Source organism: Nuphar pumila, chromosome 4, assembly GCF_984573655.1.
Source record: "Nuphar pumila chromosome 4, dmNupPumi1.hap1.1, whole genome shotgun sequence".
Lineage (NCBI taxonomy): Eukaryota > Viridiplantae > Streptophyta > Magnoliopsida > Nymphaeales > Nymphaeaceae > Nuphar > Nuphar pumila.
Window position 1 is genome coordinate 125,072,597 of NC_143252.1, and position 129,810 is coordinate 125,202,406.

The window sequence follows — 129,810 nt, forward strand, 5'->3', positions numbered from 1 at the left end:
AAGGTTTCTCTTGCAGCAGCCGATCCACCTTGAAGCAGCCCAACACACGGCCACAACCACCTCATCCTTGGTAGCGCCTGTCTTGCAGCTCTTCCATCCTCAGCAAATCCACCCAAGGTAGTAGCAGCTCAACCATTGGTGATTCAGCCACAACTGCAACCATCTCCAAGGGAGCTCCAACCGGCGCCACCTCTTCCAAAGGGATCCTCTAGCTGAACCTCCATCCAGTTTCAACCACCTTCATGCCCAGCTCCACCTCAGCAGCCTCATCATCTTCAAATTGGTGCTACAATCACCTCAAGCTTGCCATCTCCTTCCAGCAAAGTGCAGTACCTCCAGTCACTCTGAGCTAATCCAAGGTAAGGTATTTACTTTGTTCTTTCAGTTTTACCTCGCTCCATGCTTTCACTATTGAGAGAAAAGGGATCCGTCCAAATCAATGGACCGGATCCTCCCTTCTCATAGCCAAAAAAAATAACATATGATTCGTACCTCCCTGCATTTATTTTCTTTTCATGATTAAATATGCATTTTAGACGTTTTATTAAGCTAATTTCATTGCTTTATAAGTAGTTTGCTTTAGTTTGTAGGTTTTGATTTTATACATAATTCCAATTATTATTTCATGTCTAAATATTTGTCAATAAATTTTAAAAAATTTATTTATGAGTGATTTCATTTATCTGTGATGCCCTGCCAAAAACCCAGTTTGATTCGTGTTATGCAATCTCCTTTTAAAAACCGAACTCCAGATCGGGTTTTTAACCCTCTGCAAAATCCAAATTTCACTTAGCAGACTTGAAGACCTAAGATCTCCCACATGGGAGATCTGAATCCTCCTCTAGAAAATATTGTAGCTTTCCTTTTAAATCTATTATTTTTTAGTATTTTCTGATTTTTTCTATAAAGATTTAGTCTTTGCTAAAAATCAAATTTCCCAGACCCCTGTAAAAATCTCGATTTCTGCCTCTCAGATTCTAGACCGACTCTAATCCACTATGACGCTTCAATCCGTAGGTCAGATGTCAAAACCTTCAACAGTGGAGTTGTTCCTAGTGAATGCCTCTGTCATTTCTCAGAATTTAGGGATTTTTAGGATTTGGATTCCTAGTTTTCAGATTTTATAAGTTTCTTGGTCAAATCCCTGTTAGATAGATTTTACCAGAATTAGAGGTCTGATAAACCTATGTGTCCATCCAAACTGTTTATCTAATCCCAAAACATTCAAAAAAGGAATTATTCCTTTGTTTGTCAGGGACATTCTCCCAAAATTTCAGTCATTTTCTCTACTGTTTTCTATTTTCCTCATAATTTTTTCCAAAACCTAACAGTCTGACCTAAGTTTTAGAGCCGCCAGATTTCGATCTAACTTGCCAGAGTTGTCAAACTCCGACCGTAGGTCAAAACCAAAACCTGTAAAAGGAAAAAAATCTTTTCCTAACTGTCCTCTGTCACCCCCATAAAATTTAAGGAATTTTTGTGGTAGGGTAGTACCCGAAATTCAGTTTTCATTAGGTTAAATTTAGAAATTTAGGCAAAAATCTTGATTTTTAAGATTTTTAATTAATTTCTATACTAAAAAAATATCAAAAATATAGATTTTCGAGTTTCATTATGTTTTTAGAGTTAGTATAGGTGTCCATGCCAAATTTGGCTCAATTCCAAGTCCATTTGCCTTATATGTTAGTTAAACCTTCAAATTCAAAGGCGAAAATCAAGTTAAATTCGATATTTTTTTGATATTTTTGCCATTTTAGGGTTTTTATCATGTGAATAATCATATCATATCATATTATGGTTACTTTCAATATCATTTGCATTTCATATTTCAACTTTTTGCAAAATTTATTTCAGAAAACCCTGGTTTCAAGGCCATAGTCTTGCTATCAGGGGCATTTTGGTTATTTTGACCTCAATTTCGAAATTCCAATCTTTAATTTTCTAAATTTTCATGCATATCATCATATTGCATCATATTGTGTTTCATTTTATTTCATTTGATTTTCAAATTTCTAAATTTTACAAAAAATCTTTTAGAAAACCCCGATTTCAAGGTCATCAGGGGCATTTTGGTTATTTTGACCCCAATTTCAAATTTCCAAATATCATTTTCGTATTTCCAATCCAATTTTATCATTTATGTTTATACCATGGAGGTATGAATTAGGTTTATATCTGAATAACATCCGATAATTTTCAATATTTTCGGATAAATCCAGATAAACCTACATTTTTGTGCTAACATGTTTTCTAGTTTTGAAGGAATGTTCAAGAAAAAGACTTTCATTTATTTATTTTATTCAATTCAATGTAATGTCATGATTGTAATATTTGGAATAAGATTTACATTTTCTGCTTAGAATAAGACTGCATTGCATATAGTTTAATTCTGAAAGTTTCAATATCTGATGTATCATTCATGCACATTTTTCCAAATCCACTATGGTTGACACGAATGGCACGTGCACAAGCTCTTAGAGAGTTGACAAACTTGGTGGAATTTGTATTTATGGCCATAGTCAGAATATGAAGAAAACTCAGATTTGTGATCTTCGTATTAGCCACATTCAACCTACACTCTTAGGCTAACTTCAAAAATGCACTGCATTTCTCAAAATTTCAAAAGGATTTTCTCAATTCCTCAAAGAATTCTCTTTTAAATTCATATTCATTCATTCAATTTACATCATTTTCAAACTCATTTCCCAATTTCATTTCAGAGAAATCGATTTTCTTATAACTTTCTAAGTCTTTCTCAGGATTTGATTTTCTCAAAACTCTGAGTTTTCAAATGACATTTCAAAGTATTTCCCAAGTTCAAGTCATTATTTTTCAATGTTTTAACATTTTCAATATTATTTTCAAAGTTTGAAAATCGATTTTCTCAAAGATTTGATTCTTCTCAGAATCCATTTTCCATTTCAAAAGTAATTTTCCAATGAACTTTCTGATTTTCTCAGAATTCTCAAATCCATTTCCTCAGAAAAGCAATCCAAATCTCAAAATCAATTTTCTCAAAGTTCAAGTTTTCCTAAGAATCCATTTTCATTTCAAAAGTCATTTTTCGATGAAATTCAATGATTTTCTCAAAAATTCCCTTTTCCAAGCATATTTCAATTTTCCAAGCAAACATCATATTTCTCAAAATGTGTATTTTTTAAAATCTCATAGCACAAGCCTGATTCTCTGTGTATTTTAAGAAAATATAGCATAATTTAGATATTTGAACTTAGTTAAAGGACACATTTAATCATTGGTTCAATTACCCCTGGTAAAGGCGCCAAGAACGGTTGAACCTCGTACCGACAAACAGATCTCATTCCACGGATTTTTTCCATAAATTTTCAAAACAGAGGTGAGTAATTTTCAAAAACCATTTTCAAAACTTTGGTCAAGTTTGACTCGCAGAATCGTTCATCTCTCTCGCAGAGGGAGAGAAAAAATTTTGCGATGATAACAACATTATACTACTCGTGACTCTGTGGAGATATTATTTTAGCACAAAATATTGTTTTGTCTTTCATCTACAGAGTTGATGATGAGGGAAACTACCATGATTTGTCTATGGTGTGGTAGGTAAGACTCATGAGAAAAATACTGATATATTAGGTTGCAGGAGTTTGGGAACTCTCGAATTTAATTTTTCCTTCTCCAGAGATAATACCAGTGTTGGGGTATCATGTAAATTAATAAAATATAATTACTTGAATATACAAATCTGGGTCGTACCTCCAAACTGAAAGAATCTGTGTTGTACCTACAGATGTGTAATTGGCAATTGAAAAACATGTAGATAGACCATTGCATGTATCATTTAAGCAAAAAAATGATAATTGAAGATAAGAACCTACTCATACAAGAATAACTCACATCATAGAAATGGTAAGTTCGTGCATCTTGTATATGTTCATGCATTCTTGAACATGTTCATGTATGTGCATGATTTGTTGCATTATTGCAAACCCTAGCATGAATAAGTGTGTACTAAGTTATCTTGCTAGCTTATTATTTAGCATGATTTCATATTTATTGTCTGGTAAGATATGTGTTATATGATTGATGTGGGTGGTTGTGTTTGAATGTATTATGGCATCGTATATTAATTGTAAGTATGCTATTTTCTACTTAGACTCGAGTTGTCTGACCCCACTACTTTGAGAGATTTTAGGTTCTGAATAGGTTGAGTGATCCTTCACTTGTTCAGTTGTTAGTGGACTTTGCTTGCTACCTATCGAGGTGGTGGTTTTGGTCAGTGTTGTTAGAGGCGAACGCCTCAATACCTGAAGCGTATGCCTCAGAGGTGAAGCACAAACTCAAGGAACTGAGGCACTGTAGGGAGGCATTTGCAGGCTCGAAGCGCACGCTTCACATGGGTGAAGTGCATGCCTCGCATCGAGGCGTGCTTCGCTTCTAAGGCATAAACGCTCAAACCCCTGTCGCTCAAACTCCTGTTGATCAAAACCTTGCCACCCATCAATCAAGAACTATCGAAACCTGTTGATCAAACCCCATCGCTCAAACCCCTGACGACCAAAACCTATGGAATCCTACGGCTTGACGATCTTCCTTCAGGTATGGGAGTCATCCTTCTCCGTGATTGAGGGTTTTGAGGGAGGTGATAAAGATATCAGGTGGATATAGGGGAAGGTAAGAGGGATTTGAGAAAGATGGTTTGCAGGCAACTAGGTTTGATAAGGGTGACAATGGTCTGGTGATGGAGGAACAATAGTGGCTAGAGAGGGTGCAATGAGGAACTTGGGAAAAAGGGGTTTCTCTCTCTCTCTCTCTGGTGGGTGCCTCTGGTAATGGTGGTCCGTGGAGGAAGTCTGGTGAGCCTCCGATAGTGGATCTCTCTCTCCAGCGAGGGACAATCTCTGGCAAAGGTCTCTCTCTAGCGATGGTGGCTTCGACCCAGAGAGAGAGAGAGAGAGAGAGAGAGAGAGAGAGAGAGAGAGAGAGAGAGAGAGAGCAGGCAAGCCATTCTTTCATTTTTTTACGCTCTCCCTCATTACCGTTAAGCTTTCCTTTGTACTGTTGAGCGACATTGCCTCGCCCGATCGCTTTCCCAAGTGGGGTGTAAGTGGGTCGAATCCAAATCAGATATCAGATCCAACAGAAGCTACTTCCAGCAAATATAATACTTAAAATATGCACATTCTACAGGTGAGTTCGTACTCAAACCCGAGTAGGAAGTGTCGATATCAGATTCAAATTTGGATTTGATATGATATTTCTTCAGAAAGACTATACTTGGATCCGATAAGGATTATATAAACCAAACCATATAAAATAATATTTTTTTACATTGAAAATTGTGGATGGAACTCGAGATGGATCTGATTTTGGTATAAAATTCCATAAACCATATTGGATTTCATGGGTCTGACCCGAATAGTTAATCAAACTCCTTTCTTTGTTACCAAACCTTGACCCTATCAAATTCAGTACGGGTCCAAATCGGGTCATACCCAACCCATAGCGTGGTCAAAATAGTAAGAATCGACTAATTGACTATTGAATTATGATTTTTCAAAGTATAATACAATTCTATCAGGGTTGAAACTTTGTTACATTATAAGATGTTGCTTTAACCCTTGTAAAAACTTACATACATGTTGTAATAACAAGATTCAAACACTGATTTCTATTATGGTCTAGTTTTGTACAATAGTTGAGGAATTAACTTATTTTATATTAATTGTGCATTTGAACTCTATTATTATAACAAAATTTTGTGCATAGAAGGTATTTCTAGAACAGGACGATTTGGAGATGGTCCCACATGTATTCAATATGATTTCATGATTGTAGATATAACTTGTTTTATCTTGCACTATGAGTCTAACTTAATTGTGGTTTACATGTGCATGCATATAAGAAAGTGAATAATACGAGTTAATTATAGAAAAGTAGTATTTATTTTACACTGTCGTTTATTAGTAGTTCTTATTTAAAAATTTTATTATTTTATTAATATTATATATTTTATTATTTTGATCATGAAGCTTACGCTTCAACGCCTCAAGGCTTATGCCTCACTTCATAACAGGCTCAACGCCTCGCTTTGCCTTATCGCATTTAACAACCTTGGTTTTGGTTCCTCGTGTTACGAAGATTTGGTCTTAGCTTGGACATTTTGTTTGGGGGTGGTTCTAAATCTGGACTATTATGGATGATTTGAACTTTTATTCAATTCAATTTATGATGATGTGCTTTCATTTTTGAAATTTAATTAGCGAATATTTTGGTAGGGCAACTATGACAATCTAGATTTGTATATTTTTGTTGAGTTAAAAAAAAATCACAAAAAAGTTGAGTTATAAATCAGGGTCATTACATATCTATGATTATGAAGATTGAGTATCTGAAATGGTGCATGAAGTATATAATGTGTCCACTTCTCTATGTTACACTAAGTCCATATGGTTGCTACTATACACACACATTATTTGAGATTAATCTTCTGGTTTTCATTACAACAATGTATAATTTCTTGAAATCCCATGTCTGTTGCATTTACTTTCAATCCCAAATAAGGTTTATGTCTCATCATATTGATGATGTTAATTTAGTATTTTCTTTTCATACATTTCACTTCCTCTGCCTTTGTCCCCCATGGTGATTAGGAAATAAAGTTAGCTATTTCCCTATAAGATTGAAAGGTAGGTGTCGGTCATCATCTTTATGTATACAATTGATAAGCATGTAATTGAATATATTTTAGTTTCCAAATTTAGGTATTCAAGGGATTGACATCTTATTCCTGTTAATCTGAGGTTTCCTTTTTCTTATTTTTCCAAAATAGATACGAGGTGATACTTCATACTATGATGTTGCAAATTCAGTTAGTCTGCATTCAGGTCATAGACTAGAAAGTGTTTTTGTTAGTGGTGTTATATGCTTGTTGTAGTCATTGTCTAAGAGAAAGGATGCTTGAGCCAGGATTTAGAAGAACCTCCAGTGCTATTATTTTCCCCTAAATTTTACTTGCCTTTATTTAAATGAAAAACTTGTGTCTCATGTTATGCGCTTGCATAAACTAAAGTCTCTGGCTTAGTTGTTAAAAGTGCTAGTCGCACCTAGGCAGACAACCCCAAAAAAGACTAGTCAGCCTAGGCATGACCAAGAAAACAAAATATCAAAAAAGCATAAAATTATAGTAAATAGTTAAATTTAGTAACAAAGATATGATTGCAATTAAGAATTAAGCATACATGTGCAATTCAGTGTAAAATATCATAAAATTTTATAGCATTGAACATAAGACATATCTATGTTATATAATATATATTGGCCATAGCAGTGGATGGCCTCTCGGGTGAATGAAGGTCAGACATGCTTGGTGCATCCAATTTGTGTAATATGGGGCATTAGCGGTGGTCACAACTATCATTAATGCCTTGGGCAAAAAAAAGAATTTGCGGGCAGTCGCGACAGTCACTAATTCATTCATTAAAAAAAGTGTAGTTGTTGATCAATAGTTGAGAAGCATCCACTAATAGTGGACACTTTGTTTGTGTGTCCACTGTTATGAGCTTCTCTCTCTCTATACACACACACACACACACACATGTGTGTGTGTGTGTGAAAAACATGATGAAAAGAACAAAAATAAAACAAAAGGAAAATGGAAGAAAAGAAGGAAAAACAAGAAGAAAAGGAAGAAAAAAAGTAGAGAGTGGAGGGGCAAGTGGAGAAAGAAAAAGAAAAGAAAGAAGTTTTGAAAGAAAAAAAGAAGGGAAAAAGGAAAAAAATAAAGGGAAAAAAGAAAGAAAAAAACGAAGCCAAAGACAAAGAAGAGGAAGAGGTGAAAAAAGCAAAGAAGGTGGAGGGGCAAAAGGAGGATGAAGAAAAGGAGAAGATAAAAAGAAAAAAAAAAGAAAAAAGTAGAAAAAAAGAAGGTAAAAAGGAAAAAGTAAAGAAAAAAGAACAAGCAAAAAAGGATAAAAGAAAAAAGAAAGAGTTTAGGGTAGGAGAAAGAAGAAGAAAAAGAAAAAAAAGAGAGAAAAAAACCCAAAAGATAATGACAATTATGTCTCTATGGTCTAGGCAAGAAAATAGGGCCTTACTGCCTAGACAGTAGCCTTACGCCCAGTCGTCTAGGCATCCTAGGTGGTGCCTAGGCACTGCTTTTAACAACTAAGGTCTCTGGTGTGTGTGTGTGTGTGTTAGCACATTCATAACTATGACAAAAAATTACAAAAGTTATACTCATACTTGGGTGAAGTAGCAGGCTTCCTATTGGGGAAGGGGGTAGCCAAGAATTTTTAAAAGTTGTTATATTCAATATTCTGCTCCTTGCAACCTTTTCTCTATAATAATGATATAAATTCAAAAAATTTATTGTTAATTTCTCCTATGTAATCCTTGTATTTGATTTATTTCAATTTCTTTGGCATGTCAGCTAGCTGCATTGATGAGATCATTTTACCTTTGTTTATGTTTTTCTCCAAAATTTTCAGTTAGAGTTGATCCATATGCTAAGCTAGTGGGTGTGAATAAATATTATTTGTTGATTGTAAGGGTGTAAACACCCCAAATTTTTAAAAAATTTGTAAATATTCCCTTTTTGCCCCTGACCCCATCTTCTGAGAAAAATCGAAGCAATTTCAATCCAAATTTCAGTTATTCTTCAGATTTTCTGGAATAAACTCCATTTTTATATATCTGACTCGATCTTGGAGCCAGACCCAGTGTTTAAAATCCAAATCTGAGTCCCATTGTCCAATTTTTAATTTAAAATTACAAGAATACCAAAAATAGTTTTTTGAATGACTCAGACAGTCCATCTGACATCCGTTTGGATTCACTGCTCTATATTTCTCGATTTAATGATAAGAACTCAAATATTTTCTCAAAATTCGAATCTAAACCTGTTGTCTGAGAAAATTTCAAAAGTTTTTCTCAAAAAGACTCCTCTTTTTGTAAATATTTCTCAAAAATATAAAAAAATAGTTTTAAATACCTTATTTTTGCCTAGATTTTAGAGTTTTATTTCAAAAATACAAAAAAAATGCAGAAAACACGAAGAAAAACAATGAAAAAAATTCAAAATATAAAGAAAATTACAAAAAAAAGTTTTAAAAACCCTTTTTAAGATTTTTTTAGGACCCTCTTTTTGAAAATTAGCAACGGCTTTTGCCTTCTCCCGTTCACGAACCCTCTCTCTCTTTCTCTCGCACTCTCTCCCTCTAGAAGCTTCCATCGAGCCCTCCACCCTTCGATCGTTTGCCTCTCGCTCGACCCTCGATCTCCATCAGCTTCAGCCCTCCATCACCAACGATTTCCCTCTCACGATCGACTCTCCATCTCCAACCATCGCTTCCTCATCTTCCTTCATCTGTCCATCCCCAACAGAATTCCCTTTGAAAGCCTTCATTGCGCTCCAACCTCCCCTTTTTCGATTTTTTCTTCATCGTCTATATAAACAACCGCAAAGTTCCCTTCTGAAGGACCCTGTTTTTCGATCTATCCATCCATTTTTCTTCAGCAGCCATCATCCACCACTCTCGTCGATCGGTTTTTCACCCCATCTCCCTCTGATTGATTGCATCCATCGACGTCATCCAGAATCCCCTCCTCTTGATCGAGCGTTCAACCCCTCTTCCTCCCTCAATCCAGAGTGATACGTGGGACAATCTCACTATCATACCCGGCGTCCTCTCATCTGTAGGCTGCTTAGTTGTTCGAGGGAGTTTGCTCATCGGTGTTACCATTTTTCCAGTAAGTGGCTACTACCTGAAATTCCAGTCGGGAATATATTGATTAAAGCGTTGTCTACTGAGATTTGAAATAATTTACTAAGTCTTCGAGGTGTTGTCTGCTGAAATTTGAGATGATTCCGACCTGTCGGAATATCATTGGTCTGGCAAAATGAATGAACATTCAAGCATCTGAATGTAAATATAAAAATATCTGAATGTTACTTGGATTCTAATGGGTCGCCATTATTTTGGGCAAATGCCCCTCTTACTGATAGTCACATTATCATATTAGTTTGATGCTTAACTCTTGAATGATGAGATACTAAGTTTTGATCAGATGTTATCCTTTAACCCTCCAAGTAATTACAATTGATAGATTTCTCAGATGCTAAATTGGATAACATACCTTGCTTGTTTAAGATGGTAGGTGAGTTAGCATGGTTTGTGTTAGCATGTTAATAGTGAACATGAATTACAGAAGGTATTAATAACAGAGTGTGGCTAAGCAGTCCATGCTTAGTAGTCATGTTGACATGTGTTAGTAGTTAATCTAATATCAACAAGTGTTAATCTTCATTAGCAGTCAATATTAATGTGTTATCAGCCTTTGTTAGTCTTATGTGTTGGTAATAGAAATCATGAACATTAGTATAGGTAATTAGTGATGTTTGTAGAACCAATGAATGACAATATATGGAACAACAGAGTTGTGTCGAGTAAGCTCTGCATAAGTTGGATAGATCGAATCTGTGAATCGTTGCTTTACTGGAGTTAGTCAGATTTTCTTATATGTCCAGGTGTGAATCAATGAATCACCGATCCGACAACTCCCCGAATCGGATTCCGTCCATTGGTCGATAGCACCCTGCTGGCTTGTTGGTATTTGGGGATCTAATATCATGATTATCCCTTCGATGTTGTCCAGTGACCCAGTACCTTCGAAAACTTGGCTATGAATCCCAAAGTAGCTAGATACCATCACTTTTTGAGGCTTAAAGCTATTCAATATACAATTCAAAGGTTATTAATAAAGTGTTACCCCAGTGTCAAATAGTGTCATCCTAGAACCATCTCCATTTCATGGTAACAATATTGCCACCATTTCCAACAATATATCTTGCTACCTATGCGTCTGCACAACCACCACTTTGTTGCTGCTACACTCTTCAGCTCCCACCTGTACTCACAGCAGTGTAAGGCACGACTATGATTTCACTAAGCCCATAGCAGTGCAAAGCACTGCTGTGTCCTTGCATTAGCAGCAATACAGAGCACTGATGTGTTCTTCTCGCATTCACAACAGTGCAAGATACAGTTGTGGTTTACTTGAACCTATGTCATTGTGAAGCACTGTTGTGCTTCTCCTGTCATTTGCAGCAATGCAAAGCACTGTTGTAACCTCATGCACCCATGGCTTTGTGTCATAAACATTCAATAATCATCCATTTCATAACAACCCCTTTGCCTATGTCCCCTCCATATTACATTATATTTACATTTCCATGAGTGCATATAACATACATTCTAGTTCCAAAATAGTCCCTTTGCTTTCTTTCTCACATTATGTGCTTTGCTTTATACTAACCCAAATTTTGCATAAATCAGTTAGAAGAGATCATCTTCTTCTTAAATTAGGAGTTTGAATTTCAATTTAGTTCAAAAACTTGTAATAGCTAGACATCAATGAGAAATCTATGGTAAAATGTGAACACATCGTAAAAGAAACCTATTATTTCTATTATACTTTTGGATGAAGGCAAAAATTGGAGGTGTCCTTTTTATTTTGTTGCTTCCTTCTTGTTGTACGGAGAAACCTAACTCAAAAACAATGAAAAAGGAAAAGGTTGGTAAATGATAGCTAAAATTCTAAAATCAAGCTCTTCAATGGAACTGTATCCAAATGTGTTAGATCCAATTCAAATCTGATTCATATCTTTTGCTAATCTAGTTTCCATATTAAAAAGAAATTGTTCTCCAAATAAGACAAGGAATCAAAGGAGTATGAAGCCTGAATCCTTGAAAGAATTACAGGTACTAGCAAACAATAGCTTTAATTGTATTTTCTTTCAAAACGGCTTCCCTTGAAATCTGATATTTGTATCTCCACCAACTCCTTCAGCGCCCCTTCAAATGCCTCCTCCCATACATAGCCTATAGGCTTTGTCTCTGATCTTCCCATCAAAGGGTATTGACATAGCATCTGATATCATACGAATGCTCGTTGGTCAACACAACATCCACACATGATAATCTTATCTCAGCTGAAAACAACTGCACGATACACGCTATCTCCTATCCGAGTTTATCGCATGGGCCTGCTTCATTTGCGCGCTTTGCACACTTTTTGTTATTAACATTTGTTATATTGTTCCATGTATTTTTTTACTTTGTCAACCCATGGAAACGGTGTTTTCATCTTAATGCAAGGCTCCCAAACATAATTTTATGGACAATGATCTTTCAATTGCTAGAAGAAGCTGTTCCGTTGTCCGGATCTAGTGATCCGAGTGCCAGTGTCTATTAAACAAGGCATGTAAATCACATTTATGGAGTTAGATTAGTGGGGAAAAAAAAATAAAGAATGGTAAGCCGTCTATACATACAAATGCTTCTAGCAAATATATTTCCATCTTTCCTTAGATCTAAGAAAGCATCCCTCGAGAAGCTACATGTGTCTCTAATAACTATTGAAAATTAGGTTCGTCGTAAAGGATAAATAGGGTTTGGGTTTTGTGTGGCCCTCATGAATGTTTGGCTTGGGTGTATTTATTTATTTTTTTAAAATATAAATAAGAACACATTTATAAATAAACATTTGGATCACAAATATTTAAACTACAGTGAAAAAGATTGGTAATGAAAAAGAGAGAGGACGGATAAAACATAAGCATAGGGAGGATGAAGATTGGACACAATAGTGGTGGTTTTGGTATTAAAGACATGGTACTGATGGTGGTGGTGGTGGTGGTTTTGGTGGTGTTAGCGGCGGTGGCAGTGATGGTGGCATGATAGTGAAAAAATGAGTAATGGTAATGGTGGTTATAGTAATATTAGTGAAGAACAGGTAGTGGTGGTGGTGACGGATAAAAAAACAAGAGAAGGTGGTGATCACAGAGGAGCAGTAGTGGTGGAATAAGGATGCAAAGGGGTTGATCCAAGATGGAAGTTTTGCAATTTTTGGCTGTTCCGGATCTGAACAGTTTCCATCCCAATGGTGAAATAAGAGAAAAACAGAAACTTTAAAAAAAGGTGCGATTTATTTTATATTTACCACAATGTTGTTTAAAAAACATTAAAAATAGATGAGGTTCGCTCTTACCTTCCGACCTGGATGTGTTTAACCTATAAACAGCTTCTTGTAACCTCAGGCACAAGGCTTGGAGAGCAAAAGCGGGCGTGCATCGGCCCAACCCATGCAGCGATTTCAGATGGCTTCCATCATTTAGAGAGGTGAGCGTTCTAGAATGGCTATCTAAAAGGGTATGTATGAGGAGTCGATGCACAGGTCATTCGCGGGTAGGATCTGGGTACATGATCAAACTATCATATTCGATATCTCATGTATGAGATCAAGTTGGGATACTCTGTACTAGAAAAAGATCCCAACTTTGATTTTGATAGAATATATTGGGTTCTGTGGCACTACGGTGATAGTCCACAAAGTCCACCCTCAGATCAATCAAAAGAGAAAAAGAAGAAGAAAAAAATGGTGGATTTTAGAACTTCACAAATTCACACCAAAAAACCAGCAAGAAGGTTCCACCAATTTGCTAAAGAATCCATCACACTTATCCAGTGCTAATTAAGAAAAAGTTTAGAAGCTAGAGGAGAGTGCTAGTGCTACTAGTAGATAGAAGGGAAGGGAAGGGAAATGGGGGTTGTTCAACTCAATCACTCTCTTCAACAACCTTAGTCCCCCGCCCTTTGAAGCCTTCTGGAGGGATCTCAGCAACAGTGACAAGTGAGTAGAGCTCCTCCTTGGCATCTTTCTTGTCATTCCTCTTGCGGGCGATGCCTGCACGTATTTTATTTTATTTATTTTTTTAAGGGCCAAATCTTATGGATATGGATAGTTCTAATACCCGATAAGCTACTAAAGAGTGCAATGGTTAGATGGATATATATTTTTTTTTCATATCCAAATTAGGATCAAAATATGTATGTGAGCCCATTTGACAAATGGTGTAATATGATTGGTTTTGGAGGGAGGTGGCCACTTAAGTGGCCAACCATGGCTAGCCACCTCTCCTTTAAGGTCATTGGGCTTGAAAGAAGGTGTCACCCACTTTGTCCCATCTTCTTTTTTGGCTTGGTTCCACATCCCCCCAAAATCGTGTAAGGGTCTTTTGCCTTGGTAAATTTTTTTCTGAGAAACGTTTTTGAAGTGGGAAGAAGGAGAAACATCAAACTGTGGCCTGCGTTTTTGGAGAGCTTTGCATCGTGGTGTGAAGCTTGTTACTCGTGATTGTGTGTGAACATTGGAGAACCTAGCTGTGGTCGAGTATCCACCTTGGGGACGTCCAAGCTTGAGCAGCTTGGGACGTCTTTCGGTCTTTTTTGGAATTTGCTGCAACGTTTTGAAGTCTCTACATCAACCCACCGAGTGGAGCTTCGTGGAGAAGCTGATCGTGTTCTCTTGGCCCAGCTCAGTCAATCGTGGATGGTGCAATCCTACTTGTAACGTGGTGGAGTGTGGTGTCCAGAACCCCAGCTGAACCAGCTCGCGAGTTGTCCAGTGTTGGTGGACGGTTGTAGCTGGAACAATGCTTGTACCAGCATTATTAGAAGAGACACACTTCATCTCTTTACCTTATCAAATCTTTTGTGGGTGAATGCCAAGTGTTTGAAGCCTTTATTGTGCTGAACTTGTCCGGACTGTTTAACATTTCTATTGTTAAATTGTGTTAACTTGATTACCTCTAATCATAGGCGGAGCTAGGGGGGGCAGGATTGGGCTGTATCCCAGTCCTGCCTCCTGAAACAGTTAGTTTTTTTTTTTTTTTGTAAAAGTCCAGTCCTAGCCCAGCCCTACCCAGCCCTGATTCCATATAAAATAGATTTTTATCCATTTTTTTAGCCCAGTCCTAGCCCAGCCCTGACTGCAGCAAATAGTTTGATTTGTCCATATGAAATAGATTTTTATTAATAATTGTAGCCATTTTTTATTTTATCTCAAAAAAAAAAAAAACTGGGGCACTGCCCCCGAACCCCTGACTATCAAACCAGTTTTTTTTTTACTACACCCCCTGTTTGCGCCCCCCCCCCCCCTCACATGAATCCTAGCTAGGCCACTACCTCTAATTGAAGATATTTTTTTAGAGAAATATTCCCTGTTTCAATACATCGCCCTAGAAAGTTCAAAGGTCCATTGAATAGTGCTGAAATCAATAGTCTAGTGGCGAGAAGAGTGTTCATTTCCATCCTTGCTCTCATTATGCGCATACCTTAGTTCCACATGCATTCTTGATACTGAAATATTATGAATGTGGCGTGCGAGTTGATTCTTGAACTCTCGATTGTAGTCTTTATTTTCAGAACCGAATCTCTAAAATATTAGACCTTGGTGTTCTCTAAACATTGTTTGGTTTCCTGTTAATTTCAATTTGTTGGGCAAATAGGAACCGAATCCTTTGCTTGTTGTATGCACATTGATTGAACTGAACTTTACATTCATCATTGTATCCAAATTGCGTAGTGATCAAGCCATTTTGGGCGTTAGATACATCCTCGAACAGATTAGGCATCCAGCCCTTGGGGACGGAATTCTGTTATCAGCACTAAGCACCAGCCATACCGTGTGGCTGGCTGACGCACAGGGCGCTGGTCTGATCCAACGGCCCTTGAACTCAGTTTCGGATCCGCACCAAGTTGGGATCCGATCTGAACATCAGCCTTCGAACAAAAGAGCAAAACATCAATGTCTGAACTGTGCATGTTCCCTGTACCATTTGCTGTCCATGCGATAATACATGAATCTGAATGTTCAATCGTGCATACCCTGTCGATGTTCTATTTTGTTGATCTGAATTGATTGCATTGTGCAAATCGTTTTTCTGTGGAAACATAACTGTCTTCAAGCGCTTATATTCCAACTTCGTTAGAGCACATCAATTCAAACAATTTTTAAACCTCTCTCTCTCTCTCTCTCTCTCTCTCTCTCTCTCTCTATATATATATATATATATATATATATATATATATATATATATATATCATTGTCTTAGGTTTTGTTTTTATGTATCCCTATATTCATATTTCAATATATATATATATAGTCCTTAGTTGAGTTTATTATAGTTAGTGTTTTATGTTAAAAAAAAAACAACAAAAATAGTTTTCAAAATTTATCTTCTCGTTTAGGTTTAATCGCTTTCGCATCGTCCAGTTGGCGTATTCGCGAGACCGACCTCCCATAGTCGGGTTGTATTTGCATCATTTTGGTATCAAAGCATAGGATAGGTATCCCACACCTTAGAGCGATCCAACACTTGGTTCACCATAGCTTGGTGACGAGGTGAACGTAGTCGTGGTGACTATGTTGATGATTCCAAGGCTAAGAGTCACATGTCTGATTTACGATGTCAAGTTGATAACTTGACTCATAGGGTTTATGAGTTGACCCAAGACCGAGAGCATGATCAATTGCGCTTTAGATAACATGAGCGTTAATTAGGGCAAAATGGTAGAACCCACTTCGCGGGATCACACAAATCCCATGAACCTGGTCTATTATTCAGATCACGAGTTTGAGATTCATCTTTATGCCCATTCAAGTAGATCCCATGAAATGCCTAGAAGAATCAACTAGGAAGCCAAGATCAAATTTGAAATCCCTGAATTTAATGGAACTAACACTCCTAAGGATTTCTTAGATTGGTTAAAAGAAATCAAGAATTTCTTGAAGTTTCAAGAAGTTTTTGAACATACAAAGGTAGGGTTGGTTGCCCTTGGACTTAAAGGTAGGGCGATTTTATGGTGGCGTCGAGTTAAGCAAGCCCAGTAAAGTTAAGGCAAAGCTCAAATCTCCACATGGGTACACATGAAGCAAAAATTGTGCACACATATTTTGTCTCACAATTATCACAAAAATTTGTACTCGAGATATAAAAACCTCTAACATGGTATATGTAGGGTAGATCAATGCATTAGAGATCTTAATTGCCAGAATCATGCAAATTCTTTGCATAGAAATACGAGTCAGGGCACTCATATGTTATTTTTCATCATCCACATCCCACCCCAACCCATCGCCATATAAGCATGTTGCATTTAGGGTTAGGTTCACGAGTGCATTTAGCGCACATCATGAGATCGAAAAAGAATCTCATTCTGATAATGAATTAGAGCCCCAATATGATGAGGAGAACAAGGATGCAAAATTTAGTCATGATCATGATGTAAAGCCTCAGTGAAATAGGTGGAGGATGCAGAACCTAGTTCGGATCTCGAGGTAGAATTTCAGAGTTGCGAAGAGGTTGTTCATACCTTTGTCATTTTCATGAAGGAACCCCAGAAGGAACCTTCTCGTGAAATTCTTGGCAGTCTGATATTCGACGAGGAAGTCGAAGAGGAATCCCTACATATTTTGGTGTGTACGAGTATTCGCGAGACCGACTTCACGTAGTCGGGTCGTGTCTGCATCACATCCACTCTCACGTCAGTCGTCCCCATTGCCTTCTGAGCAAACCTCCTGATCTCTTTAATGGCCTTTGGGGCCGTTTTCTTGAAGGTGTTGCATTCCACAACACAAATTGGATACATCGGTCCCTTCCTATCTTCAAATCCAAGTTAAAGGGGAAGATTAACTATAGACAAGGTATCCTATGCTTACATGGGATGATAAAAGAGAGAATAGAAATAAACAAGCAAAACCTATGACCAATTTCTTATCTAAAGAAAGTCACAAGTCCGTGTTGTGCAAAGAATGCAAATGATACATAAAAATGTACACGGTACACCCCCGAAAATGCCTAGTCTACTTGTGTCATATAAGTGATCAAACCCTAACCCTTGCTCATAAATAAAATCGAAAAGATGAAACTACTGATAATGATAAGGATCACAATAATGATAAGGCAAATGAAGAATCACAATAATGCAAGGCAAAGGCAAATGAAGGATCATGATAATACGCAAATAAAGGGTCACGATAATACAAGGCACATGAAGGATAATGATAGAAAGAGTTTGGATATGGTTGAAATACTTGATTGTAATCCTATCAATAAGGGAAACTATATAAAGAACCTTGATAATGGAACCTCCTCAAGTAGTGAAGTGAGTAGAGAGCTTGAGCCATGGACGTAGGTGGACCCAACACTGAACCACGTAATATTTTGTGTGAATGTTTATTTTTTTTTAAGTTCTATTTGTTTTCATGGTATCAGAGCCGATTGCCTGATGAGAGTGTTTATGTTCATATTTCTTACATCTTTTTCATCATGGTTGTTGTCTCAACTGAATTGACTTCTTTGGTGAAATACCCCTATCCGTTTAACTTTAATATCACAAATTTTGTGACAATTAAACTTAACCACAACAACTTTCTGTTGTGGCAAACCCAATTTCTTGGTCTTGTAGAAAGTCAAGACATGGCAGGCTTTCTTGATGGGGAATACCCTATGCCGGTTCAATATATGAAGATACTCCAATTGGTGCTGCTGTGAATCCGGAGTACATGGCATAAAGAAAATCAGACAGTTTACTGCGAGGGTGGATCAATGGGACTCTTGCAAAAGAAGTCATTGAAATTGTTATTGGACCTCAAACTTCTTCGAGAGGTATGGAATGCCCTGATAACCTCCTTTGCTCATGTATCCAAAGAACGTGAATTCTTATTAGTTTAAAAATTGCAATTACATCGAAAAAATGAGATGTCTAAAGTTGACTATATAAAAAGCTTCAAGAATATATGTGATGAGCTTGCGGCCATAGGCAAGCCAATGGATGATGATACCATGGTATTTTGGTTATTGAACGGGCTTGGAGCTGGTTATGAATCATTTATTACAACCTTGCTAAATCCATCAACCCCGTCATATGAACAAGCCGTCGGTTTGTTTCAAAGCCATCAAACTAGATGCAATCTTTATGAAGGAGTGAACAATCACTCAACGTTTTTTAGCCAAAGAACTGAAAACCAAAAATATCAATATTTTAACAAAAAACAACAATTTTCTTCGAAAGGATGTGAGTTCTCTCAAGCAAGACAAACCATAAATCAAGAAAATAATTCAACCCTAAAGAAGCAGTTCAATGGTCAAGCAAAAAAATCAAATCCAAGCAAAAAATAAAGAGACAGGTGTAATATGTCAAATTTGCTTCAAGCCAAATCATAATGCTATCAACTGTTGGTATCGCTTCAATCAGACATTTCAGGCAGAAGATGTCCCTCAAGCGCTTGCAACTCTAAAGCTCTCGGATGGTCAAGACAATGCATGGTTTCCAGATACAGGAGCGACTGCCCATGTGACTTCAAATGCAGGTAAACTTGACAATCTTAATAAGTATTATGATCTAAAAAAAATCATGATTGGTGATGGATCCAAACTTGCTATTACTCACACTTGGACGACAAATTTAAAAGTTGAAAGCAAAAAATTGACATTAGATAATGTTCTTGTTGTTCCTGAGATTAAGAAAAACTTGATTTTCGTTAGCCAGGTAACGTCTGACATGCTCTATTCCTTTGAGTTCTTATCTAATGGTTTTTTGGTGAAGGATCAAGCCAGCAATAAGGTGGTGGTGACGAGCAATAGAATCGGTGGCCTGTAGGGAGTCACATCGGAGAATAAGCAAGTCTATTATTCTACACGATTCATATATGTTAGCAAGGATGTCTAGTACACAATACTGAGTCATCCCAATATGCAGCTGATTGATTTTCTAGTTAAAAATAATTCTATTAAGGTAATCGCATAGAATAAATCTCCTTCAATATGCCCGAACTGTCAAATGGGCAAAATGTGCATCAGTTGCTAACGAGGCACCTGGTGGTGGGGGCACTTGCGGAGAAGATCCTTCATCCTCTCCCAGGTCTTATGGAACTATTCTCCTTCAATCTGAGAGAAACTGGTAAGGGTTATATGAAACTGGTTCATCTTACCAATTGGAAAATACTTCTTTAGGAACTCACGCTGCATGCATTCCCAAGTGGTAATCTGAATCGTAACGAGGGCCTTTAGCCAGTGCTTGGCTTTATCCTTAAGAGAGAACGAGAACAACGTTAACCTCAATGTGTCATCCTCAAAATTGTTGATCCGCACCGTAGAGCAGATCTCGAGGAACTCATCGAGATGACGGTAGGGGTCTTCGTTGCTCAGACCATAAAAAGATTGAAGCATCTGGATTATGTTGGCTTTAATCTCAAACTGTGGTGCTCCTACATCAGATCTAGTGATGCAGGAGGTCGGAGTGTAAGCATTGAGAGTGAAGTACTCCCTAAGAGGATGGGTCAACTGCTGATCTTGGGCCATGGGTCCGAAACGACGAGTTATCCTAATAAGGGACTCAGGGTCCTCAACAAGCTTGGGGTCAAGCAAGCGTCGTCCTTGCATGCACCTCAGGGTAGACCGGTGCAACAACCGTCCTAAGACACTGATTTTCTACCTACCTAACGTGCAAAGCATCCAAACCACAACAAGCCACAAAGCAAGTAAAAGAAAAATAAAATAAGACTAGAAAACAGTAAATAAACAATCACCACACACTTGCACCCAATAAATATTTTGCGAAAATTCAAACTATGGGCACAATACCAATCGTGCGCAGTCACCTCTAAGGGTATCCTAATAGGTAGGTCGTGCAAGAAAGGTAAGTTGGTATCTAGGGTTTACAAACAACGTGGTTCTAAACCTAAATGCAGAAAAGAAACTAAACAATCCTAGTTAATGAATAAGGAAAAAGAAGCTAAATAGTTCTAAGTAAAGAACATAAAGTAAACTAACACCCTAACAAAATGTGAACAAACAATGACAATAAAGTGAGTACTCGTATAAATCACCGTTCTCTGGCAAAGATGCCAAAATTTGGTGTGAGTTTTATGAAAATGCTTTTTAAAACAATATTTTTAATTAAAATCAAGTGAAATCCATATACCAAAAATATAAAAACCGGCTCGCATGACTGGTGAAGTCCGGGTCGATCTCAGAGAACGAAAAATACTTTGTATTCAATCACACAATCTAAACTACTCTTTATTGCCAAAAAGAAAATTCAATTAATTGAGTAAATAAGGGAGAGAATACAGCCCTCTTAAACAATAATTACCTCCTTATTACAAACCCAATTAATTGAAATAGAAATAAAAGCCTATTTCTAAAAGAAAAAGAAAATGTCTTCAGTGCTTGAGTCTTCTTGTCCCCTTTGTGTTCCCTTTGTCCTTCCCTTTTTGTAACTAGGTTGAATACTTTTGCATGGTTTGCTGAAAGGGCTCCCTGAGGGCACTTCTGAGGGCCTGAGGGAACCTCGGAGGGTACTTTGAGGGTACAAAAAGGGGCTCATTGTACATTTCAACGCTTCCCTGCAAAAACACAAAACAAAACACAGCAAAAAAAGAAAGCTACGAGAAAGTCAAATGTAAATGTGAAGAAAAATCACAAGAACATAAACTAAACTAATAACATGAACTAACTACGAACTTGTAACAACCTAAAACTAAATGACAAAATAGCAAAACTACCTAACTAGCAATAAAAAAAAACTAAATTGAAACAAGCTAATGACTAACTAATTCAAGAAATCAATAATTCATGAAACTAAAGGAAACTAAAGATCAAGAAAGCACTCAGCTGAACATGACAAACTACTTAAATTACTCTAATCTAATATCACACATTAATAACAATTGACAAAAACTAAGCACAAAGATTTACTACTAAACTATGTTACTCGGCTAACCTGAATCAAGTAAAGCTATTTATTAAACTAAATGTAAGATGAAAAAAATAAATAACTAATGCATGACACATACTAGAGGATGCTATACAGATTGTTAAAACACAAATTAAACTAATAAAACTAACCAACGTACATCAACAACTAACCTAAACTATCACAAAAAAATTTCCGTTAACAATCAAAAGCAATGACTCGGGCTGGGATTTTAATTAACTCTAATAAATGTGAATTAACCTAACTGTTACCATGTTACCAATCTGATTAAATAAACAAACAACATTGATGTGAATCAAAGAAAAAATTAGCAATAACTAATTAGCATAAACTACCTTATCACCTATGAAAATCTAATGCAATACTCTACAAATTATATGCAACACAAAGACTGTCTAAGGTAAACAACTAATGAGGTAAACTAATAAAACAACCACTAATAAGATAAGAACTAAAAAAACTAAATGAAATCAACCATTGTTGTAGTGAAATAACCTAAGGAAATACACTAAGTTAATTGAAATACCTTATGGGATACATGACTAATGGGCTTAACTAATAAGGTACAAAAAAAGGAACGTCTAATGAACTCGGCTACTAAAAAAATGACTAGTAAAATAATAAAAAAACGTTGATTCAAAACAACTAAAGAAACACTGCTGAAAAGAAACTAAAAAAAAACTAAAAAAACAAAAACGTTGCTGACAGCTAATGACTTAAAGGCTGCAAGTAATCTACGACTAATCACGTTGTAAAAAAAAATTAATTCTAAACTATAACTACTGAATTGGCTGAAGCAATTTATTTAAGTAAACAAAAAAAAACTAAAACAAGTAAACTAACAAACTAAAACATGTAGAACATGGATTAACAATAGCTAAACTAACCTGGTATTGAAAATAAACAGCAAACTACTTGACCGAATTTCAGAAAAATGATAAAAACTAATCGGCTAATAAAAATTTTTTATTTACATGATTTAAACACAAAACAAAACACCAAATAAATAATTAAAACGTGCTGCAACCTTTCCTAAACTAAATCTAATCCTAAACTAATCTAAAACTAATCACAAATCAAGAAAACAAAATATAAAACCTATATTAAAACTAACGATCTACCTAAATCAAGATTTTTCAATGATTAAATACAAAAAACAACTAAACTATCAAAACAAAATATATTTTTCTTTTCTTTTTATTTTTTTTTTAGATGCAAAACATGAAATAAACTAGATTAACATGCAGATGATGCGATGATCAACTAAAACTCTATGCGATGCAATGCTTTATACGATGCAAACTAGATCTATGATGAAAAAGAGGGAGAAAAAAGCAAATCATCGTGGATCGCCTCTGATAGATTGGATGAGAAGAGAAGATGGTTGTTTCAGCTGCACACACGCTGCCTCAACGAAGAGGAGGAAGTTGCCGATGACGAAAGGGGTTCGAAGCAAGAAGAAAAGGAGGAAAGAGAAGAAGAAGAGGAGGAGAAGGGGTTGAGAGAGAGAAATCAACAAAAGAGAAAGAGAGAGAGCAAAGGAGAGAGAGAGGCAAGGAGAGGGCATGTTTTCCAAGGCTGAAAACATGTCTCCTCCCTCTTTAACATGACTATTTACAATAAACTATTAGGTTAAAATAAAATTTTTAAAACAAGTCCAAAGACTTTCAGCAATTTCCAAAAAGAGGTCTTTAAAAAAATGCATTTTACTAAATCAAATTCCTAAACTAATTAGTTTATTCAAACCTAACCTAATTAAAATACAATTAAGAAAATCTAAAACTAATAAAAACACTAACAATGCAGGGTAAGCTTTGAAATACGCAATTTTTCGCTAAATTCAATTTCAATGCGGTTTCTTGGAACTAACGATAAAAATGACGTTTTAAAGCGATTTTAACTTGGATCATGCATAAAATAAGATGAATAAAAGTGCAAAATGTATGCATGATCATATAAGCTACCATTTCTTTATATTGATAAACATTGTTCAAAATCGTTTGATAGGATTCATTATGATTTATGGAGGTCGACACCCATATCTTTCATTCAATAATTCAAGTTTTATGTTGTATTTGTTGATGAATATTCAAGATTCACGTGATTTTATCCATTAAAGACCAAATCTGAGCTCACCGAAAATTTTATTGAATTTTACAATTTGGTGATTACTCACTTTGAGAAAAAAATCAAAGTTTTTCAAACCGATGAAGGAGGAGAATTCAATAGCCACACATTGGAAAATTTTTTGAAAGAAAAAGGTATTAAACATGTTAAAGCCTGCCCAAAAAATGCCCGAGCAAAATGGAATGGCAAAGCGTAAACATCGCTCTATTACTAAACTGGGATTAACAATGATTTTTCATAGTAATATTCCAACACGTTTTTGGATGGAAGCTTTCTCTACGGTTGTGTGGCTGATTAATAGACTTTCTTCTCCAAATCTTCACATGAAGTCACCATTTGAGTTGTTGTCAAAGAAACAATCAGACCATTCTTGCCTTAGATCTTTTGGCCGCAGATGCTTTCCATATATTAGAGACTACAACAAAAATAAGTTTGAGCAAGGATCCTTACCATGTGTATTTCTGGGATATAGTGAGTTTCATAAGGGATACAAATGCTTTTATCTTCCTACTGGTCGGGTATTTATATCTAGACATGTTGTGTTTGATGAACATATTTTTTCATATAAAGCTCTTGGTAAACTGTTTGCCTATATAACTGACAATAAAGAATTAGTGAGTTTTATTGATTCAAATCATTGTCATCAAGCTGACAATGTTATACAGAGAAATTATGCTAATGATGACTACAAAACTATTGCCCTTCAAGACAATGCTTCAAGTTTTCCTAATGAGAGTCAAAATGATCATCAAGGCCTTGATGACAAAGAGAATCATGAAAATCTAGTTTCTCTCGAACTTGATGTTCAAAATAAAGAAAATGTTATTCAATCTGAAAACCCAGATGTTGTTGGGACAAATGCTCAGAACATTCATCATATGGTCACACAGTTGAAAGAAGGAATAGTCAAACCAAATATAAAATATTTTTTAGTTCTAACTGTGCCCCTGGAACCAAAAATAGTTAATGAGGTGTTGAAGAGTTTTGGTTGGCGTCAAGCAATGGAAGAAGAATTGTTAGCATTAGAACAAAATGATACGTGAGTTTTGGTTCCTCAAACGCCCAATATGAATATCATTGGGAGCATATGGGTTTTTAAGAAGAAAATTAAAAGTGATGGGAGCGTAGAATGCCTTAAAGCTTTCTTAGCGGCAAAAGGATTTAGTCAAATACCTGGAGTTGATTTTGCAGAAACCTTCTCTCCTGTTATAAAATCTCCATCAATTAGAATTGTTCTAATAGTTGCTCTTGCCTACACTTGGGATATCAGGCAGTTAGATATAAAGAATGCTTTTTTACATGGTTTTCTAAATCAAGATGTGATCAACCACTTGGGTACATAGATAAAAATAAACCCAATTTTGTGTGCAAATTGAATTTAGCACTATATGACTTGAAACAAGCTCCATGAGCCTGGTATGAGATTTGGTACATTCTTATTTTCTATGGGATTTTTTTCTAGTGTTGTTGATTCATCTATGTTTATTTATCAAAGTAATCATAGGATAATGCTTCTTCTGCTTTATGTAGACAATATAATTCTCACAGAAAATAATTTCACTATGATAAATGATTTTGTTACCAAAGTTAGTAATGAGTTTGCTATGAAGGATTTGGGGTATCTCCACTACTTTCTAGGAATAGAGGTTCATCGCTTCGCTCAAGGTTTATTTCTAAACCAGAAATGGTATGCGTATGCCCTATTAGATCAAGCTCATATGCTAGGCACCAAACTAGTCTCCACTCATATGGCATCCAACCTACCCTCCACCAAAGAAAGTGAAAGATTATTCTATGATTGTACTATGTATGGAAGTCTGGTCGGAGGATTATAGTATTTGACATTCACTAGACCAAACATCTCATACAGTGTAAATTATGTTAGTCAATTCATGCAAAGTCCTTTTGAGTTTCATTTTCAAATGGTGAAAAGAATTTTAGGATATGTTCATGGAACTATCAAATATGGAACCCGGTTATTGGCTAACACTCTAATTCAATTATATGCTTTTTCTAATGCAGATTGGGCAGAATGTCCTCTTACCAGAAGATCTACCATAGATTTTTGCACATTCCTAGGTGCCAACTGCATATCATGGAGTGCTAAAAAACAACATACAGTGGCTCGTTCAAGTACTGAAGCCGAATATAAAGCAATGGCATCTACAACAGCAGAACTTACATGGTTCTCATTTATTCTTCGAGATATTGGGATATATTTATCTGAACCACCTATTCTATTTTGTGATAATCTTTTAGCCCTTTAAGTGACTATCAAACCGGCATTTCATTCTCGCATGAAACATATCGAGATTGACTTTCACTTTGTTCAAAAAAAGGTGGCTCGTGGCAGTCTCATTACCAAGTTTGTCTCTTCCTCCCAACAAGTAGCTAATATCTTAACCAAGGCGCTTTCTCGGATTGATTTTGATTGAAATTCGGGTTGTGGATTGAAATTCCAAACCCAAATTCAATCCAAATTAAATCCCAAATTAAAATTTAACTCTAAATTAAAATTGGGTGTGAGATAAGGAGGTAGGAAGTCTCTTAAGTAGTTTTCCCAAGGTTCTCCTAACCAATTGAGAAAATTACCCACTAAGTTTATCTCATTTGAATGACAATAAATTTCATTTTATGAATCTTAGCTAATTAGGATTCCTACGTAATAAGAAAATATTAAATGCATTAGCTAACTAGGTCTTTTAATATAATATATAAACTATTAATTAGTTTGACTAAACTAAGTAGGTTGAAATAAGAAAGCAGGTGGGGATGTCCCTCCTGGATTGGCTTGACTTGTTCAAGCCCTTCCCATATGGACTCCTAGATCTAGGAGGGGCCCACATAGCGGGCGTCCCACCCTATGAGTCAAGTTTTTAAATTCCAAAATGAAATTTCAAACTCAAATTAAATCTAAATTAAAATTCGAGACATAATTTCATCTTTATTTATAAAAAAATTATAGAAAATTCTCAGGTGTTACATCCTTCCCACAAGAATTCATCATCGAAATTCGATACAAGGACTATTGAAACAAACTAAGGTATTTCTCTATTATACTAGCCTCAGGCTCCCATGTACATTCATCGATACCGTGATGCTGCCAACACACCTCAATGAGAGGAATGGTCTTCGATCTCAACACATATTTCCTTCGATCTATAATCTCCACTAGCTTCTCTTCCATAGTTAAGCTTTCCCAAATATCATAAGATAGATCGTGAACGTACTTTTTCAACATAGATACATGGAAGACATTATGAATCTGTATGTACTGAAGATGTAGCACCACATGGTACGTTGTTTCGCTAATCCGTTCTAAGATTTTGAAAGAATCAACAAATCTGGGACTCAATTTTTTTTTTTCTCGAAACACACTCTTGGTAGAAGATACCTTGACAAAGACAAGATCTCTCATATCAAAAGTGATTTCTCTACGTTGTTGATCCGCATAACTTTTCGGTTGACTCTGAAACGTACGCCGCCTATCTCATATCATCTATACCTATTGAGTATAATGCTGCAATATCATTTATGAATCAACAGTTTGCTTATCAACTTTGTCTCAATACAAAAGTGATTGACATGGCCTTCCGAATAGAGCCTCTAAAGGAGCCATCCCAATGATAACATGATAACTGTTATTATAGCTGAATTTTACAAGTATCACATGCATGTCTCAATCGCCTTTCCAATCCAAAATACAAGATCATAACATATCCTCTAGAATCTGTATTGTTCTTTCTGATTGACCATCAGTTTGGGGATGAAAAGTCATGCTAAACTTCAACTTTGTACCCAAAGTCTACTGCAACTGTCCTCAAAATTGAGAGGTAAAATATAGATCACAGTCAGATATGATCGAGACTGATACTCCATGCAGTCGAACTATCTCCCTGATATACAGGTCGACCAAACTCTCAAGGGTTTGACTAATCCGAATAAGCAAAAAATGTGCTGATTTGGTGAGTCTGTCGACTATAACCTAGATAACATCATGTTGCCGACGGGTTCTAGGTAAACCCAGTACAAAATCCATAGTAATGTCCTCCTATTTTCACTACGGGAACTCCATTTGCTGCAACATTTTGTCTGATCTCAGATGCTCAATCTTGATTTGCTGGCAAGTTAAGCACTCTGAGACATACCTCACGACTTTGCACTTCATGTTATTCTACAAATACCTTCACTGTAAATCCTTAAACATTTTGTAAATGGTGTACTTGGTCTTATGAGTCTCATCTAGTAGCTCTTCACTCAACCTAGGGTCATTGGGCACCCAAAGTCGCTCTTTCATCCAAATGCTCACATCCTCTTTAAGTCTAAAAGAGGAATTTTCCTACTGAATAAGTGCCTTTAGCTTCTCATACTTAAGATCCTTCCTCTATTCTATGACTATCCTCGTGAGGATTTCACGTAGGACATGATAACCTCATTACACCATAATCATCGGTGAAAGGCTTTCAAGCAACAAAATCCTTTAATAATTTTTATCTTTTTTCCAATAGACTGGTCAAGGTACCACCAGTCTTGTGGCTAAGAGCGTTCACTACCAAATTAGCATTTCCCGAATGATAGAAAATAGTGAAATCACAGTCCTTGATGAATTTCAACTATTGTCTTTGCCATATATTTAGCTCATTTTGTGAGAACAAGTACTTAAGGCTCTTGTGATCTGTAAATACTTTGAATTGTTCTTTATATAAGTAGTATCACCATATTTTCAAAGCAAACACTACAACAACCAACTCTAGATCATGGGTCAGATAATTCCGTTCATTAATCTTTAACTACCGAGATACATAGGTGATAACCTTACCATACTGCATCAAGACACAATACCGTACTGCATCAAGACACAACTCAGGCCTGTACATGGGGCATCAATATATACTACAAAATCACCTTGATTGGATGACAAGGTCAGTACAAGAGCAGTTGTGAGCTTCTCCTTCAACATAGGGAAGCTTTCTTCGCACTTATTATTCCACTCGAATTTGACTCCCTTCCTTAGGAGCTTAGTCTTTGGCAAGACAATTTGTGAAAAGTCTTGTATGAACCTTCGATAATATCTTGCCAAACCAAAGAAACTCCTAATGTTTCCAACTCCTCTATTGGTGGTTCTCATTTATAATCAAACATGTATTATAATAAAAAACCTTTAAGCATGCTTTATCGTCAAAAACTGATTTCATGTTTTGAACTTGATTATCCTCAACTAAGTAGAAGAGGGGTCGTCACACTAGTCGTAATATGAGAGTTCTAAGTGTGGCATATGTGATCTGAGATGCATGATACAGGAGTATGAAATCCATCACACACACACTTATCGTGTCATAACATGGTACCACATCTCTTGGTACACTGGGTCAACACCCATAAACCAAACACACACGGGTCAACGTCTATCGATATGCTATCCCATCCATGGATCATGCATCATAACTCATTACCATACTCAACAACTCCCAATATGAATAGCATGGCAACTCCCAATACGAATGATGCTTCGCACATCTTTGTGTGGATCTTCTAGAAGCAATCAGCTATAGTATGTAGGTTCTTTCTCGTGCATACGATAGTGATTCTGTTACTGAAGCTCTTCACAAATTTTTCTTTATAATTATTCTTGATCATATGATCTTTCAAAAAATTATGGCAGTGCTCAAGATTATTAAACCTTTTACCATAAGCAATTTCTTCATCGTTTGAGTATGTTGTTAGCCATTGAAACTATTTACAATCGTTGAGTTTTTTTTTTGTGCAACTCATCGTACAACTCAGATACCTCTGCTTCAATGATTTTCAATTGATCTTCATTAAATGAGAAACCATTAAACGAGAACCAAGGGTTTCACTTTCCAAATGTCATTCGTGCATTGTTCTCATATACTTATTTGTCTCATATCATTATTGTCTTGGTCTTCTTCTATTGTTTTTTATTATTGTTCAACCGACATGGTATAGTCATCACTATCGCTATCATTTGATTCTCCATTGTGGTTGTCATCGCTAGTACCTCAAATGGACTGATCAACTGCATAAACTAAATCAAAATTTGTCATATATATCACTCACTTTACTTTCATGCATGCAATATTTCTATATTTTTAAGTTTTAAGATTAACAATAAAAATAACATATTCAGGTCAAGCATAAATTAGAAAGTCCAACAACCTTAACCTAGATTTGTCATCTACATTGGAAGACTAGGTGTCATCTAACTTACTGCGATAAAAATCATCAGCACTGGTTTGCCACGTGGTTCTACATCATCTGCAGTGATCCTCTCATTGTTAACTGTTTGGGACAACGAGATGTTCTCCAAAGGAATGAGCTCAATATATAAATGTGTTTGAGATAGATACACATTATTTATAAGATTCTCATCATTTCATTAATCAATTGGTTCTTGTGCATCGCTTCTAACTACTTTTCCAATTGTTTGTGTAACTTTGCAACCAACATCTTATTTAACTTCGCAAATAATGACTTCTTGATTACCTTTATTAACACCTATAGCTTTACTAGCAACCAAGTAAACAACACCACTATATAACATTCGTTCTGCATCATCATCGTCCAAGATATGTTTTCATATATATTTGTCATCTAATTTTCAAAAACACTTATATTAAAAGATCATTGACTCTTTCACATATCATGTTTTGTGATACATCAATGTTATAAATTTTTTATAGATGTTTTTAAAAATCAATATAGATCTCTAAACAGGTTTATTAGTCCTATAGTAAAATACCCCTGCCCTTTTAGAAGTCATCATAACTACCTATACAAATCACACATATCATTCAATTAACAACAACCACTCAAAAAATCAACAACCCACAATAACTTTTATAATCCATATTCAATGCTTTTGCAGAGTCAACCCCAACCACATCTAATGGAGGAGGAATGGCCAAGATTTGAAAAGATAAACCCTCAGACTGGCACCCACAAAAGAGATTTTTTGTATACAAATCACAAGTATTGGAAACATGAACAGGTAGGGGTCTGTCTAACCTCAGCTTGACTATATATATATATATATATATATATATATATATATATATATATATGCAAAAAAAACTAAACATAGTAAACCTTAAACAGTAAATTCAGTGCCAAATATTAAATAAAATATAGAGTTACATAAATAAAACATCCACAACCGAAAAACATATATAATACATCACAACAATATAACAAAAAAAAACACTATAAGGCTATTAACTGCTCATATCTATAGAAAAAGAAAAAAGTTTGAAAACAACAATAATCGCCAGAATAGAGTAAAAAACTAACCAGGAAAGTTGTTGAGCATCAAAATGGAGCGAAAAAACTTTCATAGGAATTGTTGCAAGGGTATAGGGAAAAGGGTTAGGGTTCTAGAGGAAAAGAAAAGAAAAAAATAAACACAAATGCCTATATATATACAAGTAAATTCACATGCTAAAATGAAATCTTGTATCACTTAAAGTCGACAGCATGCAAAAGTCCGTGAGCATCACAAACTTTTTAAGAATTTTACATCAAAAGTAGACTTTTGCAACAACCAATGCGAAATTCTCGACAAAATTCACACTCTAATCGCCTGTATATACACGTAAATTCACACACTAAAATTGAATTTTGCATCAATATAAGTCGACAATATGCGAAAATCTGTGAATTCCGCAAACTTTTTATGAATTCTACATCAAAAGGCAGACTTTAGCAACCACCAACGTGAAACTCTTAACGATATTCACAAGTAATGGATTTTCGCAAGCACTGTCGCGATATTCATACTATTTGTGTGAAATTCATTATTTTTATGAAAATATCATGTGAATTTCGTTTTTAGTGAGATCGAGAGAGCATTGCGACATAACGCATAAAAATTAGGAGATCCACTCATGCTAAGGGTAAAAAGGTCCTAAAAAGTTAAGAACCTGTGAAACTGAACATCGGGCAGATTTAAAAATTTATAAAGCATTTTAAAAAATGCATCAAATTTATCCCAGTATGATCATTTTCCGATATATATATATATATATATATATATATATATATATATATATATATATATATATATATATATATATAGTAATGCGCTGATTCTGCCCACTTTCTCGTTCTGCCCCATTCTGCCCACTCAAAATTGCAATTTTTTGGTATTTTTTCTCACATCTAACACCATAGATGTGATCTATAGGTTTTGTTTAGTGAGAACCGGCTTTTGGATCACCGAAATCAGACCTGTATACAGGTTTTTGGTATTTTTTCTCATAAAAACATGTTTTCTTGTAAAAAAAAAACATGATCCAAGAGTCGATTCCCACTAAATCGAGCATGCTAAACACATCTAACGGTCCAGATCTATCATAAAGCACTTTAAAACTATGGGGCAGAACAGGCCAGGACAAGAAATGAGGCCTAATATGTTTAGTTCTCATATATATATATATATATATATATATATATATATATATATATATATATATATATATATATATATATATATATATATATATATATGCATTCTATTGCCATGGTGGACACGTAGCATAGAGTCTCAACCTTTTCATATGAATTGCCTGCATATATTTTTCTTATCCTGGCAGCTGACAGCATTATGAGGGTATTATATTTATGCATTCTAGCTCATTACATGAGATGTTGATGTTTTTCTGCAATGGCAGCAGTGTTGCTTCCTTGCAATCAACAATGCACTTGCATGCAGACTGTCCCTGCATAGAAATTTTCTGCTACTGGCTCCATTGGAACTGTTGTTGCATGTTTTGTTATAATTGACTTCTCACCTCATTGAATTTCTTCTTTATACACAAAAATAAACATCTTTGATACCGATCATGTAGACGCTAGGAGCAGCAATCATCAAAGCGAGAGTTCAAATCCAAGATTAATTGTCATTGATGGATGTGTAGCATCAGTGAAGGTTATGCAAATAATGATAGACTGCACGTCCTCCTCCCCCCCCCCCCCCCCTTGGATAGGCTTGCCTAGTTGGAGTCCATCTCATAATGCACTCCAAGATCTAGGAGGGCCCCACCCTATGGGTTGAGTTTTCAAATTCCATCATAATGAAATTTCAAATCCAACTGAAATTCCAAATTCAATTCAAATATAATTCAAAATTCAAACTGAAACTCAAATCTAAATTGAAATTTAAATCAACTTGATATTCAAACTCAAATGAAAATTAAAACCTAAATGAAATTAAATTCTAAATTAAAAATTCAAACCAAATTTGAGACAAATTGCATCTTTATTTATTAGAAAATTATGAAAATTTCTCAAGTGTTACACCAGCAGAATATTCAAACAAGAAAAAAGAAAGAGAAGATGCCAGACAACTGAAAGATGTCTCAACCCAAAAACTAGGTTGACGTCCCATCATGTATAAATATAACATTGTTGTGATAGATTACAATTTTTCCCTGTTACAAGAACAAAATACAAGTAAACTATACATAGTGAATTGGGTCTTGGATCTGGATCCAAACCCGATTCATGTGCCATATTCTTAACACGCCTCATCAAACTGAACATGGTTAATAACCATGGACAGTTTGGATTTCAAGGTCCAATGAAGATGTACAGAGAGAGCCTTGATAAATAGATGGACCACTTGACTCTAATAAACATTGGTTGAATTTTTTTTGCCTCTACCTTTTCTTTGACAAAATGCCAGTCTATCTCTATATGTTTTATTTTTCCATGTTGAACTGAATTTGTAGAGATGGCCACTGTATTCCGATTATCACAATATAAAATCGAGCTGGATATACGTTGATGCAAACTGAATAATATATGTTTAATCCATGCAACTTTTATTGAAACGGTTGTCATGGCTCGATATTCTTCTTCAGTACTTCAGTACTTGAACATGCCACTGTTTTCTGTTTTTTACTAGCCCAAGACAGTGAGAACTCAGATAAACTCCATAACCAATGACAAATCGTCGAGTAAAAGGATCATGAGCCTAGTTGGCATTGAAATATGCGACAACCTTAATAGAAATTTGAGAGTTCATCGAGACAGGTCTAACATATACAAGGTCATCTGAAATAGTATCTTTAATGTATCAGAGAATTCTCTTCACAGCTTCCATATGTTTTACCTGAGGTTTATGCATAAACTGACACTTGGTTCACTGAAAATACCAAGTCTGGATGCGTAAAAGTCAGATACTGTAAGGATCCAACAATGATTCGATATTTTTCTGACTCAGAGAAATCATCATCATCAGGAGATGAATTGCCTAATTGAGAATGCACGACCATGGGAGTGTGCACAGGTTTGAACTGTAACATACCACTATGTTGTAGAATATCTTGAGCACACTTGTTATACGATAAAATCAAACAATCTAGTTGATGGTCTACTTGTACTCCAAGAAAGAACCTAAGACGTCCCAAATCCTTCATGTGAAACCGTCCATGGAGAATGGATATCAATTGTTTAATCTTAGCATCACTGTTTTTAGTATAATTATATCGTCCACATACACCAGGACAATAGTGAGATCAGATTGTCACTGTGCACAAACAGAGAATAGTCACAGATTGTCACTGTGCACGAACAGAGAATAGTCACAGTGACTTCGCTCAAATCCAAGAAATCTAACCACAATGTTGAAGGTATCGAACCAGGCTCGTGATGCTTGGTTAAGGCTGTATATAACCTTTTTTAATTTAAGAACAATGGTCCGGGTGTCTCCTTCAAGATAACCACATGGATATTCCATGTATACCTCCTCACACAAATCACCATGAAGAAAAGCATTCTCAACGTCTAATTGAAATAATTCTCATCTATTAGACACAACAAGAGATAAAACAATCCGAATTGTTTCCATCCGAACAACCGGACTGAATGTTTCATCGAAATCCAGCCCATGTTCATAAGTATAGAAATTTTGTTTAGAGGATAGAAAGAAGAAAAGAAGAGACATTGAAGAGAAAGAGGGGTTTGACCCAAGGAAAAAAAAAGTTTGTGAAGAGATTGCAACCAAGGATCAATGGAACTTACCTTTTCTAGGCTCTGATACCATGTGAAATATCCCCTTTGGAAGGCGTGTCCTGAACAATAGTCAGACAAGGAAGAAGAAGAAGAGAAGAGGCCAAGAAACTGAAAGACGTCTCAACCCAAAAACTAGGGTGATGTCCCATCATGTATAAATATAACATTGATGTGATAGATTACAGTTTGGACCTTTGTTACAAGAACAAAATACAACTAAACTATACATGGTGAATTGGGTCTTGGATCTGTACCCAAACTCGATTCATGTGCCATATTCTTAACAGTCAATGCATGATAATCCTGTACTGCAGCATGAAGTTTCAGGCCAATCTAAGGAGGAAATTGGAATAACTCTATTCAGATCAAAGCAACTTGCTCCAAGTTGATATTCACAAGCTGAATTGGTGTGCGTGAATGCACTAGTTTATTTAATAAAGGATATAATAAATTCTAGATATGTATGTGGAGAAGGATACGAGCTAGCTGCGTTATTTTTCCATAATATCTTGGTCATGAATCTACTAAACAATGAGACCGTGCAAGAGATTTGCAACATCTAGCTCTGAAAAAACATATCAAAACAAAAGCACCAAATGTGCATATGTAAGCCACCTCTCTAAAGTCTTCTCTTTTCTAAGGACATCTCTTGTTGGAAGTCAAGAGGCTTACGGCTAATGTACTCTTCACCAAAATGTTCTCTTTTCGGTGTGATATCCTTTGAAATTGCCTGTCTGCATTGCTAAATGATTGATGTTTAGTTGTGTCTATAGTTCATTTGGATCTACATATTATCTGTTGATCTTCTGACAGTCTTCCTTTAGTTTGTTTCTAATTTAACTCTTTGGCCTCCACAATCTGATGCTTGTTAACACCTTTTTGGATGTCCTTTGACTTGTCTAGTTTATTGATAAAAGCATAAAAAATCACTAGCTGATGTTGAGTGAGGGTCTTACTAGGGATTTAACAACACATGCAGCACCAGCACATTCCCTTTGTAACGGTCACTTTGTGAAGGAATTCATACATGTTGAACAGCACAAGATGTTCCTTTTTAGATAGGTGCCAGTTGAAAGACAAAGGCTACTGCAAAATGAAGAATGTATTCATGCAAAATGCCTTTGGGTGCTCTCATAACTATTTTCTTGTCATGCTCGTGTCTCCTAAAGTCTTCACCTATGAATATGGCCTTGTTTATGTAATAAAGTTCTGATCTTACTAACTCTTACCTACATTTTCAGCAACTAGCTGATATTCACTTGCTGTGTCATTAAAGAAAACAAGAACACAACAAGCAGTAAATCTTCTTTTTCCAAAGGGAAGAGTTGTTTAGCATATAATTTGTGGTTCTATATCAGTATACACACAAATCACTCTAGTATTTGTACACATTTCCTGATGTATGCAGATTTTGGCTCTCATTTTATACAAGAAAAAATGTTGATTCTCAAGGATCAGCAGGGGTTGTCTGCAAAGCTTCCTCATCAGGTGTTTTCCTTTCATCAACTATCCGTTGTTTCTTTATCTAGGTGCTTTGTTTATGCTTAAGCATGAGTGTGTTTCAGTTTGCAGATGGCTTTCTAACATAAGTTCAGCATGCAATCCAATCTGCAAATGTCCACATTGCTAATGCTGGAGAATTTTTGAAGGGGGAAAGCTGATCTCTGAGGATGAATTCGTCATGGAAAGTCACCAAAAAAGATTGGAATCCAATTCTCTTTGATAAATCAATCATGTAGCTGAGCGATTACATAGTATTCTTTGAAGAGGAAAACTTTGTGCTTGTCTTTACTTAAAATCTGTCATATACATACCTGGACATGAGGACATGGAAATTTTTATTAATCAATAAAAAACTACTGTTTTGATATTTTAATAGTAAAAATGTATATTTTATTGAAATAACATTAAAAATTATTAAAAATATTACAATAAGGGCCGAACATGTGAGTATGTACGTCATCATGTCCCAACGTGTCCTCTCTTGTCACCAGGAACACACACCCAAAATGGCATGTCCCTGTGAGATAACCTAAAATCTTTTGAGACTAAAGCCTGCTCATTCTAGATTTCTGAGGAAGCAATTAAAGACGCCAATTTATGAATGCAACAGAATCAAATGTTGACGTATCATAAAAAACTTGTACACTTTAATGATTTGCATAACATAGCCACAATATATAACATATGGCAGTATGAGTAATGACCACCCTCCCCTTGGAAATCTGATACATCATCCACATGAATTTTCTTATAATTGTTAATTCTCATTCATTGCTTTTGATAACCATGTGTAGGCATGGTCACAAGATGCTGAACTTGATTGGGCATCATAATTTTGGGCAATCAACTTTCTACAGGTTTCCAAAGAACCTAATCAGTATAGGTCTCAATCAGTCCAGAAGTGTGCAGCATGAGGGGTGTGCTTTCAATATCTTTAACCAAGATGGTTTAAGGTTGAATCCATGTGTGTATGGGCATGTGTGTGTGTGTATGTGTGTGTGTGTGTGTGTGTGTGTGTGTGTGTGTGTGTGTGTGTGTGTGTGTGTGTGTGTGTGTGTGTGTGTGTGTGTGTGTGTGTGTGCAAGTGTGTACATGTGTGATGCTTGGTTGTTGAAGGTTGCATAATTAATACAAATTAATATTAACAATCATCCAAAATAATGTGCCAAATAGGAAAATGTTTCAACTAGCAAAATCATTGTACACAGAGAAAAGAACATGGCAACTACTAAATTTGCTGGATAATTGAAGGTAATGACAAACCTCTTAAGCAGAAGAAAGGATGAGGTTTGCCACTGGAGTAATTCTGCCTCTTAAAAACCATTTGAAATAAGACTTCTGTTATAAAAATTGATGGTAACCTTTACAAATCCACAAGCAAGGGCACAAAGAGGCTTATTCCCAATTGAGTCATCATTTCCAGTTTCAGCAAGCTAATGAGCTCACATACCTTATGGACTTCCCCCTTCCAGTTTCATGCCTCGAAATTGGTCCAGTTCCTTGGGACCTACATCACTTCATTGAATATCTTATTTTATTGCAACACTGCCAACACATTATTTTCATCCAAGTCTGTCAAGTTCAAAGATGATGTGCAGTTACATTTGGTTCATCCATGTAGTCCTTCAGGATCTCCCTCAAATAATCCAACTGCTCAAACTCTCCTTGAAGCTCCTCCCACTGCAAATATGAACAGAAAATCAATTAGCATATCCTCATTATGTTACATCAGAACATAGCAAAAATGAAAAATTTGATTTTTCAGCAAGAAACATTACTTGGTACAAGCTTCTATAGTAGAATAGTGTGCATAATATAGCAAACCTCAGAAGGTCAAAGAAGAGATGCACATGTTTCGAACATTCACGTGTCTGCACATGCTATTTCGGTTTTCACTTAAGTAGCACTCAATTACTACCCCCTGGTGGTGCCCTTTCAATTGAACATTCAAGAATTAAATGAAAAAACAATTCTACTGTGATGAAACAACCAATCGAAACCACTACCGATCAACACTCAACAAGATAAGCAATTAAACTTCACTCAAAAGAAACATGAATTGGAGGTGCGAACAAGGAAGCCAAAATCATCATGAATTACCATATACATCTGCACAAAAATGTGATACAATTGAAATATTTTGAGAGGAAAGGAAGAATTTCATCAAAGCACAAGTAATAAAAACAAACAACTACTTCACATGGATACGGTTGCGGATACAGGGATACGACCATTTTTATGACATTTTCAACATGACTAGTATATAAAGGGACCAGAGGTTGGGGCCAAAATGGAGTATCCGTGTGACAGAAAAAATAAGAATGAATGATGAAATGTCACCCCCCAAAGCAAAACCATAGTTGACAGAGGAGGAAGCGAAGGCGGGAAGCAGTATGGGAATCATGATCAAGAAACAGTGATTTTAAATTTTCATAGGATTTGAGGTGGGAATGTTATGACCTAAAGTCACAATAATGTAGGAAGAGAGAGAGAGAGAGAGTTGCTTCACTTCAAGGGGAAGCAACCTCCAAAAACCCTAGATGAGTAAAATCTCATTAACATTCATCACGAGATTATTACAAGTGAGAATGTTCCATTTATTAAGACTATTTTACTCTATGGATCTGACACTCAATTCCCAATCTATTATCTTACCTGGATCTACAACTTGAAACACGAGCATATGAAATGGATTTTGTTCTCATCTATCGATATCATAATTCTTGGGTCCTAACATTCCCCAACCCATAAAGACACGCCTTGTCCTCAAGGTGTGAAATTCCAACATCAACCATAGTTATAACCTTCTTGCTAGTTTTGCCCCTGTAAGTATGGGTGGACAGCGGAACGGTCAACCAGCAGCGAATCGGGTACCTGGCCCGACTCAGGTCGTGCTCAGGCCAAGCATTGAAGGTCCCGATTAATGTCGGATCGGGCTCGACCCGAGTCGGTCCCTTATGGGTCCTAAAAACAGAAAACAAAGAGGGTTGCATACACTTGCATAAAGTGAAAAACCCTAACTTTTGGGTCATATTGTAGGTTATGGATAGTTAAGTCCAAAACCCGACCCATTAAAGATGGCAATCCACTTGTGAATGAAAAAGGGAAAAGGTCATGTTTTTATTACGCGGAAGACCTCACCTTTCTCTCCCATGGAAATGAGACTATTTTTGTGAGGTTTTGTTTATGTATAGAAACACAGTACATCTTTACAAAAGCATTTCCATTTAATACTCCCTATTATTGAGAGATAGCACTGGTTGGGTCTGGGTATTGAGTATAGATCCATACCCAGATCCAGCATGTCTGTCCTTATTCGTCTCTTTATTTCTTTACTTTCTGGCCCTTTGTAACTGATATGCTGTAACAAGTTAAGTATGGGCAATATTGTCTGTAAAATCCAAGAATCTTCCAAGAATTTTCATAAATAAAAGATGGAATTTCTACTCAAATAGGGCTGGCCATTTAATTTATATTTAAGTTATTTTTGTGGCATTTTATGGTTAATTACAATTCATTGCCATTTTCTGGATAATTACGAATTTATTTGGTAAATATATCTAACTGACACTTATTTGTCAATTTTATTTGAGTTGACAATTGTTTGTTATATTTAATTGTCATGTGCTTGCTAATTAGATTTAATTTGAAATTATTAAGATTAAATTTAATTTTGCATTTATTTATTAATTAGATTTAATTACCAATTAATTTATTATATTTAATGAAACATTATTTAACACTTAGTTGTTAACTAGATTTAATTAAATAATTAAGCATATTTTAATTTAGCAATATAATTAATTAACAATTTTATATTGGAGTTAAATTGCCCAATTGGGCAATATGGACCCAATTGGACTTGGATCCATTGTTGTAACCAAGTGTGGGTTGATTTGGGGGAACTTTCTAGAAGCTTCTAGAAAGAGCATCACAAGGAGGTGGGAGGCATGATAGTGGGCCAAGTAGTGGGGGAATATGGAATATTCCCTCCACTACTTCCACTAACCCACCCCCTTGGGTCGACCTCCCCTCTCTCCCTTTCTCCTTGAGTGTGATCTAGAAGGGTCTAGAAGATCCCCTCCCCACTAGCTTGGGGCTATAAATAGCCCCACACCCCTCTCTTTCTCTCATTCTCATTCTCTCTTTCTCTCTCTCCTTCCATGAGTTTTGGAGAAGAGGGTTCTTCCTCTTTCTCCCAAGCTCCCTCTCCTCCCCTATTTGCCGATTTCGGTTAGGATTATTGAACTTCCTATTTTCACGATTTTGGGAGTGGCCTTTAATTAGGCTCTCCCTAAATCCACGAAATTTGAGGTAGCTCTCAAAGGTTGGAGCTCACTAATTTCTTGGAAGAAGCCTTGCCGTTGTAAAGAGCTCCCTCTTTCATTCACAATTTTGGGAGTGGCCTCTAATTAGGCTCTCCCTAAATCCGCGAATTGGAGGAAGCTCTCTAGGGAGGGGATCTCACTCTCTCCAAATCCAGATTTGTGTGTTTTCCTATTTCTACACACACTACAAGGTAGGGATTCTTACACTAACCTCATAGAGTTTGTAGAATGCTAAAATATACATTTAGGGATCTACGCCTATGTGAATTCATGGAGTTTTGTAAATTGTTAGATTAGGCATATAATAATTTTGTAGATCCTACATGCATGTTTTGATTTTAAAATGCCTATAAGCATGCTTATAATTTGGAAAATCTATATACATGCTTATGTATATTGATTTTCGATTATGCACATATCGATTTTGGCTTATGTGAATTTTAGAGTATGAATGTGTTGATTTTAAAATGCCTATAAGCATGCTTACGGTTTGAAAAATCTAGATGCATGCTTATGTATATTAATTTTTAGATTATGCGTGTGTATGATTTTTAGAATATGCTTGTGCATCACTTTTAGAATATGCATGTGCATGATTTTTAGAATATGCATTAGAATATGCATGCGTATGATTTTAGAAGAATCGTGATCATCAGAGTAGTATTTGATTTTATATGCATTTTTCTTTGAATTTCTGAAAAGGGCGTGAAGTTACAGTGACCTGTTTCGACTTTTTGGTTTGTTTTGATCTGATTGGTCGGTTTAGATGGCATGGTTTTGATGTTTGTGGGTCATTTTTTACTGGAGATTGCATTGGAGGTATGTTGGGTTGAAGATTTGATGTTTTTTGATGACTTGTATCGTGGTTTTAAAGAGTCGCTATAGGGGCGGTAACTGAGTTTTTCGGTACTATATGCCTATCGACTGCAATAGTTTACTGATTTTGTATTACTGCACCTATAGTTGTTTGATTTGAGATTGAGTGTGTATTCGATCATCTTTGGCTGAATACTTGCTGTTTTCATCTTCTACATTGTTGACCATAGCACATCACCTTGCTGGTGCTGTGTACCGCCCCGAATTTTTGGACCTTTTATTATTGTAATTATTTGATAAATACAAGCTTTTTATTGAGATTGGTGTGTTATTTGGATGAGTTATCAGTTCATAGTGAGGTTGGATCCTCGTTTGGTCGAATTCAGGTTCGGATTGGATCGGATCCGTTTGGATTTGAGGGCAAAATCATCATTTTTTAAGAAGACGGTGAGCATTTTGGGCAAAGGACATGCCTGGAATTCTTGATAAAGGTTGATAATATTTTTGGCATTGGGGATATGAATGGTATTTATTGGAAAGAGGGTTTTTATGGGAATGACAGAATTGTTATTTAGGTTGCAGCTAAGGGTATTTTTGGTATGGATAAGACATTGTGGGTATTACAATTGGCTGCAAGGTTATTTTGGTCTTTTCAGCATGGACAACTGTCATAGATGGGTGCCAAGTGCCCCCCCCCCCCCCCCCCCCCCCCAATTATGATCTTAATGGGGTTATTTTCCCTTAACCCCCCCACTCTCCCCTTAATGTGTGTTACTCCCCCTCCCTTCTCTCTCTTATGCTCCCTCAACCGCACACTCTCTCGTTTCTGCCAGTCTCTCTTAGAAGAGGGCAGTCTTGGGTGGAGTTAGGCCAATAGAGGAGCTTGTCCGGTGTGGTGGAGATAATTTTTGGTGGAGTTTTTGTGGGGTAGTAGCCGATTGGGAGTGTGATTTTTGGATGTAGGATCGTATCTAGGTGCCGGTTTTGGGTAGGTCTTCGTATATTTATCTTGGATTTCTTGTGTAAAGAGGCATGATCCAGTACTCCCACGTTTTTCTTGCTAGTATGCAACATGTACGTAAGAATTGTGTGTTTGGGATAGAAGAACCATGCTTTGATAACGTTGATTCTGAATCTTGAGAGTTTGAAAATTCAATTTTTGGCATGTAAAATGTGTATGTTCCATCCCTTCATGAATCACTAGGGAGCATGTAACATGTAGACGGGTTTTTATGCATGAAATATGCTGAATCATGTTTAGATTTCAAAATAACAGTATGATTTCGGAGAATTCATGCTTAAATTACGTAGCTTTTGGATATAGCATGCTTAGGATATGTTAAATCCATGGAAATCTGAGGAAACTATGTTGGATCATTTCGAGACACCCTTAGGAGTGTTGGGGTGGATTTCCAGTTGAGTTGAGTGCTTGAACCCCTGAGATTTTCGGGTTTTGGAAGAGGAAACCCAAGTTAGTGGTTGTCAAGAGTCGACTCCTGTAGTGCCTCTCTGCTTTCTGGGTTCATTTCTTGAGAACCCGAGGGTCGACTCTTGTAGAGCAGAAGTTGACTCCTGCACAGTAGGAGTTAACTCTTGGAGATGCAAAACTTGGTTTTCTTGTGATGGACTTGGGGTTTTAGCTACTTTGTTTGGGATTTCAGTAGATTCGAGTTGAGGCATTGTATTATGCTTGGTCTGATGGAGCGGCTTGTGCCGTTGAACACATAATTCATGGTATGTGTGATGTGATGCATGAAAGATTGTTATGGTGATATGAGAGACCGGTTTGTGCATGAGAGCACAATATGCATGTTGTTTAGCTTGTAGTATGTTTGGATTGATGCACGTAATGCATGTATAGAATTTCTTGTTGTTCATAAGATAAGTTTCAAGTATAGCAATGGGATATGAATGCATGAGGCATGTTTAAATGAATAGAATGATTAATGTTTTAGTTTATGCTCATATTGCAAATATGGCAATACGTAGTCTAAGTATGCATGAGAATTGGTTTGTTTGAGGTTCGCATTGCAAGTGTGGCAATACATACTATGGTGTTGATGTGAGCATGGATTTTTGAGATTGTATTGCAAGGTTGGCAATACGCAGATGATTGCATAAGACTGTTAAATTATGTATATATAAATATATATATACTTATATATATATATACATACGTATATATAAGTATATATATACATATATGTATACATATATATACATATTTCTTTTCTTGTATCCCAAAAACCCGATAGGGGTATTTTGGTAAATCCCCATGTAATCTTTTTCTTTTTTGTATTTTTCCTTCTCTCTTTTTTACCTTTTTCTTTTTTTTTCTCTTTTTGTTTTACATGTTGTAAGACTACAAGGGGCCCCACTCATCTAGTCGTTGGGGCCCCAACGGTCATATTTATGACCGTTGGGGCTCCCAACGACTAGATGGGAGCCCCCTTGTGGTCCCTCCTCTTTAGTTTCCTCCTCTATAAATAGAGGAGGCTTTCTCTTGTATTTGCAAGGGTTTTTAACCCTCTTCTTTCTTTCTTCAATAATAGTCAACTTATGACTTTTAGTCATTTTTCCCTTTAGTGGGTTTTGTATACACTTTTAGTGATTGTGTTTCTTGGCTCTTGGCATCACTCTTCAAGTGTGGTTTGCTTTATTGGTGCTTCCGCCCTTTTTCATTACATGGTATCAGAGCCAGGTTGGTGATCGGGCTTCTCTTCTTTTTTGGTGTCTTGGGACGTGTGCCTCTCAAGCTTTTTGAAGAAAGAAAGAAGGTTTTTCGGTACTTATGGAACACGAATCTAAAGTAGAGCTCTCTTTTAAGCTCAATGGATCCAATTACCTTATGTGGGCCTCCGCTATAGAAAATCATCTAAGAGGTAAGAAACTTTGGGGTTTTGTTATGGGAACTACTCCCGAACCCTCTCTTGTTCTCACTAAAATTGAAAATGGGATTGAAAAAGCTTTAGACGACGATGAGCGCATCAAAGCTATCAATGACCATCAATCCAAAGTTGAGGATTGAGAAAGTAACCATGCCATTGGTATGATTTATGAACAATGTTGACCTCAAAAATTGTGCCAACATTGCTAAGTTTAGAAGAGTCAATGAGGCATGGTTCTTTCTTAAGGGTATGTATACCCAAAAGGATCTAGCTAGACAATTTTTTTGTCAAGAAAAAATTCGTTCTACTAGACAAGCGGATATGAGTGTCCGTGATTATTTTAGTTCTTTAACCCCTCTTTGGGATGAGCTTGTTCTTCTTTGGAGTGCTGTGCGATCGTAGAATGCCATTGCGGTTGAAGGGAAAGTTTTATAGGACGACTATTAGACCCGCTTTACTATATGGTACGGAATGTTGGGCTGCCAAGAGACATCATATTCAAAAAATGAGTGTAGCTGAGATGCGGATGCTTAGATGGATGTGTGGAAATACAATAAAAGATAAGATTCGGAACGAAGAGATACGTAAGAAGGTAGGTGTTGCACCCATTGAAAATAAGATGCGAGAGAATCGTTTACGGTGGTTTGGACATATTCGGCGAAGGCCTAATGATGCTCCAGTTAGAAGGTTGGAGAAATGGGAAAATATATTAGTTAAAAGAGGTCGGGGTAGGCCTAGGAAGACTTGGATGGAGATGATAGGAAAGGATATGAATGCTTTGAACCTCACCGAGGACATGGCGTTGGATAGAAATGATTGGAGGAAAAGGATTCATGTGGAAGACCCAAAATGAATTTCTTTTTTGGTTCATATCGCTGACCCCAATTGTTTTGGGATGAAGGCGTAGTTGTTGTTGTTGTTGTTGTAACCCCTCTTTGGGATGAGCTTGTTCTTCTTGAGCCCAAATGGGTGGCTCCGGAAGATATTGAGTTAAGAAGAGAACAAATTGAAAAAGAGCATTTTTTTCAATTCCTCCATGGTCTTCGGCCGGAATTTGAACAAGTTAGGGTATCCCTTCTCCATAGAAGTAAAGCCTTACCCATTGAAGACGCTCTTGCCGAAGTATGCCAAGAAGAAACTCGTCTTGGCATAAGTATTAAGAGTGATGAAATTTTGGCCGTTACTAGGCCCGGATCAAATGTAAAAGCATATAGACCTCCCCACTTTAACAAAAATAATGGATATAGAAAGGGAGTGATTTGTCACTATTGTAATGAACCAAAACATATCAAGCAGGTTTACCCAAAGCTTAAAGGAAAAGTGGCCGCGGTTGAAGAAAATTCTCCAAAGAAGGAAGAAGAAAGCGTCAAGGAAGGAGATATCAAAGAAACTCTTAACCATATCTCCGAAGTTCTCCAACATCTTCTCAAGACTTCTTCATTTTCAACATCAGGAGCCGCCATCGCCTATTCTTCATCACCTCCAGGTATGTGGATACTAGACTCCGGTGCTTCTTTTCATATGACATCTCATAAAAACTCTCTTTCTAATGTTTTTTCCGAACCCATATCTTCCTATGTTTCAACGGCCGATGGGACATCTTTAAAAATTGAAAGTATTGGAACACTTGATTTTAAAAATTCTCAAAACTTTTTTCGTTCCTAAAGTAAGAGTCGTTCCAAAAATTAATCTAAATCTTTTTTCCATTTCCCAAATCACCGATCATGGATGCCAAGTCTCTTTCTCACCTAAAGATTGCACCGTGCAGGATCTCTAGTCAGGGAAGTGTTAAAATGTATCTAATATATATATATACTGTATATTACATCAATACCCGATAGGGGTATTTTTGTAATTTCACATAGTTGTTTTAGAAAACAACTATTTTCTTTTCTTGATAAAATGTAATTTTATTTTTTGTTTTTTTAAATTCTTTTTTATTTCTTTTGAGGACCTAAAGGGGCTCCAACCTTAGAGTCGTTGGAGCCCCCAACGGTCACAAATGTGACCGTTGGGGGCTCCCAACGACTCTATGGGAGCCCCCTTTTGGCTCTCCTTTTGAGGCCTTTTGGCCATCCCTTTGCTCCTCTCCCTTTTGTATAAATAGGGGTGAACCCCTTGTATATTTCTCATTCTTGAGAGCTTTCTCTCTTCTCAATAAGAGGCTTTTTATATTGTTGCCTTCTTAAAGGCTTGTGCTTGTATTGTCCCTTTGTGGACTTGTGATATTGTCTCTTTTATTCATTGTTGTAAGTGCTTGTATGCACTCTTTATATTTCCGCAATATCTCATTACATGGTATCAGAGTCACTCGATTCTTGAAGGAAAGGTGTGGTTCGTGTATCTCATATTTAGTGGATATCTTCTCACTTCTTGGCAACATCATGGAGGCAAAGATTGACCTATCTTTCAAGCTCAATGGAAAGAATTATATGATGTGGGCATCGGCAATGAAAAATAATCTCAAAGGAAAGAAGCTTTGGGGTTTTGTCATGGGTATCGTTCCGGAACCTAAGCTTATGCTCACGAAGGAAGAAGAAGGTCAAGAAAAGGCTCTTGAAGGAGATGCTCGCCTCAAGGCCATTCAAAGTCATAAAAAAGAAGTGAAAGATTGGGAAAGCAATCACGCAAAAATCCTTGCGTGGTTTATGAACAATGTTGAGCTTAAGGTATGTGCTAATATAGCTAAATTTCGTAGAGCCAATAAGGCTTGGTCTTTTATGAAGGGTATGTATACCCAAAAGGATCTTGCAAGAGCATATTTCTTGCAAGAAAAGATTAAAACCACCAAGCAAGGTGATTCTAGCATTCAAGACTATTATAGTGCCCTAAACCCACTATGGGATGAATTGGCTCTCTTGGAGCCAAAATGGGTTTCTATGGAAGATATTGATTTAAGGCAAAAACAAATGGAACAAGAGAGATTGTTTCAATTCCTTTTTGGGCTACGTCCCGAATTTGAGCAAATGAGATCTTCACTTCTCCATAGATCTATTTTTCCTCCTATTGAGGATGCTATTGCCGAAATCACTCAAGAGGAGACAAGGCTTGGCATGAGTAAGCATGTTGATGAAGTCCTTGTCGTATCAAAACCGGGTAACAATGTTAGAACCTATAAGCCTCCTCATTTTGGGAAACAAGGAAACTACAATGGAGGAAGAAAAATGATTGTTTGTCATTATTGCAATGAGCCGGGTCACATTAAACCCGCATGTCCAAAGCTTATTGGAACCTTCAAGCCTAAAGTGGCCTCTCTTGAAGAAACCACCACAAAAGAAGATGAAGGCAAGAACAATGACATCAAAGAAACTCTTGGACAAATATCTATGACTCTCCAACAAATACTAAAAGTTTCTTCCTCCACATCGGGTGCGGCTATTGCTTCAACATCATCACCCGGTACGTATTCTTGGATCCTTGACTCCGGAGCTTCTTTTCATATGACCCCTCATGAAAATGCACTTATTGATGTTTGCACCAATTCAAAAGACTTTTGTGTCTCTACGGCCGATGAAACTTTTTTAAAAATTTCAAGTATTGGCTCTTTTAAAGATTCTCAAAATTTTTGTGTTCCAAAAGTAAGAGTTGTTCCCAAACTAAATTTAAACCTATTTTCGGTTTCTCAAATTGCCGACCATGGATGTGAAATATCTTTCTCATCTAATGGTTGCTTTGTGCTGGATCTCCGGTCCGGGAAGCGGATTGGGCAAGGCCATAGAAAGGGAGACCTCTATTATATGGACCATCTTGATCTCCCTACAAACTATTTTTGTTCTTATGTCCAAGAAAAAAACATGGAAACTTGGCATAAAAGACTTGGTCATCCAAGTTATTCCAAAATGTATCTCTTTCCTTTTGGAAACAAATTTTGTAAGGAAAAAGAAATTAATTGCAAAGATTGCATTTTTGGAAAAATGAAGTCTATTCCATTTTCAACTAGAACTTTTCTTTCATTAAGGCCTTTTGAATTGGTGCATTCGGATGTTTGGGGGCCTTCTCCGGTTATGTCTAAAGGGGGCTATTCATATTATGTTACGTTTATTGATGATTTTACTCGGTATGTTTGGATTTATTTCCTTAGTCATAAGTCGGAAGTATTTACTTTCTTTAAAGATTTTTTCATAAAAAGGTTCAAAATCAATTTCAAAATAACATATCTATTTTAAGATCCGATTCCGGTGGCGAATACTTATCTCACGAATTCCAAAACTATTTAACCCAAAATGGCATTTGCCATCAAAAGTCATGTCCTAGGACTCCCCAACAAAATGGCCTAGCGAAAAGGAAACATAGGCACATTATAGAAACCACTAGAACATTACTTGTTTCTAAGAATATTCCAAAGAAGTTTTGGGCTGAAGCCGTTCTAACCTCAACCTATCTAATCAATAGAATGCCCTCTTCTAAATTAAAAAATGCTTCTCCCTATGAAAAACTCTTTGAATTTTCACCCGATTTCAATCGTCTTCGTATTTTTGGTTGCAAATGTTTTGTCCTATTACATAAAAGGGATAAGTTATCTCCAAAAGCAATTGAATGTGTTTTTCTAGGATATGGTGAAAATAAAAAAGGGTATAGAAGTTATGATTTTAAGAATGATAAACTATATGTTTCAAAAGATGTAACATTTTTAGAAGAAGAAAACGGTTTTGATAAAATAGAAGAAACAAATGAAATTGATTATATATTCTTATATGATCTTATTGATGACATACAAGAAGATTCTCTTGAAAACATAGACGATACTCGTGAGGTATCCCCTCTTGACATAACACCCTCAAATGATAGTGATTCAAATATAAATATTCATGATAGTGATACCAATATAAATGTTTACTCAAGAAGAAATCAAGAAAATCCTATTAGTGCCCTCGAAAAATACTCTCAAATTTCTGAATCCACTGAGGAACCACAAGTTAGGCATTCTTCTAGAATATCAATACCCCCAAATAGGTTTGTATCCTATGATTCCTTAACTCCCAACTATCGGGCATGTTTAATAACCCTACATTCTTATTTTGAACTGGCTCACTATAATCAAGCTAAATCTATACCTCATTGGGTTGAAGCAATGTAAGTTGAACTAAATACTTTAAAAAAGGTCAATACTTGGGAAATAGTTAATCTACCCTTAAACAAAAAACCTATTGGTTGTCGCTGGGTCTTCAAAGTTAAAACTAAAAGTGATGGCTCTTTAGAACGATACAAAGCTAGATTAGTTGCTAAGGGATACTCCCAAGAATATGGCATTGATTACGAAAAAACATTCACTCCTGTAGCTCGAATGACCAGTGTCAGGACCTTAATAGCTGTCGCGTCAACCAAAAAATGGCCTATTTATCAACTTGACGTAAAAAATGCCTTTTTAAATGGAAGTTTAAGTGAAGAAATTTATATGGATCCGCCACCCGGAATAAATATTAAGCAAGGTCAAACACTTCGGCTTTTGAAGGCATTATATGGTCTTAAACAAGCTCCTAAGGCTTAGTATGATCGTTTCAGTGATATCATGATAAAGTTAGGATTTCACTCTTGTTATACTGACACTACTATTTTTGTTAAACATGCAGGTTCTAGTATCGTAATTTTGTTGCTTTATGTTGATGATATGATTATCACTGAGAATGATCAAAATAGTATTATTAATGTTAAAAATATGTTAAAAAATAATTTTAATATGTCCGACTTAGGTTTTCTCAGATATTTTCTTGGAATTGAAGTTGCATATTCTCCTAGAGGATATATTTTGTCACAAATGAAGCTTGCTGCAAATATATGTTCTAAGTCTGGGATTTCTGATGATAAGAAAGTAGAGACTCCTGAGGTTATTAATGCCAAATTGCGGTTGGAGGATGGGGTTCTTCTGAAAGATCCCACACCTTACAGACAACTCATTGGGTCTCTTACCTATTTAACCATCACCAGACCAGATATCACTCATGCGGTTCACTCAGTTAGCCAATTTCAGCATGCTCCTACAACTGTGCATATGAGTGTTCTCCAAATCATCCGCTACATTCGGAATACCATCAATAAAGGGCTATTTCTATCCTCCTCTTCTTCCTAGAATCTTCTTGCTTATACTGATGCAGATTGGGGAGGTAATCCCAATGATCGAGTCTCAACTACTGGTTTTTGTATCTTTTTAGGGGACTCTTTGATTACCTGGCGATGCAAGAAGCAGCAGGAAGTTTCACTATCATCCACTGAAGCTGAGTACTGGGCTATGGCAACCACGACAATGGAACTTGTATGGCTTCGCAGTCTACTTAAAGACATGGGAGTTGATATTACCGAAGCCTCAAAACTATGTTGCGACAACAAGAGTGCCATCTATATTGCGAGCAATCATACTTTTCATGAGCGTACAAAACATATCGAAATGGATTGCCACTATGTTCGTGATGAATTCTTACGAGGAACTATTGCTCTTCCATATGTCACTTCCGAATATCAGTTGGCGGACTTCTTCACTAAAGCTCTTCTGGCTCCTCGCTTCATGTTTCTTCTTGGCAAACTTTCCGTCATTTCCCCGTAAATTTTGAGGGGGGGTGTTAAAATGTATCTAATATATATATATATATATATATTACATCAATACCCGATTAGGGTATTTTTGTAATTTCACATAGTTGTTTTAGAAAACAACTATTTTCTTTTCTTGATAAAATGTAATTTATTTTTTGTTTTTTTAAATTCTTTTTTATTTCTTTTGAGGACCTAAAGGGGCTCCAACCTTAGAGTCGTTGAAGCCCCCAACGGTCACAAATGTGACCGTTGGGGGCTCCCAACGACTCTATGGGAGCCCCCTTTTGGCTCTCCTTTTGAGGCCTTTTGGCTATCCCTTTGCTCCTCTCCCTTTTGTATAAATAGGGGTGAACCCCTTGTATATTTCTCATTCTTGAGAGCTTTCTCTCTTCTCAATAAGAGGCTTTTTATATTGTTGCCTTCTTAAAGGCTTATGCTTGTATTGTCCCTTTGTGGACTTGTGATATTGTCTATTTTATTCATTGTTGTAAGTGCTTGTATGAACTCTTTATATTTCCGCAATATCTCATTACAGGAAGCTGATTGGGCAAGGCCATAGAAAGGGTGATCTTTATTTTATGGACTTTTTTACTCTTCCATCGAAGTCATTTTATAATCTTATAAAGGACAAAAGTATTGGAATTTGGCATAAGAGACTTGGTCATCCAAATTTTGTAAAGATGTCTTTTTTTCTTTTTTGAACAATACTTGTAAAGACAAACACATGACTTGTAAAGATTGCATTTTTGAGAAATCTAAAGCTATTCCATTTCCTTAAAGAAATTATGTCACCACTCGGCCTTTTGAACTTGTTCATTCCGATGTATGGGGACTTTCCCCTATTTTATCCAAAGGAGGTTTTTCGTACTATGTGGTCTTTATTGATGATTTCACTCGATTTACATGGATTTACTTCTTAAGTCGCAAATCCGAAGTTTTCTCCTTCTTTAAAGAATTTCATGCAATGGTTAAAAATCAATTTTTAGGAAACCTATCCATTCTTAGATCTGATTCGAGAGGCGAATATATGTCCAATAAATTTCAAATCTAGTTGTGAGAAAATGACATTTATCATCAACGTTCTTGTTCAAACACTCCGCAACAAAATGTTTTTGTGGAAAGAAAGCATAGACACATAATAGAAACCACAAGAACTTTATTAATTTCAAAGAACATTCCAAAATCCTTTTGGGCCGAAGCGGTTCTAACCTCAACATATTTTATCAATAGAACCCCTTCATCTTCTTTGAAAAATCTTTCTCCATTTGAAAAACTTTACAATATGTCTCCCGATTATAAAAGACTAAGAATTTTCGGAATTTTCGGGTGTAAATGCTTTGTTCTGACTCACAAAAATGATAAACTTTCTTCAAGGGCAATTGAATGTATTTTCTTAGAATATGGCGAAAAACAAAAAGGCTATCGATGTTTTGACATATTCAAAAACAAACTTTATATCTCAAAAGATGTCACATTCTTAGAAGAAGAAAATGGTTTTTCGCATAAACCAAATGAAAATATTGATTACTCGTTTTTATTTGACTTGTTACCTCAAGAAAAGGTTGTAGATGATCATGTTGAATCTAGTGAAACTCTCATAGAGGATCATTTTGAACCTCCAAATGATGGGCAACATGACTAACATGAAAATTTAGAAGAAAATATACCAAGTCAAAGACAAGTTTACTCTAGAAGGAATGAAAGTAATCCTCATTGTGCCCTTGAAAAATTATCTCAAAACGAGTCGATTGAAGAATCCTCTCAAAGAAGATCAAATCGTATTTCTAAAATTCCAAATAGATTTGTATCTTATGATTCTTTTTCTCCAAATTTTCGAGCATGTCTGCTAGTCCTTCACTCATTCCATGAATCATCTCATTATAATGATGCTAAACAATATGCTCATTGGAATGAAGCAATGGAACTGGAACTTAATGCACTTAAAAGAGCACAAACTTGGGAAATTATTGATTCATCCAATGGCAAGAAACCCATTGGATGTAGATGGGTTTTCAAAGTAAAAACTAAGAGTGATGGATCTTTAGAAAGATATAAGGCTAGGTTAATAGCCAAAGGATATGCCCAAGAATATGGGGTGGATTATGATGAAACTTTTGCCCCAGTTGCTCGAATGACTAGTGTTCGAGCTCTTATTGCAATAGCCTCTATTAAAAAATGGCCAATTTTTCAACTTGACGTTAAAAATGCCTTTTTAAATGGAAATCTGAGTGAAGAAGTTTATATGGAACCACCTCCTGGCATGAATTTAAATGGTAAAATTTTGAAATTGAAGAAGGCCTTATATGGTCTTAAGCAAGCTCCTAAAGCTTGGTATGACAAGTTTAGTAATGTATTAATCAATTTGGGATTTACTTCTTGTTATACTGACACTACTCTTTTTGTTAAGAAAACAGGTGATTTCATTGTTATTCTACTGTTGTATGTTGATGATATGATCATCACTGGGAGTGACAAAAAGGGGGTAAATGATGTTAAGTCCATGTTAAGAAAACTTTTGATATGTCTGACCTTGGATTTTTGAGATATTTTTAAGGTATTGAAGTGGCGTACTCTTTCCGAGGATACATTCTATCTCAAATGAAATTAGCAGCAGACATTTGTACAAAGTCAAGAATATCCGATGAAAAGAAAGTTGACACTCCTGAAGTTATCAATGCAAAACTAAGACTTGAGGATGGTGTTCTACTTGAGGATCTAACCCCCTATCGTCAACTAATTAGATCTCTTACCTATTTATCCATCACCCGTCTAGATATAGCTCATGCGATTCATGCTGCAAGCCAGTTTCATCATGCACCTACTTCAGTTCACATGGCGGTCGTGATGCGAATTGTGTGATACATCAAAAATACCATCGCCAAAGGGCTTTTTTTATCCTCTTCCTCATCTCTTGAATTAATTGCTTTTACTGATGCTGACTGGGGAGGAAATCCTAATGATCGTATCTCAACTACTGGTCTTTGCATTTTTTTAGGTGAATCTCTCATTTCGTGGAGATGCAAGAAGCAGCAAAAGGTCTCACTATCATCCACTAAAGCTGAATATCGGGCCATGGCAATAACAACTATGGAAATTGTATGCCTTAGAAGTCTCCTTGGTGACATGGGCATCATCATTTCCTCCTCCACCAAGCTCTGCTGTGATAACAAAAGTGCGATCTACATTGCAAGCAATCATACTTTTCACGAGCGGACAAATCATATCGAAATGGATTGTCATTATGTTCGAGACGAATATCTCAAAGGAACTATCACATTACCATATGTTACTTCAGAATATCAACTGGCTGACTTCTTCACCAAAGCGCTTCCAACTCTACGATTTATGTTTCTTCTTAGCAAACTTTCAGTCTTCTCCCCGTAAAGTTTGAGGAGGCGTGTTAAATTATGTATATATAAATATATATATATATATAAATATATATATATATATAAATATATATATATACATATTTCTTTTCTTGTATCCCAAAAATTTGATAGGGGTATTTTGGTAAATCCCCATGTAATCTTTTTCTTTTTTGTATTTTTCCTTTTCTCGCTTTTTTACCTTTTTCTCTTTTTGTTTTACATGTTGTAAGACTACAAGGGGCTCCACTCATCTAGTCGTTGGGGCCCCAACGGTCATATTTATGACCGTTGGGGCTCCCAACGACTAGATGGGAGCCCCCTTGTGGTCCCTCCTCTTTAGTTTCCTCCTGTATAAATAGAGGAGGCTTTCTCTTGTATTTGAAAGGGGTTTTTACCCTCTTCTTTCTTTCTTCAATAATAGTCAACTTATGACTTTTAGTCATTTTTCCCTTTAGTGGGTTTTGTATACACTTTTAGTGTTTGTGTTTCTTGGCTCTTGGCATCACTCTTCAAGAGTGGTTTGCTTTATTGGTGCTTCCGCCCTTTTTCATTACAAAGACATGGGCATGAATGTCAGATTTTGGGGTGTGGGGGGGTGTTGACCCTGAGTGTGGCTTGTGTGGGCATTGACCCGTGGTACCGAGAGGGTACTCTTTAATGCATAAGCATTGAAACTAAATAATAACAAGTCACATTAAATGATTGTTTTAGCTCTCTAATGTTTGTGGCTTGAGCTAGCTTGACAGATGTGAACAAGCACGCACCAATCCTGTGGGAGTTGTTAGACAGTTGATTGAGTTTCTGTCTTCTGGATCGTAGGGACCTGTCCTCCACCACGGTGGCTTAAGGAACACTAGACTCTGATACTTGAGGCGGAGGTGGAGTTGTTGCAGTATGCCTAGTAGTGCACTACGTTGACCATAGGTAGAGGGACGATGTAATGCCCCAAAATTTCGAACCTTATAAATTCCTTGAAATAGTTGGAAAATACCTTTTCTTTACAGAGTTTATTTCTAAATCAGCGGAAACGATTTCTTTTAAAAGAAAAAAGACCGGTTTGACAACCTTGGGCACGTTAGCGAGAAAACAAAGATTTACCATGGACGATCTGCAATAATACTTAGGAAACCATTCCTTCTATTTGAAGAGAGTATCAAGTTTGTACAAAATTTGGGTTTCCTCAAGGGAAAACCGTATCAAAAACCAAAAATGTCCAGGAGAAACACTACGAGCAGAAACAGTGGATCCTTAAATCATCTCGCAGTCGCGCCATCGCCTGATGCACCTAATCGTCACCTGTGCCCATGAAATGGGTTAGTTTTGCGAAAAACTAGCAGGAGAGTACAAAAACAGAAAGAACTAAATTAGGCATAGATAATTTATGCAGCAGGTAGTAACAAGCAAACTAAGCAGATAGATTGGAGGAATAAACTAAGTACAACAAACTGAAAAGGGTGTGCATGCTCAATTTAGTTATTACTTGATAACCGACCATGCGGGTACATACATGGCACGTGAGTCGAAACAGTCGAGTCCAAGCTGAGTGTTCATTATGTTAAGTATTTTAATATACCTCGGTTGTCTGACTGAATCCTATTCCTATGGAGACGACCGATGGTCGAGAGAGTAAGTCCCCAAGGCCTGATAGGGATGCATCCAACTTCTGCAGAAGTGTTAGGCTAACTTATGTAGCCCCTATCCCTCCCCCTAACCTCCGATGACTGGGGAAAAACGGGTCTTTTGCCCTTTTTGAAAGCCATAAATGGACTGTCTATCGGAGTTGGTACCCTTCGTCCTCTCTCTTGACGAAGCAAGGTTGAATTGAGCGCGACGGGGTTTCTTAGCCGTTGCCTAATTCTTCATGCTCTGGTCCATTAGACCGAAACGAGCATCTTGCCTATGAAGGCGATCCCACTCTTATATGTGTTTTCAACAACCTGCACTAAGCATTAATCGAGGTCATAAGACTCTCTCATCCAATCGTCGTAGTACTAACATGTCTCGCATGTTTAAGAAGTACACTTACGAGAAAAGGGATACAGGTCCTTAATAGGAGCCTCGGGAGTGTGTTTCGCAAAGATATAATGTTTTTTAAAAACTATTTTAACATATCAAATCTTTCGAAACCACACACAATCTTGCCAACATAAGGCATGTGATTTTCTCGAATCTGACATCCGATGACGCAGTGTCTGGGTGCTATGTAAGTCACGACACTGGTTTTGGTAAATGGGTTTCACAAAGGAACCTATCACCCAACAACTTGGTCTTGCCCCAAATCAAGGGTTTTCCCAAAACATATCGGGTGGAAAGAGGAATAGGTATACCTCTCGAATACACTGAGTCTATGGCAAGGAAAAGAAACAAAAGATAATAATGCGAAAAGGAAGTGCCTGGGCGCGAAGCGCGACGGCAAACAGGAACTGCGAAAGCAAAGGACAAGGATCGCGAAACCGCATCCTTCAATTAAAAGACAGTAAGTAGTAACTATGAAAGCAAAAGCCTGGGCGCAAAGCGCGACGGCAACAGAAACAGAAAGTGCGTAAGCAAAGGACAAGGACCGCGAAACTGCGTCCTTGAATTAAAAGACAGTAAGCAGTAAATACGAAAGTAAAAGCCTGGGCGCAAAGCGCGACGACAAACTGAAATGCGAAAGCAAAGGACAAGGATCGCGAAACCGCGTCCTTGATTTAAAAGTGTACTTATATACATATAAGTATATAAATATATCATTAAGTCCTTTCGATTATCAATTATTTAAGCTTGATTTAATTATTTAAGTCCTTGTGCAACTTCTCCTACCTTGGGGTATTGCGAGGATGGAGTCTTCTACGAACGTAAGTGATTGTCGGTTTAGTTCGCGGGGCGCGAACGGACTCCGTTGCGTAAACTGCAAAAATACGTAGTTTAGCATGCATAAAATGAATATAGGTAGGGAGAAAGCTCGGTTTCTCCGCAACTCAATGCAGGGGTCATCGGCCCCTACCGTTGCGAAAGAGAACGGGGTAGGGTCCAATGACCCATGCCGTTAAAGGAGATGGGTGCAGGGGCCAAATGGCCTTTGTCGAGTTTTGCTCGACAAGAAAATGGGACAGGGGCCAGAGGCCCCTGTCGGTCTAGAGAGGGGCAGGGGCCATTGGCCCCTGAAGGGTTTTTAAAAGGAGGGGCAGGAGCCTTGGGCTCCTGCCAGCCTTCTTAAAAGAAAGGGGCAGGGGCCGATGGCCCTTGCCAATGGAACGAGTAGAGAGGAGGGAGCGCAGGGGCCAAAGGCCCCCCTGCGGCTCAAAAGGAGAGGAGGTAGGGGAGTGCAGGGGCCAAAGGCCCCTGCCGAGCCCTTGCTCGACAGAAAAGAGACAGGGGCCTCTGGCCCCTGTCGGTTTAAAGAGGGACAGGGGCCAAATGGCCCCTGCTTGGTTTCCGAGGGGTGGGGCAGGAGCCTTCGGCTCCTGCCCCCCTCTCTTAAGGGGAAGGGTAGGGGCCATCGGCCCCTACGTGGAAAGGGAAGGGCAGGGGCCATGGCCCCTGCCGGAAAATTAAAAGGGCAGGGGGCTCCGCCCCCTGCCTGCTAAGAAGAGGAAAGCAAGGGGGGCAGAGCCCCCTTGCTTGTCGAAAAAGAGGAAGGCAAGGGGGCGGAGCCCCTTGCCTGTCGAGATAAGAGGAAGGCAAGGGGCCTGTCGTGAAAAAAAGAGGAAGAAGGCTCGGCAGGGGCCGCCGGCCACCTGCCGGCCTTCCGGCGAATCAGGGGGAGGAAAAAGGGGGAAAAAGAGGGGGGAAAAGGAGGGGGCTACCTGGGCTGCCGTGAAGGGGGGTTCGCCGGAGAGGGTGGCGCCGTGAAGAGGGGGGGGGGTTGTCCTGCATCGGCAAAAAGGGAGAGGGAGATGGAGTCGGGGGAAGAGAGAGCAGAGGGGAGAGAGACGAGAGATGAGAGAGAGAGAGTCGGGGGGGTCGGGGGAGGCTCGTAGGCCCTCCCCTCTCCCCTCTCCCCTCTCGTCTTTTAATAGGGAGGGGGCGCACACAGGGCTCGCCCCCTGACAAGGATCGCGAAACCGCGTCCTTCAATTAAAAGACAGTAAGTAGTAACTATGAAAGCAAAAGCCTGGGCGCAAAGCGCGACGGCAACAGAAACAGAAAGTGCGTAAGCAAAGGACAAGGACCGCGAAACTGCGTCCTTGAATTAAAAGACAATAAGCAGTAAATACGAAAGTAAAAGCCTGGGCGCAAAGCGCGACGACAAACTGAAATGCGAAAGCAAAGGACAAGGATCGCGAAACCGCGTCCTTGATTTAAAAGTGTACTTATATACATATAAGTATATAAATATATCATTAAGTCCTTTCGATTATCAATTATTTAAGCTTGATTTAATTATTTAAGTCCTTGTGCAACTTCTCCTACCTTGGGGTATTGCGAGGATGGAGTCTTCTACGAACGTAAGTGATTGTCGGTTTAGTTCGCGGGGCGCGAACGGACTCCGTTGCGTAAACTGCAAAAATACGTAGTTTAGCATGCATAAAATGAATATAGGTAGGGAGAAAGCTCGGTTTCTCCGTAACTCAATGCAGGGGTCATCGGCCCCTACCGTTGCGAAAGAGAACGGGGTAGGGTCCAATGACCCATGCCGTTAAAGGAGATGGGTGCAGGGGCCAAATGGCCTTTGTCGAGTTTTGCTTGACAAGAAAATGGGACAGGGGCCATAGAGGGGCAGGGGCCATTGGCCCTTGATGGGTTTTTAAAAGGAGGGGCAGGAGCCTTGGGCTCCTGCCAGCCTTCTTAAAAGAAAGGGGCAGGGGCCGATGGCCCCTGCCAATGGAACGAGTAGAGAGGAGGGAGCGCAGGGGCCAAAGGCCCCCCTGCGGCTCAAAAGGAGAGGAGGTAGGGGAGTGCAGGGGCCAAAGGCCCCTGCCGAGCCCTTGCTCGACAGAAAAGAGACAGGGGCCTCTGGCCCCTGTCGGTTTAAAGAGGGACAGGGGCCAAATGGCCCCTGCTTGGTTTCCGAGGGGTGGGGCAGGAGCCTTCGGCTCCTGCCCCCCTCTCTTAAGGGGAAGGGTAGGGGCCATCGGCCCCTACGTGGAAAGGGAAGGGCAGGGGCCATGGCCCCTGCCGGAAAATTAAAAGGGCAGGGGGCTCCGCCCCCTGCCTGCTAAGAAGAGGAAAGCAAGGGGGGCAGAGCCCCCTTGCTTGTCGAAAAAGAGGAAGGCAAGGGGGCGGAGCCCCTTGCCTGTCGTGAAAAAAAGAGGAAGAAGGCTCAGCAGGGGCCGCCGGCCACCTGCCGGCCTTCCGGCGAATCAGGGGGAGGAAAAAGGGGGAAAAAGAGGGGGGAAAAGGAGGGGGCTACCTGGGCTGCCGTGAAGGGGGGTTCGCCGGAGAGGGTGGCGCCGTGAAGAGGGGGGGGGGGGTTGTCCTGCGTCGGCAAAAAGGGAGAGGGAGATGGAGTCGGGGGAAGAGAGAGCAGAGGGGAGAGAGACGAGATGAGAGAGAGAGTCGGGGGGGGGGGGTCCGGGGAGGCTTGTAGGCCCTCCCCTCTCCCCTCTCGTCTTTTAATAGGGAGGGGGCGCACACAGAGCTCGCCCCCTGTGTCGCCGGAGGCTCCCCTCCCCCTGTGGGCTGCCAGTCCCCTCGAAAAGGGTTTTCGAGGGGCTGGCACAGGTTGGATCCGGGTCAGGTCTGGACCCGACCCGGGTCCGATCTTAATTTTTTTTTTAACTGGTTTTACATCCAACCCTCCTTAAAATAATTTCGTCCTCGAAATTAAATTGAACTTAACGATCAAAGTACAAGTCATGGTATTTCTCCCTAATAGCAGAGTCAGGCTCCCAAGTACATTCCTATATTCCATGGTGCTTCCAACGGACCTTTACAAGAGATATTGTCTTAGATCGAAGCACTTGATCTCGACGATCAACGATCTCGACTGGTCTTTCCTCAAAAGACAAATCCTTCTGAATGTCTACATCATCATAAAGGATGATGTGTGATGGGTCGTGAACGTATTTCCGAAGCATGGATACGTGAAAAACGTTATGGATCTGAGCGTACTGAGGAGGTAAAGCCACATGATAAGCTGCTTCACCAATTCGTTCCAGGATCTCGAACGGTCCGACAAATCTAGGGCTTAGCTTTCCCTTTTTCCCAAAACGAAAAACGCTCTTTGTGGGAGATACCTTAACAAAAACCATATCTCCTATCGAGAAGGTGAGCTCTCGACGACGACGATCCGCGTAACTTTTCTGCCGATTCTGTGCAGTACGGAGTCGCTCTCGTATCATTTGCACCTGCTGAGTGTAGTGTTGTAGCACTACAGGAGATTCCATCCTTCGCTCGCCAACCTCGTCCCAGTAGAGAGGCGAACGACAGGGCTTTCCATACAAGGCCTCGTACGGGGCCATCCCGATGCTAGCGTGGTAACTGTTGTTGTACGCGAATTCGGCCAGACTGGTATGAGAATCCCATTCTCCCTTCCAGTCCATCATGCACGCACGTAGCATGTCCTCCAAAGTCTGAATTGTGCGTTCAGACTGTCCGTCAGTCTGAGGGTGAAAGGCGGTACTGAACTTTAAATTCGTACCCAAATCGATTTGAAGTTGTCCCCAAAACCTCGAGGTAAACCTCGGATCACGATCGAAGATGATAGATACCGGAACACCGTGCAACCTCACAATCTCACGAATGTAGAGATCCGCCAAACTGTCTAAGGACTGACTAATACGGATAGGAAGGAAATGAGCCGATTTGGTGAGTCGCTCAACGATCACCCAAATCGCATCGTTCTTTCTTCGTGTCCTTGGCAAACCGACGATAAAGTCCATAGTGATGTCTTCCCACTTCCATTGTGGGATCTCCATTTGTTGCATCACTCCGCCAGGTCGTTGATGCTCGATCTTAATCTGCTGGCAAGTCAAACATTTAGAGATGTATTCGGCCACGTCTCGCTTCATTCCGCTCCACCAAAATCTGCGCTGCAAGTCTTTGAACATCTTCGTGCCTCCCGGGTGAATCGTATATTTGGATTTATGGGCCTCTACGAGAATTTCGTCTCTCAAAACGGGATCATTTGGGACCCAAAGACGATTTTTGAGCCAAATGCTTCCATCGTCCTTAAGTCGGAAAGGAGTATCGGTCTGTTGTGTACGAGCCTTCAACTTCTCGTACTGCGCATCAGTCTTTTGCCCAGCAAGGATCTTGGCTAACAGCTCAGGTTGAGCTATCAGATTAGAAAGACTGATAGAATTTGATTAGACTGCAAACAGTTTCCAGGAAACCAAATCCTCAATCAACTTCCAACCAACGTATAATAGGTTGACAGAAATGCTAGAAGCCTTACGGCTGAGAGCATCAGCTACCACGTTCGCCTTTCCTGGATGGTAGGAAAGGGTGAAATCGTAATCCTTGAGAAATTCTAGCCACCGTCGTTGCCTCATATTAAGCTCCTTCTGTGAAAACAAGTACTTGAGGCTCTTATGATCCGTAAAAGCCTTGAATTGTTCCCCGTACAAGTAGTGTCGCCAAATCTTTAATGCGAAAACCACTGCCGCTAATTCCAAGTCATGAGTCGGATAATTCTTCTCATGAATCTTAAGTTGACGCGATGCGTAGGCGATTACCTTACCATTCTGCATTAGGACGCAGCCCAAGCCTGTCCCGAAAGCGTCCGTATAAATTACGAAGCCGCCTTGTCCCGAAGGCAAGGCTAAGATAGGAGCGGTAGTAAGTCGTTCCTTCAGCAACTGAAAACTGTTTTCGCACGAATCGTCCCACACGAACTTAGCCTCCTTCTTTAGCAGCTTTGTCATAGGCAGAGAGATTTTGGAAAAGTCTTGGATAAATCTTCGATAATATCCAGCTAATCCAAGGAAACTTCTGATGTCACGAACATTCCTCGGTTGCTGCCAGCTTAGTACAGCCTCCACCTTTGCAGGATCTACGGATACGCCTTTCTCGGATATAACATGTCCCAAAAACATAACCTCCTTGAGCCAAAACTCGCTTTTAGAGAATTTAGCAAACAAACGCTCCTTCCGCAAGGTTTCCAAAATGATGATCAGGTGTTCGCGATGTTGATCCCAGGTCTCTGAGTACACCAGGATGTCATCAATGAACACGATGACGAAGGTATCTAAAAAGGGTTTAAACACACGGTTCATGAGGTCCATGAAGGCTGCAGGAGCGTTGGTGAGTCCGAAAGGCATGACAGTAAACTCGAAATGCCCATACCTGGTTCGAAAAGCCGTCTTGGAGATGTCATCTCCCTTAATTCTGAGTTGATGGTATCCTGACCTAAGGTCGATCTTTGAGAAAATCTTGGCATTCCGCAGTTGATCGAACAGATCCTCGATACGCGGTAACGGATATTTATTCTTTATCGTGGCCTGGTTGAGCATTCGATAGTCGATGCACAACCGCAATGATCCATCTTTCTTTTTAACGAATAAAACAGGAGCTCCCCAAGGCGAGACACTGGGGCGAATGAATCCTAGATCCATCAATTCCTGTAGCTGCTTCTTGAGTTCATCGAGCTCGGCTGGCGCCATACGGTATGGAGCTTTAGAAATTGGCGCAGTACCTGGTAGCAACTCGATGTTGAATTCAACCTCTCGTGGTGGGGGAAGTCCTGGCAGCTCCTCTGGGAAGATGTCTGGAAAATCCCGAACCACCTCCAGATCTCTAATCGAAACTAGTGTCGGTTCGGACTGGACGACACTAACTAAAAAGGCAGTGCATCCCCTTCTCAGGTAATGTTGTGCCTTTAGCGAAGAAATCATCTTGCTTGCACGGACCGCCTTCACGAACTTGAATTCCACCCTAGGCATCCCTGGTGGAGATAACACAATTTTGCTTTCATGGCAAAAGATCTTGGCATGGTACTTGTGCAGCCAATCCATGCCTAGGATGACGTCAAATTCGGTCATATCTAGAAGGATAGTGCAGGCCGGATAATGTCGATCTGCCAAGACTACGTCCAAAGCTGGCACGTAGGTCGCACAAATAGTGCTCTTCCCAATCGGGTTATAGACGTTGAGAGCATTATCTAACGAACTTACAGGTACGTGCAAGAGTTCAGCAAATTTTACAGAAATAAAAGAATGAGTGGCACCGCAATCAAAGAGTACGAAAGCTGCTTGGTTAGCAATCAAGATGGTACCTTGCACAAGCTCGCCCTTGGTCAGTTGTTCGACCGTGGCAGTGTAAACGCGCCCCGGTGCTTTCTTCTGGCCGCTGGACTGAGGTTGTTGCGCCTGATAAGAATGTTGCTGTTGTTGTGGTTGTGGCGGTGGTCGAGGGAGCAGAGGTGCTCCATTATTCCTTCTGAGGTCGTCAGCCGCCTTCTTGCGGCACTCGCATGCAAAGTGGCCCATCTTGCCACAGTACAGGCATCCGCCTGTAAGAAGAGGGCATGCTTGCCCGGGGTGAGGTCGTCCGCATTTGGGGCAGACATCGCCCGCCTGCTGCCGGGCGGGAGGGTTGCCCTGAGGACGCTGACGTTTGGAAGGAGGATATGGCTTTCTTCCACCTTCCTTGTTTATGAAAAAGGGCGGTCGCTTGGCTTGACCGCCAGAGGGATATCTCTTTTGATCGTTACCCGCAACGGGTGGCTTCTTGCTTTGGGTGCTCTTGGAGCGTTCCCAATCCTCAGTCAGGAGAGTGGCTGCAGCAACAACTGCGGAGAGAGTTGATGGCATGCTGTTTAGGACCCTTGGTCGGAGTCCTTCCTTTAATCCGCGGATGAATTTACCCGCCCGCTCCCGATCATCTGCAAATAAGTTGGGGCAATGACGCTCCAACTCCTGGAACCTGGAGATGTAGTCCACCAGACTTGACGAACCTTGGCAAAGTTCCAAGAACTCCACTTTTTCCTCTCCCTCGCATGAGGAGGAAAATAGTTCTCCAAGAAAGCCTTCTTGAAAGCCTCCCAAGGAATAAACGAGTCTGTCGGGAACTGTATGTTCCGAGTCGTGTCCCACCAATGGCGGGCGGCACCCAAAAGTCTGAAAGTACCATAAAGGGTCTTCTTGTCTTCTGGGACTGTCAAAACTTGGAAAACTCGTTCTATTTCCAAAATCCAATTTTCAGCTGCATCGGGGTCGGGCTTGCCTGCGAAGGTTGGAGGATCGAGCTTTAAGAACTTTTCATATGATACTGTCGCAGGGTGGCTTGGTTCTGGGGTAGGTACTTGGCTGTGCGCTTGATTTTGCATGGCGCTAGCCAATGCGCTCAACGATTCCATGATGAATCCCCGTTGATCTGACCATTCGTCAGACGAACCTTCGTTCGACCCTCGAACCATCCTTAAAATACCCAGATGATACATAAGTCAATACTTTGAAAGAGAAGAGTAATATGAAAAAGTTTATCATATTTCCGAGTAATAGAGATTACAAAAAGCCCAGCAGTGCTGGTATAAGAGGGCACTTACAAAAAGTTAAAACAAAAACTGTCCACGGGTACACAAACCAACGAGTTTATATCTTTTAGGGATAATGATGAGAGTACTTCCTCAAGTACTCTCTTGCGATACCCGTGCGCCTTAACCCGCGCAGAGGGGGAAAAGGATGCAAATCCTCATTCGGGACTTCTTGCCCGTGAAGAGGAGTAGTGGGGGAGTAATGTGGCGAGGCATCCGGTGCATAGGGCGGCGAAGCCGGAGTGTACACCGGAGAATCCGGTATGTACAACGATGGAGCTGGTGTGTACACCGGGAAATCCGATATGTATAGCGGTGAAGCCGGAGTGTTTACCGGAGTATCTGATATATACTGTGGCGAGTCTGGGGATGGTGTGTAAATTGATGAGTTGGGAGAAGGCATATGAGTGGGTGGAGCGATGTCCTGAGTACTCTCTAGGGGTAATATTTGTCCATCACACGATGGTGTGTCATAAGTACCCTGGACAGAGGATGCTGTGTCTTCCAGATCTTGTGCTGCAGTCCCCCTTCTATCGTATGCTTCCCTGAGTTGACAATTATCCATCGTATGTCCTTCGTCGCAGAAATTGCATCTCATCTAGGCTTGCCAGGGGGATTCTGCTTCAGAGGATTCCCGAGAAGTGTGTCGATTAACTAAAACATGATTTGGCACAAGACTTCCTTCCCGAAAGTGCACTGCTGCCCATGTTGCGGCTAGCGGTGCCTGGTAGGTATCCGGAAGCATAAAGCCCCAAGAATACGCAAAAGTGGGAGGGGGCGGCCCGCTGGTCCAATGATCTGAACCGATAGAAGAACGCTCAAGTCTTCCTACCACAGAGCTTCTGCCCCTCACAGAACGACAGCGCGTTCTTCTTGCGCCCATTCTGCGTCTCAATCTTTCACCATCCAGAGGGTTCATTTTCTTTGGATAAGAAAAAATCTAAAATACACATGTAAGGTATACTCTAGTGTAATAGTATAGAAAAAGAGAAATTAAATTACTTACAGCGCGACGCGGATGCTCGATGACCAAGAATCACTGTTTCGATCTGCTCTGATACCAAGTTGTAACGCCCCAAAATTTCGAACCTTATAAATTCCTTGAAATAGTTGGAAAATACCTTTTCTTTACAGAGTTTATTTCTAAATCAGCGGAAACGATTTCTTTTAAAAGAAAAAAGACGGGTTTGACAACCTTGGGCACGTTAGCGAGAAAACAAAGATTTACCATGGACGATCTGCAATAATACTTAGGAAACCATTCCTTCTATTTGAAGAGAGTATCAAGTTTGTACAAAATTTGGGTTTCCTCAAGGGAAAACCGTATCAAAAACAAAAAATGTCCAGGAGAAACACTACGAGCAGAAACAGTGGATCCTTAAATCATCTCGCAGTCGCGCCATCGCCTGATGCACCTAATCGTCACCTGTGCCCATGAAATGGGTTAGTTTTGCGAAAAACTAGCAGGAGAGTACAAAGACAGAAAGAACTAAATTAGGCATAGATAATTTATGCAGCAGGTAGTAACGAGCAAACTAAGCACATAGACTGGAGAAATAAGCTAAGTACAACAAACTGAAAAGGGTGTGCATGATCAATTTAGTTATTACTTGATAACCGACCATGCGGGTACATACATGGCACGTGAGTCGAAACAGTCGAGTACAAGCCGAGTGTTCATTATGTTAAGTATTTTAATATACCTCGGTTGTCTGACTGAATCCTATTCCTATGGAGACGACCGATGGTCGAGAGAGTAAGTCCTCAAGGCCTGATAGGGATGCATCCAACTTCTGCAGAAGTGTTAGGCTAACTTATGTAGCCCCTATCCCTCCCCCTAACCTCCGATGACTGGGGAAAAACGGGTCTTTTGCCCTTTTTGAAAGCCATAAATGGACTGTCTATCGGAGTTGGTACCCTTCGTCCTCTCTCTTGACGAAGCAAGGTTGAATTGAGCGCGACGGGGTTTCTTAGCCGTTGCCTAATTCTTCATGCTCTGGTCCATTAGACCGAAACGAGCATCTTGCCTATGAAGGCGATCCCACTCTTATATGTGTTTTCAACAACCTGCACTAAGCATTAATCGAGGTCATAAGACTCTCTCATCCAATCGTCGTAGTACTAACATGTCTCGCATGTTTAAGAAGTACACTTACGAGAAAAGGGATACAGGTCCTTAATAGGAGCCTCGGGAGTGTGTTTCGCAAAGATATAATGTTTTTTAAAAACTATTTTAACATATCAAATCTTTCGAAACCACACACAATCTTGCCAACATAAGGCATGTGATTTTCTCGAATCTGACATCCGATGACGCAGTGTCTGGGTGCTATGTAAGTCACGACACTGGTTTTGGTAAATGGGTTTCACAAAGGAACCTATCACCCAACAACTTGGTCTTGCCCCAAATCAAGGGTTTTCCCAAAACATATCGGGTGGAAAGAGGAATAGGTATACCTCTCGAATACACTGAGTCTATGGCAAGGAAAAGAAACAAAAGATAATAATGCGAAAAGGAAGTGCCTGGGCGCGAAGCGCGACGGCAAACAGGAACTGCGAAAGCAAAGGACAAGGATCGCGAAACCGCATCCTTCAATTAAAAGACAGTAAGTAGTAACTATGAAAGCAAAAGCCTGGGCGCAAAGCGCGACGGCAACAGAAACAGAAAGTGCGTAAGCAAAGGACAAGGACCGCGAAACTGCGTCCTTGAATTAAAAGACAGTAAGCAGTAAATACGAAAGTAAAAGCCTGGGCGCAAAGCGCGACGACAAACTGAAATGCGAAAGCAAAGGACAAGGATCGCGAAACCGCGTCCTTGATTTAAAAGTGTACTTATATACATATAAGTATATAAATATATCATTAAGTCCTTTCGATTATCAATTATTTAAGCTTGATTTAATTATTTAAGTCCTTGTGCAACTTCTCCTACCTTGGGGTATTGCGAGGATGGAGTCTTCTACGAACGTAAGTGATTGTCGGTTTAGTTCGCGGGGCGCGAACGGACTCCGTTGCGTAAACTGCAAAAATACGTAGTTTAGCATGCATAAAATGAATATAGGTAGGGAGAAAGCTCGGTTTCTCCGCAACTCAATGCAGGGGTCATCGGCCCCTACCGTTGCGAAAGAGAACGGGGTAGGGTCCAATGACCCATGCCGTTAAAGGAGATGGGTGCAGGGGCCAAATGGCCTTTGTCGAGTTTTGCTCGACAAGAAAATGGGACAGGGGCCAGAGGCCCCTGTCGGTCTAGAGAGGGGCAGGGGCCATTGGCCCCTGAAGGGTTTTTAAAAGGAGGGGCAGGAGCCTTGGGCTCCTGCCAGCCTTCTTAAAAGAAAGGGGCAGGGGCCGATGGCCCTTGCCAATGGAACGAGTAGAGAGGAGGGAGCGCAGGGGCCAAAGGCCCCCCTGCGGCTCAAAAGGAGAGGAGGTAGGGGAGTGCAGGCGCCAAAGGCCCCTGCCGAGCCCTTGCTCGACAGAAAAGAGACAGGGGCCTCTGGCCCCTGTCGGTTTAAAGAGGGACAGGGGCCAAATGGCCCCTGCTTGGTTTCCGAGGGGTGGGGCAGGAGCCTTCGGCTCCTGCCCCCCTCTCTTAAGGGGAAGGGTAGGGGCCATCGGCCCCTACGTGGAAAGGGAAGGGCAGGGGCCATGGCCCCTGCCGGAAAATTAAAAGGGCAGGGGGCTCCGCCCCCTGCCTGCTAAGAAGAGGAAAGCAAGGGGGGCAGAGCCCCCTTGCTTGTCGAAAAAGAGGAAGGCAAGGGGGCGGAGCCCCTTGCCTGTCGAGATAAGAGGAAGGCAAGGGGCCTGTCGTGAAAAAAAGAGGAAGAAGGCTCGGCAGGGGCCGCCGGCCACCTGCCGGCCTTCCGGCGAATCAGGGGGAGGAAAAAGGGGGAAAAAGAGGGGGGAAAAGGAGGGGGCTACCTGGGCTGCCGTGAAGGGGGGTTCGCCGGAGAGGGTGGCGCCGTGAAGAGGGGGGGGGTTGTCCTGCATCGGCAAAAAGGGAGAGGGAGATGGAGTCGGGGGAAGAGAGAGCAGAGGGGAGAGAGACGAGAGATGAGAGAGAGAGTCGGGGGGGTCGGGGGAGGCTCGTAGGCCCTCCCCTCTCCCCTCTCCCCTCTCGTCTTTTAATAGGGAGGGGGCGCACACAGGGCTCGCCCCCTGTGTCGTCGGAGGCTCCCCTCCCCCTATGGGCTGCCAGTCCCCTCGAAAAGGGTTTTCGAGGGGCTGGCACAGGTTGGATCCGGGTCGGGTCTGGACCCGACCCGGGTCCGATCTTAATTTTTTTTTAACTGGTTTTACAGACGATGTGTCCCATACTTTGGATTTCAGGGAGAGGGATGGCCTTAACGAAGGATCTCAGACTCTGGTGCAAGTGTCCCAGTGTCCTCCAGGGATTAAAAGATATAAGAAAATGGATGAATGAACACCCCTTTGGACGGGTCGGAGATGCCCAGAGTTGCCAGGGGAGTGGTGCCCCTATGGTGTTAATCAAGATCATAACAATAAGTGTGTGTGAAGCATGAATTAAATAAAAATATTTAATAAAATATTCATGTATGTAGGTAGACATGGCATGAGTTCGTAGGTGTAAAACCCAAAGTTGCCAAACTAGGAAGCGGAAGCGGGAAACAATACGGGAAGCGGAAGCGAGAAGCGAGGCATTTTAAAATTTATACGAAGCGGGAAGCGAAGTTTCAATTGAAAAGCGAAATATGAATAAAAAATGAAGCAATATGGAATCAAACAAGAAACAAATAAAAACTAAAATAAAATTGATCATTCTTATATTTCATGATTTTTCTGTACAAGAGTTAAATTTTTGTTAAAATCTAACAATGATGGTTACCAATTTAAAGAAAGTACATGGAAAGTGAGTGAAAGCGTGAGAGAAAATACATGAAAAAGATGAAAAGAAACATGAAAAAAGTATATAGTATGCATAGACCATGTGTATGAGAAGCATAGAAGAAGCGTGGGGAAATCGAGATTCCCATGAAGTTTCAGAAGCGAGTAGTATCGTGCTTCTGGAGCGAGTTTCCAGGAAGCGAGCTTCCCACCTACCTAAGAAGCTTCCTGTAACTCTAGTAAAACCTGTAAATTTTGGATATTATTAGTAAATAAATAATTCATCGTTATCTTCGAATTAGAAATGTCTTTCTATCGTTTAAATCTCAATTATTGATGTTCAAATGCTCAATTACTCATTCCTGGCTAATAAGGGTAAAATTAGTATTTTTAAAACTATTTCAGATATTTAACAATCAATTATATATTACTTCTTATCAAAAATATGTTTTTAAGAGTTTTGTAAAATATTGGTGTGATATCATTGAATTTTAGAATTTACTAAATAAATTTAGCAAGTTAAAAATCTTCATTTTTAACCAAGGGCATTTTGATCATTTAAATCAAAAGTATTATTTAAAAGATTTAATCTATGTTTTGCAGTAACTAAATTTGGTGAGATGGAAATGTTGGTATATGCAGCATTTTTTGCTCAGCAGCTAATATTTATTGGTGGTTCACCCTATCTTTCTCGATTTTTGAGGATTTTATACTTTTAGAGCCTTTGGCATTTTCGACTGCGCGCCAAGTGTTCGGTGTATCGTTGCTTGAACGGTCTTTGCGGATTTCGAAACCCTTCGGTCTTTTGGGTTTCGATTTGTTGTTTTTCACATTATAAAAGTAAGTTTCCTTAACTGAACTTGTAGAGAGCATGTTTAGGCACTAATTGCATAAGCATAATGTTGTGCTAAATACTTTACTAAATTGCAAATACAAGTTATGCGCACACACCGCACGTAGTTGTGGATATCTAGGAGTGTTGTGGTTGCCTATATGTTTAACTGATTTGAGTGCAGGATATACTAAAAATGTGATACTTATGCTAAGTATCAAAACAACTATAAGCCAATGTGCATTGAATGCAATGCAATGCGAAATGCAACAACAACAACAACAACAACAACTACGCCTTCATCCCAAAATAATTGAGGTCAGCGATATGAACCAAATAAGAAAATCATTCTGGGTCTTCCACATGAATCCTTCTCCTCCAATCATTTTTATCCAAAGTCATGTCGTCGATGAGGTTCAAAGCATTCATATCCTTTCTGTTAAATTATGTATATATATATATATACATACGTATATATATATATATAAGTATATATATACATATATGTATATATATACAATTTTTTCTCTTTCTTTCCTCAAAATACCCGATAGGGGTATTTGGGTAAAACCACATGTAATCATTTTTATTTTTTATTTTTTTCTTCCTTTTTTCTTTTTACTTTTTTATTTTTTATTTTTTGCTTTTTGTAAGACCACAAGAGCCCCACACATGTAGTAGTTGGGGCCCCAACGGTCAGATTTATGACCGTTGGGGCTCCCAACGACTACATGGGAGCCCCTTGTGGTCCCCTTCTTATGTCTCCCTCCTCTATAAATAGAGGAGGTCTTTCCTCTTGTAAAGCATTGGGTTTTCACCCTTCTCTTCCTTTCTTCAATAATATTCAACTTATGACTTTAAGTCATTTTCTACTTTTGTGAGTTTTGTGTGCACACCTTTGGTGTTTGTGTTCTTCACTCTTAAAGAGTGCTTTTGCTCTATTGGTGCTTCCGCCTCTTTTCATTACATGGTATAAGAGCTCGGTTGGTGACTGGGCTTCTCTTTGTTATCTTGGAACGTGTGCCTCTCAAGCTTTTGAAGAAAGAAAGAATATTTGGTGCCGATGGAACGTGATTCTAAAGTTGAACTTTCTTTTAAGCTCAATGGGTCCAACTATCTTATGTGGGCCTCCGCTATGGAAAATCATCTAAGAGGTAAGAAACTTTGGGGTTTTGTTATGGGAACTACTCCCGAACCCTCTCTTGTTCTCACTAAAATCGAAAATGAGGTTGAAAAAGCTTTAGATGGCGATGAGCGCATCAAAGCTATCAATGACCATCAATCCAAAGTTGAGGATTGAGAGAGTAATCATGCCAAAATTTTGGCATGGTTTATGAACAATGTAGACCTTAAAAATTGTGTTAATATTGCCAAAATTAGAAAGGCCAATGAGGCATGGTTTTTCCTTAAGGGTATGTATACCCAAAAAGGATCTTGCTCGACAATTTTTTTGTCAAGAAAAAATCTGTTCCACCAAACAAATGGATATGAGTGTCCGGGACTACTTTAGCTCTCTAACCCCTCTTTGGGATGAACTTGCTCTTTTGAGCCTAAATGGGTGGCTCCGGAAGATATTGAGTTAAGAAGGGAACAAATTGAAAAGGAGCACTTTTTCCAATTTCTTCATGGTCTTCGCCCGAAATTTGAACAAGTTAGGGCATCCCTTCTCCATAGAAGCAAAGCCTTACCCATTGAAGACTCCCTTGCCAAAATATGCCAAGAGGAAACTCGACTTGACTTAAATGTTAAGAGTGATGAAGTTTTGGCCGTTACTAAACCCAGATCAAATATAAAGGCATATAGACCACCTCACTTTAACAAAAATAGTAATGGGCCTAGAAAGGGAGTGATATGTCATTATTGTAATGAACCGGAATGCATTAGACCGGTTTGTCCCAAACTTAAGGGAAAAGTAGCTGTGGTTGGAGAAAATTCTCCAAAGAAGGAAGAAAGTGTCAAAGAGGGAGATATCAAAGAAACTCTTAATCACATCTCTGAAGTTCTCCAACATCTTCTCAAGACTTCTTCGTCAACATCCGGAGCCGCCATCGCCTATTCTTCATCACCTCCAGGTATGTGGATACTAGACTCTGGTGCTTCTTTTCATATGACATATCATAAAAACTCTCTTTCAAATGTTTTTTCCGAACCCATATCCTCTTATGTTTCAACGGTCGATGGAACATCTTTGAAAATTGAAAGTATTGGAACACTTGATTTTAAAAATTCTCAAAACTTTTTCGTTCCTAAAGTTAGAATCGTTCCAAAAATTAACTTAAATCTTTTTTCCGTTTCCCAAATCACCGATCATGGATGCCAAGTCTCTTTCTCACCTAAAGATTGCACCGTGGAGGATCTCCAGTCAGGGAAGCTGATTGGGCAAGGCCATAGAAGGGGTGATTTCTATTTTATGGATTTTTTTACTCTTCCATCTAAGTCATCTTGCAATCTTGTAAAAGACAAAAGTATTGGAATTTGGCATAAAAGACTTTGTCATCCAAATTTTGTAAAAATGTCTCTTTTCCCTTTTTTGAACAATACTTGTAAAGACAATCACATGACTTGTAAAGATTGCATTTTTGGGAAATCTAAAGCTACTCTATTTCCTCAAAGAAGTGATTTCACCACTCGGCCTTTTGAACTTGTTCATTCCGATGTGTGGGGACCTTCCCCTATTTTGTCTAAAGGAGGATTTTCGTATTATGTGGTTTTTATTGATGACTTCACTCGATTTACTTGGATTTACTTCCTAAGTCGCAAATCCGAAGTTTTCTCATTCTTTAAAGAATTTCATGCGATGGTTAAAAATCAATTTTTGGGAAACCTATCTATTCTTAGGTCTGATTCGGGAGGCGAATATATGTCCAATGATTTTCAAAGCTATTTAAAAGAAAATGGAATTTGTCATCGACGTTCTTGTTCCAACACTCCACAACAAAATGGTCTTGCGGAAAGAAAGCATATACACATAATAGAAACCACAAGAACGTTACTAATTTCAAAAAATATTCCAAAATCCTTTTGGGCCGAAGCGGTTCTAACCTCAACATAACTTATCAATAGAACCCCTTCATCTTCTTTGAAAAATCTTTATCCATTTGAAAAACTTTACAATATGTCTCCCGATTATAAGACTAAGAATTTTTGGATGTAAATGCTTTATTCTAACTCACAAAAATGATAAACTTTCTCCTAGGGCTATTGAATGTATTTTCTTAGGATATGGCAAAAAACAAAAAGGTTATCGATGTTTTGAGATACTCAAAAACAAACTTTATATCTCAAAAGATGTCACATACCTAGAAGAAGAAAATGGTTTTTCGCACCAACCAAATGAAAATATTGATTATTCCTTTTTATTTGACTTGTTACCTCAAGAAAACATAATAGATGATCATATTGATCCTAGTGAACCTCTTATTGAAGATCATTTTGAACATCCAAATGATGATCAAAATTTAGAAGAAAATGTTTCAAGACAAATACAAGTCTACTCTAGAAGGAATGAAAGAAATCCTCGTGCCCTTGAAAAATTCTCTCAAACCGAGTCGATCGAAGAAACCTCTCAAAGAATATCAAATCGCATTTCCAAAGTACCAAATAGATTTGTTTCTTATGATTATTTTTCTCCTAACTTTCGAGCATGTCTACTTGTTCTTCACTCCTTTCATGAACCATCTCATTACAATGATGTTAAACAATATGCTCATTGGAATGAAGCTATGGAATTAGAACTTAATGCTCTTAAAAAAACACAAACTTGGGAAATCATTGATCCTTCCAATGGCAAGAAACCTATTGGATGTAGATGGGTTTTTAAAGTAAAAACTAAGAGTGATGGTTCATTAGAAAGGTATAAGGCTAGGTTAGTAGCCAAGGGATATGCCCAAGAGTATGGGGTAGATTATGATGAAACTTTTGCCCCAGTTGCTCGAATGACTAGTGTTCGAGCTCTTATTGCTATAGCCTCTGTTAAAAAATGGCCTATCTTTCAACTTGATGTCAAAAATGCTTTTTTGAATGGAAATTTAAATGAAGAAGTTTATATGGAACCTCCTCCAGGTATGAATTTAAATGAAAAAATTTTGAAATTAAAAAAGGCCTTATATGGACTTAAGCAAGCTCCTAAAGCTTGGTATGACAGGTTTAGTAATGTATTAATCAATTTAGGATTTTCTTCTTGCTATACTGACACTGTTTTTTTTGTTAAGAAGACTGGTGACTCCATTGTTATACTTCTACTGTATGTTGATGATATGATCATCACTGGGAATCACAAAAAGGGGGTAAATGATGTAAAGTCTATATTAAAAGAAACTTTTGATATGTCTGATCTTGGATACTTGAGATATTTTTTAGGAATTGAAGTAGCCTATTCCGCGCGAGGATACATCCTATCTCAAATGAAATTAGCTGCAGAAATTTGTACCAAATCAGGAATATTTGATGAAAAGAAAGTTGAGACTCCCGAAGTTATCAATGCAAAACTGAGACTTGAAGATGGTGTTCTTCTTGAGGATCTAACCCCCTTCCGTCAATTAATTGGATCCCTCACCTATCTATCCATCACACGTCCAGATATAGCTCATGTGCTTCATGCAGCAAGTCAGTTTCAGCATGCACCTACTTCGGTTCATATGGCAGCCGTAATGAGAATTGTGCGATATATCAAAAATACCATCTCCAAGGGACTCTTCTTATCCTCTTCCTCATCTCTTGAGTTAACTGCTTTTACTGATGCTGACTGGGGAGGAAATCCCAATGATCGTATCTCAATTACTGATCTTTGCATTTTTTTAGGTGAATCTCTCATCTCGTGGAGATGTAAGAAGCAGCAAAAGGTCTCTCTCTCATCCACTGAAGCTGAATATAAGGCTATGGCAATAACAACAATGGAAATCGTGTGGCTCAGAGGACTCCTTGGGGACATGGGTGTCCTCATCTCCTCACCCACCAAGCTCTGCTGTGACAACAAAAGTGCGATCAACATTACAAGCAATCATACATTCCACGAACGGACCAAGCATATCGAGATGGATTGCCACTACGTTCGAGATGAATTCCTCAGAGGAACTATCACATTACCATACGTCACTTCAGAATATCAACTAGCTAACTTCTTCATCAAAGCGCTCCCAACTCCACGATTTATGTTTCTTCTTGGCAAACTTTCGATCTTCTCCCCGTAAAGTTTGAGGGGGGCGTGTTAAATTATGTATATATATATATATATACTTATATATATATATATATATACATACGTATATATATAAGTATATATATACATATATGTATATATATACAGTTTTTTCTCTTTCTTTCCTCAAAATACCCGATAGGGGTATTTGGGTAAAACCACATGTAATCTTTTTTCTTTTTTCTTTTTTTCTTCCTTTTTTCTTTTTACTTTTTACTTTTTTGCTCTTTGTAAGACCACAAGGGCCCCACACATGTAGTCGTTGGGGCCCCAACGGACAGATTTATGACCGTGGGGCTCCCAACGACTACATGGGAGCCCCTTGTGGTCCCCTTCTTATGTCTCCCTCCTCTGTAAATAGATGAGGTCTTTCCTCTTGTAAAGCATTGGGTTTTCACCCTTCTCTTCCTTTCTTCAATAATATTCAACTTATGACTTTAAGTCATTTTCTACTTTTGTGAGTTTTGTGTTCACACCTTTGGTGTTTGTGTTCTTCACTCTTGTGGTCACTCTTAAAGAGTGCTTTTGCTCTATTGGTGCTTCCGCCTCTTTTTATTACACTTTCATATCATTTCCATCAAGTCTTCTTAGGCCTACCTCGACCTCTTTTAACTAATATATTTTCCCATTTCTCCATCCTTCTAACCGGAGCATCATTAGGCCTTCGCCGAATATGTCCAAACCACCGTAAACGATTCTCTCTTATCTTATTTTCAATGGATGCAACGCCTACCTTCTTACGTATCTCCTCGTTTCGAATCTTAGCTTTTATTGTATTTTCACACATCCATCGAAGCATACGCATCTTAGCTACACTCATTTTTTGAATATGATGTCTCTTGGCTGCCCAACATTCTGTACCATATAGTAAAACGGGCCTAATTGTCGTCCTATAAAACTTTCTCTTCCACCGCAATGGCATTCTACGATCGCACAACACTCTAGTTGCACTTTTCCATTTCATCCGCCCAACCTTTATCCTATGATTTACATCTCCATCAATTTATCCATCCTTTTGAATGATAGATCACAAATATTTGAAACAGTCATCCACTGGTATTTCTTGCTCACCAAGCTTCACTACACTCCCATCACTACTTCGTTGTTTACTAAATCGACATTCCATATATTCTCTCTTACTCTTACTCTTACTCAACTTAAAACCTCTTGCTTCAAATGTCTGTCTCCATAATTCTAACTTAGCATTAACCCCAGCTCTAGACTCATCAATCAAAACAATATCATCAGCAAACAATATACACCACGGCAAATGAATCACCCAATAAATTTATTTTTATTGTATGCAACACTTTCTTGCTCACACACACCACTTAGTTGTGGATATTTAGGATTGTTGTGATTGCAGTTCAGAGATCATACTGAGCATGATTTAAATATATGGAAATAGAAGTGATTTTCTTGGCGTAGTTCGGAGATCATGCTCGTCATGATTTTAAATAGCGGAATATGAAGTATGTTTGTTCCAGGTACATGTTTGAGCATGCATTTGTGTGAATGAATGTTGCATAAATTGATGTGTTTGACATGACCATATTGAATGCTAGCGTGAAATAATAATTATGTAATCATACATGAAAGCATGAGTGATAGAATCATGTTCATGATAAGATTATGCAAATATTGTTATGCATGGACCGATATGTCACGTGGTCTCATGAATGAACCATGATTTGTGTGAATGCTATTAACATGAAATGCTTGTTTTGCATTATTGATTCATGTGGTGAAACAATGCATATGACTTGAATCCTTTGTGCATAACTCGAACTACGTAGGAGTTACATAGGTTGAAGTTTAGTTGTTTTGTATTATGAAATGTACATGTTCACATATGCATGCATAAAACTCATGTTTTGTTTACGTAGGATTCGAGGTTCAATTTACAAAATGCAATGTTCCTTGTGGCGATGATATAATGCGTAGGATAATATGCTTTTGTATGATATGATTTAAATGCCACGTGATATGAAATTATGAATGTATGCGATAAATGTTTAAGTTCAATAGTGAACTATAGTTTATGGAACCTTATTGGTTAAATGTGTGATTTTATGATTTAAGTGTCATATAAAGTGATGTATGATGTGATGCATATTGATTGTATACATGTTTGTGCCCGTGTTTGTGGATATCGACCTTGAGAGTGGTCAATTGTATTGATGCATGTATCATAATGGTTTTCACTGGATATGGTACCTATTGAGAAACTGTTGCCAAAGGATTCTCTGTGAGGGTGTGCATGACCAGATCAGGTAATCCGGCTAGAGCGGTAAATCTCTCTGTGAGGAAGTGCATTGTCCAAGAGCGAATAGCCCGCGAAGGCAGTATATTCCTTTGAGGAAGTGCATTGTCCAAAACCAGGCAGATCATTCGTCTAGGGTGGTAACTCCTTATGAGGTTGTACATTTCTCAGACCAGGCGATCCAGTGTGGATCTTGTGAATATTTATGTGATTAAATGAAATGTTATTATGAATTGTGATGATCTTCTGAGTTGATTGAAATAGCTTGTTATGAATCTATAGATTTAGTTTTTCTATTGTAGCGTGATTATATACTGAATTCATATGTGAGAATAAGATCCTTATTGATTTTATATCTTGATATGAGGTTATGATTGTGACGCTTATGTTAACGTATAGGTAAATGACACATCACGCATACAAATTACTAGTTTTGATGATACATCATGTTTACATAGTTTCATTGCAAATGATTGGATTATGATTGTCTAAGTGAATATATCACACCTATGTATCATGATTGATGTGTATCATGAATAACAACAACAACAACAACAACTACGCCTTCATCCCAAAACAATTGGGGTCAGCGATATGAACCAAAAAAGAAATTCATTTTGGGTCTTCCACATGAATCCTTTTCCTCCAATCATTTCTATCCAACGCCATGTCCTCGGTGAGGTTCAAAGCATTCATATCCTTTCCTATCATCTCCATCCAAGTCTTCCTAGGCCTACCCCGACCTCTTTTAACTAATATATTTTCCCATTTCTCCAACCTTCTAACTGGAGCATCATTAGGCCTTCGCCGAATATGTCCAAACCACCGTAAACGATTCTCTCGCATCTTATTTTCAATGGGTGCAACACCTACCTTCTTACGTATCTCTTCGTTCCGAATCTTATCTTTTATTGTATTTCCACACATCCATCTAAGCATCCGCATCTCAGCTACACTCATTTTTTGAATATGATGTCTCTTGGCAGCCCAACATTCCGTACCATATAGTAAAGCGGGTCTAATAGTCGTCCTATAAAACTTTCCCTTTAACCGCAATGGCATTCTACGATCGCACAGCACTCCAGTAGCACTTTTCCATTTCATCCACCCAACCTTTATCCTATGATTTACATCTCCATCAATTTCTCCATACTTTTGAATGATGGATCCCAAATATTTGAAATAATCATTCACCGGTATATCTTGCTCACCAAGCTTCACTACACTCCCATCACTACTTCGTTGCTTACTAAACCGACATTCCATATATTCAGTCTTACTCTTACTCAACTTAAAACCTCTAGCTTCCAATGTCTGTCTCCATAATTCTAACTTAGCATTAACCCCAGCTCTAGACTCATCAATCAAAACAATATCATCAGCAAACAACATACACCACGGTACATTTTCTTGAATTGATCTCGTAATCTCATCCATCACTATCGCAAATAGGAAAGGGCTTAAAGCAGATCCTTGATGTAACCCAACCGTTATCGGAAAATTGGTTGTCACCCCTCCACAAGTGCGGACATTGGTTACTACTCCTTCATACATATCTTTAATTATACTAATGTACTTGAGAGAAACACCTTTCTTCATCATTGTCCACCAGAGAACGTCCCTAGGTACTCTATCGTATGCCTTCTCTAAATCAATAAAAACCATATGCAAATCTTTGTTCCTCTCTCTATATCTTTCAATAAGTTGTCTAAGAAGATGTATAGCTTCCATAGTTGATCTTCCAGGCATAAAACCAAATTGATTCTCCGATATCATGACAACCTTCCTCAACCTAGACTCAATCACCCTCTCCCAAAGTTTCATAGTATGACTCATGAGTTTTATACCACGATAGTTTGTGCAATCTTGTATATCACCCTTATTCTTATATAAAGGCACCAAAGTACTCTTCCTCCACTCATTAGGCATCTTATTTGTTCGCCAAATCAAGTTAAAAAGATTTGTCAACCATTCTAAACCTTTCTCTCCCAAGCATTTCCAAGCCTCGATAGGTATACCATCTGGGCCAACTGCCCTTCTTGATTTCATTTTCTTCAAAGCCTCTGCAATTTCTTTCTTTTGAATCTTGCGCATGAAGTCACGATTTATCTCATGAAAAGGAATGGAGAAGTCTCCAAGATCTTGAGCATGACTATCATTAAATAGCTTATCAAAATAATCTTTCCATCTCTCCTTAATCTCCTCATCTTTGACTAAAACCCTTTGCGTTTCATCTTTGATACATCTAACCATACCCAAATCCTTCGATTTCCTATCTCTCATCTTTGCAAGCCTATAAATATCCTTCTCGCCTTCTTTGGTATCCAACTTGTCATAAACCTCCTTATATACCTTAGCCCTCGCGTTTCGAACAACTTTTTTAGCTTCCTTCTTTGCTATCATATACTTCTCCAAATTCTCATTATCACGACTCTTACTTAGATTTCTATAACACTCTCTTTTAACCTTAATAGCTAATTTGACATCCTCGTTCCACCATGATGTATCCTTACCTAGTGGTGCACCGCCTTTAGACTCACCCAATACCTCCTTAGCTACTTTTCTCATACCACCCGCTATCTTATTCCACATTGATTCTGAATCCTCCTCGAGACACCAATCAACTTCCTTAACTACCTGCTCTACAAACATTCCTTGTTTAGCTCCTTTCAGTGCCCACCACTTAATTCTAGGATCTATCCTATGTCTATCCCTTTTGCGGCATTGTCTAATTCTAAGATCTAAAATTAAGACTCTATGTTGTGTAGCTACACTTTCTCCTGGTATAACCTTACAATCGATGCAACAACCCCTATCTCTCTTTCTAAGTAGGAAAAAATCTATCTGACTCGTATTAACCCCACTTTTAAATGTTACTAGGTGAGACTCCCTCTTCCTAAACCAAGTGTTTGCTAAGATCATATCATAGGACAAACAAAAATCTAAAATCCTTTCTCCACTTTCATTTCTTTCTCCTATACCATAGCCTCCATGGATATTCCCAAATCCATCCCTACTAATGCCTACATGTCCATTAAGGTCACCGCCGATGAAAAGCTTTTCTCCATAAGATGTCTCTTGTACTACTCCATCTAAATCTTCCCAAAATTGATGCTTAATGGAATCATCTAAACCTACTTGAGGTGCATAAACACTAATAATATTAATAATATCCGTACATAATACTAATTTAATAAGTAAAATTCTATCACCCTTCCTACGGACCTCAACTACATTATCTATAAACTGACGACTCATAACAATCCCTACTCCATTCCTATTCCTATTTATTCCTTAGAAGGTATATTCGTGTGTTTCACGCTGGAATGGTCAAATGTGATTTGACTTATTGTTTATAAGAATTATAAATGCATATGAAAATGATGCAATGATCTAAATGCTTATATATATATATGCGATGACTTATATGACTTGAATGCATATAGATTATGCTTTATTATATGAGTTAAGGTTGAATAGAATATTAAGTGATAAAATAATTTTAAATGCTTTATGTTCGAATGCTTGAAATGAATGACCCATAGGACGTTGTTTTCTTGTCTATCACTTGACGATTGATGAATAATATATCATGTCTTTATCTTTAAATGCTTGATATATTTTCTTTAAGTTTGAGTTTGGGTTGTTTTCCCAGACTTTAGCGAGTCTGACTTTGTTTTATGGGGGGCAGGTAATGCAGGTAAAGTATGATAAGTAGTTGGAGCGAAGGACTGATCGAGTTGCATCCTCGAGGGTCCACTCTTACCTTGTGATCTTGGTAGACATGATCTTTTTGTTTTAAGTACTTGTTCATGTAGAGACTAAACTATTGTTTTTATACTCTGATTTGAAATGAAATTAAAACTCTTCATATTTCAGTCTTATATTGTACATGGTTTGAAATGTGTATATCTCGTACATTTTGATTTGATTGTTATCTTTAGTGCAACCCCACCCAAAGTCTTAACCATTTTTGAAAATCGCTTCCGCATTATAAGATCTAATTTACTTATACTTATCAAAAAAAAATTTGTCTTGAAATTTCAATATTTGAACAATAATTAAGGTTAAAATTTTGGGGGTATCATAGTAGGCTTGGTGCATGGGACACCTAAGGGTCGACTTGGCTGAGTTAGGTGGGTCGACTCCTCTTTGATTCAAATTGGTGATTCAGTATTGAGGGTTAACACCTGTGTGTGTGAGGGTCGACTCCCCCCAGTTTAGTTGAGTAGTTTTTTTTCTCTGTGATGGTGTTATGATGGTACGTTGTGTTTTGGCTTTATGTCGGTGTCGTGATGGTACATTGTGTTTTGGCTTTATGCCGGTGTTGTGATGATACGTTGTGTTTTGGCTTTACGTTAGTGTCGTTATGGTACAGTGTGAGTTTGGCTTTACACTGAAGTTGTGATGGTATGTTGTATTTTAGCTTGATGCTAGTACCTATAAGGGTAGGTTGGGTGGTAGTTTGATGTCGGTACCACGAGGGTACATTATGTTGTGAAAGGAAGCATTACGGTTTAACTTGGGAGTTTGTTGAAGGGTCAACCCCTAGGAGAAGAGGGTTGACACCTCTTGTGATCTTGTTGATCTGTGTTAGGTGTTGACCCGTAGTACCGAGCAGGTATCTTGAGTTGACCTTTTTGTTGAGTGTCATTGTGTGTGCCATGTCTTGGCCTAGTCCCAGGTATCGAGGAGGTACTTTGCGGTGTTTCGTTGTTCGTACCTGAGAGTACGTGGATGTTGTTCTCGTACTTGAGGGGTATTGTGAGCTTTGGCCTAGGGTGCCAATACCTGCAGGGCACATTATTTTGTTGATTGTATGTCATTTTTCGTAGAAGTAGTTGTGTCTTGGCCTAGATGTTGGTATCGTGATGGTACGATACGTGAAGTGTTAGCTCGGGTTGCATTAACCACAAGAATATGATGCATGGATGTATGTTATGCTATAGTTGTGAGCTTATGGCAATTGGATTGTGCCACTAGATACCAGTGAGCCTTCGTTGGATCATCTTCCTATAGATTGAAATGATTTTTACTCGCCTAGGCTTGAGTTTAGAAGTCTACGTTGAGATTATCCTGAAGTTTATCCTTTCAATACCTAGGGTCGACACCAGTGTATGAGGGTCGACTCCCATCTTGTGTTGTGTAGTCTGTTGGTCGACCCTTGTGTTGGGAGGGTTGACTCCTTTGTGTTTCAGTTTATGGTTTAGACCTGAGGGTCGACCCCTGTGTTTGCAAGGTCGACTCCTCCTCCTTATACAATTTCATGTTTGACTCCTGAGTGAGGGTCGACCCCTGGGATGGCAGGGCCGACACTTCTTATGTTTTCTTGATATGTTGAGTGTGGTTGAAGGTCGACACTTGTAAGTGAAGGGTCGACTCTTTCTGTGTTAGGATTTGAGTTTTGAGCTATGATGGGTTTCCAACAGTAAATGCTTGTTATGCTAGTCTTGTGATTCGTATTAAGTATTGGATCATGCTAAGACACGTGTAGTCTCACCCAAGGTTTTAAAACCCGTGACTCGGAACTCGACTCGTTCTTTATTGACTCGTGACTCGGCAGGTCAACTCGGTGACTCGGACCGGGTTTTGTTAACTTTTGATTTTAAAAGAAAAACAATATATAATTTGTCTCAAACCATGTTTTTCAATAAACATATAGTCTAAAGAGTTGAGAATAAAAAATTGCAAGTTCAGAGTAGAAAAAGTACAAACTTCTTCATAACAAGGTCACATGGAAAGATCAAGTTACATGAATAAACTTCTTCATAACAAGCATGTCTTTGGTATTCAATGAAGACCCCATGTAACTGAGTCTAGAAACATACTTAAACTCAAGTTTCTAAATAGAATGGTTTAGGAATTTCAGCTAAACTTCTCTGGAAGACACCCTAGCTTTTGTTAGCTTTCCTTTCTAGTGATCTCACCTCATTGAGAACAACACATCATCTTGCATAAAAAGCCAGATTGAATTAGTTGCAACAAGGTAAAACAACAATAAGAGAATGAATCACCAGAAGAAATTCCAATTATGACCAAGGGAAATGCTGTCACATGGATACATGTACAAGCATATTGTACAAGATCAGCACAACTGGTACGATATGGGTGTTTCTGTCAAAAAATAAGGATGACAGGGTCCAGATTGTTATGCACAGGTGTGATACAGACTTTGTACAAAAATGTATTTTTATATACAATGAAGGATATAATATGTGTTCATAAAACAACACTCAAAGGCAACCAACACCAGAACATGAAGTACAAGCACCGATACGTGTATGCTTCACTTTTTTGTTAGATCTTTGAATCATTTTTTTTGCCAATATGTTTAATCAACACATAAAGATTGATAGATTATTGTATCTTTGAACTGGTTTGTCTTGTAATTTATTATTTATTATTAAACTGTTATTTTGAAATACCCAAAAATCAAATTTCAAATATCCCAGAACTCGGCCGAGTCAGACCGAGTCAAGGCAAGCCGAGTTTACCCTGCTGGGTTGACTCGCTGGAGGGTCGAGCCGAGCCGAGTCAACCGAGTCACCGAGTTGACTCGGCGAGTTTTAAAACCATGGTCTCACCCTACTACCAAAATGTTTTCAGAGGTTTAGTAACAGGCGGGCGGATGGTACAGTACAAAGGACTTGAGGGCATCTGCAGTATTAAGCCTGGGACTGTTTCTGGGAGTTGTTTTTGGTTTTTGTACTCTTTTGTGTATTTGTGTATATATGATATATTTTGTAAACCTTTACACTGAGAAATGAATGAAAATATTTTTGTGTCAAGTTTTGTGTATGTTGAGAAAACTGGTTTGGGTTTTTAACCCAGTGCGGGTATGGTACGTTAGGATTGGCTTAAGGTCGGTGACGAAATGGTACGTGTGAAGATAGTAATGTTGGCCTATAGCCGGTGCAGTAATGGTACATAAACAAAACGATGATTTTACAAAGATGTAGAAAGTATTTAAATAATTGAAGTCTTGGTTTGGAACTCGCGTTTTGAAAAAGGGTTTTTGTAAAAGAAAAATGTCATCCGTTATGCTTGCTTTCGAAAAAGAAAATTTTAAAATAAGTTTTCAAAAAAGAAAAAAAATTTGGGCGTCACATGTACTATTTTAGAGTATGTGGCACTTTGTTTTTGTGTGCAAGGACATTAAGTATTGTAGTTTGGGGGTTGGGTTGAAATGGAGAAAGGAGACACTATCTAGTTGACTTCAATTAAGTTGGATGGAACCAACTATTCCTTTTAGTCTGATTTTATGATAGTCATCGTTGATGGCAAAGGACTAGGAGGCTTTCTTGATAGAACTTCAGTGAAGCCCAAACTTGGAGATGTGAATTATGAGAATGCGGTCAAAGAATGAAAGATGAACAATACGAAGGTCAAGGCATGGATTCTTAGCTCTGTAGAACCAAGAATTGCTATGAACATCTCTAAGTTTGTTGAAGCTAAGGATGCTTGGGGATATCTCAAGCAAGCATGCAGGAAAATTGGCAAGGCAGTAACAGTTAATGCAGGAATTTAGAGTATTAAGACAGAGAGGCAAGTCACTTAAAGAGTATCATTTTGAGATGCAACTTCTATGAGATTCATTGGCCTTGATTGACAATAGAAAGCAATGTGAGATATGCAAGGATTACAAAACTTGTATGGAAGCAGAAATGCAATTCAGGGAGACATCAAAAGTGATTGAGTTTCTTATAGGATTGCACCCTTGGTTTGATAATGTCAGAAGTGTTGTTATTCATAGAACATCCCTTCCTCAAGTCACCCAGGTTCTTTCTGAAATCATTGCTGAGGAGACTAAGATGAAATCTCTTCAGTCCTTCTCCTCTGGTGATTCTGTTATAGTAGCAGCGAGACAGCCTAGCAGGTTTGGTGGGGCAAATATGAGATTGTTGAAGTATGATAATAAGTAATGTTCATTGTCATTACTGTAAGAAAATAGGGCATATGACAAAAGGCATGTCTTTTATTGAAGAGGAAAGAAATGAAGATTGGAGGGAGTATTGCAATGTCTGGAGTTGCAGGAGGAGAAAAGAATGTGGTGAAAGAAGAAATTCATGTTCCTATTGCAGCTTCCACCTCCAGTATCACTCCTGATGCACAAGTTGTTGTCACTTCTAGACTTGATCAGTTAGCTCAGCAAGTCCAATAGCTTCTTTCTCTGAACGCTTATTCCAGTTCTTCTGGTCCCACTGGTATATTGGTTGTGCCTATGCAGGTATTCCTAGCTTGACTTCGGGATGGTTAATAGACTCAGGAGTGTCATGTCATATGACCGCAAATGAGTCTGTACTAACCAATTGTAGCTCATGCAGTGGTGCCTTTCACACTACAAGTCTACAAATGGTTCCTTGATGATTGTTTTCAAAGTTGGTTTTATTACCCTTGAGTCTAATCCATGTGATAAACTTAATATTCCTAAAGTGTTTCATGTTTCTTCTCTTGCTATGAATTTGTTCTCTGTTGGTAAAATTACCCACAATATAACTATGATGTAATCTTTACTCCTGATGGTTGTTATGTGCAAGATAGGTTGTCAGGGAGAAAGATTAGAACTGGGGCATAAGCAAGGGTATCTCTATTTTCTGGATCAATTGGATCAGAGTCAAAGGGAAGATGATGAGAGTAGAGTTGGTGCTGCAGTTTTAGATTCTTCTGTGTTGTGGCACCAACAATTGGGTCATATCTCAAGTTCTAGACTTCAGTTTTTGTTAGCTTTTGGTTTGTTTGGGTCTTCTTGTAAGCATGGAGTCTCTAATGATGTAAAGTGTTGTGAAAGTTATAGGTTGTCTAAGAGTCATGCTCTCTCATTCAGTCTTAAGGAAATTGAGTTTGTGAGTGCTTTTGAAATAGTTCACTGATGTATGGAGACTTCTCTTGTCGTGTCTAAAGGAGGATCCATGTATTTTGTGACCTTCATAGATAATTTTACCATATATACATGGGTTCATTTTATTAAAAATCAAAGTGAGCTAATAGTTTAAAAGATTTTATGTGTACGTTAAGACAGTTTGCAACGAAAATAAAAATCCTACATTCTGACTCAGGGGTAGAGTATATGAGTAATGAAACACGAGAATTTATACTTGAGAAAGGGATTGTGCATCAGAGTTCATGTCCTTATACTGCAAAACAGAATGGGGTGGCAGAAAGGAAGACCATACATATATTAGAGACTAATAGGGCATTGATATTTAACAGTGGAATGCCTAAGGAATTCTAGGCAAAAGCGATAAGAAGAGCTGCACATTTAATAAATCGAATGCCTTCTAAAGTAATTGGGAAGATGTCTCCTCATAAGAGACTCTTTGGCAAAAAACCAGATTATGACATAAAGTACGTGTTTTGTTCTAGTGCCTCAACAGTTCAGAGATAAGTTGTCCCAAAGTGTTGCTTTATAGGATATCCTGAAGGACAAAAAGGATAATAATGTTTTGATCCCGTAAGTAGGAAAGTGTAGACATCAAGGCATATAGAATTTTGAGAACATGTGTCATTCTACAGTCAAAATGAGTCAAAGAAGACTATGGGGTCTACTTTATCCTTTTTGGTGCCTTTGGCAGAGACTTCAGATAGAAGGAATGACAAGGAATGGGTTGCATACAGTAGAAAACCATTAGATGGGCTTGTGCAGTCCTTTCTGGAGCAACATGATTCAGGGGAAGAGCCCTTGCCTGAGCCAAGTCCCGATGTCCTCCAAGTTGATCCTCATGAGTCTGCATTTTGTCTTCTCTTATTCCTCAGGTGTGTAGGAGTTCTAAATCTTTTGTTCTTCCCTCTAGATTTGTTTTCTATGATTCATTTTCTGCTACTCATCAAGTATTTCTAGCTATGATTTAGTCCTATAGTGAACCAAAATCCTATACCGAGAGGCTGCATCAGATCCAGAGTGGCAAAAGGCAATGGCAGAGGTATTGGCGGCTTTGGAGAGAATGAAAGCATGGGAATTGGCTTAACTGCGTTGTTTGTGGCATCTTCTGCTAAAGGCCAATGTCTTCTGTTGATTTATGTAGATGATATGATTATTGTGGAAGATGATAGAGCAATGATCACTAGAGTAAAGATGCAATTAGCCCAAAACTTTAAAATAAAAGATTTAGGAAAATTGAAATATTTCCTAGGTTTTGATATTGCATACTCCAAACAAGGATTATTGATGACACAACACAAATAGGCAGCAGAATTGATTGGGAAGGCAAGACTTGCAAATGATACAAAGCAAGTGAATACTCCTATGGAAGCTAACTGCAAATTAAAATATATGGATGGTGAACTACTCAGCCCTACAGTTTATAGGCAATTAGTTAGGAGATTCATTTACTTGACCATCTCATGGTGAGATATTATATTTGCAGTTCATGTGATAAGTCATTTTATGAGTGCCCCTAGATCATCTCATTTGGCAGCAGTCATGAGGATTATCAGATATGTTAAGGGTACCATGCATTATGGTTTGTTCTTTTCTGCTACATCGTCATTGGAGTTGAATGCATACTGTGATGCAAATTTTGGGGAGCTTTTAAGGACAAGCATTCTACCTCAAGGTTCTGCATGTTTCTAAGATAATCATTAATATCATGAAAGACCAAGAAGCAACAAAACTAAGGCAGAATATCATAAAAGGCACCCTGTTTACCATTGACTTAGACCCTAACCTAACCCAGCCTACCCCCTTGCAAAAAAATCCTAACCCAGGCCCGAGAACGCATCATCATACAAGCATAAGATGTATTCTTAACATAGTTTACATAGATATGATCTCTAAAAGCAAAAAACTAACCTGGTTGAAATGTTCTATTTTAATATTTTCATGTGCAAAAACTTGATTCCTACATGACGTTTCTATTCATGTTCAAACCATCCTTATCTTCATGAATTGTGAACCACTGATTTTTCTCACTGAATCATGTTAAACATATCTATATGGCCAGATCTACCATTTGGTGGCTCAATCCATGTAAACAAGAGTGTGTACCACCATATAATACGGTGATTCAGTACCACAATAGGCTCTCAATAAGCAGGATTTGAGAGTGAACACCCATAAACTAAAGACAAAAGCACGATCACCAGCGATTGGACAGAAACTGTGTAACCCTCAAATTTATCATCCTTCTACTTGCCAACTTCAAACATTAGTTATTAAAGTAGATTACATATGCACTAGAAAGCAAAATATGAAACTGATAGGATTTTGAAACTCACGTGTTGATGGCACACATTTGATAATTTCCATCCAGCAGCAGTGATGTATCGTTGTTTCAGCATTGTGTGCCCAAGAGGTGTCACTGTAGTAAAACGACATTAGGTCCCTAATTTATCACGATGTAAACAAAACGGGATACAAAACAAACTCAATACATCAGAAAAGGTGAGGGGGAAGTATCGATAAAAAAGACACACTTGTGTTCCTTGAGAAGTGAGTTGGTCCATCGATCTCCAAAGCAAAGTTTCTATCAGGTACGACAGCATCCAAAGTATAACCATCAACCGCATATTCCCTAACCCACTCGAGACCTGTACTCGTAAGAATCCGCGCAACCTCCTTTTGGAATGAAGATGTCATTTTTTCATTAAACCTCTTCGTTTTTCCTGCTCGAACAATCCTCTCTTCAAGGTCGCTCTTAAGCGACAGCCCAAGATGCGGGTACTCGAGTTTCAAACATTGGTTTGCCTGAAGAACCTGCGATGCAAACATGATATCCTCTCTATACTGCTCTGAAATCCTCTGTTCTTCAAATTGGCTTAATGTCTTCCACACGCGAGAGAAAAACAACCGATCCATTTGCCCAAGAACCGCATACGACCAGGCTATATTTCCCAGCTGATCTCGACTGAAATCTAGTGCTACAGGCTGATCGTTCTTCTCTCTCTGAATGTCAGCATCCACAGATGAACTTCCACGGGCGCTTGGACTTGCATCTCTGCTGCACCTGAGGTTCAGCACGTCTCTAAATGCAATATCGAGTGAATCAAGCAAAAGGTCTGCAGGCTCATAAAGTGATGAGAATGCCCACAGCAACTGAGTAAGCTCCTGCTCGTTGAAAGTGTGAACGATGTCAGATGCCCTTCTTGATAATTCTAAGAACAGGTCAGGGGCGGAGTGCCGCATCGATGCGAACGCACCGGCAATGTTAGCAACATTCTGCGCATTGAATTCTCCGGTCTTGGTCACGGCAACTTCCGCAATCCTATCCATCTCCGATAGGTAAAGCAGCTCACCACCAATCTTTGACAGTGCCCAGGCGATGTTGGATATGCCCTGGGCAGAGCACTCTGGTAGGTCAGCCATAGCAAGTCCCACGAGCATGGACATCTCTCTTTGTCGAGCAAACGCCAATCTTTGTGACTTGACCATAGAGACCTTTTCCATATTCTTAGCTATCCTATGAACTGCTGTGGCAATGTTTAATGGCGTCAGTGGTGAAGGTGTCAGTCCTTTCCCTACAGCAGATATCATCTCCACTGTAACTTCTAGGACATCTTCGGCTGTCTGTGCATCGACGATTGATTTGTTCAAGTCAATCTCTTTCCTCCTGTCAGACGGACCGGAGAACTGGGTCAGTTTTTGGACGAAGGCTTCTCTGTTTATCTCCTTTATTTCCTCAAACATGCCAGTTCCAATGGCACTCAACGTTCTACGCAACTGAACCCTCTGATCATCGTTCCCTTCATCGGAATCTTCCATCATCAACAAACCCACATCTCCGATCTTCCTATCATCGGCTCCCAGCTCGCTTTTCTGGTTCCCAACTTTCGTCTTCTTCGTCATCGTCGTCGTGTTCTTCTGCTTCTTCTTCTTCTTCTTCTTCCTCTTAGTGGAAAGCAAATCTTCCATGGTGGAGGTCAATCCCCTAGCCTCGATTGTTTTGAGAGCAAACCTCCTAGCTCTGACGCACCACTCCATGGCTACAGAATCGTCGTCGTCGTCGTCGTCATCGGGCAATGACGATTTTTTACGGTTCCGCCGCTTCGGTGGCAGATAGCCTAAAGGGTCGATCTCGCCCAAGAACTCCGCTTCCCAATCGGAGCTGCCCTTCTCTTTGTCCTCCCCCGCCTCCTCCTCTTCTTCCTCCACAACTCTAACATGATGCCCCGGCAAGGAATTCTGACGCATGAGCCCATAATTTCTTTCGAGGACCCTGTGGAGACGAAGATTAAGAAGATGTCCATAGGACAGAAAGCCGACTCGTCTTGCTGGAGCCACTCCTAAGCAACCAAGAACATGGCTGGTCCTGGAACCGCAGGGTATGAAGCATCTAACACTCGTACCATTACAAGAGCTGCAACTCACAACTCCCTCCATTTTGTCAAAGAGACCAAGAAACACCCTGCAAAGAGGTAAAAGCAGATTTGATTTGAGAAGATTTTATAGCACGAGCTCTTCTTTCCTGGCTTTTCTTATCCAAGGACACCAAAAATAAGCATATAACCAAGAGGCCCATTAATTTCTCCCTCAGCTAAGTACCGGAGAGTCACGCGATAAGGTTTCCCCACTCCACTAACCGATGAACGCCACGTCACTCTCTCCCGCCAGACACCCATGTCCGGTTCGAATGCAATCACATTACACAATATTTGTGTATTGAGCACCTGATCGCCCTCCATCAGGCCCTGGGACTCACAACTGGCAGGTAGGGATGCACACTTAACCGAGCTCCGATGGATTAAAGCTCGGCTCGGGATCTCCCATTTTGTAAATTAGCTGAATGAAGTTCGGACGAGCTATGGAGTCGAGCTTGAACGGCTTGTTCGAGCTCGATAAAGCTCGGTTCGTTGTAGACCCGCCCCTACCCATCCTGCCTTGTCCCACCCCGCTCAGCTTTCACCCTTTCGAAACTCAAAAGTCGAAAAGGGAACTTAGGGTTTCTCTTCCCCCCTTTCGAGTTTTGGCAATTGTTCTCTCTCTCTCCTCCTGCTCCCGGTTGACCCCTTTGCCTCTCCCCAACGGCCGACGCAGTGCTGCCTCGGTCCAACACACTCTGAGTTCTGATGCCCCCTCCATCGCCACCACACTTCGAGTTTCGATCCATCAAAAGTTCACTGGAGAGCCGCGAAACGAGGGATGGGTGGTCGCCGAATCAGAAGGTCAAGCCTCACTCCGGCACGAAGGTGGAGAGTTTCCAGCGATAGGTTGGTATTTTTCTTCACTTTTTTCGGTGGTCTTTTTGCCAGTTTTTTGTTGCAAGCATTCACGGAAAGGGGGTTGTGTGTTCTCCCCTAATACAAATTCGTGTGTTCAAGGGTGTACGGAGGAATATCTTGGGACCAGCAATAATTCATATGCCAATGTTACCCATGATGATTTTATAATAAAATAATATATAAAAAAGATAAATAACATACAAAAAATAGATATGTGTTTGGCGGAATTGTCCTTCCGCAAGATAGATATGTGTTTGATGAAAATGTCCTCCCGTAAATAGCTTTGCACATTCCCGCAAGTCCAGGTTTCTGCCTTAGTTTTTAGCTTGTGTTACAACACATTGACGTCTTCTCGTTCTTGCCTTGTGTTACAAAACATTCTCGGGTTTGTTTTTACCTCGTGGAGATAACTATAAATCGATTGACTGGTTCGATCATTCGTATGCGTCATAGGGGGATTTGCCGGCCATCTCTTTATACATTCTTTTCCTTTTCTTCATTTTCTTTAGACAGTATGAAAAAAAGCAATGACGCACAAACATTCAAACAAGTGACATTAAGGCATCGTGAGTACATTTCCATATCATCATGCTATTGTTGAAGAATGTATGGCGTTGTTAGTGTCATTAAGGCATTGTTTTGTTATTGCATGTGGATGTTGGCGTTTCGACGATTGAAAAATTAAAGATATTTGTAGAACGTTGGGACCTGTTGACAAGAATGCTTGCTTACAGATGCGAGGAAGGGTCTCTACCCCATCCTGTATCATCCATTCACTCAGTATATGCAATGTATCGCAAATCACGGTTGTAGTAATATACTACTGATTTGTGAGATATTGTTTTGTTTGTTAATATCGATTTGTAAGCTATTATGATGAATTATCGTATCGATTTGTAATATATCATGTGATATGTATAGCGATTTGTAAGATATTATGTCTTTTTTAGTGTCGATTTGTAAGATATTTGTAGTATGATTTTAAAACATGTGCGTGCAAAATTTATATTGTTGTGCGCTTGCGGTGGCGATTTGCGTATTCAAATCGTTGCTCATTTAGCAATTTCTATTGAATTTGCTTCACAACGTCGTAGATATAATTAAATCGCTGTCACGTGAATCGCTATCGTCAACACACATATACGATAAATCATTTCTTTTATTGGCATGGTAAATAACAACTCGATGCATAGTATAAGCAAATAACAAATCATTGTTGCTTTTACACTATGATTCGTTCAATCGTTTCTTTGACTTGCTTAACTAATCGATATCTGTTGTTATATGCATCTTGAATAAATCGTAGCAAACATATGTGTTGGCTAACACAAATTGATATCTTGCTTATGACAATGGTGAACTTATCATCTGGTTGCAGTGAAGATGATTCATCTCAACCATTGGAAAGTTTTGGAGAAGTGAACATTTGTACTAATGACGCACCTGAAGAAGTGAACATGTGCACTAATGATGCACATGATAAGAATGATGCAGGCATTAGATTCACTCTTGAATTGAATGTTCCAGCAGAGGAAATACAATTTGATAATGAGGTAGACGATCATGACAATACATTTGACTTTGTTCCCGTAGAAGGAATGCAGCTTAATAATGAGGAAGTTGCATACAAATTTTATAATGATTATACCTTAAAACTTGGCTTCAGTGTTAGAAGGTATTCTTTGTCAAAAAATGTACAGGGTGTCATGGTGAAAAAGACATATGTTTGTTCTAAGAAAGGTTGAAAGAAGTCAAGTGGAAATCCAACAAGGAGCAAGCCAGATTCAAGATATGGTTGTCCAGCGAGAATGGTGTTAAGAAGACTTCTGAATGAGAAATATGTAGGTCATACTTTAATCAGTGATCATAACCATGACTTAGCAGCTTCACTCTTATGTTAAGGTCACATCGTAAAGTAATTGAAGCGCATGCTGCAATTGCTGAAATAGCTGATAGCGTCGACATTGCACTAAGAAAGACATACAATTTGTGTGTGCATATAGATCATGGTCACGAGAATGTGTCATTCACACCTATGGATCTAAGAAACCACTTGAGAAGGAAGATGACAGATAACATGAAGAATGAAGAAATATATTCTTTGGTTGATTACTTATAGAAGAAATCAAGCAATGACATTGGTTTCTTTAGTGCAATGCAACTGGATGAAGATGAATATGCTGTGAATATGTTTTGGGCAGATTCAAAGTCAATAGTAGATTATGAATGCTTCAATGATGTGTTTGTTTTTTATACGATAGTGAAGATTAATACTGAATAATGGTTATTTGTGCAGTTTGTCGGAGTGAACCATCACTCACAACGTTGCATATTAGGCACTGCTTTTTTGTATGACCAGACAAAGAAAACCTTTGAGTAGTTATTCAGAGTATTTACACAGGCAATGAATAAGAAGCACCTTGAAGTTGTACTTATCGATGATGATCATGCAATTGGGCTGCAGTGACTCATGTATGGTCAGATGCACATCATCGCCTATTTTTGTGACATATATTTCAAAATGCAGCAAAGAACACAAAACATATATTTAATCAGAAGACAGTGTTTGGTAAAAAGTTTACAAAGTGTGTACTTGAGAGCATAGACAATGTCACCTTTATGTCTGATTGAGAGGAAATGATTCAGATATACAACCTTGAAGACTGTGTGTAGTTACAAAATTTATATACAGACAAAGTCAAGTGGACATTGACATATGAAAGACAATACTTTTGTACATGTATGATAAGTACACAAGGAGTTGAATCTATATATGTCACACTGAAGAAAACCTTGTATTCATGTTTAACAATGTTTCGCTTCATGGAACAATATGAATTATTTGTAGACGGTCTTAAATAAAATGAGCTTAAACAAGATGTGAAATGCTTCAACACACGCTCTGTAACTTTGGTCATGAAAATATTGATGCGACCTGTAGATCTGTATACACTAATTATATTTGAATGAATTAAGAAGAAGGTTATATAGGTCATAAATTGCAACATAGAAGGACATATGCAAACTGAAAATATGCACAAATACCATATTGTATGGGAGGATGAAGAGCATCCAAAAAGGCAAGAAGCATATGTTACGTACAATATTGACAACACAACAGTTGAATGTACAAGCAAAATATATGAATTCAAAGGTATTTTATGTCATCATGCATTAAAGGTACTTAATCAAGAAAAGATACAAGAAATATCTGAGTCATATTTAATGCAAAGATAGATGAGACAAACAAAGATTAAATTACTGGATACAGATAATGTCAATCCATCTGGTGTTGATGAGAAGTGCCATATAGCCTCCCGTTACCAACAATTATGTAGGTCACTTATGCATGTTGTAGATTTGGCATCGAAAAGTAAAGAAACCTATGTATGCATGAGAAAAGTGTCAATGGAGTTACTTAAAAATATGCAGTTAATTCACTATCAGTCTGTTGCTGCTCATGAAGACCAGTCTAAGAAAATGGAAGCGAACAACGAAGGTGAAAATCATGCTTTTCCTGACTCGCATGAGAAGTTGCATCGAAGCATAAACATCATCTTCAACAAGTCAGGAGTCAACATTGTAGATTATGATGGACAAATTCACCTAGCGAAGGATATAAAAAAAAAAACTGCCTCTAACCGCAGTCGTCGGAAGACAAAGGGTGCACTAGAATTGGTTGGCAAGAAAATGTCTAATAAACAACCAACTCCTAAGCAAAAGCAACCAAGCCTTTCGCATGAACAGGTATGTAATACATTATATTGCTTCTTATGTAAATTGCATTACGTGCAGCTTATCAATATCTAACTTGTGTAATTTTCAACATGCAGCAATATCCTACAGACGTGCACTATAATGTTGGAACCTTCAATCCTCCCGACCAGTTTGAGTGAAACGATGACATCAGTTTTACAAGTCTTTTGGTATGTAATCAATGTTGGGAGGATGTTTACAATTCTTGTTAAACTTAAAGTAGTGTCTTATATTGTTCTGTTTCATAACAAGCTTAGCTCAATTCAAAAGTGAGCAATGAAATGCAGGAATCGTATGTGAATTCTTCAGCTATATAATTGTATTTGATTGTATTAACATGATCGATCGTTGTAATATGTATCCTTCACATATATAAATCATTGTCCCATCTAGCCTACAGAGCTACAGTTTTGATACCATTGGTAAATACCATAGGTAAATCGTTGTTGTTCAGTGCTTATACCATTAGTAAAAATCGTTGTTTCATGTAGCCTTCACATGCAAAAAGTTGTTCTGTGAATAAATTATATTAAAAGTAAAAATCATTGTCTCATCTAGCCTTCACATATACAAATCGTTATACATATATTGTAGTTGAATCATTGCGCAAAAAATTATTTTGTGAATAAACTCTATTAAAAGTAAAAATCGTTATCTCATCTAGCCTTCACATATACAAATCATTGTACATATATTGTAGTTGAATCATTGTGCAAAAAGTTGTTCTGGAATAAATTATATTAGAAGTAAAAATTGTTGTCTCATCTAGCCTTCACATATACAAATCATTGTATATATATTATATTTGAATCATTACCCAAAAAGTTATACTGTAAATAACTATATTAAAAGTAAAAATCGGTGTCTCATCTAGCCTTCACATATACAAATCGTTGTACATATACTATAGTTGAATCGTTGTGCAAAAAGTAGTTCTATGAATAAACTGTATTAAAAGTAAAAATTGTTGTCTCATCTAGCCTTCACATATACAAATCGTTGTATATATACTGTATTGGAATCATTGCGCAAAAAGTTATTCCGTAAATAAACTTTACTAAAAGTAAAAATCATTGTCTCCTCTAGCCTTCACATATATAAATCGTTATACATATATTATAGTTGAATCGTTACACAAAAAGTTATTTTGTGAATAAAATACATTAAAATTAAAAATTATTGTCTCATCTAACCTTCACATATACAAATTATTGTATATATATTGTATTGGAATCGTTATACCATATAGTGTCCTATAACGATTTACACAATGACGGCTATGTCAAAGACAACAATTTGCCTTTGCTACAAATAACAATCTAACTTATTGACGTGTTTAGTAAAAGTGTTTTATCATGTAGCACATCGGCGCAATTTACAACCACATCAATTTACATAGTGTCCTACATTAAAGGATGAAAAACAAAGATCTTTCCATTCTGATAGTATATATCAACATTCCTCTTGATATCAGTATTTATAAGCATTCCTCTTAAAATCAGGGTAATTGTTGAATTTTTATTTTAACCCAGAGAGATTTACATAATTTGTATAAACAGTCTTACAAAATTTGTATACACAATCTACAAAATCTGTTATAAATCTTTGTACATCATATTACTCCTGGGGGGGTCGCATCGTTTGTTGCCTTCTTGGTATTCTTGTTGTCTGAGTTTTTTTATCTTTCGTAATTAGAAACTCCATCATTTTTTTGCATAGTTCTGTGCAGAATCCAGGTATATCAACTTGCAACAAAAAGGTAATATGAGACCAATATAGAAATTGAGTCCCCAATAATATAGGATAATAAAACATATTTAAGTGTATATCATACAACGCCGAAATCAGGTTCTTGTCCATTGTATATTGCTTTAATATACTTTATTATAAATATGCCATAATCAACGCTATAATTTTGTGAATAAGCATCGAGTGCGCAGTGAAACCTCCACTCGCCAATGTCGACGCCCAAGATGTCTTTAAAGAATCCCACTTGTGGTTAATACAGAAGCAAGTAAATTTCTGGGCCTCCGTATAAGATACAATACACTTATAGATAGAAACTTACCTAATGCATAATGTCACGTTATATACCAGTCTGAAAGTCTAATGAGTTGTAGCACAATAGTTGTTTTCGTAAATCTATCACGTATAAGACCCAATGCTCAGACGATCATCACAATGTAGGAATCAATATCTACAAATCAATGATAAAATATCTGACAAATCGATATAAAAATACCTATTGATAGCTTAAAAATCGATATTAAGAATCAACATACAAATCGATATTAAGAATCAAAACAATATCTTAAATCAATATAATATCTTACAAATCGATAGTAGAAATTGTGTTAGGACTATTATGCCTCACAAACCTTGGACAACAGGTTTCTTCACTTACCTTTTTACTTGACCAAAAATCTCCGCAGTGATCATCGTTACCCCAACATTGTAGTCCATCTTGAAATCTAGTGGCATATGGCAGTTAGTGGACTAAACTTTGTTGAACGAAACAGTGATAATAGTAAGATTAAAATATGAAGCAACAAAAGTAAATAAAAAAAGAAAATAAACATATAAGAAAACTGATATACCGTGAAATAAGGGTTAACGACGCGTCTAGTATTGGTTGTTGCATTGCTTTGAATATACATGACGAAATCGTATATAGTTTGTTTGCAACAAATATGCATGTGTTAACATACATACCCATGACATACGTAAATGTATAACTAATAGTGGTTTCATACCTACAAAATTATTGATAGTGTTTTCTTCTGCAAATTCATCTCGCAGCCGGTTGATGTTCTCTTGGAGCCTTTTGCTGAGTTTTTAGGCACCTTTTTGGGTGAGGAAGAAGACGATATGTCGCATTATATTGCAATTTCTTTCTACAGTACACAAAACAAATCGAATATATGAAAATATACGCCTGATTCATCGTCGTTGGCTGTGTAGCTATCATCGTCTCCTTCCTCACCATTGATACCCCCTTTGCAATGAAGTAGGTTATATGTTTGGCCCTCGAACACGTCATTTATAAAAGAAACATCGGTTCACATGTTCTTTACTCACGAAACAAAGTGAAGCAACACCCTCCTGAACTTGTGTGACATGTTACTCATTTATAAAGGAAACATCGTTTTACATCCCGCTCATTTTCAAAAATCACACTCAAAGTATATAATAAACAAATAAATTACATTGCACATAAATTAAAAAGCATCATTTCATTTGCAAATTGATATAAAAAATAGAATATCGAGATAAGAACTTCATAACACAAATCGTTTCATGGCCAAATCATTGGTCATGATGTATTGTAACTAAATACTCATATTGCTTGTAAATGAATGTGGTTGTAAATCACGTCGATTTGTATTTATGACGTTACACAACAATGATATGTCTTTGTTTGTTTTGTGAAGGATATCGATACGTAATATCGCGATTTACTCATATTGATTTTCAACTGTTACTAAAATATTGTTTTAATATAAAACTTAAATCAGTATCAAGTTGTAAATCAATTTGTATTTATGAAGTTACCTCGATTTATACTTTACTAAGTCTAAACATTGTGTCAATTTGTTTATTGTTTTTCTTTTTCGTCTTTTATGAATCAGTCATTGTGTAAATTCTAATAGGACATATCGTTCACATAGACAAAGCTCGTAAAGGCAAATTACAATAGAATAATCAAACATATTTGGTGGAATGGGATGTATTCGATTGAGATGATGGGTTTAGGTGGGGGAGTGATTGGATTGGGTTGGTTGTGCGACCCATTTAGCTCTCATCAAATCCAAACCCAATCTAAACTATTATACATAGAGAGAGATACACATTTACATATATATATATATATATATATATATATATATATATATATTAATTATATTATTTGGGTCTCAAATAAACCAAAATTCTATTTATTTAAGTAGGATCCATTTAAAATTTAGATAGATCCAAAACTTATTATATTCTAGTGAAATTCACACTATACTAAAATGATTCATTTAGATCATATCTGAATCCAAATCTTATTTTCTTAAGTAGGATTTATTTGGGCCTCGAATTGAATTCAGATCCAAACAAATTCATTTTACCTTTATGAGATCCATTTAGGTCTCAAATAGATACGAAAGCCTTATTTACTTATTGGAATCCAATTGAATCTCCAAATGGGTCCAAATGTTAATTTACATAATGGGATCTAATTGAGTCTTCAAGTAGATTCGATGTCTTATTTTCTTAATAGGATCCAATTTGATCTCTAAATGGATCTAAAATACTTGTTACGTTCGAGGGAATCTATTTGGGTCTTAAATGGATCCAAATCCCTTATAGGTTCGGTCCAAACCCTGATTTGAGTCTAAACTCTTTCCATGTCCATTTGGGTCGACCCAAATACTCTGCAAAGATCTCATAATTTTTTCAATTAAATATTAAATAACTTGAATAAATGTTGAAATATTATCAATAATGAATTTGCTAATTAGTCAACTGATAAGTTTTCAGAAAAAAAGCTTCTAATGAATTAACTATAATAATTCACAAAAATGTCTTTTTAATTCATTTTAAAATTCTAAAAAATTTGTGGACTTTATACAAATTTTCTCTCTTATGCAAACTTCCTTTTCAAATATCTAAATATATGAATTTGTATTGTTTAGGTACTTTACTATGTCTAAACATTATGTTGATTTGTTTATTGTTTTTCTTTTCCATCTTTTATGAATCAGTCATTGTGTAAATCGCGATAGGACATATCGTTCACATAGACAAAGCTCGTAAAGGCAAATCGTGATAGGATAATCAAACGAATTTGGTGGGATGGGATGTATTCGATTGAGAGGATGGGTTTAGATGGGGGAGTGATTGGATTGGGTTGGTTGTGAGACCCATTTAGCTCTCATCAAATTTAAACCCAATCTAAACTATTATATATAGAGAGAGATACATATTTACATATATATATTTTAATTAAATTTTTTCGGTCTCACATGAACCCAAATTCTATTTATTTAAGTAGGATCCATTTGAAATTTAGATAGACCCAAAACTTATTATATTCTAGTGAAATTCACACTACACTTATAATAACCATGAATTTTATCAGATAAGTAAACTTGAATTTCATATTCAGAAGTTGCTACGAGGATACTTTCATACTTAATTGAATCTCAGATGTCCTGTTCCAGGGATCGCTTGGGTTTATTGTAATTTAATTGCTCATACCATTTAAAACTTTGATGTTCGTTTTCTTTGATATTGAAATAAAATAAATGATTTGGTTTGCTCTCCATTGTAATGTTCTGAAATGCTTAACCCTATAGTACTTCTTGTTTCTACTGTTAAAAAAAATCCCTAAAAAAAATATGGTTAAGATTTTGGGGCGTTACAGTTATGGTATCAGAGTCTGGAAACAATAAATCAAGATCACAATCGTGCCACACCTTGCAAGCGCTCTGTGAGTATATTTTACTTTTATTATTTATGTCACTTGTATGTTCTTTTTATTATGGTGGCATACTCTTTTATATCGTAGTCTTTACAGACTATACTAGGTGTGAACATTGAACCGATGAAACATGCATTAGACGTATATAATCCTATCAGATATAATTCTATACGTGTAAATCATATACCAGACACATAAATATTAGTGAACGTGAAGAAATTACCGTTGACCTGATCCTACTAGATATAATTAAGTAGGAGGACATATTGGATATGGACGAGTTATTTGAATATCATGCCAACGTTATATGCCATCAAGGTTAGATGTTAATATTACGGTACCGACGAAACTACATAAGAAATGGAGGCTAGTATGAGAGAAAAATACCTCAGTCTTTTTAAGTAGTCCTTATATGTAAATTTCAAGGACGAAATTCTTTTTAGGGAAAAAGGATGTAATAACTGTGAATTTTATCAGATAAGTAAACTTGAATTTCATATTCAGAAGTTGGTACGAAGATACTTTCATACCTAATTGAATCTCGGATGTCCTGTTCCAGGGATCGTTTGGGTTTATTGTAATTTAATTGCTCATATCATTTAAAATTCTGATGTTCATTTTCTTCGATATTGAAATAAAATAAATGATTTGGTTTTCTCTCCACTGTAATAGTCCAGAATACTTCACCGTATAGTACTTCTTGTTTCCGCTGTTAAAAAAAAATTCCCTAAAAAAATATGGTTAAGATTTTGGGGTGTTACAACACTAAAAAGATTCATTTAGATCATAAGTGAATCCAAATTTTGTTTTCTTAAGTAGGATCTATTTGGGTCTCGAATTGAATTCAGATCCAAACAAATTTATTTTACCTTCATGAGATTCATTTAGGTCTCAAATAGATCCAAAAGCCTTATTTACTTATTGAAATCCAATTGGATCTCCAAATGGGTCCAAATGTTAATTTACATAATGGGATCTAATTGAGTCTTCAAGTAGATTCAATATCTTATTTTCTTAGTAGGATCCAATTTGGTCTCTAAATGGATCTAAAATACTTTTTACATTTGAGGAGATCTACTCCTCGTAGTCTGGGCTCGTTATGGCTCTTCGGATTCCGTTAACAGATTTTGACTCTTCGATTTCCGTTAACGGGTCACATCTCCTCGGATTCTGTAACGGGTTCCTTCTACGCTTTGTAACCGTTCGTGGGTTATAAAAGCGTGGTTAGGGTTGGGGTTATGCTTTGTGATTTTCTCTTTCCCTGTTGCTCTCTCTCTCTCTCTCTCTCTCTCTTGAGTTATCTCGAAAGAGGTTTTTCTGCAACTTCGGTTCGTAGAGGTTGTTTTCGAAGGACGATCCGTCAGAGTGCACCGTTCTGATCGTCGAGGCTATTGTATCATGGGGGAAGGACGCCGGACCCTGTTTGCACTGTATATGGGAGCGAATCTTCTCTAAGGGGCCTTTTACACAGTATTAACATGCTTCTCTTGTTTTTATTGTGTTTTGTGCATCTGCTTGTTCATATGCTGCTGTCTGGATTTTGGTTTTATGCGGAAACCGTCATGCTTGCTCCCTGTTCATGTTTCGATATCGACTGTCAATCATGATTTCAATATTGTTGTATTTTCTGCTTTATGTCATGATGTTGATTGTGAAACTGCGTGATCCAAAAAACGATCAGCCTGCCAATGTAAGGTCCGTAATGTGGTTTTTCTTTGGCTCAGACAAAATAAGAAAAAAAAGTTCAAGTAGCATTAGCATAGACTCACAACCACTTCCCACAAAATTACCATCTGCATCAACCTAACCTGGATGATGAAGATGACGATGATGGTCACAATTATGGCAGAAATGATTGTAATTTGTAATTCACAAGGAAGGAGGATCAAAGTACCTATTGAAACCTTCTGCTTCCAATCGAAGAGTACTCCAATCTGGCTAATCATCATTTTGCCTCTGCCTTCCATTCACCAAAAACTCATTAGGGAAGATGATTATGCATGAAGGGGGCCAGGCAGACAGAAAGACTTAATGTTGATATGGCCCTCACTTTTAATATAAACATGTTATCAAAATAGTTAGGCTTGAATATGAAATAGTTGGGCTACGAGAATAAGGTGGGCTATTGTGAAAGGGAGAAGTAGAGAACAAATTTACTCTCAAACGCACCAAGTCAGAGTGAGACGTGAGTTGAGTTTCTTGAGTGTTTTTGAGAGCCTTGAGAGTTGTGTGGGAGTTTAGCATTGAAAGTTTTCTTATAATTTGGAATTTGTATTGTAATGTTGAAATTTAAAGCCTTCATTAGAGTGAATTTACTATTCACTGCCCATCGTTGTGCTCAACCCTGAAGTACAAGTTTTAATTATTCCCTAGGCTCAGGCTTGCAATGCCCTCTGCTCTCACAAGCACTCGCGAAATTCCAGACAGCGAGATAGAGCAGCAGGGTTCGAAAGCAGGATCTTCGAGGCCAAAGTGGTTCGAATCTCACCACGAATTTGCGAACCGGACCCCTTGAAGAAACCTCCCGATGTCTCGACTGCCTTCCCCATCTTGATTCCCAGCCTTTTTGTGTCATTCATATTATTCTTTGAGATGCACTTCTCTGTTGAACTGGACCGCGTGCCTGAACTTTCAATTGAATGCTTTGCTGGATTTCCAGAAGTAGACACTGTAAGACTTGGGTAACAAGATCCATTTCTCGTCTCAAACCAGCATGCATCAGGTTGAATGGTGTAATAAGCCATCGGGAACAGATTGCTGAATCCCTGATGATTATTCACATTCACCCTATTGATTTCCTCGATTGCAGGATATGAAGCAGTGGCAAGAAGAAGAGAGGAAGAAGACCCACATAGACTCTCGCTGAGACCTACTCCCTCCTCGTTGCTCCTCTCTACTCGTCTCTTGCTTTTATGGCGGCGACCGGGTGCCATATGCACGTTCCTCGTCGACCCTCCAGTGGTCCAGTATCTCTGGCACTTCCTGCAGAAGTGACTTGGCTGATTGACATTGCAATTGTTGAAGTAGCAGAGCATGGTGTCTGAGCTGTTGCAACTGGGGCAATGAATGATTTCCTCTCGGTGCTGTTTCTTGTCAGCAGTATCTTCCTCTCCACCTTCCAAGGCATGAATCTGTGCCCCATCAACCGAAGGAAAGGAGACAATCTCCTTCACATCATCTCCTTTGGGTGAAGTAGACGATGGGCCCTCCTCCTTTTCGAATTCAGCTGCTTCGTTCTTGCATATCTTGCCATGGAAATCAATTGAACTAAGGCGATGAATCAACAATTCTAAGTTGATTTTCTTTTAAACAATAGTAATAGCAACCCTAATCTTCAAAATCTAACTTGAATTTCTTGAAGTTATGGGGAAAAGATATATTTTTTTAACAATTACATGGTGGATGATATCAAACAGAGAAAGATCTTTAGTTTCTTGCACGCTTCCAAACAAAAAAAAAATGTTTTTTTTTTTATGATGAGCAGAATATGATCGGAATCTTGCTTTTAGAGAATTTTAAACTCTTTCAATAAATTCTTCAAAGATGAATATCTAAAACTCAATGTCTTTTTTCCTGATTGAAGAAAAATTTCTAAAGTTCGTGCTACAAATCTTCTGAAAAGAAGGGAAAAAAAAGAAACAACAGCTTTGACTTAAAATAATTCTAGATCTTCAAATTCATTGGCAAAACTAGGTCATACTGCCACAAATCTGCAATCTCTGGCAGTGTTTCTTGAACTTCTGAAACAAATTAAAGATAGAAGGTTAAAAAATGGGAAAGACGGAATTTTTAGAAGAATCTCCAAAAAGTCAGAATTTTGAAAATCCAATCTAAGAGATCATAGACCCGCAAAACAGAGATACAGTTATGAATATCTGGAAATCTCTAGAAGGCTCGTCACCAAAGTCTTTGGAAAAGCAATCCTTGAATCTCTCATACTCATTGGAAAACCAGTTTCAAATGCCAAAATCCTTGTTCTATTTGCAGAAATCAGCTCCAAATTTGGAAATTTCTATCGGTGTTCATAAGAAAAGGAGTTCCAAATATACAAAGTGATGGGAAAGGGATCCAGATTAAAAAATGTTCCTAAAATATAAATTGAAACTTGTCCTGAGTTTAAAAATTTCTGTCATACAGATAAAAAACTTGCTCCAAGAGGCAAAATATTTGGCATCCACATGGAAACTAGTTCTGGATTTTGAAAAATCATAGCATATACACACATAGCAAGCTCCAGATCTAAAAGAAACCGGCATCTTAAAGGCTATCTCCAGATTTTGAAGGAAAGAAGAAAGCCATCTCAGAAACAATTTCAAGATTTTCAACAATTCCAAAAAGTTTCCAGCATATTCGTAGCTTCAAAAATCACAAAAACTCTGGCAACTACGCATGAAAACATGCTCCAGATTCCAAAAATCTCAGCTGATCCATATAAAACTAGCTACAGATTTCAAAATCCCGGCAACTTATAGGCTATACTTTAAAGAAGAAATACTTCAAATTTTGTAATTTCCGGCTATACTTTAAAGAAGAAATACTTCAAATTTTGTAATTTCCGGAAAACTATTTCTAGATTTAAAATATCCGAGCCAGAACATCCTTCTACCGTTCGTCCTCCATGAGAGAGGGAGAGGAAGCAGAAGGAGAAGGAGATGATGATGATGTTGATGATCATGATTCCATCTTGTTTACCTCTTCTAGCTCCAAATCTGGCCGTTGGACGGCAGGATCCTCCACCGTCGCAGCCTCATCGTTGTCGTCATCGCCATCTCCGAACTGGTGGATCGTCTTCCCCAAGAGCCTCATCTCTCTCTCTCTCTCTCCACAGAAGAGAAACAGAGCACTCTTCGACAAGAAATGCCTTCACACTCTCTCTCCTCCCGCATGTGTCGTCTCCCTTGTGCCACGTCATCTGGTGTAGGGCGATGGAGAGCCACCAGTTTGATCCCGAAAGCGGGGTGCGGCGCTGCACAGTCAGAACCCACTCCACGCCCACAGGGTTCGAGGTTGTGGACAGTCCCACCCTCTCCACCACCTAAAAGTTGTCTACGCTTGTGGACAGAAATGATACGAGGTCCCACGGAGGACAGAATCTTTCTCGTGGCTTCAAAGTCGTCGAGTGAACTGAGAAATGCATGCGACCCTGGTGATTCGACACGTGTCAAAAAGAGGTTCCCCATGTGCCGAGTTTGTCAAAGACCCAAAAAAATTATTAAGAACCAAGTGTGGGGAAAATATGTAGGATTTATAGCAACACAACGAATACTGGTCAGAAAATAAAATACAAAAATTAAAATCGCAAAACACACAAACTACAACGATGAATAGATTTTTATCCTGGTTCGATCTTCTAATCATACCGACTTGGGATCAGTGTTGTGAGAGGCGTACGCCTCAGTACCTGAAGCGTACGCCTCAGAGGCGAGGCGCACGCTCAAGGTACTGAGGCGTGCTGTGATGCACAAATTGCCCCTCATCAACCTCCAGAACCCCCTCCTTCATCCCCAAGTCTTCCTCCTCCGCCCGATTCGTCGGCTGTGCTAACCCCAAGTGCCGGTGGATCCACCGCCACGTGCCGGCCAACTGCTCGCTCCCTGCCTCCCCTCCCACAGCTTCACTTCCATACCAGTTGTGAGAGGTGTACGCCTCAGAGGCGAAGCGCAGGCTCAACGCCTAGCTTCGCCTCATCGCATTTAACAACCTTGCTTGGGATTTCACTAAACTTGATCTTGAAACCCAAGATCAAAACCAATACAAACCACTGTTTGAAGCAATGTTGACACAACAACCGTTGAGAACACTTCTCTCACAGCATGAGTGAACCTTACATCTGTTTAGAAAAATAAATTTGCAGAGAAAGTTGTACAAGGATCCTATACCTATAGTGCTTCTCAAAAAACCGGATTTTTCTTTCTTTGAATCACCCAATGATTTCTTTTTTTCTGCAGTAATAATAGCTGTTTTTCATAAAACAAAGGTCATAAAAAGGTTCCAGCAAAAAGACGTTGGGAAAGGGTGTGTCTCTTTAAAACACGTATTTTTACTGTTTATTTAAAAAAAAAACAGACTAAACTCAAGAACCGGTTTCAACGTCTCTCTCTCAAAACTCATATTTTTCAAAAGTCGTCTTTTCTCTCAAAACTTGTTTCTCTCAAAAGACGTGTCTCTTTAAAAAATGTTTCTCTTACAAAATTGTCTTTTTCAAATTGTTTTTTCAAAATGTCTTCCATAAAAAATTGCATTTTTCCTCTCTCTAAAAGGCGTCTTTCTTAAAAAAAATATCCTTTTTTAAACGGCTTTCATGAAAATGATTTCCTTTAAAAATCATGTGAACAAAACAAAAATCTTAAATTGATTTTATAAAGCACGTAAAACAGAAATACATGTTCTAAACTATTTTTGTAATATATAATTTGTCAAAAAGATATTTTTCTTAATTTAGACATATTCTAATATTCTTTGATTTTTTTTTTAAATCTTTTGTTTTATTTTTAACACTTAGTGATGTGTATCTCATTCAAGGGCTTTTAGCATATACTCTAAAAAATAAAAATAATTTTACAGATATCTTGATGAGCACATCACTATTCTTCGAGTCTTCGTTATCTCATCATTTTGGAACACATGTGTGCATCTTTTTCATTATTTGTGTATGTCAAGACGATAATAGTTAGTCTATCATAATGGTTGTTAGCATCAAAATATTTCTAGATATAAAATTCATGGCAAAATTCATGATCTAACATTCTCTCCCTTTTTTATGATGATAGTCACACAATGCATAAAATAAAATAAATCATCACATAATAAAAAATAATAATCATAAACAATCTATATCATTCATATAGCCATGTACTTACTCATATGCTCCCCATGCATTGATGATACAAATTTTCTCCCCCTTTGGCATTATAAAAAAAACCATAAAGTCTTCAACCAAACCAAGTAAAGTGCAATTTGAGAATTTAAAGACCAGAAAGAGTACATATGCCAAGGTCTCTTCTAATTCTAACAAAATGTTCTTCTTTTAAAGGTTTAGTCAAGATATCGTCCAGTTCGAATGAAATCAAGAGTAATATCTTATTTTAAAACATGATCACACAAGAAATGATGTCATGCGCTTGGTACGTGAGTGTTGAATAAGATTTTTAGAAAGATTAATTGCACTGGTATTAATACACATGATAAGAGATGTAGAACAATTAATTTCAAAGTCTTTTAATGTTTGATTCATCTATAAAACTTGTGCACATGCAAGACTAGCAACAATATATTCAGTCTCGATTGTTGATAAAGATACAAAAATTTTGCTTTTTACTAAACCAAGAGACTAAAGAATGTCCCCAAAAATGAAGAATTTCACTTATACTTTTTTTAACAGATTTACTTCTGGCAAAATCAACATCACTATAAGATACTAAATTAAATGCAAATACTTTGGGATAAAATAGACCAAAATCAAAAGTTTCTTTTAAATATCTAAGAACCCTCTTAACTACTTTAAGATGAGATTATTTAGGATTTGATTGAGAATGAGTACATAGGCAAACACTAAACATGATATAAGGTCTACTAGCAGTAAGATAAAATAAAGAGTCAATCATGCATCTATACTACTTAGTATTTACACTTTTCTCACTCTCATCTTTATTTAACATAATTGTTATACTCATGGGTGTCCTCTTACTTGTAGAAGTATCCATACCAAAACGTTTTATCAATTTTTTGAGGCAAGGCAACAAATATATCATTATCATTATTGTTGTTAATTTTATTTAAAGTTTTACTTATTATTTCATCAAAATTAACATGCAATGATTCTTATATAACACGTTCTTTTATTAATATTTCATGTGCCTTTGAGTAGAATAACCAATAAAAAAATCTTCATTAGATTTAGCATTAAATTTATCCAAAATCATTTTTAGTATTAAGAATAAAGCATTTACAATCAAATACTTTAAAATAAGAAACTTTGGATGTTCTTTCATTATACAGTTCATAAGAGGTTTTATTAAGCATGAGTCTAATAACATGCTTCTAGCTCATTCTTGTAATGTTGTATTCTTTCTTTTAACTTAATTTTGAAGAGATGCTCTAGAAAAAACAAAATTATGAGTAATTTTCAATTGATGACAAAAAGTAGCAAATGAATCATTTTCAAATTCTCCACTATGATCACTTCTAATACTAGCAATGATACATGATTTACTATTTTGAACTTTTCTACAAAAACTAAAAAATTAAGAAAAAGCATCATATTTATGCTTATGTGTATCTAGAGTAATCATCAACAATAACAAATATATATTTACTACCATTTAAATAAATACAAAATTCTTTTAAGGGGGGAGGATGTAAAATCCAAGATTTTTCTATGATTGTTCCATGATTATTGAATAAATAAAGAAGTTTTGGTCAAATATGGTCTGTAATTTTAAATTAGATTTAGATGATATTTAAATTGGTGAATTTTAATTCATTTGGCATTGAATCGCTATTTTTTTATTAAACTAGCATTTAATTTACTAATATTAATTTAATTAATATTTAATTAAGATTATATTTATGATATAAATCAATTAAGAATTTAGAAGATAATTAAATAATATTTTAGTAATTAAAACTATTTTTAAATCAATTAGGGTTTTGGAAGAATTATAAAAAATAGTATTGGATCAACCCAATTCATATTGAATTCGGTTAGATCGACCCACATGGGTTTGGATCCAGTTCGATCCATCTAGAAGAACCTAGAGGGTGGCACATTTCCCAAGAAAGGAGCCATGTGGCCAAGTTGGTTAATTAGTGGTAAGATAAGTGAGACATGTGGCAAGCCAAAAGCCAAGTAGGTAAGCAAGTGGAGGATAAGTGGGACATGTTGCAAGCTAAGAGTTAAAGAAGTTAGTAGTGGGGAACTAAGTAAGACATGTGACAAGGTAAGAGCTAAGAAGGTTAGTAGTAGAAAAACAAGTAATATATATAGCAAGCTAAAAGCTAAGGACATTAGTAGTGAGACATATGACAACTTATTAGAGAAAAAGAGCCAACCAAGTGGGAGGGAGCTCTAGAAGCTTCCTTCCTAATAGACATTGGCCTCTCTCTCTCTCTCTCTCTCTCTCTCTCCCCTTGGTCAACCTCTTTAGAAGGGGATAGTGGGGCCCACACCCCCACTTGGTTATTCTAAAGTGGTTAGAATTAAGAAGCTCGAAGAAGCTTCTTGACCCTAATTAGCCTAATCATAACATTTTATTTCGTTACATCTCAACCCTCCATTTGTCAAAATCATAAACAAATGTGGGCTATTTGGACCCTCTATCTTCATCTCTCATTTCATCTCTTCACCCTAGCCCCCATTCACAATTTTGGTGTTCTTTCAATTTTTGAAAAAGAATACCTATGTGATCTCTCTCTCTCTCTCTCTCTCTCTCTCTCATACACACACACACACACTCCCCCTATTGTGAAGAAGGAAGGTCTCTCCATGGATGCTTTTTTTAGAGGCACACAAGTTTGAAGAAGAAGGTCTCTCTCCCCATTTTTTAATTTGGAAAACTTGAAGGAGATCCCACCATTGAAGAAGGAAGGTTCCCCCTCTCGAATTCGGATATGAAGGAGTGAGTTCCTCTTCCATACGATTTTGGAGGAGGCATCACCCAACACAATTTTGGAGTTCACCCTCTCTTCCTAATTTCTATTAAATTTTGGAAATTCTTCCTAAGTTTTCTGGATAATTCTACTTCTAAAAAGTTAAGGCTATTGACCTTTATAAATGTAGAGAATTCAAAGCATATTAATCCATGTGTAGTAATTAGGGATTTTTCCTAATTGGTAGTCTAATTGCATGATAAAATAATGTATCATGCTTAATTAAATTTTAATTGCATATTAGAATGTTAATTCATATTAATTATAGTTAATTCTTGTATAGTGTTTTAGGATTTTAACTAATTTATACTCTAATCTAATTTTAGAGTGATGTATCATGCTTAACTGAATTTTAATTGCATGATAGAATGTTAATTTATGTTAATTATAGTTAATCTTTGTATAATATTTAGGGATTTTTTGTAATTTATACTCTAATCCAATATTAAAGCGATGTGTCATGCTTAATTAAATTTTAATTGCATATTAGAATGCTAATTCATGTTAATTATAGTTAATTCTTGTATAGTATTTAAGATTTTTTCTTAATTTGTACTATAATCCAATATTAGAATGATGTATCATGTTTAATTAAATTTTAATTACATATTAAAACGCTAATTCATGTTAATTGTAGTTAATCCTTGTAAAGTATTTGAAGATTTTTTCTAATTTGAACTCTAATCCAATATTAGAGTGATATATCATGCTTAATTAAAATTTAATTGCATATTAGAATGTCAATTCATGTTAATTATAGTTAATCCTTGTGTAGTATGCGAGGTTTTTCAGTAATTTTTACTTTAATCCAATATTAGAGTGATGTATCATACTTAATTAAATTTTAATAGAATATTAGAATGTTAATTCATGTTAATTATAGTTAATCCTTGTGTAGTATTTGAGGATTTTTTCTAATTTGCACTTTAATCCAATATTAGAATGATGTATCATGCTTAATTGAATTTTAATTGCATATTATAATGCTAATTCATGTCAATTATAGTTAATCCTTATGTAGTATCTGGAGATTTTTCCTAATTTGCAATCTAGTCTAATATTAAAGTGACGTATTATGCTTAAGTAAATTTTTAATGCATGTTAGATTATTAATTCTTACAATTTAGATTTAAACTAGTGTAGGAATTGAGGGTTTTTCCTAAATTACACTCTAATTGCATGTTAGAGTAATGTATCATACTTATGTAGATTTTAATTGTATTTTTTAATAATAATTCATGCAATTTATAGTTAATTCATGCGTAGTAATTAAGGGTTTTCCTAATTTGAAACCTATGGGCATGAAAGAGTATTGTTTATGTGAATTTGAGTTTTTGCATGGGTTAGGTTTGGGAATTTTCCCAAATTTTTTATTATGTATGCATGATAGAATGATGTTTTGTTTAAATGAGAACATGTACATGTGTGGATTTTGGGTTTTTTCCCAATTTTAAATTATGTAAGCATATTTAACCCTTGTTAACATGCAAAACTGAATTTTAAATGAATATAAAAAGACTATTCTATCATAAATGATAACATGTACATGAGTAAAATTTGGGTTCTTTCCTAATTTCAAATTATGTAGGCATGTTTCAACTATGTTAACATGCAAAATTGAATTTTAAATTAATAAAAAATGTTATTTTTCATAAATAATAACATATACATGTATGGGATTTGAGTTCTTTCTCAATTTAAAATTATGTATGCATGTTTCAATTAACATGCAAAACTGAATTTTAAATGAACAAAAAAATATTATTTTTCATAAATGATAACATGTACATGTATGAAATTTGGGTTCTTTTCCAATTCCAAATTATGTAGGCATGTTTCAACTACGTTAACATGCAAAACTAAATTTTAAATAAATAGAGAAATGTTATTTTTCATAAATGATAACATGTTCGTTTATGGGATTTGAGTTCTTTCCCAATTTCAAATTATGTAGGCATGTTTCAACCCATGTTAAAATACAAAACTGAATTTTTAATGAATGTAGAAAGATCACTTTTCATAAATGATAACATATATATGCATGTATGAATTTGAGTTCATTCTCAATTCCAAATTATGTAAGCATGTTTAAACTATGTTAACATGTAAAATTAAATTTTAAATAAATAGAAAAAATATGTCATAATTAGTCAAACACTTAAGTAGGGATATGCACAAGTCTTGGTTCGCAACATGTCTTTTTTTATGTATGAAATGTTGCAACATGTCTATGATATGAGTGAAGATGTTTAAAAGCATGATATTGTGATTTAAAAAGTGATTATAAATGTTTATAAATTTATGGGATGTAAAACATGATTATCAATATGTGTAAATGTATATATTTTAAGGCATAATTTTATATAGTTACAAATAAATGTAGCATGTTCATTCAATGTTATGATTTAAATGATTATGTATGCTTTAATTCTTTGCAAACATGTGAAAAGATTGCACTCCTACCATACTCAACGAGTCTGACCCCATATTTACCACACCCTACATATGAGGAGTAACTGTGATGGCGGGGTGCATGGATAGGGAGGTCGATGAACCAAGCCCTATCAGGGCCCAGATTACTTTTAAAAAATAGATTTTAGACTTTACAAGCTTTAAATATTTTGTTGATGTAAACTCTATATTTAATTTGCTTGTATGTTTAAATGTTGAATGGTTTGGCATATGACATGTTTCCTATGATAGTTGTAGGTCTAGAATTCGAGTTTCTTTGTTTGGAACCAGATTTCGATCTGGGACATAGACTCAAGTCCAAGGGACTAGGATCCATTCTCATGCATGTTTATATTATTTGTGACTCACCCAAGATTTGTAACATGTTTTAAAAAAAAAAGATCTTTTGTTATTTTCTGTTAATTTATTTGGCTAAGGTAGTTCCTTGAACTAAGTTCTACGAGGCTCCTCTTGGCTAGAAAGAAAGCTTGCATGCAAGCTGACTCCCTATAACTTAGTTAATAGAATAATGTCTTTCGAATGTGTCTTCAGTGGTCTTTTGATGGATTTTGTTCTAAGGAACTATTAAATGTTGGTACTTAAACAGGCTGACTCTTTAAAGCTTAATTCAGTTAAGGCAATGCCTTAGAAGAAACCTCACATTAAATTGTGTACTAAAAAAAATGTTCTAAATTTTTTGGGGCATCACATATATCCCTTAGTTCAAATCAAGCTTGATACGACCCAGACCCAACCCAAACCTAAGAAGGGTCGGGTAAAGTTGTTGATCAGGGTTGACACATGGACCATCTTGCTCTAATAGACATCAGGTCGTATTGGGTCAGGCAAACTCGGTGTCAACATTTATTTTAAATAAACTACAAAATTGCTTGACGTTGTGCCCAATCTGGATCAAACCACCGAAGGGATCAGTTGGACTTATAGCCATACCTACCTTGTACTTTGTGACATGCTTATTAGGTCAGCTCATTTTGGACCTAAAGGCGTTCAGGCTTGGATCACATTTTGGTATTTTTGATCTAGGTATATCTTTGATCAAGGTCCGATCCATTTGTATGCCAATTTTGTTGGACTTGGGGAACAAAGATTCATTGATTGGGTCGGACCAGGTAATGCCCATATCTCTATTCCAATCACATAAGGATCCCATATTGCATAATAGACACAGCAGGTGAATCTAGTTCTGAACATGGGTCTAACCGAGTCAACTTAGTAGGAGACAAGTTTTGAAGTTAGTCACTAACTCCCATGACCTAAAGGCAAACCCAAACAAAGCACCATAGTTAGGTAGGCCGGCTCCAACTTGAAATGGGCCACTCTGCAAACACAAACTTGAGTTACTTGACTCATTGATTCAGGCATGTCTTTCAGAATTGTTAGGTTCTTTATTAAGAAAAAAGTACTCTAAAAAAAGCCAAAAAAAACTAAGTCCACATGATTGTTAAAGACAAGCTTGACCCAGGATCCAAATGAAGAAGAAGGCAAGGACTCGTATGAATGGGATAAGGATCTACAAGAAGGTGATAGAAGATTCAAGGCTGGCCAGCAAAACATAAAATCTAAGCCTATCTCTCTTACTAAAATGTAACCCTGATTATAAGAGACTCCTTTGGTAATTGGTGATGGAGATCTTCTCAAATCATATAACTTAGTTATTTAAAATATCTTTTGATGGTAGTTCAAGTTAAAGTAAGTTGATCTATCTTTGTGCCTCATTTTTCTTTTTTTTCTCCATCAACATGGATTTGAGAAATTTGACTACTGAAAGGTACACTTTTTTCTCTCTGTCTTTATGTCATTATTGATTTACTTATATTATTTATTCAAATTTGTGCTTAAGTATAATAGACAATATATATTGAAAAAATCAATCCCAAAATCAACTGTTCATGGAGCATATTTGGGGTTTGGATATTCAAGCCCTTTAAAAGGCAGAAATCAGTGGGTTCACTACTCGCTGGACCCAGTTCGTCGAAACCCCAACTGCCAGACCTAGTGAGCCTCACCGGAAACTCTCTCTCTCTCTCACCATCGGGGTTCCCTGCTCGCCAGAGCCCAGCTCGCCAAGCTCTCAATCACCTGAAGCCCCTATTCACACTCTCCTGTCACCAAGAGCCCTTGCCCGCTACCCCAAACCAATAAAACCCTAAAAGAAAAGGAAAAGAGAGGACTAACGAAGGAAAATGAGAACATAAATAGATCGAAGCTCCAATGGACTTCGATAAGGCTCCAATGGGCATAGAATGGGCTCAGAGGCCAGCAAACTCAGCAACAGTGGGTGATGATGGGTGGCGGTAGGTGACGGGTAGGCGAGAGGAGGGAGTGAATGAGGGAGAGCGTGAAGAGGGCGGGATAGGAGAGAGAGCGAGAATAGAGAAAGGAGAAAATAGGCATTTATTTGCCCCTTTTTCTGGTCATTGGATCTGAATCAGATTCAACGGCCAGGAATGTTAGGTTTGGGTCAGGCACCGATGCCTCTCTCTCTCTCTCTCTCTCTATATATATATATATATATATATATATATATATATCATGGGACCCTCTTTCATCAAATAAAGTTTGCGATTTTCAGACTTTTAGCAGCAGTTTTCAACTGCCGCCCAGGCCTTTAGTGGCAGTCAAGACCACTGCTAAAAGTCCTGTTTTATACAAAAAAAATTTGCGTCGTTGATCACGTGCACGATCAGCAGCACAAAACAATCCAATTTTGCATCAGGTTTTTTTGGTTTTATATATATATATATATATATATATATATATATATATATATATATATATATATATATAGAGAGAGAGAGAGAGAGAGAGAGAGAGAGAGAGAGAGAGAGACGGGTAACATTGAACAAGTGCCACTCAAATGCTGGGATGCACCATTTCACGATGAGTGTATGAAAAAAACAACATTTAGCACCAGTCATGACTTTCACTAGAGACCCTTTCAGCATAAAAAAAAAATCACCGCTGATTGTGTGCAATCAATAGTGCGTAGGTATCCAATTTGCATTGAATGCTCTCTTTCTGTGTATATATATATAAGCTACTAATGAAGGTAAGGAACTAATGAGCAGAAATCAGTTTTTCTTCAAAAATTTACAATTTTTTGTATATCAAATGTTACCGACGTTATGTACATGGTTTGTTTAGTAGGAAACTTGTTTTGAATCATGTTATTATACAAGGAATTAGGTTTTTAAAGGGGTTCAAGAATCAATGACCCACAATGTATCAAAATTTCATAACACAAAAGATCACATTTTACATCATAAAAGCATGATCCAAGGCTTGATCTTTAGCAAACAAAGCATGTTGTGGTTAGATGGAGTCTATACAACTTGCACAAATGATTCTAGCTCATTAGTTCCTTACCTTCATTAGTAAAAAAATATTTTTCCTATATATATTATAGACGCCCAAAATTTTCTAAGTTCTCAACAAACATTCATGTTGATCCTGATTTAAAGACAAAGCCATGACTATCTAAATTGACATGCTTGTTCACACTTGAGAGGATTAGGGTATGAACTTTTTGGACAGAATGAAGGAAATTCTTTGGAGGTGTGTGAAACATGTCCAAGCATATTTGAGCGCATTTGGAATGTTTTCTAACATTAGAGGAGAACGGCCAGGATCCCATTTATCCAAAATGACTTAGAAAACCCTTTTAAAAGGTTAGGTGTTTTGGGCCTTTTCAACAAAAAATTTTACTGCATTTTTTACCCATAAAACATCTTCAATCATTTTAAACAAAACTGTGAGCAAACCAAAAATCACTTCGATATGATATCAGAGTGAATAATTATAACTAAAACAAGTTTCATGCTTTGACAAAAAAAACCATTTGGAAAATAGGACCCATTTTAAGTGCATTTTTTTATCAACCAGATTTAGTTTTGCACCTAAAAGACCACTTTCACAACAATATGTCAGCTTTCCAACACATCAAACCCCTAATCATATGCACTCTTGAATAGGACGACAGTCATTTTTATCAAAAATATGTCTAAAAGTAACTGAGATTTACTAACAGCGCCGGCTGGCCTCCATTGGAGGTATCGGATCAGGGTGGGCACTGGCAGTGCCCACCCTGACCCAAAGGGGCCTCCATTGGTGGTATCCCTTACCCATTGGAGGTATCAATGGCAGGTGGGATTTACAGTGAGATATTCAGATGGAAAATTTTTGTTTGCAAGTTGGAGGAATGGTAACATTTCTACATATAAAAAAGAGGACTGGTGGACGGAGATACTACAGGTGATTGATCCCTCTTCTAGCATTATTATTGCCTCATCTCGTAGGGACTTGCTGTTTTCAGTCATGTTGAGGTTAGAGGGTGTCTTGGCTTGGTTAGTGAATCGGTGTTATGCTAGCATAGTGGACTGTTCTCAGTCATATGCAGACTTGGAAAGATAAACCCCTTGATCGGGTAGCTGATATACATGATTTGTAAATAACCTTTTGTTGCTCTTGTCAGATGTAGCTGATATACATGATTTATTTTTGGGGTTTATACGAGAAATGTAGGTTGTTTCAATCTATCTCCATATGCTCGTTTTTACTGTTGCCCTTTGAGCACCATACTCATTTTCCTCCCTTGTGATTTTCAAATGAAGAGACGTTCTTGTGCTTATGGGTATAATCACGTCTCATATTTACTATCTGATTTCTTTCTTCTGCTTGTTGGTTGTACTTTTTAAGAGGTTGGGAAGTGGGTATGTTGTAATTCCATTTGGAGTGAAAGACCACCATAGCAAGTTTTGCAATTTTTCTCCTGTTATTGAATATCAGATTTGTGGGAGGAAGAGCAAAAAGTTGAACTTTCCTTTTGTATGTAAATGATATTTTCTTGCAAGGGTATAAGGTGTCACTAAATGGGGGTGCCACGGCACCCATTCTGTGGTGGATTCCACTGCCATAGAAGTACCACCCCCCTCCCCCAAAGGGATATGTTTATTCAGAAAAGAGGGGTCCATCATGTAAAATAAAATGGCACACCCGTCGAAGCAAATCCGCGATGTGATGTTTGTTTTAGCATTTTGGGCTGCACAGGAATGCATGCCATCGATGCGTTTCCTTGGAAAACCCAGATTTTTGTGACAGGCAACCTCCTAAGAGTACTTTTATATGGAAGATATGTCTGAAACCTTAAGCAGAATCTGTAAATATGACAAAAGTTAGGCGTCACTTTGTTAATAAGGGCTTATTTGGGATGGGTGTTTATGGAGTTTATGCATTTGAGGAAATGGCAGCTGCTACCACCTCTATCCTTTAGTATAAATACAAAAGAGAAATGAACACTTTTCATCACAAATGCATTTTGACCAAGATTTTGCCTCGAGAACACTAAATACATAAACGCCCATCCCAAAGCCGAGATTCCAAACAAGCCCTAATCCTTTTTAAGTTGGAGTCCATAAAGGGCTCGTAGAGATTTTGGTGAACCAAGTAGGAGATGAGACTGAAAAAAGTTATGGACAGGTAAAAAACCTTCTTTGTCATATATGCGCATATAGGGATGTCCAGCAGAAGCTAAATTGTATAACCCACATATAAATGTTTTAGGATCGTTTTTATCTGTGGTCGTTGGGCTGCAGGGTGTTCTGCCAACGCCGAGGTTTTTGCCGCAGAACATCCCCGGAGGAGGAAGAGCTTTCACCATTCGGTGACATGCGGCATCCAAAACCTCTTTTTTCTGTTCGTGTGGTCGTCGAGCTGCAAGGGGTTTCGCTGGAAAAAGGGGTTTTACCTATGTCGTTGGGTTGCAGGGAGGTCGGTCGGTGCCAGGGTCGCCGGATTGCCAGTGATTGCAGTTCCATAAAGTTTTTTTTTCTGAAGAGGGGTCAGAAAACCCCCTTTTCTGGTTCCCACGGCCATTGGGCTGCAGGGGGATCTGCTGGCACTGTTGGTGTTTCGTCGGTGGATCGGGTAGACCACCGTGGGGCGATATGCCGCCAGGGGTGATTGTCGGTCGCTGGTGGCCTTGTCGACGCTACAGAGGTGTCGCCGAAGGCATTTGTGCTCCTCTGATGCACCGGCTGACGTCGCCATCTGGATCTGCCGGTGCTGGGGCTATCGCCGGAGGAACATCGCCAACGTCGATCGTCGTATGACGACGTGGGTCGTCGGGAGGACAACGTGGATCGTCGTAAAGCCAGGTAAGGGGGCGATTCGGTTTCTGTGAAAATCGAAAGGGTTTTTCGGTTTTCTCAGAAACCGAATGCCCTTTTGGTTTTTTCTTTTTTTTTTGTCTTGGATACCGGATCGGGTCCGGCGAGGTGACCCGGTGACAGGCCCGATTCAAACCCATTTTAGGTGAAACGGGTCTGCCATTTATTCTTGGATCTGACCCGGACCCATAATGGTTCCGGGTTTGGGTCTGATCTGGAAAGATCTGGGTCCTTATCGGATCGGGTTGGATCTGGGTCCACTTAGGATCGGGTCCTACCCGGGTCCATTTTGAGTCAGGTCCGATCTGGGTTCGTTTTGGACCGGGTCTAACCCGGGTCCAGTTCGGACCAGTTCAGACCCGGGTCCCTTTCGGACCGGGCCAGACCCGGACCCTATTAGGACCAAATTGAATTCAAGTACTGTTTGGCCTAAACCGGATCAAGAACCTGATCTGGCCCCTTCCAGAACCGATTCAGAGCCATTTTTGACTGATTTCTTCCAGTTTTTTACCGGTTCTAAGATGCTAAGACCCTGTTTTCAAGAATCTATGAAGATACAAGGATTTTGGCATACAATTATAGGGTTTTATGAACTTTTGTTTATATTTGGTACAGGTTTATAAGGTTCAGAATCGGTTCAGACCCTTAGATGACTGGTTCACAGTCATTTCAGAGTGTTTTCAGACTGGTTCCAATTAGAGGACCCTGAGTTTTACCCATATGAGCATGCTTTTGTTATTTTTCATGCTTTATAAAGTATTTATTTTAAATAATGCATGACTTATGCATGTAAATTCATGTATTTTGTGTTAGTTAAGTTGTGCATAATGGTTTTAAGCTTGAATTGTAACTGAATTCATGACAGTTAGTTTATGTATATTAGTTGAAGCATAAACTTGTATTATGTCATGAATATACATGCATTAAAATGTGTGCATGGGCGTGCTCCATAATACGAATAAGTTTTCGGTAAAAGATCTTGATTGACTGATTCATGTAATCACCAAAGTGATCTGAGTCGTGTTGATTAAAGATTCCTTGAACCGTATTAAGATTTGTTATTATGATTGTGTATGAATTTATGAAACATCGATTTTACCCAAAGGTAGGTCGTTATGTTTCAAATTTACACAGGGTGTGATAGTAGATGTGTATTTCAACCCATGAAGCATGTTTGTACCCAAAGGTACAGTGCTGAATTGCCTCTGGATACAAGATCTGCTAGTTTCACCAACTGAAGTCAATTCCTTGAGAATTGAAGAGACGGAGCAACTATGAGTATTATCGTTTCCACCAAAGTGGAACGATATTGGCTCAACTATGTTTGTCATAGAAAATGTGAAAAAAAAGGGTCTCACTTTTACCTTTTCAACACGAGTCTCGTCTGAGCAATAATAGTGATGTCTTTCCATTTTTGTTCCTTATTTTATCAGGTTCTTTTCTTATCGATGGTTCTAGTAATATCCTCATTTTAGACAGATCTAACTTTTTGGATTGGAAAGAAATTGTGTTATTCACTTTGAGCTATATGAATTTAGATCTAGCCCTTAGAATTAACGAACCACCCACTCTTATAGAGAAGAGTACAGTCGATCATAAGGCTGCATCTGAGAAGTGGGAGCGCTCGAACAGACTTAGCCTATTGCTTTTGCAATCCTGGGTGGCTAAGAATATTTGAGGCGTCATTTCTCACTGCAGGACAATGAAGGAATTTCCTGAAGCCATTAAGGCTCAATTCGTCACTTCTAATAAGGCAAGAGCCAGTACGCTCATATCTAAATTGGTGTCTATGAAATATGTTGGTGACAGTCACATCCGACAACACATTTTGAAAATGAGGAATATTGTGACTCAATTGAATGACACGAAGTTCATCATCTCTGACTCCTTCTTGGTTCATCTGATCTTAACCTCATTATCTACTGAGTATGGACCCTTTAAAATCTCTTACAACACACATAATGATGAGTGGTCTTTTAATGACTTCTTGGCCAAGTGTGTTGAAAAAGAGGAGAGATTGAAGGGTGAGAGGGCGCCAAGTACACATGGCCTCTCATAAGAATAAACAAAGGTTGAGGCCAAAGAAAAACTCCTTTAAAAAGAAGAATCAGAAGAAAGTCACTGGAGAGAGTTCAAACTCTCAAGCGAAAACTAAATCTCAGTCAGACGGCTCTTCTATAAAGTGTTTCTTCTGTAAGAAGAAGGGGCATAAGAAGCTAGACTGTTTGAAGTACAAGAAGTAGCTCAAAAATAAAGGTAATAAGTCATTCATTTCTCATAAGTGCAATTTAATTTATGTTCCATTGCATAGTTGGTAGATTGATTCTGGTGCCACGGTACATATTAACAACTCTTTGCAGTCATTTCTGAACAAGAGGGAACCAACCGAGCATGAAAGAAATATCTTCTCAGGAAATAAGATGTGTTTGTATGTCAAGAATGTTGTGACATGCAGAATTGTGTTAGAGTCAGGATTTATATTAGATTTGGTCGATATATTCTATGTTTCATCATATAGTTGGAACCTGATTTCAATTTCAAAACTTGATAAGTTTGACTTTGTATTTAAATTTAAAATTCCAAGCTTATTATTATGAAAAATTCAATGAATATAGGTTTTGCATATATGTGTGATGGTTTATATTGATTAAGAACCAAATTCCAGATTCGGGAATCTCACTCTATTGAGAACACAATGATTGGCAATAAACATAAGGATGATCAATCATATATGTTTTGGCATTGAAGGTTAGAACATATCTCGAAAGAGAGATTCCAAAGACTCGTGAAAGAGGAAATCCTCGAATCCCTTGATTTTACGAATATAGAGTCATATGTTGACTGCATAAAGGCTAAGCAGTCTAACATGTATAAGAAAGATGTCAAACATAACAATGAAAGATTGAAGATAGTGCATACGGATGTGTGCAGCTCTTTTTTACCGTGTTATATGAGTGAAAAGTATTTTGTCACCTTTATAGATAATTACTCACGATATATGTATCTCTACTTATTATCTGAAAATTCAGAGGTCTTTCAGGTTTTTAAGGACTTCAAGAAAGAAGTAGAGAAACAAACCGGTGAAGTTATTAAGGTTGTCAGGTCTGATAGAGGTGATGAATATTATGGTCGTTTCACTGAGATGAGACAAAAAGAAGGCCCATTAGCGTGGTTTCTAAAAAAGAAAGGCATTGTACCTCAGTATACCATGCCTGATAGTGCTTATCAGAATAGTATAGTTGAAAGAAGAAACTGTACGCTTAAAAAAATGATTCGAGCGATGTTGAATCACTGAAACCTTCCTTTGACCTTGTGGGGGTGAAGCTCTTAGGACAACAATGCATATTTTGAATAAGGTTCCTACGAAGGCTATTCGAAAGTCTTCTTACGAGTTATGGACAGATAAAACACCTTCTTTGTCATATATGTGCATATGGGGATGTCCACTAGAAGCTAAATTGTATAACCCACATATAAAAGCTTTTGATCCTAGGACAACTAGTGATTTCTTTATTGGTTATCGAGAAAGGTCAAAAGGCTTTAGGTTTTATTGTCCATCTTATATACTGCAGATAGTAAAAACAGATAAAGCAAGATTTCTTTAAAATGGTTCTATTGAGGTAGATGCATCTCAAAATATTGATTTTAAGGAAATGCAGGATTCAAGTTTCACGCCTGCTAAGGATAAAGACCTATTTTTTCTATCATTGTCCCTTCGGGTAATGTAAGAGAAAGTCCTGTCAATGAACATCAATCCCAACTAGATCCGATTGTTGATGATGATATACAACAACAACAGGATATAAATGCTCATTTTGAACCACCTGTAGCACCTGTATGAAGATCCATCAGAAACAGGAAATATGTTATCCATCCAGACTATGTGGTGTATTTACAAGAGTCAAATGATTTTATAGACATTGATGAAGATCCCTTCATATTTGCAGAAGCCATTGAAAGTGAAAGATCAATACATTGGATCAATGTCATGAAAGAAAAGCTTGACTCTATGGCAAAGGACCAGGTATGAGATCATGTACATTGACCTGATGGAGTTAGACCTGTTGGTTGTAAATGGGTTTATAAGAGCAAAACAGACTCTAAAGGTCTTGTGGAGAGGTACAAGTCTATGTTTGTCGCAAAAGGTTTCACATAGATAGAGGGCATTGATTATAATGAGACTTTTTTTCTTGTCTCAACTAAGGAATCATTGAGAATAATCATGGCCCTCATAGCTCATTTTGATTTAGCGCTACATCAGATGGATGTGAAAACTTTCTTCCTGAATGGGGATCTGGATGAGGAGGTATACATGCAACAACCTCCTGGTTTCAGTATAGATGACTTGAATAACTTAGTTTGCAAATTGAATAAGTCAATTTATGGACTTAAACAGGCCTCTCGTCAGTGGTATAAAAAGTTCAATCATGTAATTATGAACTTTGGATTCACTAAAAACATTGTTGATCAGTGTATTTACGTTAAGACTATTGGGAGTAAGTTTTAATTTTTGGTTTTATATGTTGACGATATTCTTTTTGCAATTAATGATTTGAGTCTTTACATGAAACAAAAGATTTTCTTTCATCTCATTTCGATATGAAGGACATGGGTGAGGCCACTTATGTCCTTGAAATCGAGATCCGTCGCAATAGAACTAAGGGTGTCTTTGGCCTCTCTTAGAAATCCTATATCATTAAGGTTCTTAAAATATATGGGATGACAAATTGTTCTCCTGGTTCGGCACCTATAATGAAAGGGGATAAATTGAGTTTAAAGGATTGTTCTCAGGATGACATTGCGAAGACTCAGATGGATGTTGTTCCATATGCTTCAGCAGTTGGAAGTTTACAGTATACGCAGACCTGCACTCGACCTGATATAGCATTTGTTGTGGGAATGCTTAGTAGATATCAGTCAAATCCAGGCATTGCACACTAGAAGACAGCGAAAAAGGTCATGCTTTATTTAAATGGAACAAAAGACTATATGTTGACCTACAAGAAAGCTGACCACCTAGAGGTCGTTGGATACTCTGATGCAGACTTAGGTGGGTGTATTGACAATAGAAAATCTACTACTGAATACATTTTTCTACTAGCGAGTGGTGTTGTCTCATGGAGAAGTGGAAAGCAGTCTACCACTGCTGCTCATACCATGGAGGCAAAATTTATTGCTCTATACGAGACTTTGTCACAGGCTATTTGGATAAAAAACTCTATTATAGGTATTGGTATTGTGGACTCTATTGAGAGACTACTAAAGATCTTTTGTGATAATAAAGCAATCGTGTCCTTTTCAAATAACAATAAGAGCACAACATCGTGTCAACACATGGAGTTAAAATATTTTGTTGTTAAAAAAATGACTGAGAATCATCTGGTATGTATTGATACAATTGGGACGAAGGAAATGATTGCGCATCCCTTTACTAAAGGGCTAGCACCGAGATTGTATTCTCAGCATGTAAAAGGGATGGGTCTTTTTTATTCCTTCTGATGTATGAAAATACGTTAAATGATCACATTTGTGTATATGAATTTGATTTTCTATGGCTTTGTATATTGTTGATTTTGTATAAAGGATCTCTCATATGGATTAGAGAGAATAGCAGAATAACATTATTAAAGGACCAATAGAATAGGTAAGAGACCAACCTATTCATAAAGATAATTTCAGCATGTTTAAGCACTGAAGGTGAATTATAGTGTAGTACATGTGGATATGACATTTCGTAAATGAATGTTCATCTCTATGGCTCATTTGATTCATCCTTATGATAAAGGGTAGCATGTGAACCCACATGAAGAATTAAATCGAGATAATGGTATAAACATTGATTTAGTGCACTTTTAGTGTCAATGGGTCAAGTGAGAGAATGATGGACATTTGGATCGGCTCCAACCCATTGGGTGACCCGTTTTGACATTAAAATGAGTAGTGGGGTAGTGGGCGTAATGGTGGATGGAAGACAGTTAATGCCATGAAGGGAGGTTACGTGAATGTGGAGTGTCCACATTCACTGTACAACCTCTCCTTCCTCCACTATATAAAGAGAAGGCAGACTGCAATGGATGATGAGAAGCCCTTGCATAGCCTTAGCCTACGTAAATCACCATTGGGTTCAGGGTCCTACTCACCGATGACTTTTTGGCCTGGACTCATCGTGGGCGTCGTCCGACTGAGGAGAACGCTGAGTTCCCTACATGCAGCTGCAAACCATAGCGAATACAGGTATGCTTTTTGTGTTTGTTTTACAGAAATCGCCAACAACTATGTCCAACACTTGGGTCCCTTTAACTTAAGCAGGGTTAGGGATCCAGGATTACCACAGGTCAACCCTGATGATTACTGGGCATTGGCTTCGGCTGCTTGTCAGCAAATCAAAGCAGCGACAGAAGCATTAGTTGTGGCAGTGTTGGTGATGGTGGTGGTGCCAATCCCTTTTCTCTCATTTTGAGTTGGGCTTTGAAAATCGTTCTTCGGCGGGAGAATAGAGAGGAGATGAAGAATACTCTTTGCCGATGACACAGTTAGAGAAGTCCTATTTTTATATGCTTGCTTCCTGGAAGAGGTGCATAGATCGGTAATGGTACAGAAACGAAACTTATGCCAGACTATTTTATGTTTTTTGGTGCAATATGATCATATATATATGTGTGTGTGTGAACCCAATTAGTAAATATGAACGGTATTAAGAATTAAACAAAAAGCAGATGCCTTTTAATAAATAATAGAATTTTTTATATACAATAAAAAAAATTAGGGCCTCATTTGGAGGTTAGCCTAAGGCTTCAACTTCTCTTGAGCCACCCCTGTTTACTACACCAAACCCCCCGCCCCACCCCTCAAATTCTTCAAATTTCAATGCAGTTCAGCAGTAGTTCTCAATACTATCGCTAATCTCAGTATCTGGGTTTCAACCCAGGTCCAAATCTATTTGGATCTGATCCAAACCCAAACCCTAGCAGTAGTCTAAGATTACCTTTAAGCTTGGGATCAGGTTCTAACTCAATTCAAAGCCAATCCAAAACCACGACCCAACCTACTGAGGCTAAAACCCTAGCAGTATTTTATAATAATATTAAAAAATACTTTTTTTAATAATTTTTACATTTATTAAAAATAGATGACTCAGGGGTATTGCGTATCAATTTTCGCCGAACGATATGTATCGACTAATACAGGCCGATATTGACAACATTGGAGTGGAGGAGTTTGGTAGCGCCAGCATTTCTCCTTAGCTTCGGGGAGCTGGCCCAAGGTAATCCCTGGTAGACTCTAAAATATGCTTAGCCTAAGCTTATCTTTTAATCTAGCTACTTAGGCGCTAGTTTGAGCTTTTTAGCGTAGCTTTTTCTATTCTTCCATGTTAGGATTTTTTTTTAAATGGAAGAATATTTTCCTACGGGCACCCCTTCCCAATACAAACCACTGGTTTCAGTAGGGATACTCTGTGGGATTTCATATCGCAGATGGAGTTTGAAGACTGTCGAAATCATGAGTGGGGCTAGGGCCTGGACAAGCAATTAGTAAGTTCTCTACCCCCCCCCCCCCCCTCTCTCTTTCATTTTTAGTTTAATTTTCATTGTTTATATTTGCTAGTTCCTTTTTTTCAACCTTTGAGGCTTGGTGGGTTTCACCACCAAGATTCTCTCTCTTTTTCATAGGTGCTGTTGAAACTTGGTCCAAATGCTGAAAAAATGATTGTCAAGAAAAGTCTCAATCTTGATATGGTTATCCCTTACTATTTATGGAGGAACGGCCGAATCTTATACCAGCCGGGTTCCTATACTTTTTAAAAATCAATGGCAAGTTTCCTAAAGAAAAATCTCTTAAAAATCAATAAAACTCTTTTGCTTGTGGATGAAAATATGTTAAATGGGTTTTTTTTCGGGGTTTTGATGTTTTTTTCGCAATTTCAACCCTATAAGTGTGTTCGGCATGGTTGATTTGCTTGGAATCAATACCTAAATCATGTGCCTTCAATGAAAAAGACTATATTTGGAGCCTAAAAAATTAACAAAACTTTTAAACTGTTGATTTTTTCAAACCTTACAAAAACCCACTCATGTGTAGGAATCGAATGCTCCAAGAGTTTATCCTTGTAAAATCAAGCATGTAGAGCACATTTATATTGTTAGAATTTAAAAATAAGATCAGAAAACCTTAAAAATCTCATTTAGCTTATTTTATTAGGCATGTTTGCATCACTATATACAGAGAAAGAGAGAGAGAGAGAGTAAGGGGTATGTCGTACACCCTTCTCACCCAACATCCATTGGGCATGCTTGGCGCAATCAATGGATTTTTTTTTTAATGCCAAAAATCTTATTTGGCATATTTCATTTAGCATGTTTGCATCACTATATATATAAATAGATAGAGACAGATAGAGACAGATAAGAGGGTATCATTGGACCCCCTTCTCGTCTAACATCCATTGGATGCCTGATGAATTTTTTTTTTCGTTCTTGGAGATTTTAGCGGCGGTTCGAGACTATTCAAGGAGTGGAAAAAATGTGTGTCGTTGATCGCGCCGCAATCAATGACATACATTGCATCTGCAGTGTGTCTGGTGATATATATATACATGGGGCGGCGTAATATAACATTAAATTAGTTGGGTTTAACATGATAAGGATTCAATCTTATAAAATGATTAAAATACTCTTAAAATAATGATATTTTTTTAAAATACAAGGTTAGTTTTTTGTTTATTACAGGTCTTTTGAACTTGAAAGAAATCAAAAGGTAAACACTTTTTTTATAAAAGAAAAAAGTAACTTTATTAAGCTATTAAAGTTGTCATTTTTAGCTCAAAAAGTGACTTTGCATTTTTTTTAAATTTCATTATTTTAAAGGTATTTTAGTAATTTTCATAAGGTTGAATCTATTTAATGTTAAACGCTACTAGTTTAATGTTAGATTAACTCATATATATATATATATATATATAGTCACTAAAATATGATAACTACCACATGGAATTGGCATTTCTAACATTGTTTTGCAAATTGCTAAGAATCAATTGTTGGATAATGTATTTTTTATAAAAAATTGAGTAATTGAATATTTATGAAACTTATGAGCCATTGTTTTAAAGCCTTAAAAAACTATAAAACCAAGCATTTAGATCACATGAAAATCACGGTTCAAACAGTAGTTCTCATATTTTCAGTTTTCATATTCGAGTGAATAAATATACACATTTTTTTGGCCTATTGCCAACCTACTATGAACGAATGGGTGTTTACGGGTTGTTTTTCATAAATTTGACTACGTAGATGAGTTTACATGGTTAATTTGCTAGGGAACGACACTTGGATAATGTTTGTTTGATAAAAAATAAATGTTTTCTTGAATATTTATAAAAAAATTTAAATTATCAATTTTTAAATCTTATAAAATTCTACACGTCTATCTAAATTTGGATGATCCAATAATCGATTCATATAAAAATAAAGCATGTGTGAAACATTTGTATGGTCCAATTTAAGAGAAACATGGGAAAAACCTTTCAAAAACCGGGTAGGCCAGAAAAGTGATACCACCTAATATATGTAGGGCTGATAAACAAACCGAGTCCCTCGATGTTCGTCTTGTCCCAAGCTCATTTGTGTTCAACTCATTCAGCTGACGAGCCGAACATGAGTTGGTTCGGCATGTCTAATATTCGTCTCAGCTCAAAATGTTTAGGCTCGTCATCTTAACAAGTCATTTATGAGCTGTTTGGCTCGTCTTAAACTTGCAAACTTGTTTGAGCTGGATTGCTCGTTTATATAATATATTTGTAATCCGTAAATATATAATAAAACATTTTATATATAATGTAACATAATATAAAATGTCATACATTTTATAAATATGAAATGGCATCTTCGTTATTTTTTGAATTTAAAAAGTGAATAACGATGTAATTTTTGTAATAGTTTAATTTTATATTTGAAAATTATTTGAAATGACCAGAGAAATGCCATCACCATCCTTAAGTAATAAAATGTTTTTTTTTTTGTAAATGCAGTTATAACTTCAATTAAATATTTTATTATGGTTTTTCATATATTGCATGACACAGTTTATAAGCAAAATTATAACTTAAATTATCCTTTTTTTATTGCATTTTTTTCAGTAAAAAACGCTATGATGAGCAACTGACAAAATCTCATCATGAATATTTGAAAATAAATTGATTTGATTTAAAAAATTAATTTTATTTAAAAACAAAAACAGACAAAATGGTTTTGGAAGTTTAGTGTCTAGGTCTCTTAGACTCCTTGTTTCTTCTCCTTCACAAGACTCGTGATCTTGCATGCATGAGCTAAGCTCATGCACTCTCACGTGTTAAACGATACCTGTGATTTTGCCTCAAGCTCGTATGAACCCATTAAAGCCGTCCGATCAACTCAGATCGGACGGCCTCTGTTT

At 37.7% G+C, this 129,810-nt stretch overlaps 2 protein-coding genes across 4 annotated transcripts; both read right to left on the reverse strand.

Moving 5' to 3' along the window:
• Window positions 1–37,364: 37,364 nt before the first annotated feature.
• RAP (RAP domain-containing protein) lies at window positions 37,365–91,158 on the reverse strand. Of its 2 annotated transcripts, XM_090003471.1 has the most exons (4): window positions 89,134–91,158; window positions 88,936–89,018; window positions 37,860–37,937; window positions 37,365–37,772 (listed from the first exon to the last, which is right to left on the reverse strand). In XM_090003471.1, the coding sequence occupies exons 1-4, from the start codon at window positions 91,034–91,036 to the stop codon at window positions 37,770–37,772; spliced, it is 2,067 nt and encodes a 688-aa protein (XP_089859597.1). In that variant the 5' UTR covers window positions 91,037–91,158; the 3' UTR covers window positions 37,365–37,769. The 2 variants fall into 2 exon arrangements, with proteins under 2 accessions (XP_089859597.1, XP_089859596.1); XM_090003470.1 differs by having other exon boundaries at window positions 37,365–37,937.
• A 12,214-nt stretch (window positions 91,159–103,372) lies between these two features.
• LOC149840931 (cyclic dof factor 5-like) lies at window positions 103,373–105,979 on the reverse strand. Of its 2 annotated transcripts, none has more exons than XR_016431411.1 (2): window positions 105,791–105,979; window positions 103,373–104,838 (listed from the first exon to the last, which is right to left on the reverse strand). XR_016431411.1 is itself a non-coding variant. In XM_090003472.1 (2 exons), exons 1-2 carry the CDS (start codon window positions 105,902–105,904, stop codon window positions 103,498–103,500), a joined length of 960 nt encoding a protein of 319 aa, XP_089859598.1. In that variant the 5' UTR covers window positions 105,905–105,957; the 3' UTR covers window positions 103,373–103,497. The 2 variants fall into 2 exon arrangements, 1 of the variants encoding a protein (XP_089859598.1); XM_090003472.1 differs by having other exon boundaries at window positions 103,373–104,343; window positions 105,791–105,957.
• Window positions 105,980–129,810: the final 23,831 nt, after the last annotated feature.

What these genes read in the sequence shown, in the direction of transcription:
- RAP (XM_090003470.1), bottom strand. Translation starts at nt 91,036, where the DNA reads ATGGAGGGAGTTGTGAGTTGCAGCTCTTGTAATGGTACGAGTGTTAGA. An exon ending in TCACTTCTCAAGGAACACAA is followed by an intron (nt 89,019 to 89,133) that starts GTGTGTCTTTTT and finishes GTTTTACTACAG; the next exon opens with TGACACCTCTTGGGCACACA. An exon ending in CAAATGTGTGCCATCAACAC is followed by an intron (nt 37,938 to 88,935) that starts GTGAGTTTCAAA and finishes TCATATTTGCAG; the next exon opens with TGGGAGGAGCTTCAAGGAGA.
- LOC149840931 (XM_090003472.1), bottom strand. Translation starts at nt 105,904, where the DNA reads ATGAGGCTCTTGGGGAAGACGATCCACCAGTTCGGAGATGGCGATGAC. An exon ending in CAGATTTGGAGCTAGAAGAG is followed by an intron (nt 104,344 to 105,790) that starts GTAAACAAGATG and finishes TTCCATGGCAAG; the next exon opens with ATATGCAAGAACGAAGCAGC.